Source organism: Jaculus jaculus, chromosome 22, assembly GCF_020740685.1.
Source record: "Jaculus jaculus isolate mJacJac1 chromosome 22, mJacJac1.mat.Y.cur, whole genome shotgun sequence".
Lineage (NCBI taxonomy): Eukaryota > Metazoa > Chordata > Mammalia > Rodentia > Dipodidae > Jaculus > Jaculus jaculus.
Window position 1 is genome coordinate 12,321,364 of NC_059123.1, and position 144,179 is coordinate 12,465,542.

A 144,179-nucleotide genomic window follows, 5' to 3' on the forward strand; every position below is an offset into this window, starting at 1 on the left:
TCTTTCCGTCCTGTGAACAGACTCAATCCAAATGCAGATACACCACAGCGGAGTGATGTGACTACACTCTGTATTTTCTCTGCCTTACCTCTCCTTAGATATTATCCTGAAAAAACAAACAAACAAACAAAAAACATAAAGGGGAAGGAGAAAGGAAAAGTCGGGACTGTCACATGTGCTTTGCACGTCTGAAAGTCTCTGGAAGCGCACCGACTGCAGTGACCCTAGTCCAGACACTGGGTGCACTCAGTCTGCGGAACTGCTCACCGTGTCTCGGATGGCAATGGGCCCCACACGGGAGGCTGCTTCCCAACCCCTATCACCATGATGTGGTAGCAATTTTAACTTGATGACATAAACAACATGACCCAGTAACACTTTTTTGGAGTATATTCCTCCATTAAGGGACATATGTACATGTAACCATATGTGCAAATGAAGACATGGGGCCCAGAGGTTACACGGCCTCTTTTCAAACTCTGAGCTGGCTGGTCCAACGTCCGTGCTCATGCCACAGGGTCGTATGCAGTCCCTTCACCCACGGGGTTCTTGTTCTCAATTTTTTCAAACTGTTTTTTTCAAAATATTTTTTATTTTGATTTGGCTGCACAGCCAAAGGACCCAGGTTCAATTCCCCAAGACTGACATAAGCCAGACGCACAAGGTGGCATGTGTGTCTAGAGTTTGTTTGCAGTGGCTGGAGGCCCTGGCACACACATTTTCTTTCCCTCTATCTGTCTCTTCCTCTTTCTCTCTCTCTCAAATAAAGTAAAAAATATATATATTATAAATATTTTTTAATTTATTTGCAAGGAAAGAGAGAGAGAGGGAAATTATGGGCACACTAGGGCCTCACAACACTGCCTATAAACTCCAGATGCAAGTACCACTTTGTGTATCTGGCTTTACGTGGACAGTGGAGAATCAAACCAGGTCATTAGGCTTTGCAAGCAAGCACCTTTAACTGCTGAGTCATCTCTCCAGCCCAGTGACATCAAATGCTCTCTGTCATCATCCTGCCTCCTCATCGTCACTCAAGCCGGCATTCGACACACAGGTGTCCACTATGACCATGACAATGTGCTTTAGCATGGACCCCTAGATACTTGTGTCCAGTGACGTTCAGAGCATGCTTTGGAATTATTTAATAGGTACTCATTAGATTAAACACTTTCTACTTAATGTAATAATTCCAAACCCACAAATTCAGAATTTGTCAGGGGTACCAAATTCTTGCCTCATGTTGATGGATAAAATTAAACTTAATTTTAGGATTAATTAAATGAGTTTTGTCTTTTATTCTGTTTATATGAAGGCAGAATACATAGTAAGGCATTTGGAGATAAAAATATTCAACTATTGTGAAGGTTTAAATCAGATCTTTCCCATAACCTCATGTGTTTTGAATGCCTGGTCCTCAGCTGTGGCAATCTGGGAGGCGAAGCCTTGCTGGAGGAGGTGTGTTGTTGGGGGGCTCAGGGTTGTTATTTCAGTGCCTTGTTGGAGGAGGTGTGTTTCTGGGGGGCTCAGGGTTGTTATTTCAGCACTTTGCTGGAGGAGGTGTGTTTCTGGGGGTCTCAGGGTTGGTATTTCAGCGCCTTGCTGGAGGAGGTGAGTTTTGGGGGGGTGCTCAGGTTTGTTATTTCAGCGCCTTGCTGGAGGAGGTGTGTTGTTGGGGAGGCTCAGGGTTGTTATTTCAGCGCCTTGCTGGAGGAGGTGTGTTGTTGGGGGGGCTCAGGGTTGTTATTTCAGGGCCTTGTTGGAGGCGGTGTGTTGTTGGGGGCGCTCAGGGTTGTTATTTCAGCGCCTTGCTGGAGGAGGTGTGTTGTTGGGGGTGTGCTCAGGGTTGTTATTTCAGCGCCTTGCTGGAGGAGGTGTGTTGTTGGGGGGGCTCAGGGTTGTTATTTCAGCACCTTGCTGGAGGAGGTGTGTTGTTGGGGGGGGCTCAGGGTTGTTATTTCAGCGCCTTGCTGGAGGAGGTGTGTTGTTGGGTGTGCTCAGGGTTGTTATTTCAGCGCCTTGCTGGAAGAGGTGTGTTGTTGGGGGGGCTCAGGGTTGTTATTTCAGCACCTTGCTGGAGGAGGTGTGTTTCTGGGGGTCTCAGGGTTGTTATTTCAGCGCCTTGCTGGAGGAGGTGTGTTGTTGGGGGTCTCAGGGTTGTTATTTCAGCACCTTGCTGGAAGAGGTGTGTTGTTGGGGGGGGCTCAGGGTTGTTATTTCAGCGCCTTGCTGGAGGAGGTGTGTTGTTGGGGGGCTCAGGGTTGTTATTTCAGCACCTTGCTGGAGGAGGTGTGTTGTTGGGGGGCTCAGGGTTGTTATTTCAGCACCTTGCTGGAGGAGGTGTGTTGTTGGGGGTGTGCTCAGGGTTGTTATTTCAGCGCCTTCCTGGAGGAGGTGTGTTGGTGGGGGGGCTCAGGGTTGTTATTTCAGCGCCTTGCTGGAGGAGGTGTGTTTCTGGGGGTCTCAGGGTTGGTATTTCAGTGCCTTGCTGGAGAAGGTGTGTTGTTGGGGGTCTCAGGGTTGTTGTTTCAGCACCTTGCTGGAAGAGGTGTGTTGTTGCGGAGGCTCAGGGTTGTTATTTCAGCGCCTTCCTGGAGGAGGTGTGTTGGTGGGGGGGCTCAGGGTTGTTATTTCAGCACCTTGCTGGAGGAGGTGTGTTTCTGGGGGTCTCAGGGTTGGTATTTCAGCGCCTTGCTGGAGGAGGTGTGTTGTTGGGGGTCTCAGGGTTGTTATTTCAGCGCCTTGCTGGAGGAGGTGTGTTGTTGGGGGTCTCAGGGTTGTTATTTCAGCGCCTTGCTGGAAGAGGTGTGTTGTTGCGGAGGCTCAGGGTTGTTATTTCAGCGCCTTCCTGGAGGAGGTGTGTTTTGGGTGTCTCAGGGTTGTTATTTCAGCGCCTTGCTGGAGGAGATGTGTTGTTGGGGAGGCTCAGGGTTGTTATTTCAGTGCCTTCCTGGAGGAGGTGTGTTTTTGGGGGGGCTCAGGGTTGTTATTTCAGCGCCTTGCTGGAGGAGGTGTGTTGTTGGGGGTGTGCTCAGGGTTGTTATTTCAGCGTCTTGCTGGAGGAGGTGTGTTGTTGGGGGTCTCAGGGTTGTTATTTCAGCACCTTGCTGGAGGAGGTGTGTTGTTGGGGAGGCTCAGGGTTGTTATTTCAGCGCCTTGCTGGAGGAGGTGTGTTGTTGGTGGGCTCAGGGTTGTTATTTCAGCGCCTTGCTGGAGGAGGTGTGTTGTTGGGGGGGCTCAGGGTTGTTATTTCAGCGCCTTGCTGGAGGAGGTGAGTTTTGGGGGGGTGCTCAGGTTTGTTATTTCAGCGCCTTGCTGGAGGAGGTGTGTTGTTGGGGAGGCTCAGGGTTGTTATTTCAGCGCCTTGCTGGAGGAGGTGTGTTGTTGGGGGGGCTCAGGGTTGTTATTTCAGGGCCTTGTTGGAGGCGGTGTGTTGTTGGGGGCGCTCAGGGTTGTTATTTCAGCGCCTTGCTGGAGGAGGTGTGTTGTTGGTCGGTGCTCGGGGTTGTTATTTCAGTGCATTGGTGGAGGAGGTGTGTTTTTGGGGTGGCTCAGGGTTGTTAGTTCAGTGCCTTTCTGCAGGAGGTGTGTTGTGTGTGGGGGGGTCAGCATTGTTAGTTCAGCGCCTTCCTGGAGGAGTTGTGTTGTTGGGGGGGCTCAGGGTTGTTATTTCAGCGCCTTGCTGGAGGAGGTGTGTTGTTGGGATGGGCTCAGGGTTGTTATTTCAGTGCCTTGCTGGAGGAGGTGTGCTGTTGGGGGGGGGTCTCAGGGTTGTTATTTCAGCGCCCCTTGCCAGAGCTCAGCTCACTCTACTGCTGCTGTTTGCTACCTGCTGTGGCACAGGCTCTGTCCAGCTTCTGCTCATGCCATGTGTTCCCCTTGCATCGCGAAGCTACCCCTCGAGACTTTGAACCCAAACAGAGAATTCTCCTCCCTGTACATGATTTCCCTCACCTGCTTTCTCCAGCAATGAGAAGTTAACTATAACAGAAAATGCCCACTTGTATCTTTCTCTGACAAATTATTCATTGCACCACAAAACACATTTTAATATTTTTATTTTATTTATTTATTTATTACAGAGAAAGGAAGAGAGATAGAGAGATAGATAGAGAGAATGAGCACACCAGCTCCTCCAGTCACTGCAAATAAACTCCAGATGCATGCGCCACCTTGTGCATCTGGCTGATGTGGGTCCTGGGGAACCGAACTGAGGTCCTTTGGTTTTGCAGGCAAATGCCTTAACCACTAAGCCATCTCTCCAGCCCCCCAAAATGGTTTTAACCAACACTGTAGTTGCACCTAAAGCACCTCTGAGTGTGTAAAGTTTAAAAACATCAGCCACATTTAAGAAAATCGTTTTTGCATTAAAGAAGATCAGATTTTAAAATGTCCATTAAGGGGCTGGGGCTCAGTCACTAACGCCCTTTGTCATTCATATGTGAGGACTGGAGTTGGGGTGTGAGCCCCCACATAAACTCTCAGTGGGTGTGGCGGCCACCTGTGATGCCAGCACTTGGGAGGCAGAGGCCAGAGACTGGATATCTTAAGTTACATAAGCTTTGCAAATTCAACATGTTTGTATTTAACCAAGAAGACAATGAATTCTTAAAACCATTTCATGAGTGTTATCAGCTTACTAGATATATATGAAAATCTACTTTGTCCGGAAGGGTGTGATGCAAGATGCCAAAAAGTACTTCCACTTACCAGTGCATTTAATAAGCATTTTTATGATGTCTGTATGTCTGTACACGTGTGAGTATGCATGTGGAGTCATGAGGTGGCCACGGCATTCTTATAATTCTAAGGGATCTCTAAGGCTGGAATGGGATGATTTGAATGAGCTATACTTGAAAACTCCAGGGTTGTTTCTCCTGTCTCTGGTGAAGGAGGAAGTTGGAGCAGAGTGGGCTGGATTACGGTAATGCAGTTCACGACCCTTGATTAACTTCTTAGCTGAAAAGTGAGTCATACTTTAGGGAAGTCAATGAGTTGAGCCTGAGCTGAACTTCACTGAGAACTTTGTGTGAGCATTGTGTGCGTGTGTGTGCACTCACACACGAACACACACAGGCACACATGAGGAGATCTGAGGACAACAACCATGGGGTATTTGTCCCCTTCCTTTGGTCTTGCTTCAGACAGGAATGCCAATTTGTCTTTTTCTCCACTGTGTGTGGGGCAACCTCGCTGGGCTTCTGCAGGCTCTGCTTTGCATATATCCAGCTTTGAGATGGTGATGAAGACACAAACTTGGACCACAGACTTTCAAGTGAACACCATGCATCATTTAGCCATCTCCCCAGCCCAAAGAACTTTTGTTTTCTTCAGTTTTGGGGACAGAACCCAGGATCATGTACATTCCAGGCAACTGCACTACCCAGGAACCACATCCCCAGCATTCAAGGTGACCTTCATGAAGTCATGTAATTGGTAACCTCACTGTGTGACTCTTCAGAAACTGCACCCAATATACTACCCATCAAATGCCCTGTAAACTTTTAGGTTTATGTCCGTAGGGTGGAGCTGTTCTCACCTTCAATAGGAGATGCTCCTTTTATTATTTTTATTTACTTATTTACTTGACAGAGAAAGAGAGAGAGGGAGAATGGGCACACCAGGGACTCTAGCCTCTGCAAACGAACTCCAGATGCATGCACTCCCTTGTGCAGCTGGCTAATGTGGGTCCTGGGGAAATCGAACCTGGGTCATTTGGCTTCACAGGCAAATACCTTAACCGCTAAGCCATCTCTTCAGCTTCTTTTTGTAGATAGCAGGGACCACTGGGGAGATTCAAAAGTCATCAAGCACTGAGAAGCTGTGACAGCTTAGTACCCAGCACTAAGTAAGACAACCCAATCAGCCCTCCAAGGCTCATGCAACGTGTGGAAGAGGAGGCAGAAAGAATGTAAGATTTGGGATGCTGTCTTCTGGACATGAAGCGGCGGTTGCATTCATGGCCTCACAGTAGCTGCTGCTCCCTGTGCAAGGTTTGCACAGAGCTGGGCCATCCACATGTCACCTGCTAAAACTCACTGTGGAGCCCTGGTTGTCCGAGGGCTTCCCTCTCAAGTCTCCTCAGCTTCTATTCTGCATATAGAGAATATTTCTGTCTTGTAATGTGCCCGGAAATAGCAAATTTGTAGCACTGTATGAAACCCTTTTGCTCAATGTGTTCCATCACGTTTCCCTGGCAACCATATGAAATTTCCACTCCAGCCTCCTTTCCTGCATGGTAGGTAACCAATATCATCATAGTACCACATGGTCAATGTCTCTTTACCTCAGCATGTCCCTCATTATAATCACTGTAACTTATTTTTCCAATATTATAAAGCACAACTGAACCTAAACCATTGTAAAAGAAATTGTCACATGAAAAAGAACAAAATTGCGTATAGCATAATTACAGGTCAGATTCTTAAAAGGTAATTATATATAGAAGACAAAAAGAATACCAAAATATTAACTATAATTATCTCCCAATTGTAGATATGATTTTTCTGCCCATTTTGTTCTTGTTTTGTACATATTGTGTTGAGTAAATGTGAATTTTAATAATTAAAAATTATTCAAACTTTAAGTAAAAAGTAATTACATAATGTTTTGTAAATATATGTTTTTTAATTTATTTATTTGAAGAGAGAGAGGCAGATAATGTGAGAAAGAGAATGGGCATGTCAGGACCTCCAACCACTGCAAATGAATTCCAGACACATGCACCACCTTGTGCATCTGGTTTACGTGGGTACTGGACAATTTAACCTGGGTCCTTAGGCTTTGCAGGCAAGCACTTTGGCAACTAAGCATGTCTCAGCCTGTTTTTTTGATTTGATATACAAGAAAATTCCATTTAATGTATTTCATTTAAACAATGAAAGGAACTCATATAACTTGATCTGTCTTTCCTCATGGACTTCCAACATTAAAAAAAAAAATGCATTCAAGTTCCTATGTTATTTGATAATTTGAAGGACATTACCAAATTTGATAATTTGATAAAATTTCAGGGCCAGAAAAGATAAAGGCTATTTAATTATTCTAGAGATGAAATTGCAGACTCCTCAAATGTAGAATGGGAAAATTTTACTGGAATCAGTAAATTCTAAGATTCTTAGAGATATAGTTATTAAGCTCCATTAATATTAGCAGAATAGGGCTAAAGAGATTGTGGTTAAGGCGCATGCATCTGGAGTTTATTTTCAGTGGCTGGAGACTGTGGCCTACCCATCCTTTCTCTCTCTTTCTCCCTCTTTCTATGTCTCTCTCAAATAGATAAATAAAATAAAATATTTTAAAAGAATATTAGCAGAATATTAGCTCCTTCCTTTTTTTTTTTTTTTTTCAGAATTGGCATTAGAAATGAAAGCCTTTAACACTCCCCAGCCCCATCTGGGTAAAAGATGTTATCAGTAAATTCCTTTCATTAACAGCACTATTCAAAAGAGAGCTGCTCTCAGACATACCTGATTTGTACTTTCATTTTTCTTTCCTTTCAGGTGGTATATGATGAAGTCACAGAGCTCCAAGGACATGTCCTAATGCTTATTGTAAAAAGCAAAACTGTGTTTGTGGGAGCAATTAACATCCAGCTCTGTAGTGTTGCACTCAATGAAGAAAAATGGTATCCGCTAGGAAACAGCATCATTTGACCACTGTTATGAGCATTTAATATGAAGTGCTTGCATTTTTTTTCACATCCAGATCTCATTATCACATAAGGAAGTCATCTTTGTTGTTAAGGATAGCTTAGAGTACTACAGACCTAAAAAGAACTTGGAATCAATCTTTCATACTCATTGACTCTCTGTGCTTCTATTTTCTTGGAATCCTTTCACCTTAAGCGGAGTCCTCACTGTGTAAAATCCAATATGCAAAATAATAAAAGGCCAATTAATTTCAATATACCTTTTAAATGAAATATAAGTTTGCATCACATCTTAATTGCTCATACTTAAGAGCAAAAACTTCAATGTATTTTCTAAAGAATAAGTAAATGAATAAAGCTCAGTGGTTAATTCAAAAGCTAATATACCTGTAACTGATTGTTAAATATTAATTTAAATGTATTTGAAGCCAGGGAGATGGCTCAAAGGTTAAAGGCCTGATAGCCTGGAGTTCATTTCCAAAGCCATCCATTATGTGAGATGCAAAAAGTGATTTCCACTGGCCAAGACAACCTGGCACACATGCACACACACACACACACACACGTGTGTGTATGTGCAAATAACTACATACATAAAATTATTTAAAATGCAATTTTTCTAAAATAAATAAATATCAGCTAGAGTGATGGCTTAGCAGTTATAGCACTTGCCTGTGAAGTCTAAAGACCCAGGTTCAATTCTCCACATCCCATGTAAGTCAGATGCACAAGGTGGCACATGTGCCTGGAGTTCATTTGCAGTGGCTTAAAGGCCCATTTTCTCCCTCTCTGTCTCTAATAAATAAATAAAAATAAAATATTTTAAAACTCTTGTTCTTGCATATTACTTACTGTTTCTCTAAACTCATCTTCATATTCACCATGACCTGAGTAGACAGTGCTACAGAACTCTCTGTGCCTGGTTGGTTCACCCAAGGCAGTGTACTGCATCCTGTCAGAGAGTCAGCCCAGAGATGGTAAGGAAAAAAGTGTCATTCAGACTCTATGTGCCTAGTTGGTTCACCCAAGGCAGTGTACTGCATCCTTTCAGAGAGTCGACCCAGAGATGGTAAGGAAAAATAACTGCCATTCAAATTATTGAAGTGCTTTTTTAATTCTACTCATTCAATATTTCACTGGGCAAGAATTAAAAAAGGAATTTAAGCTACTTTGTTTAAGTGTTGATAAGCATACAAACACAGAAACATCTGCACATTCTCTCTCTGAAACTATCTCAGGGCCAGAAATGAGCCCGTATGACTGTATCTGACACACAGAACGATGCAAACCCAGAAGCCGGGAGCGCTGGGGGCAATTCTCTGTGCTCTGCCACTGTGGCACCATCGCCCTGATGTGCTCGACGATGTGGTGGATCCTCCCCTCTGCTGAAACCTCACCACTTCCTGCCACGTCCTCATTTCTCAACTGATGGCTTTGGTTCCTAATCACTGAGAGGAAGTAGGGGCAGCCGAGGCCTGGAGAGATGGTTCAGTGTGTAATGTTCTTGTCTCACAAACACGAGGTCCTGACTTCAGGTCCCCAGCACCCACATATAACTCCAGGCATGGTGGGGAGCACCTATAGTCTCAGCACTGGGAAGGCAGGAACAGGTGAATCCCTGGAGCTTGCTGACCACATAGCACCCTGTTTCAAAAAATAAAGTGGAGGCCTCAGGAGATGGACTAGTGGTTAAGGTGCTTGCCTGCAAAGCCGAAAGACCCATGTAAGCCAGTTGCACAAGGGGACACATGTGTATGGAGTTCATTTGCAGTAACTAGAGGCTCTGGCATGCCCATTCTCTCTCTCCTTTCTCTCTCTCTCTCTCTCTCTCTCTCTCTCAAATAAATCATAAAATATTAAAAATAAAAATAAAGTAAATAGCCAGGTGTGGTGGTGCACACCTTTAATCCCAGTGCTGGGGAGGCAGAGGTAGGAGTATCTTCTTGAGTTCAAGGCCACCTTGAGACAGCATAGTGAATTCTAGTTCAGCCTGGGCTAAAATGAGACCCTTCCTTAAAATAAAATAAAATAAAGTGAAGATGACAACCAAAGATAGTGTCACTTCTGGACCCCACACCAATGTGCACAGCCATGCACACACACTCACACATCATGCATTGGCACACACATGGACATGTACATACACAGATGGATGTATGTGCACACATGTACACACACATACACCTGCAAAAAAGTGAAAGGTAGTGGAGGCAGTCAATGGAAATGTCCGCCGTGCACTGTGCCACACCTACAGCGTGAGCTGCTTCCGTTCCACATCCTACGGGGACAGACGCTCCTCCCCAGCCAGCCACCAGCTGTGCAGGCCAGCTCATGCCTCTGACAGGTTGTTCTCCTCAGTGGAATTTTTCCTCGTTACCCCACACACCGATCCATTGCTGCAGAGTACCTCACACCCTTGTCTCTGCTCTCGCTACTTTCTGTCCTCCAGTCCACCTCCACCCATCCATCACACGGTGACCCCATGATCTAAGGGGCTTCTGCCCAGTCCCCGAAGAATTCCATGTGGCGAACCCATAGCTCTAGTCAGATCTCACTGTGTGTCAGCAGTGGTGATCTGCTGGGATCCTTTTCCTTCCTCGTGCCATTTTCCTACCCAACGTCCAGCATGGCACACCATCTGTGCAAAAGTTGCACCCTCGTCCTTCTCCCATGAGAGTACACCCTCTCCCCTCCAAGGTTTGTGCTGCAAGGGTCCAGGGGTCACTGCTAAATTTCACCCTGTTAATCCTTTCACCCTTATCAAGGCTTTAAATATCACTGCATCCCAATGAATAGCAGCATTAGCCCTATTTATAATTCCAACCCAGGACCTCTCATGAGTCCCAGCAGCGAAGACCAAATTGTCTGCTCAATATCCTCCTTGGGTACCTAGTAAATACCTCAAATTAGGTATCTCCAAAGCTACACTCCTGATCTTTCCCCTAAACTTCTTTTTCTTAATTTATTTTTATTGACGAGAGAGGGAGACAACAGAGAGTGAGAGCACGTGAGAGAATTGGGGCCCCAGGGCCTGTGTGCGCCTTGTGTGCACCTACTGCCCGTGCACGTCTCACGTTGTGCATCTGCTTATGTGGGCTCCTAGGGAGTCGAACCTGGGTCCTTAGGCTTCACAGGCAAAAGTCCCTTAATTGCTGAAGCCATCTCCCTATTTCAACAATGTTTGAAGATTACAATGTCTCTCTTTAAATAACAAATAGAGGGCTGAAGAGATAATTTAGTGAGTAAGGCACTTGCCTAACAAGCAAGGTTCAACTCCCCAGTAACCACATAAGCCAGATGCACATGGTGGTACATGCATCTGGAGTTTGTTTGCAGTCGTTAGAGGGCCTGGAGCACCCATTTTCTCTCTCTCTCTCTCTCTCTCTCTCGCTCTCGCTCTCGCTCTTGCTCTCTCCCCTCTATCTGCCTCTTTCACTCTAATAAAAATAAATAAATAATAAAAAACCCAAATCAACAGCAATTTGGACCAGATAATTATAAAAAAGAGTTCTACTTATAATATCTTGCCAAATAGTTAAGAATGTCCAAATTTGTACACAAGGCTATTTTAGAATATATCTACCCGACACAAGAGAAAGAAATCATGAAGGGCATGTGAGAAACAGAAAAGATACCATGGTAGAAAACAGGAAGGAAATGCTAGGTTAAGGTTCCAGATCTGTAACCACATTACCTATAAGGGGATTAAGCCCTCCAATAAAAGCCAGAGTTGAAATAATGCATTTAGAAGGCCATGATCCAATTATGAGCTCTCTGCAAAAGACTCCAGAGCCAATGACATTAATGGGTTTAAAGTGAAAGATGGAAACATAAATTATAGAAACAGTAACTGAAATAACTGGAATGGCTGTGTCCATATTTGCAATAATACTTCAGAAAATTGTTATAGGAGACAGAGAAGGAAATATGTAGTACATGTCAAAGGATAAACACATCAAGATATTATAACAATTATAAATATGCATGTGGATTCCTAAAATATACCAAGCAAAAATTGCAGAGTTGAAGGGAGAAGCAACCTTTGAAGATTTCAATTTAAATAACAGAGGGCTGGAGAGAGTTTAGTGGGTAAGGAGCTTTCCTAAGGACCCAGATTTGATCCCCAGTACCCATGTTAGCCAGATTCATAAGGTGGTATATGCATCTAGAGTTTGTTTGCAGTGGTTAGAGGCCCTGGTGCTCTTATTCTCTCCCCTTCTCTCTTTCTGTCTCTCTCCCTCTCAAATAAATAAAATAGCAAATAACAAATAGAATTCAACAATAGACAAATGACAAAATATAACATGTGAGTAGCACCAGAACCATACAGACCCACAAATATATAGAATACATCACCAGTAATAAATTGTAGAGAATAAATTCTTCTCAACTACACACGAACCACTCACCAGGCTAGATGACCCATTAGGTCACAAGAAATAGTGTAATTGGGTTTGTAGTATGTTAAAAGTTTGTATAATTATTTTTCTTCTTTTCTATAAATCTAAAACTAATATAAAAGTACACATTTATTTTACAAAACCCTCTCTAGGAGGCGGTTGTCCTCATCTTGGGCACAGTTTCTAAACAAGAAGCAAACGTCCTGTTTACGGCTCAGGACTAGAGTGCTTCCTGTTTGTGTCAGTGTATGTGGTCTGTGCTGACACACTCAGGCCACCATCGGGGCGGAGAGGGTAGCTTCCAGGGACACTGGACTCAAGTTAAGAATGGGAGACATTTTAACATATTAGGAAGCCAAATAAGGACTTGTGACAAGAGCTGCCACCATGACAGATGTCCAAACATTAAAAGAAGGCAGGACTAGGTCTAATATGCAAGAGGCTTTACCTACATGGACTATATGCAAAATGACGATCACTTAGACATATGACTGTGTAAAGCAGTAGCGAAGTTCTTGTTGAAGAAAGCTCCCTCCCAGGAGCAGTGGGCGTGACTCTCCAGCCCTGGTACAGTGACGGCTCTTTGGTAGAGCTGAAATCCACATGAATGCATTTATCTACTCTCACTCCTAAATCCTGAATCACTGTGTAGCAGTCATTTGCTAGTGGCTTGGGCAAAATACCTGATTTTTTTTTAAATCAGTTTAAGGGAAAAAGGATTTAGTTCAGCTTACATTTCAGGTTCCAGTCCATCGTGGTGGGACAGACCCAGCAGTAGGCACTTAAGACACTTGGTCACATTTAGCGCCCAGTGAGGCAGCAGAGAGGGCTAATGCTGCTATTCAGCTAGCCTCCCTTTCTACATAGCCCAGGACCCCACCCCATGAAATGGTAATTAAGATGGGTCTTCACACCTTAATCAATCGCTCGCAGACCTGTGCAGAGGCTAACCTAATCTACGTAATCTGTTACAGATGATTCTACACTGTCAGGTTGACCGTGAATATAAACCGTCACACCATATTAAGCACTTGGGCAATTCAGGAAGAGAATCTTAGTCAGCAAGCTGCAGGCTACAGTGTGGCTGTGTTTTGACATTTTTCTTTAGCTTCTTATTGGAGGTTTCTTTCTCAGTGAGTGTCCACATTTACTAATTTGTATAAAGCAAATATAATATATCTAAGCATTGGGCTTTATTCATGGTGTGATTATAAACCTCACAACCTGTTGCAAAAGAAACAAAGGTGACTCTACTTTAAAAGAGAAATTTGAAATCTCAAAAAGTTAGGAAATGTTCTTGCACCCAACAGTCAAACCTACTTCTGGCTTGACTTCAATATCTACATAGTTTGCTCCACACCAATCTGCCATCGTAAGGGGGAGGATTCTAACCACAGCAGTGGATCAATGGCATAACGAGCAAGGGAAAACTTTGCATTCTTTGTGTAAGAACGTATGTTTCCCCAGCATCTACCTTTGGGAGAGAATACCCTGTAGATAATCATATTTCTGACATAGACAATGTTAACCTCAGTGAGCATAGCCCTTATGATAGTTATGCTACAGTCTCTCTCTTTTTCAGCCTCAACTTGTATTGTCTTTGTGTGCCTGAGACACCATCAGATAGTGGAATTGAAAATAAATAGAGCCCACCCACACTTTCAATAACATCCCCTACAGGATATTGCATTAAGAACATTATTTCCCAAGAAGTTACACATCAAATTTTCACGAAATAGTTGTGTTCACCCCAAGGTCAAAAATTCCTTGGAATGTTAGAAACTCAGAAGCTATAGCTTTACCACTATTTTCTGTTTGTGAAAGACTTAATGAGGTGATTCAAAGACAGAACATTCACTCATCTATTGGAAACCAGAGGGAAACTACACACATTTAGCATTTTGACGGTTAATTTCAAGCGTCAATGGGATTGTATTAAGTAACATGTACAGCATTAGTGAGGCTGACCTTTTGGCGTGTAAGTGAGGGTCGTTCCAGAGAGGTTTAACTGAAGATGTAAGATGGTGCTGAGTGTGTGAATAAAGGGGGCCAGCCTGCTGTGCATCAGTATTCATCTTCCTCGGCTTCCAGTTGGGTGCCACAGAACAATCTCTTCCCAGCGCCATGCCTCCAGAAAGCTAAATTATATGCTCCGAACTGTGAGCCAAAATAGAGCCTTCCTCCCTTTGGGGGTTTTTATTCAGGTGTCCCCATAAGCTCAGGTGTTCCAAATGCTAGGTCCCCCGCTGGTGGTGATTTGGGAATTGGAGCCTCCTGTAGTTGATGGTTTGGTGGGGGCAGGTTTATCAGTGTTACGACAGCGTCCCCTTGCCAGTGTTTGGCATGCAATTGGCTGTTGTTGTCCACCTGGTGTTGGCCAGGAGCTGATGTCCCCCCTCTGCTCATGCCATCATTTTCCCTGCCATCACAGAGCCTCCCTGAGAGCCTGTGAGCCGAAGTGAATGCCTTCCTCCCACAAACTGCTTTTGGCAGGTTCTTCATGCAGCAGCTCAAAACTCACCCAACACTCCCTGAGATGGTTTTTGTCAGGTATGTGATTGCCGCAAAGAGGAAAGGCATAATACACTCATCAAAAGGACTTTTGCAAGAGGACTGAGAACGTCACTAATCCACCTGCCATTTATGAGGACTCAGGGCTAAAACATGAGAGGCATTTGCCTCCTCCGAGGAGAGCAAGCCAGCCTGACATACATCTTCTGCACACTGAAGAGAGAACCTGGTCCGGGAGAGGCCCATCTCCCTACGATGAAGCACTGCCCGTCTCAGACATATACTTCCAGCCCTTTAAGGAGGCCACTTATTCTCAACACAGTATTTGTAATTCAGAAATGCTGCCTGCTGATATTTCAAGCCTGCAAGTGCACAGGGAGCTCACAGCAGCTGAAAATCCTGACTGATGGTTTCAGACTTTCAATTATAAATGTGAGCAGGGGTAAAAATCACTTATTTATATATGAGAAAAAATAAATCAGGTGAGTGATCAGAGTAAGCTCTTTCATTGGGTAAAATAGAGTGCAAGGAATAAAATAATAATGATGGAAGCTAATATTCATATTGCATTCAGGACTTAAGTAGTGTTCCAAATTTCTTTTATGCAATAGTTAACTAAATCCTGGTAACAATGATTTTTTTATCCTTCTGATAGGAACCCTGAATTTCAAATATGAATAATTTCCCTAAACTCCCAGAGCTAATTATTAACAAAGATATGAAGCCAAACAGTCAATACTTAGATCTATATTTATAACCACTGAGCTCTATTTTCTATTGACATACATTATGACCTCTTTGCATCCTAAGTGCAACATTATTTTATAAATCTGTGTGCTAGGTATAATTATCTTTATGTTTACAGAAAATACAAAGATGTCTCAGTGGTTGAGGTACTTTCCGACAAAGACTTGGGTTTGATTACCCAGGACCCACATAAAGCCAGATGCACAAAGTGGCACACGCGTCTGGAGTCTGTTTGCAGTACCTAGAGGCCCTGGTGTGCCCACCCTTTCTCTCTCTCTCCCTCTCTTCTTCCCTCTTTTCTCTGTCTCTCTCTGATTGCAAATAAAATAAGTAAAAATAATTCAGCCAAAAAAAATCCAAAATATTCTCAGTGAAATTCTAGAACATTTTTGTCAGCTCAGACTCCAAATTTAGACTAAGGTACGTAACAAAAAGAGTTCATTTGTCACGCTTATGTAGTCTGTGAAGCTCAACATCAAAGTGCTCACAGATTCCATGGCTGGAGAGAGCTGGCATCCCTGCGCATACACAGCTGCCTTGCTAGTGGGTCCTCTGTGGCCTGCTGAGGGAAGATGCACTGGCTCGCTTCCCATGGTGTAATGAATCCTGTAATGTTGGCTCCATCATTATGACTTTTTCTATACCTGCTTCTCAAAGGCCTCACTTCCTAGTGGCATCCCATTGACAGTTAGGGCTTAAAGTAAGAAAGTAGAGGGCTTTGCACTTGCCTGCAAAGCCTAACAACCCTGATTCAATCCCTAGTACCTACATAAAGCAGATGCTTAGCATGGCACAGACATCTGGAGTTCATTTGTAGTAGCTGGAGGCACCACTATGCCCATTCTTTCTCTCTCTCTCTCTCTCTCTCTCTCTCTCTCTGTTTGCAAATAAATACAAATATTTTTTAAAAATAAGAATTTGGGGATGATTGAAAAGACATAGACATTCTGTCCATAAAAGATATCAAATTACTAGAAAGCTATGTACTGCTTTGAGACATAAGCAATATAAAAGTGGAATGATTTAAGAAACAATTTCTTTTACAACATATTCTATTCTGATTGCTGACTTTGATTGCCAAGTTGTTCTTAACTGTAGAAATTGCCTTTACATGTATATACACATTATCATCCAAATGAACAGTGCCCAAGTCAAATTCCTAACTTAGTTGTCATTGTCACTGACAGCTAGAAGTGATTCTGGATATTATCTAATTTTCAGCAAACTCATTTTTAAAGGTAATTAAATGAGCTATGAGAAGGGAAAGACCTAGCAAAGACGACTTTGCTATGTGACCTTGAATCCTTGTTTCAACTTTTTTTTCAATCTTTATGGTTTCCATCTGCAAAAGGGTCATCAATTTTATCAAGGTTCAATTAGCGCATAGAAAGCACTTACCGCAACACTGAGAGCAGAGTAAGAGCAAGGACTGGGCCAAGACCCGAAGTTGTCCTCTGGCCTCCACACCAGCACACACACATTATACACACACAATGATTTATCTTTTCTTCAAAATGTAAGTACTGTCTTAAACCATGCAGGCTGCTATAATGACAATGCCATAAGCAAGATGGCTTCTATGCTGCACATGTTTCTCGTTCACACCTCTGGAAGCTGAGCAGAGCAGGCCAGGCTGAAGGCACAGGCAGCCCAGGGGTCTAGTGCAGGATGTTTCCTCATAGACAATGCTCTCTGGTTGATTCCTGGCATGGTGGCCAGCAAGCTCTCTCAGGCTCTCTACTGCAAGCTACACCCCTGTAACCTTGTCAATTCCAAATACCCAACTCCTGGATATCATCTCAGGGGTGAATGGATCATATCAAAGACCAACTTGAACTGAAGGTCATAATTTTATGGTGGATCAGAACTGTTTTGGGCTTTATGGTTTTTTTGAGTTTTTAATTTTTTTTTAATTTTTGTACTCAGTGAATAGAATCCAGTTGGTACCATTGTTAGCCTTCTCCCTGTCCCACCCCCTCTACAGAGACCCTCCTCACTGGGGAATATGAGTCATGCATTGTGGAGTTAGCCATCGGTTATGGGTAGGAGGCAATATCTCCATGTATCATGACCCAATGTGTGGCTCTGACTTTCTTTCCACCCCTCTTCCTCTAATTTCCCTGAGGCATGTTGGGTTCATTTTAGATCTGCTTCAGTAATGAGATCTTTGGAGCCTCTGTGCCATTGGATATCTGGTTTTGTAGGAGTTGATTGTTCTCTGTGTCTATCTCCTTAACCCTTGTTCTGGTTTCAGGTTCACCAAGAAAACAGTACTCTTGCTTATTTCCCCAGTTATTCTTATTTCAGATGGGGCCCTTTTAAGGTGTGATGAGGTGGTTCTCTCCTTAGAATCTGTGTCTGTCTGAAAAAGAGAAGCAAATCCTCCAATGGAGAGTAAAGTTAGCAACAGATAAATGGGATAACCATTTTTTAAGAGAGAGTTTAATGGATATAGGCTCTCCTGTAGCCCATGATTGGTGGGAGCTTAATAATGGAGAAGGAGCTCAGTTTTGGATATGATTCTGACTTGTTTCCCAGTTCCAGCTATGGGTTCTGTTCCACTGAGCAGATCAGTTAGCCAAATGAAAAGCAGTTGGCTTCCCGCCATGGCTGTGTGCCACTATTGCACTTGTATGAGCATCATGTCAAGTTGTTTGCTGGTGAGTAGCTTAGACCATTAGTTACTTGGACAGATATTGCTTATTTTCCCCTAGTCACTCATGTAGCACCTTCTGGCACTAGACAAGCTAACAGTCCGGGGACTGACTCTCTTCCAGCTTCCAGCCATGTCACTCCATGTTACATACCAACAGCATATGGTATCTTCAGCAGTAGGGTCTTACCACTAACCTTTGGTGGGTCATCGAGTACTCTGGCATAAATCTACTGTCTTTTGGGAAACTTTGTAGGTCTATCTGATCAAGAGCTCATTGTAGATGATAGCCACATGGTGGTACTTGGGTCAGTACCCAAGGAGAGAAGGAATAAAAAGATAACTAATATGAAAGAGATAGAGAGAAGAGGGAGAAAGAGAGAAACATAAACATAAGAAGATGAAGGTCATTCTTCATTGTATCCTCTCCAGGGCCTTGTGATTCAGGTGTTCCCTCTAAGGGCCTGGTGAAGGTTCAACCACTGGGTCTGTCTTTTAGGATGTAGACTTTTATGGTACCATTGCTGTTTGGGTCCAATATTGTGTCCCCCATCCCCGCCTGTACCCTCCACACCCACCCTATTTTCTGGTTATTGAGATGTTTGCTAGTTATGTCGGCAACTTGGGTAGATTCAGGTTAGGAGCTATAGATGAGTGAGACTATGCAGCGATTATCTTTCTGTTGTTGGGTGAGTTCACTGAGAATGATCTGTTCCAGGTTTGACCATTTTTCTTCAAATTTTATTGTGTTGTTTTTCCTTATTGCTGTGTATAATTCTATCATGTAGATACACCACATCTTAGTGATCCATTCGTCCAACGGTGGACATCCGGGTTGCTTCAGCTCTTAGCTATTACGAATTGAGCAGCTATAAACATGGTTGAGCAAATCTCTCTAAATTGAGGCATGGCGCTTTTAGGGGATGTGCCCAATAAGGGTCTGTTGGTAACTCTATAGTCACTTGTTTTAGGAGTCTCCATATTGCTTTCCAAAGTGGGTGTACAATCTTACATTCCCACCAACAGCGGATAAGGGTTCCTATTTCTCCACATCTTCACCAGCATTTATTTTCATTTGATTTTTTGATGTTTTCTATCCTTTCTGGAGTAAGGTGGAATCTCATAGTTGTTTTAATTTGCATTTCCCTGATGATTAGGGATGATGAACATTTTCTTAAGTGTGTGTTTGTCATTTGTATTTCTTTCTCTGTGAACTGCCTGTCCAGCTCTTTGACCCATTTTGTGAGTGGATTGCTAGACTTTTTATTGTTTAGGTTTTTGAGTTCTTTGTAGATTCTAGAGATTAGGCCTCTGTCAGTTGGATATTCAGCAAATATTTTCTCCCATTCTGTGGGTAATCTATTGGATCAGCTTACTGAATGTTTGTCTGTGAAGAAACTTTACAGTGTCATAAGATCCCAATGGTTGAGTGATGGTTTAAGATTCTGTGCTACTGGGGTTTGGTTCAGGAAGTCTTTCCCCATTCCTATATCATGGAATGTTCCTCCTAAACTTTCTTCTAGTAGTAGCCGAGTTTATGGTGTTACATTGAGGTCATTGATCCACTTGGACTTGATTGATATGCATGGCAAAATGTGTGGATCAAGTTTCAATTTCCTGCATATGGTTAACCAGTTTGTCCACCACCATTTGTTGAAGATGCTGTCTTTTTTCTAGCCTATATTGTTAAGGCTCTTGTCAGATATCAAGTAGCTGTCATTACTTGCCCCAAAGTCCTAGTCCTCAATTCTGTTCCATTGGTCTATATTCCTATTTTTATGCCAGTATCATGCTGGTTTTTATTACTGTGGCTTTGTAACATAGCTTTAGATCAGGTATGGTGATGCCTCCAGAAGTGTTTCTTTTGCTGAGAATATGCTTGGATATCCAAGGCCTTCTGCTTTTCCATATGAATTTTGAGATCATTTTTTCTATATCTGTGAAGAAAAGTATTGAAATTTTGATTGGAATTACATTAAATCTGTATATTGCCTTTGGTAGGATTGCCATCTTCACAATGTTAATTCTACCTATCCAGGAGCATAGGAGGTCTTTCCATTTTCTCAAGTCCTCCTCAATTTCTGTTTTGAATGCTTTTATGGTTTCATTGTATAGATCTTTTACTTCCTTGGTTAATGTTATTCCAAGGTATTTTGTTGTTGCTATTGAAAATGGGACAATGTCATTTATTTCTTTCTCTGTATCTTTGTCATTTACATACAGAAAGGCTACTGATTTTTTGTGCATTGAGTTTATTATCCTGCTACTTTGCAAAAGGAGTCTATCACCTTTAAGAGTTTTGGGATGGAGACCCTCTGGCTTCTTACATAGAGAATCATGTCATCTGAGAGTAGCACTAACTTAACTTCTTCCTTTCCAAATTGTATCCCTTTTATGTCTTTCTCCTGTCTTATTTCTTGAGCTAGGACTTCCAGTACTATATTGAAGAGCAAAGGTGAGAGTGGACACCCCTGTCTTGTTCCTGATCTCAATGGGAATTCCTCCAGTCTCTTCCATTAAGTTTTATTTGGGCTTTAGGAGCTTTGTATATAGCCTTTATTGTGTAAAGATATGAACCAATCATGCCAATTCTCTCCAAAGTTTTGATCATGAAGTGATATTGTATTTTGTCAAAGGCCTTTTCTGTGTCTATCGAAATGTCATGTGGTTTTTATGTTTAACTTTGTTTATGTGGTGTATTACATTGACAAATTTCCATAGTTGAACCACCCCTACAGTCCTGGAATGAAGCCCACTTGATCAAGGTGGATAATGGATTTGATGTGTTGTTGAATTCAGTTTGTGAGGACTTTGTTCAGGATCTTTGCATCTAAGTTCATCAGGGAAATAGGTCTAGAGTTTTCTTTCCTTGTGGCATCTCTGCCTGGTTTTGGAATTAGGGTGATATTAGCTTCATAGAAGGAGTTGGGTAGTTTTCCCTGTTCTCCAATTGTGTGGAACAGTTTGAAAAAGATTGGTTTCAATTCTTCCATGAAGGTTTGATAGAATTCAGCTGAGAAGCTATCTACTCCTGGACTCTTCTTTTGGGGGAGGTTTTTGATTACCTTTTCAATCTCTGTGGGCATGATAGGTTTGTTTAGGAGATTTATCTGCTCTGAGTTAGCTTTGGTACATGATATGGGTCTAGGAATTTATCTATTTCCTCCATATTTTCCAGTTTTGTGGAGTAGAGGTTTTTGAAGTAAGACCTGATGATTCTCCCAATTTCATTATGTCTGCTGTAATCTCTCCTTTCTCATTTCTAATTTTGTTAATTTGAAGAATCCTTTTTTTTTTTTCTTGGTCAAATTAGCCAGGAGTTTGTCAATCTTGTTTACTTTTTCAAAGTATCAACTCTTTGTTTCATCAATTTTCTTAACTGTTTTCTTATTTTCCAATTCATTAACTTCTGGTCTGATCTTGATTATTTCTTTCCATCTGGAGTTTTTTTGATTGGATTCTTCTTGCTTTTCCAGTGCCTTTAGGTGGATGGTTAGGTTATTGATTTGGGATCTCTCTGTCTTTGTTATAAAGGCATTGAGTGCTATGAATTTTCCTTTGAGGACCACCTTCAGCATGTCCTGTAAGTTTTGGTACAATGTGTTCTCGTCATTCATTTCTAGAAATTTTGCAATTTCATTTTTTATTTCATCCACTATCCATTTATTGTCTGAAAGTATGCTGTTGTTTTCAGGAGTCAGTGGGATTCTTGGTGGGTCTTTTGTTGTTAATTTCTAGCAATATAGCATTGTGATCTGGTATCATGCAGGGGATTATGTCAAGGCTTTGTTACCCAGTATATGATCTATTTTACAGAACGGACCATGGGCTGCTGAGAAGAATATATAGTCTGTGGATTTGGGATGGAGTGTTATATAGATGTCCTTTAGGTCTAAATGTTCTATGGTTTTATTGAGCTCTCTCACTTTCCTGTTGAGTTTCTGTTTGGATGATCTATCTATTGCTGATAATGTTATATTGAGGTTCCCAACTATGATGGTGTTGGTGGTTTTTCTGTTTAATGTTGAGTATATTTTGTTTTATGAATTGTGGTGCACCTGTGCATAAAGATTGATGATTGTAATATCCTCTTTGCTGGATTGTTCCCTTGATCAGTAGGATGTGGCCTTCTTTATATTTCTTTATTATTTTTGGTTTGAAGTCTATTTGATCTGATATTAGTATGGCTATACCTCATTGTTTCTTATTCCCATTTGCTTGGATTATAATTTTCCTCCCTTTCAGCCTGAAGAGGTATCTGTCTTTAGTGGTGAGGTGGGTTTCTTGAAGACAACAGATTGAGGGGTTGAATTTTCTGATCCACCTGTTAGTTTATATCTCTTGATGGCTGAATTAAGGCAATTGATATTTAGGGTAATGACTGTGAATTTTGATTTGACCCCTGCAATATTATGTTGGTTTATGTGGTTTGTTGTTTTCATGGACTTTAAAGATTTTTGTGCCTTCTCTGAGTTTTGTTATTGTGATTTGCTTCTTGTAGGCACTTTAGGATGATTATTTGATTCCACTGTGTGGAGAATTTCCTGAAATATTCTCGGTAGTTTTGGTTTTGTGTTCATATAGTTGTAAAGCTGAGTTTTGTCAAGGAAAGTTTTTCTTTCACCATCTATTATGAGGGATACTTTTGCTGGGTAAAGTAGTTTGGGTTGAAAGCCGTAGGTTCTTAGAGTTTACAGTGCTCCATTCCAGGCCCTTCTGGCTTCCAGGGTTTCCATTGAGAAGTCTGAAGTAATTCTGATGTGGTTACCTTTAAATGTGATGTGTTGTTTTTCCCTATCTGCTTTTAGGACTTTCTTTGATGTCAATGTTTAGAGTCTTAATGACAATATGTCTTGGAGAGTTTCTCTTGTGGTCTAATTTGTTTGGAGTTCTGTTAGCTGTTAGCTTCTTGTATCTTGATCAGCCTTTCTTTTGAGAGACTGGGAATATTTTCTTCAATCATTTTGTTAAATAAGTTGTCCATGCCTTTGGTCTGAATTTCTTCCCCTTCTGGTGTTCCTATGATTCGAATGTTGGGACACTTAAGGGTATCCCACATTTCCCTCATGTTCTGTTCACAGAAAAATTTGAATTTATTTAAACTTTTTCACTCTCAAACTGTTTCCTCTGGGTCATCTTCCAGATCTGAGTTTCTATCCTCCACATGGCTGACTCTATTCTTGAAATCTTCTAAAGAGTTTTGGGCTTGTTCAATTAAGTTTGCATTTTCTAATACTTTTCTATGTATGGTTTTCATTCCTCTATCAAGTTCCCTTTTCATATCATTTTCTGATTTTCTTGATGCTTCTTGGAATTCATCCTTGCATTTCTTTATGTCTTCATTTAGCATAGCCAGCTTGTTTTTTACATCCTCTTTTATTTTCTACTCTCCTTCATATCCCTTAACTGTCTTTGGACCCTTTCCATTTACTTATCTATTAAGTCTTGTCTCATGATGGCAGAATCCACATGATTATGACTCCTTTGTTGCTTTTCTGCAAGTTCTACCAGTAGCTTGGTCAGGGTTGCATTGCTCATAATTTCATTTTGGGGTTCTGATCCTAGTGTCTCTTCTGTGCTTTGATTAGAGATAACCAATTTAGGACTAGAAGATCTTATTGGTCAGAGGTGGACTTGAGCAGGTCCAAAGTCATGTGTGGACATGGGTGGAGTGGAGAGGGTCCAAATTCGGGGGCAGGGGGAGGAGTGTAGAGCAGAGCAGATCCAAAGTCAGGTGGAGCGGGATAGGACAGAGTGGAGAGGGTCCAAAGTCACATGGGGGCAGGGGTGGAGCGGAGAGGGTCCAAATTCAGGGGGGACTGTGTGGAGTGGAGTGAGTCCAAATTCACTGGGGGTGGAGGCAGGTCCAAATGGAATGGGTCCAAAGTTGTGGGTGGGTGGGCACAGCACAGAGGGTCTGAAGCCCCATGGGTGGGGACAGAGCAGAGAGGGTCCAGAGTCACACGGGGGCAGGCTGAAGTGGATCTGAATTCCCGTGGGGGTGCAGCACAGTGGAGATGGTTTGAGGATGGGTGGGCAGACAGGGGACCCAGAGGATCACAGGGGGAACTACTGGCCTGGGTCCCTTGCCTGCAGTTAGTGCAGGAGTACCCTGAGGCTGGGACTCTGGCTAGGGCAGCTGTTTGGGGGGATTGGAGGAGAGCATGGGAATCAGACAATTCCAGTTTTTGCCTCTCTTTCCCTGGGAGTTTTGGTATGGTTAGGTGGATGCCATCTTGATTGGAAGTCCTGGTTTTATAGTTTTTTTATATTTCTCAGTTTTGCAGAATTAACATGTATTGGTTAAGAAAACTATTATGGGGCCGGGTGTGGTGGCACACGCCTTTAATCCCAGCACTTGGGAGGCAGAGGTAGGAGGATCACTGTGAGTTCAAGGCCACCCTGAGACTACATAGTGAATTCCAGGTCAGCCTGGGCTACAGTGAGACCCTACCTCAAAAAAAAAAAAAAAAAAGAAAGAAAGAAAGAAAGAAAGAAAACTATTATGGTGTTATGGTTTCATGAGAAAATACAGGTGTCTCCTTAATTCTAATTCAATTCTCAGTACCTTCTCTGCTCATCTAGCCAAAAGCTCTTCTGAATAAAGATGATGGTTGGGTTTTTAATGATTGATTGCTTTTTTAGTCATTATGTCATATGCTAAGTATGAGATCATTTGACATGCTACCTCTGATTATGTCAGTTATAATATTGTCTGGATTTAAAGTGAAATACCTCATAAAAGAAAAAAAACTAGTATCAACTGGCTATATACCTCTATTAATATATCTTTAATTATTCACTATATGTTTCCAGCATTCCATGTGTTGGACGTTGAGGCATAGTCCCACTGTAAATCACTCTCGAGAGAACAGAAAGGAGCAGCAGAGCACCTAGTCTCATTCAGTCACATCCTCTCTGCTGACACGGAATTTATTTTCTAAAACCCAGAGAAATCACAATTATATCAAGGAACTCAAACACCACAGGTGACTGTGCCAGGAGGAAGCCAAGGAATGGGGCGTCGATGCTTCTTGCAGTCTCCTAGTGGGCTTAATCCCCACAGCCTGTGGAGTAGAAGCTGAGAGTTGAAGAACACTGAAATCGGATCCATCCAGACAGAATGCTCAGGCACAGAGCAAAGCAGGGCTTGATGGGATTAGGCCTGGAGAAACCAACAAAAGCAATCCTCTTCTAGTGAGACTGACTCAGGGTGGTCTTCAGAAAAAGCCCTGTACAAAGGCTAAGCTGCACACAGACTGGTACCCAACAGAAGGATTTTATGGGGTTGGAGAGATAGCTTAGCAGTTAAGGTGCTTGCCTGTGAAGCATAAGGACCCATGTTCAACTCTCCAGATCCCAAGTTAGCCAGACACACAAAGGTGAGGCAAGTGCAAGGTCGCACATGCCCCCTAGGTCGCACATCTGGACCTCAATTACAGGGGCTGAGGCCCTGGCACGCCAATTCTCCCTCCCTCCTCTTTCTCTTTCTCTCTCTGACTCTCTCTAAAAAATAAATTTTTTTTTTAAAGTTTGCATGAATTAAATTACAAAAATATTTGTTGATTGGATACATATAAGAGAAATGTAACAATTTGGAGGAAGTACGAAGGTTCTAGAATGGAAATTAGTTTAGCCACTATAGAAATGAGTATGTAAGTTCCTCAAAAATATAGATTCCATGTGATCTAGTCACACTTCTTAGTATACAGCCAATAGAGCCAAACTCAGTTTACCATAGGGACACTTCAGTTTACCATAGGGACACCTCAGTTTACCACAGGGACACTTCAGTTTACCATAGGAACACTTCAGTTTACCATAGGGACACTTCAGTTTACCATAGGGACACTTCAGTTTACCACAGGGACACCTCAGTTTACCACAGGGACACCTCAGTTTACCACAGGGAAACTTCAGTTTACCACAGGGACACCTCAGTTTACCACAGGGACACCTCAGTTTACCACAGGGACACCTCAGTTTACCACAGGGACACTTCAGTTTACCACAGGGACACCTCAGTTTACCACAGGGACACTTCAGTTTACCATAGGGACACCTCAGTTTACCACAGGGACACCTCAGTTTACCACAGGGACACCTCAGTTTACCACAGGGACACTTCAGTTTACCACAGGGACTCCTCAGTTTACTATAGCTACATCTCAGTTCACGATGCAGACACCTTAGTTTACCATAGAGAAACTCAGTTTACCACAGCAATAGCTCGGGTTATCTTAGAGGTACCTTAGTTTACCATAGAGAAACTCAGTTTACCACAGCGATAACTCGGGTTATCTTAGAGGTGCCTCAGTTTACCACAGCGATAACTCGGGTTATCTTAGAGGTGCCTCAGTTTACCACAGCGATAGCTCGGGTTATCTTAGAGGTGCCTCAGTTTACCACAGAGACACTTGCAGAGCCATTTCATTGTGTCACTGTTCACAGCAGTCAAAGTTCCCAGCAGTAGACAAAATATACACATGGCGGAGTTTTACTTAATCATAAAGAAGGAAGGAATTATGTTGTTTGTAGGAAATGGATATTATTGGAGATTGTCATGTTAAATAAAATAAGCCCATCTCACTTTTTCCCATGTGTGGACTCTAATGGGAAGAAGGGAAGGAAGTGAGAGTGAATGGGGATCAGTACAGATGAGGAAGTGGAAGGGGAAAAGAAGAGAGGGAGGGAAATAAGAAAGAGTAACTGATGGAGCCAATACAGTGAAAGTACACTATGTGCATGTGTGAAATGTCACAATGAAACACATTATTTTGCAGGATTAATGAATGCTAATGAAAAAGTAAAACTTGTGGAAATCACTTTGGAAATGAATGAAGACAAGCATGAGGGGAATTAAAAATCGATCTGACCCTTTTCTCTGTGCATGAATGTGTCTATGTATGTGTGTTCACATGTGTGAGTACAGGTACACACGTGCCACGGTGCTTGTGTGGGAGTCAGAGGACAACGTTCGGGGTCTGCCCTTACCTCCCGCCTCTACAACAAGATACCGCGTTCCTTGCTTGTTCCATTCACCAGTGTGGCTGGTCCACCAGCCTCCAGTTCCATGAGACAAGGATTCTTGCTCCTTGGTGCCGTCCCACCACCATGACTAAGTGGCCTCATTCTGGGGGTGGGTGGTGAGCTGTCTGGCAAAGCTCACTATTGCTTGGAGATAATTTTGTCCCCTGTCATAAATATGCTTATTGATCAATCAGTCCTGAAATTCATCAAACCAGCATAACTGAAGACACTGATGCAGAATGGAAAATGCTTAAAGGCAACAATAGCGCCAGAGAGACAAAGTAGATCAGCAGCCAGTGTTTCTTCAGAATGGCCAGAGTAGCAAGACTGAACTAGAAAGCCAGACTACACTGCAGCGTACCAGGGGAAGGGTTCTTACTATGCCACCTTCGTGCTAACTGTTCCTAGTATCTCCCCTTTCTTCCCTCAGCACAGTCCTAAAGTATCAATTGCTCTTAGAGAAACTAGATTAATGGATTTTTCTCAGAAGATTGTTTTTTAGGGAATATGTAAAGAACTCTTGCTTTTGAAACCTGTGGAAATCTGAAGTCTTATACAAATGATGAATGCTCCAATCATCCTGCTACTAATTCCCACCGTTATTTGAGCCTAAGTCTGCATTTACGTTATGTTGTTTGATCTTAATGATGGTCAGGATTCATGGCAGGGAACCCTGGTAACACTGGATCCAGAGAAAGTAGCTTCTAAATCTGGGCCAAGAAGGGAAGACCGGTCATGAAGACCTGGTTTCCAGAGAGCTGAAGTTGACACGCAGGCACGGTGACTCCACAGTGGGATCAAGCTGGCTGTGTAGAAGGCCAGCCCCACCAGTCTCCATTAGAGCGGTGGTCCTCAAGCTGTAGAACAGTATGCATCCCCTGGGGGGGAGGTTAGGACACGGGCTGGTTGGCCACGGCTTTAAGGCCAGAGTGGGCTGCATGAGAGCCTGTCTCAGAAAGCAAGAGCTATCCTAGGCAGTGCTCTCAATTTGTGTTGCTAAAAATGTCCCCAGGTGATGCAGCTTTCCCTGGCCCAAGAGCTGTGCTTTGTACTGTGTGGGAATTACTGAAGAGCTCTCCAAAATCATGTGCCCAGATAGCGCACCAGGTCTATTCCATCAAAACCTCTAAAACTGGAATGACAGCAGCTAGATTTTTTTTTAATTGTTTTTATTTATTTGACACAGAAAGAAAGAGAAAGAGAATGGATGCAACAGGGCCTCCAGCTACTGCCAATGAACTCCAGACACATGTGCCACCTTGTGCATCTGGCTAACATGGGTCCTGGGGAATTGAATCTGGATCCTTTGGCTTTGTAGGCAAATGCCTTAACCAATAAGCCATCCTTCCAACCCTGGATGTTTCTAAAACTTGACTCCCATCTGCAGATTAGGTTAAAAACTAATAGTTTAGACTAAGAGCAAAAATGATTATTTGGATTTTCTTACTAGGTAAATTCCAAAAGTCGATAAGCAAATATCCCCTTTGTTTTGCCTTAAATATCTACAAGTTATTGACATCCATGTAAGTGTTCATTAGCATGTATAATCATGCATGCACATGTGTTTGTGTATGTGCACATTGGCATATGTAAAATGTTCGTTCTGATCAAATGCTAAAAATGAAGTCAGTTAGAAAATTTTAAAGCACTGGGGCTAGGGAGATGCCTCAGTGGATAAAGCACTGGCCAGGTAAGCATGAGGTCTGGAGTTTCAGGGTCCCAGAACCCACGGAAATGCTGCAGGGTGTGTCAGCCTTTTATGTCAGCCGTGCCCTGGAGGTGGAGTCATGGGATTCCCTGGGGAAACAGGCTAGCTAGAGCAGCCGTATTGGTGAGCTGTGGGTACGGTGAAAGACCCTGCCTGAGAGACTAGAGCACAGGCGAAGAAGATACCCAACATCAACCTCTGCCCCCCACACGCATGCACACACGCGTGTACATGCACCCCTACTCATAAACACATACACATCCTCACCACACATGCACGTGCATGCACACACGTATACACACACACACAAAGAAATTCTAAAACTTGAGACTGTAAGCCAAAGTAAACTCTTTGCTTCATCAGCTGCTTTTGGTCAGGCACTTTTGTCCCAGCAAGGTAACTGCAATACACAGTAACACTTACAGCTGGGCCGAACAGTAGAAGATTATAGAGAGCTAACCCAAACGGTGTGCCTGGGGCTTCTGGGGGAAGCAGAAGAACCAGCAGGCTGTGGAAAGGTGAGAGGAGAGGTGTTCAATGAGCAGGATTATCTCTTCACAAAGATGAAAATGTCTCCCAGGTCACAGCCACGTGTGGTTATCTCTGTGGGAGACAGTAGTGCACTCCCAATCTCTCCTTCCTATGACGAGACCTTCTTAGGCAGAGAGGAGTGTGGATAGAAAAGCCTGTTAGTGGCCGTTGTTTGGCTAGCTTGCCATCTGTACTTTACAGTTAAAGCGCTTTCATTACAAAATCAACTTTTAGAGACATTTCCTGTGACTGCAAGGGTCTACTGTAGACTCTGAGCAACCAAGTGGAAAGACACCAAGGAACTATATTTGGGGTCAGATTTAGCTTTTGTATTTGTTTATGACAGAGAGAATGAGAGAGACAGAGGAGAGAATTGGCATGCCAGGGCCTCCAGCCACCACAATTGAACTCCACACACATGCACCGCCTTGTGTGCATGTTACAGCCTTGCGTCACCTTGTGCAGCTGGCTTATGTGAGATCTGAAGAGTTAAACCTGAGTCCTTAGGCTCCACAGGCAAGTGCCTTAACTGCTGAGCCGTCTCTTCAGCCCTAGGGTCAGAAATTTCACTCTCCACTCTGTATGGATGCATTTAGCTTCACAAGATATCCAAAGCAGGTTGTGAGAATACTGCTTTTCCATGGCCCCTCCACATGTGGCATGGCAGTATTAACTGTATTTTAATGAGTCCAACGAGAACTTATTGGCGGTGTAGTTTACACTCCCTGATGATGAAGAATGTTCATATCCTTATTGGTATCACATACTCTCTATGGAAGTGCCTATTCAGACATTTGCACCCTTTTACTTGCCAGATTGTCTTATGATTACTCAGTCATATATATTCTTTATGTAGTCTGGATCTAAGTCATTTGAGATCTGTTGATATGCATGACCCATAACATACGCATATCACATAGGTAATGTTATATGTTAATGTTTTATGTATGTGTGTGTGTGTGTGTGTGTGTGTGTGTGTGTTTGTGCATTGTTATACATGTTGATACTGCATAGATTCACATTTTCCCATTGTGTAACTCACCTTTCTTTAATTATGGTATATTTCAAAGAGCAAAATATAACTAAAAAATTCTTTACCGAGGGCTGGAGGGATGGCTTAGCAGTTAAAATGCTTGCTTGCAAAACCTAAGGACCCAGGTTTGATTCCCCAGTACTCATGTAAGGCAGATGCACAAGGTTGCGCATACACCTGAAGTTCCTCTCTCTCTCTCTCTCTCCCTCTCCCACTCTCTCTCACTCATAAATAAAAATAAAATATTTAACTTAAAAAAATTTAATTTACTTACAGAGAGAGAGAGAGAGGTAGAGAGAGAGAGGATGGGAATGCTGGAGCTCTAGCTACTGCAAATGAACTCCAGACTCTTGCACCACCTTGTGCATCTGGCTTATGTGGGTACGGGGTAATCAAACCTGAGTTGTTAGGCATCACAGGCAAGCACCTTAACTGCTAAGCCATCTCTCAGGCACTTGCCTGTGAAACCTAAGGATCCAGGTTCAATTCCCCAGAACCACCTAAGCCAGATGCACATGGTGGCACATGCACCTGAAGTTCATTTGCAGTGGCTACAGGCTCTGGTGCACCCATTCTCCCCCCCCCCCCACACACACACTCTCTCTCTCTCCCTCATAAATAACGAAAAATAAAAACTAAATAAAAGTTTTTAGTAAATTTCAAGTTAGCATTTCTTTTATATCTTGCTCATTTAATGTCCAAGAAACATTTGTCTCTGGGTTACATAACTATTCTGTCCACTTTTCCAGAAGTTTTTTAGTGTAGGATTCCTTATAGAAGTTCTGTGGTGTTGGGTTCGTAATCCATTTTGAGTTATTGATTATGCATTATGTGAAGAAAGAAGCAATGTCGTTTTTTTCAGACTGGACAAGATTAATAGCCCGATTCTGTCATATAGCATACACACCTCTGTATTTCTGAACTGGTTTCATTAACAATAGCCCACAATCAAAGTTACTAGGAGAATGATATTTAACTTATGGTCATTAGTAGACACATATTAGGTTCTGGTTAACATTGCAGGTATTGTGATTAGTCCATTGGAAAACTGACTGCCTTGCAGGGGTGGGCAATGGGAAAATGACTAAAACTGTGTGAGTTAAACTGCATATGCACGGTATGTATAAGAGCCACAGCTCTTTGAAATGTCAGACTCTGGGGCTCTTTCCACCAGCTCTCCCATGTGCTGGCTGGTGGTTTTGGAAGAAGACACAGAGGACTAATCTCACTGGCAAGGGGAAACTGGCTATAATACCCATAAGCCCTCCCTCAATAATAGACTGCCTCTAGGAAGCAGTAATTCCCAAACCCCCATCAGCTGGGTACCTAGCATTCAGAGCACCTAAGTTGATGGAGAACACCTGAATCAAACCACCACAGCCTCTCTCCATCACAGGGAACTTTCCTTCACTTTTACTTTCACTGACCCCTTGCTAACTAAAGCCCTTGTTCTACATTTTTAAAATATATGTGGGCTGGAGAGATGGCTTAGCGGTTAAGTGCTTGCCTGTGAAGCCTAAGGACCCCGGTTCGAGGCTCGCTTCCCCAGGTCCCACGTTAGCCAGATGCACAAGGGGGCGCACGCGTCTGGAGTTCGTTTGCAGAGGCTGGAAGCCCTGGCGCGCCCATTCTCTCTCTCTCCCTCTATCTGTCTTTCTCTCTGTGTCTGTTGCTCTCAAATAAATAAATAAATAAATAAATAAAATAAAATGTTAGGATGGACAGATGGCTTAGTGGTTAAGCGCTCACCTGTAAAGCCTAAGGATCCCAGTCTGAGGCTCAATTCTCCAGGACTCATGTTAGCCAGATGCACATGGGGGCACACACGTCTGGAGTTCATTTGCAGTAGCTAGAGGCCCTGGTGCGCCCATTCTCTCTTTTTCTATCTGCCTCTTTCTCTCTTCCTCTTTCTCTCTTCCCATCACTTTCAAATAAATAAATAAAAATTAAAAATTAAAAAAATATTTTGTTTTTGTTTATTTATTTGAGAACTATAGGCAGACACAGGGAGAAAGAAGCAGAGATAGAGAGAGAGAGAAGATGGGTGCATCAGGGTCTCTAGCCACTGCAAATGAACTCCAGAGGCATGTGCCACCTGGTGCACCTGGAATAAGTGGGTCCTGGGGAATCAAGCCTCGAACTGGGGTCCTTAGGCTTCACAGGCAAGTGTTTAACCACAAAGCCATCTCTCCAGCCTTGTTCAACTTTCTTTGTGAGTCTTTCTTTGTGATCATAACTTGCTAGAAAATCAGCAATAATGCCAATAAAGATTGCAGTCAAAAGTAAGCATTTCTTTGAACTGTGTTGTTATTTTTTTTTCTTAGACATGGTTTCCCTATTAGCCCAAGATGGCATCAAACTCACAATCCTACTTCTTTCTCTCAAGTGCTAGAATCGCAGGTATGAATGCCACACACAGCCACAAAAAGCGATTTTACTCTTTCTGGTTGACTTCCTGCATTAGCTTCTTCTGAGTGTCTCCCCTAAGACAGACACAAAAGTTTTGATGGAGGCTCAAGTGTGGGACACATGTTCTACATCCTTGTGGGCTACACTTATTAAATTCTCTATAAACAATAAGGGTTATCCCATTTGTCTTGTGCTAACTTTACTCTCCGTTGGAGAATCTGCTTCTCTTTTTCAGATAGACACAGACCCTAAAGAGAGAACCACCCCATAATACCTCAAAAGGGCCCCAGGTGAAACTAAGAATAATTGGCGAAACAAGCAAGGGTGCTGTTTTCTTGGTGAACCAGGCACCAGCACAAGGGTGAAAGGAGATCAATACAGAAAACAATCAACTCCTACCAAATCAGATATCCAGAGACACAGAGGCTCCCAACACTTCATCACTGAAGCAGACCCAAAATGAACCCAACATGGCTCAGGGAAATTTTGTGGAAAAAAGGATGGAAAGAATGTCAGAGCCACTCGTTGGGTCATGATATGCAGAAACATTTCCTACTACCTATAACTGTGGGCTAACTCCACAATGCATGACCCATATTCCTCAACAAGGAGGGTTCGGGGAAGGGGGTAGAACATGGAGGAAGCTAACAATGGTACCAACTTGACAGTATTCACTGTGTGCAAAACTAATTATTAAAATAAAAATTTTAAAAATACAGGCTGGAGAGATGGCTTAGTGGTTACGGTGCTTGCCTGAAAAGCCAAAAGATCCCGGTTCAATTCTCCAGGACCCACGTAAACCAGATGCACAAGGAGGAGCATGCATCTGGAGTCCATTTGCACACCTATTTTTTTCTCTCTCTCCCTCTTTCTCTCAAATAAATAAAATATATTAAAAATAATAAAAAATAAAAATTTAAAAAACGTGCTCTTCCGGTTCCAAAATTTTAAACAGAGAACCTCCTTTGATGTCTTTTAACCTGCTCAGCAGCAACCATTTCCCAGACAAAGTGAGGTTCATCCATCTCAGAGAGGAGACTGCCCTGCCTGTTTCCTGACCAAGGCCCTAAACCACCACAAACAGAAAGCAAAGCTCACCATGTGCACCATTACGCTTTCCTGTCAACTTACCAATGCAAGATGGCAAAGGACAAGTTTAAGATTGTCCCCAGCCCCAGCCACAGACAACACAGTCATCAGCTCCATTACCCATTGCAACAAGGGAGCGGTGTGTGGGTGTTAGAAAAGGGCTGCTGTTGGATCTGCCCTTGTGTTGGATCAGGAGGGTCAAGGGGTGCAGCTCCCCTTGCATCAGATGCTGTGGAAGCGATGCCATGACTCAGCGCATCACGAGGAACCAGTGCAGGACGAAGCTCTCATTCGTGGAGAAGCAACGGCCGTTCTTGTCAGCCAGACAAGGGCGTCTTTGGCAATTTTATGTTTTGACAAGACTCACGTTTTTGGCGCTTGCCATTGTGATTAGAATAATTGTGTTTTGGTCTGGTTCCAAAGCACGGCAGAATGGCCACTCTGGGGCTGATTTATTTTACGTCCAGCAAGCCTTAATGGTGATTCCCCATCAGCTCCCAGGAACCCTGAGGTCCAGCTACAAAGTCAGTATCTAGCTGTCATTTTTACTGGTTGTAAGGAAATGTAAACCAGGAACTATAACCTAGTCATGGAGACCATGGGGAACAAACATTTTAACTAAGAGTTTGAAATTTCAAAGGCCTTCTGTTGCCACAGTCCCCAGAGTTCATTTAGCCTTTTCTTCTGTTTTCTTCTATTCGCAACACTATTACTTCTGGCACATGAATTATGCTTAGAAAGCAAGAGTCCAACCTGGCATCTTGCACCATCCCAACTTCCTCTAAATGTGAGAACATTCCTTGGCTGTGGAGAGACTATGAGTATTACTGCTCAAAATAACCTTGTGAGGGCTGGAAGGATGGCTTAGCAGTTGAGGTGTTGTTTGCCTGCAAAGCCAAAGAACCCAGGCTCAATTCCCCAGGACCCATGTTAACCAGATGCGTAAGGGGGTACATGCATCTAGAGATTGTTTGCAGTGGCTGGAGGCCCTGGCATGTCCATTTTCTCTCTCTCTCTCTTTCTCTCTCTCCCTCTTTCTCTGTCAAATAAATAAATAAATAAAAATAAAATATTAAAAAAGCTTGTGAGATGTCTGGGGAGATGGCTCAGTGCGTAAAGTTCTGGCATGAGCATGAGTAAATGAGTTCAGTTCCCAGTATCCCTATAAACATGTCAGGTGTCGAGACCTGTGCCTGAAATTCCAGCACTGGGAAAGCCAAGACAAGAGGATTCCTGGAGCTTGCTGGCTAGTCCATCTAACCTAATTGATGAACTCCAGCCACATGAGATACTCTGTCTCAAAAAGAGGTGGAGGGCTAGAAAGATGGCTTAGTGGTTAAAGTGCTTGCTTGTGAAGTCAGACGACCCATGTTCAACTCTCCAGATCCTACATAAGCCAGACACACAAAGGTGAGGCAAGCGCAAGGCCGGACAAGACTACTAGGTGGTGTGAGTATCTGGAGTTAGCTTGCAGTGGCTGAAGCCCTGGCATGCCAATTTTCCCTCTCTTTCTCTTGCTTGCTTGCTCACTTGCTCTTGCTCTCTTTAAAATTAAAAAAATAAAAAATGAAATCAAGAGTTGGACAGTACTCTGTCCTCCATACACATGCACACATATATGTGGACACTTCATACACACATGTGCCTATATCCACATAGCAACACGTACCACATAGCACAAAAAAAAAATCCTATGAAAAATTATAGTAAAAATACCAGTTCAGTTAAACATGTGAAGTAAGGCTGAGAGATGGCCATCTGAGCAGTTAAAGGCATTTGCTTGCAAAGCTTGATGGCCCTGGTCTGACTCCCCACTTTCCATGAAAAATCAGATGTACAAGGGGGCACATACATCTGGAGTTCGTTTGCAGTGGCTAGAGGCCCTAGTTTACCCAATATCTGTCCTCTCTCTCTCTCTCTCTCTCTCTCTCTCTCACACACACACACACACACACACTTAAGTAAATAAAAATCTTTAAAAAATAAAATGTGAAGTAAGTGATAATTTATGCCTATTTAAAACATGGAACTAAACATTTTTAAAGATATTACTACATTGCTGGGCAGAAAATAAATATTTCTCTCAAAATGATATGGGGAGAGGAATATTCAAAAAATGAAATCATTTTTTTTTTTTTTTTTTTTTTTTTGGTTTTTCGAGGTAGGGTCTCACTCTGGTCCAGGCTGACCTGGAATTAACTCTGTAGTCTCAGGGTGGCCTTGAACTCACGGCGATCCTCCTACCTCTGCCTCCTGAGTGCTGGGATTAAAGGCATGCGCCACCACGCCTGGCTGAAATCATTCTTAATGTTAATGAGTTTAATTGGTACCTAAAAAAAAATGGTGAGAAAAGAAAACACATCCTTTTTCTTCTCTCAAAGCTCAATGGTATTAATAAAAAAGAGATGTTTATCCCTCTGCAAAATTAATAAATTATGGCACCAAGTTTACTAGAAGAAAGTTTTTTAAAGATTTATTTATTTTTCTTTATGTATTACAGACAGAGGTTGGGAGAGAGAGACTGAGAATGGGCACTCCAGGGCCTCTAACCTCTGTAAACAACCTCCAGATGCATGCACTACCATGTGCATCTGGATTATGTGGGACCTGGAGGATCAAACCTGGGTCCTTAGGCTTCACAGGCAAGCACCTTAACTGCTAAGCCATCTCTCCAGCTCTAGAAGAGAGTTTTAAAAGGTCAGGGAATTAGATATTTTCCAAAGGGCCTCAAAATAGAGAAGGTTAAAGCTATGCGTCAGTGGCTGAAACACTTCCCTGCAATAGGGCTGGACAGTCGGATGACTCTAGCAAGATCTACCACTTCTACAAAATGGATACATTTCTCCAAGAACTGGCTGTGGATTTCTACTAAAATTGCATCCTGTGGCATATTGATTTTTCTCCCAAAATTAAATCCAGACATCCCGGTAAACAGTCGATAAGACTAGACCGTGCGCAGAGTAACCAGCACACTTCTCGCTACTTACAGCTTTGGGAATTTGAATCCTTAGGAGTGTTCATATTTTTAGTATTTGGTACTGAGGGTAATCTATGATGTAATACAGCATTTTAGATGGATTACTTTGTGTTTCTGGTTCTTAAGTTGCAACATATTAGCATATATCTCAAGTAATATTTCTATGTTTCTATGTTTTTAGTATAGATATGGATTTAGCCACAATAAGTTCCTATTTGGGAGATATGCTATCTTGTCACACATTGTCCTGGGCACTGTCACCATCGCCAGCAGTAGTAGTGGGATAGAGAAATAAGCATTAGTACCCCTGTTTTTGAAGACTAGTTAGTAAGAGTCTATATTCTACATAAGTTTACCTAATCAGTCTTGTACATGGTCATGTCCAGCATGGGAAAGACCACAGGACTCTCATCTCTGCCCAAGAGATGGTCTTTTAGGTCCATTTAGGACAAATTCAGAAATATTTCAAATTAATTCAAGATCCAAGTATGTAAGTCTACATAATAGATTGCTTTGCTAGATATGGAATCTGCATACAGTGTGTATGCAAATCAATTTCATATGCACTTATGAAAATGTCTCTATAATTATAGGGTTCCAAATCTAGCACATGTCATCTAAGAGCCACCCTGAGAATTCAGGAGCTCATTACTCTCTAGGATAGAAAAGGGCACAAAGATCCTAACAATCTCATTGCTTCCCCCCCCAAAAAAATATGTAGCAGTGGGTATTGAGAAGTTAAAACACTCTGAGGTTGCACATCTTTTATGCTGCTAAATATTTGCCAACGTGTCTTATACAACCAGACATATTTTTAAAAGCTTATAAATCCTGCTCATTAAAAATGATATGCAGCAAGTTCCAAAAGCAACCTTGATGGCTAAAGCGCAGGAGCAGCCGAGCTAGAAGATGCCAGTCAGGGCCACGTAGCGTCTCTTCTTTTCCAAGGTTGTTCTTCATGAAGGTGAATGCGCTGCATTTTGCCATTTTATTAAGTAGTTATTTGGCTTTACAGTTGCAATAAAAGAATAGGTATGGATATTCATTTCGATTGCTTTATTGTGATGTGCAGTTAATGATGTGTCTGGTCCGTTTAGTCATTCTCTGATGTACCAAACATAAATAAACAGAGAAGAGGGTTCGAGGCTCTCACCTGTTTTGGAAAGTAGAGGAACACGGCGGTAACCTGTAAAAATGAAGAATGTCTAATTACAAATAAGAATAAACTCATCAGTGGTGGCCTCAACAGTGCTCCTGAGAAAGAAGACAATTCCACTATGTGTTTAAAAAAAATTAAAAAACCGGCCAGGCATTGTGGCACATGCCTTTAACCCCAGCAGCCAGGAGGCAGAGGTAGGAGGATCGCCATGCTATGAGTTCGAGGCCACCCTGAGACTACATTGTAAATGCCAGGTCAGCCTGAGCTAGACTGAGACCCTACCTCGAAAAAAAAAAAAAAAAAGGCTACAACTACAACTGTAGAATTGCAATCCAACCTTGTATGTGAATTTTCCATGCAAATTAAATAGTTACAGTTTCTGCTCTGGCTTCCAGGATGCTGTGTGGCCAATGATAAGCATACAGCTCTGGCTTCTCCTCCCCAGGACAGTGGCACCCAAGATTAGCCACCATCCTTTTGCACCAGACAGGGCCTGTTCTCCAGGCACACACCTCAATTGGCAATAGGAAAGCAAGCATGTTCAGACAGGCCATTGGTAGCCAAGAGTAAACCACCTGGGTAAGTGACCATGCACCTTGTTTGCAGCTCAAGAAGGCCTCGAGAAAGGGTATAGCTCCTGGGGCCTTGTGCTCAGGCAGGAAGAATGAGTCCCTGTTCTTTTTCATCCATGCCCTTCATTTGTGGTTCATGAGGACCCTCCACTGAAACAGACCCAGGAGCCATGTGAAGAATGGCACATACTGTTTGCCTAGCGCTCCCAGCAAGCCCACATCCCCAAGACCCCTTCCACTCTTCCACATCAGAGCAACATGTCTTCCATCCCACAGAAGAAAACACGTGTGACTACGTAATTTTTCAGACATCTGACTCTTGTGGGTGGAGGTATTTCCACATTTGGTATAACCGAAGTGTGCCTTTGATAAAGACAATATATAGATAAATGTTAATACAATTACCTTACTTTTAAAAGAATTACCTTTGTTCATGCAGAGAACTGGTAAAGTGTATTGCCCAAGAAATTCATTTCCTGCTATTAAACCTTGATTTTCAACAACAAAACGGATCAATGCCAGTTCTGGCACTTGAATAATGAATGTGAATGTTTCATTCCATTTGGGACTAAAAGCTGTAATAGAAAGGAATGGACACAGAAACATTATAGCTACTTTCTCTAGGGAAAAAACAAATAAAAATGGCTCTCCAACTTTCTTTTAAGGCTTTAGTAACAACAAATAGCCCAAATCTTACAAGACTCACACATTTACTGCACACAATGGGATGAATAAGTTATCATAACAATAACAGCATTGGGTGTTTACTACTGCTAGGCCAAGGTTCTAAAAGCTTTCCCTAAATCTTCTCTGGTTCTCACAGCCCCCTCAGGATTAGTACTGTCTCCATTTACAGGTGAGAAAACCCACTAACATACTTAGCAGGGTTTCACAGGAGGGCCACAAAATGCTCAGGCAGAGATTTAGGCAGGGCCACCCCAAGTCAAAGTAGAAACTCTGAATCATTCTGAAATATGACTGAAGTTTCCTTCGCAAAGAAAGGGAGACATGAGGAAGAGGAAGTAGCTTTAGTTTTCTATTCCAGATCATATTACGGGAAGCTTTCCATGCTTATGGGACTGAAAAGTAGATGAGTGCTCCAAGGTTATTTTATTTACATTATTTATGCAACATTTTCTCCAGCCCTATCAGTGAGCTCTTCATCTTTCTTTTTACGAGTGATTATTCCAAAGCCCAAGGCTGATGAATAATTTAGTGTTCTAGTAAAATAAATCTTTCCAAGCAACCAACATCACCCCAGCAAGAAATCTAGATTGTTTCAACATATGACCCAAGTCATCCAAAACCTAGATCATAATTTAATGAGATCAAGATGCTCACATCCAGATCAAAGACATGTTTTTCTTAGACTCAGCGACAAGTAGCATACATCCAGGCACAAAGGCAAAACTGCCCGTGTTATGTCAACAGTTTTGTTCTTTTAGGAGTGTTTAAGGAGATGTGACTAATTGTACTAACATCTCTGGTTTGCACAGTGCCCCTTGCCCTTACAAGGGTACCTTCATCACGAAAGCCCAAGGGGTGGTTTACACCCATGCAAACAGTGAATTGATTGACTCATGCTGAATTAATGGCTTTGGCCTCAGAAGAGATTAATATGCAGACATTAGTAACAGACTCTGAGACAAGGTTGTACGGACACTGCAGAACACCTGTGGACAATTCTCGTACTGATTTAACTGACCTCCTCTAACATTACGTCGTCATACACATCCTTTGTATCCCATTCCTTCCTCCGGATCTCCAGATCTCTACATATTTCTCTGTGTCTATCCATCTCTCTCATTCACATTTAATTTTGCACAGTTGTGTACCATAGGTGAGAATCTTAACTTAGTTTTTGAAGTTAAAAAAAGTGATCCAGGATATGAAATTTGATCATGATTGATGTAGTTTTCAAGACACAATCAGAACTGAAGAATTAACTACGCTTCATCTGAATATGACCCTTTCTGTCTCAGACACTTCTATCTCTGATGTCACTATCATTACCCTGCAAGGGTCACACCCCTCGCGCCTACCTCCGTTGATGTTTACTCCTGTCCAGTGTCTCTCATTCTTTTCTGGATGGCACTGTCTTCTGTACAACTGGACTCCTACATCACATGACCATTGAAATCATGCCCTGACCGCTCTGTATTTCTTATAGCTCTCTCATACCTTCCTGTCTTATCTGAAAAAAACAATCTTTCAAAGGTTCTGCACTATATTCCTCTTAAGAAGTCTTAACTGTATCCATTTTCTGCAGAGAGATCCCTGAGAGCTCAACATGACATAGTTTTCCTTGACGACCTCCAAGATAGCATTACCACTTGATCTTTTACTAATCTTTCTTAAACACCATATATTCCACTCACCTTGAGCTCTTTGGCTTTTCCCTAGTACCTTTTACCTGTGCCTTCATGTTTAGATTTATATTGTCCTTTTTCCCCTTAATGTTCTTGTCCCCAATCTGTGGCACAAAAAAAAAAAAAGTCTACACATTCCCCAAGAGCCCCTTCCACACAAGTGTTTATATTCTCCTGAAGCACTGCTACTTCTCCATCATAATCATTCACCTTGCCCATCACTTTGCATACTAAACCACAAATTATCTATAATAGAGTTAACTAGAACATCTATAACAGTACATTTAATAAACAGATTTTAAGTCTTCTGATGTTTATAAGAGCATCCAGCTTCTAGCAAAGCAGGAGCCCAAATTTTACCAACTAAATTGAATTTCCTCAGAGGTCCTCCCATTAAACTCAGACACATCACTAAGACCCTAGAACAGGCCATTGTAAGGGCCACTTTGAAAATATTAAAGTTCAATATACTTTGTCATGATGACTTGGGTTGGAAGGAGACAAATTCAGGTACTCTAACTGGCATTTTAATGTGACTTCACCTTTAAAGCATGCCAAATGAGCCGGCAAATTAGCACCAATATCCTGGATCCCATGTATGGAAAGCTGTAGCGCCAGTGTTCTGAATCTGTTTTTATTCCATCCTTTTTGCACTAGAGACCATGCTGGGGAAGTGTTTGGAGACGTAAAAGAAACAGACTGTGGACAGAGTTAGAAATTATCATGCAAAATATGAATGGCTGGTCTGCCAGCGCAATTTAGTCTGAAGCATATTTCAAGACTCTGAAATGAATCCACTGTGGGAATATCCATCCAAGAAGGATTTCACACTCGAGGCTCCGGTCCAAAGTCTCCTCCAAGGTGATCCTGACTGGGAGTTGACTCCAGGAGCTTAATCCTCTTCTATACTGCCTTAGTGGTTTCACTCTTGCAGAAGAAATGAGAATGCAGTACATCAAATGTCTCCAGATGCTGGGATGCTAAAAATCTTACTAAAATCACTTCTTGCAATCCAGTACCTCCCACATAGCAAAAATGACTGAATAATGTATCTAAATATTGTTTTTCAATTATTTTTATTATTTTCTTTTGTTTTTGTTTTTCAAAGCAGGGTCTTGCTCTAGGCCAGGCTGCCTGGAGTTCACTGTGTAGTCTCAGGGTGGCCGTGAACTAACAGTGATCCTCCTACCTCTGCCTTCCAAGTGCTGGGATTAAAAGTGTGCGCCACCATACCCAGATTAGATGTATCTAAATATTGTAACATCCCATTTCTATTTTCCCTAAATTGGAGAGAGAAGCCACAGAGTTTCCATCTAAACAACTCAAACACTAAGGTCAAAATGCTGAACAATCAAGAGATTTTCCTCCAACACAGAAGCTAAAGAGAACTGCAGCTGTCAAAACTGCAAAGGAAGTTAAAAAGAAAACTAATAATTTTGTAGGTCAGGTAAATGTTTGCATCTGTCATTTGAAAATACATCTACATCTGTCATTATCATCTTTACCAAATTGTGTTTGCTGCAGACATTTGAAAAATCTTGAACACCATGCAAAACTTTTGCTTTCTGAATAATTAATACACATAAAAACTATTTAATGTGAGAAGAATCCAGGAAGAAGTTCACTAAGCTATGTGAGGAGCTCACCGTTTCTTTTGATGACACGAGTCTGCTGTTTTGTGTGATCGTTTGGGACGCCATAAACTTCGATGATCACCAGTGTGTCTGCTCTACTGGGCGATGTGTTAACAGGCAACTGGATTCCACTGATGAGCTGCGCAAACACAGAGCAAGAGTACTTAGTCGGACGCTAAGCTGTACCTACCCATGACTTCAAAATCAAAAGACATATTCCGGAAACTTGATGGGCTTTAAGTCAGTTCCTACAAAAAAAAACTGACAAATCATACAATTTTTAAAATTAAAACCTTTTTTTTCACCTTCAAGGAGACAAACACCAAGAATATGACTTAAATGTTCGGTCTCTAAATGTGTTTCAAGCCTACAATGTCCATAAGCTTATGACTTCTTAGCCTTTACTTCTAATTTAAAAAGTATTTGTTATGATGACCTTTTTTTAACTATAATGTAGGCTGGATTTACTCTAACACCACTGTCCTTATATTCTTATTTCATATACCAAAAAATTCAGAGAAATATGAGTATTCTCAAAAATTTTAAAAAATTACATCATATAGTTTTTATCATAGTATCTCTGAAAGAATTTAGGTTTTGCTAATTTATGAAATTTGGCATTTTTTCATCTTTGTCAATACTATCGTGATAAGTGACCTGAGTGTGATAAAAATCAATTATATATATGTAAAGGACTGAGCATTAAAAACATGCTTAACAAGCCAGGCATGGTGGCACATACCTTTAATCCCAGCACTTCAGAGGCACAGATAGGAGGGTCAAGAGTTCAAGGCCACCCTGAAACTACATAGTGAATTCCAAGAGAGCCTGGGCTAGAATGACACCCTACTTCAAGAAGCCAAAAACGAAAAAAAAAGCTTAACAAAGTCACTAATTATATTTTTATTTAGGCTATTTATGGAAGCAAAAAATGTTTAAATTTTAGGACAAAATTAACACAAAATATTTGAGGTATCTCTAACGTAAGAAGTCATTGTTATGTGATAAAATTACAGTTATAAAAATTGGAGTATTATAATCTCTGAAGATGATTATACTTCTATGTAAGTAATTACGTTTAAGGGAAAGACAAAAGAAGAAAGTGGGATTAAAAATTGAAGAATAAAGAAAAGAAAATCTACTAATTTTTCCTCTCATTTTTCCTCTTATAACCCTATACATTATGGGAATCCATATCCAATGGGCATCAGGCAATGAGCAGTCTTAGACATTGGCATATTTAGGAAGGATATTAGTTATTGATATATACTACACTGTTGCCAAACATTGGTAAACACAAGATAACTATCAACTCTGCTAACTATAGAGCTTTACCAAAACATAAATAGCTCAGCTTTGGTGTATCATATACCAAAATTTAAAAAATACAAACTAGGGCTGGAGAGATGGCTTAGTGGTTAAGCACTTGCCTGTGAAGCTTAAGGACCCCAGTCTGAGGCTCGATTCCCCAGGGCCCATGTTAGCCAGATGGGGGCACACGCACCTGGAGTTCATTTGCAATGGCTGGAGGACTTGGCGCGCCCATTTTCTCTCTCTCTATCTCTCTCTCTCATTCTCTCTCTCCTCCTCTTTGTCTGTCACTCTCAAATAAATAAAAATAAACAAAAAATTTAAAAATATATATATAACTACAAAATTTTATATATATATTATATATACATATAACTATATATATATTTTTTTAAAGAAAAAAGAGAAGGGGGAATAAATGAGCAAATTAGGCTCTCCAGCCACTATAAACAAACTACAGATGCATGTGCCAGTTTGTGCATATGGCTTTAAGTGGGTACTGGGGAATTGAGCCCAGGTCATTAGGCTTTATAGTCAAGTACCCTAACTACTAGGCCACCTTTCCAGTCCCCAAAGCCGAATTTATATAAGACATAATTCACTGTGAAATTGAAAGATAATTTGGGGAGTCACAGTCAAATAATTTATCAACTCTAATTTACAAAGCTGCCATAGGCCTGTGTGGCAGGAAAGGACGTGGTACCACGCAGTTACACTTCCATCCACTGGCCTAAGCCTGATGTCTTTAACGTCGACAATGATCCCATGGTTTCTGTAGGCCTGAAAGTAACAGAACTAGAGTAATGCTCTTAGTTTGCAGGTAACAGGAAAAACTGGAGGTTGATAGCTTTCATGGGGGACATGAAAAAAGCTTACACTAAAACACAGTCCTCTGATTCCCAAGTCACACTCTCCATGATCTAAGTCCTAAAATAAACATAAGTTTCCTTAGAATAATCAATCATGTGGCCATGGTAGTAGCTGTCTAGAAAATTCATTAATCCTGCAATTGAAATCTTAGCCAGTTAACACCTCTCCACAAGACTCCTCAGAAACAAACACGGGCATTGGCAAGCGCTGTGCTCAGGAGCCGCCTCAGCCTTCCTTTCCAACAAGAGAGCACACATGCCCCCGTTCTATTCTCAGCACGAAACAGACACCCATCACTCACTTAACTTCCATGTGCTTGAGCTTATAGTGTATGTCAGACTCTGTAAATAGGCTCAAACAAACATTTTTTTTTTGTCCTTAAAGAATCCTCAGATCGCTGGGCGTGGTGGTGCACGCCTTTAATCCCAGCACTCAGGAGGCAGAGGTAGGAGGATCGCCATGAGTTCAAGGCCACCCTGAGACTCCATAGTGAATTCCAGGTCAGCCTGGGCTAGAGTGAGACCTTACCTCGAAAAAACAAAAAAAAAAAAAACAAAAAAAAAATTCCTCAGATGACTGGGATGTAAGAATAAGTAATAGGTAAATAAATGATCATAACAGAGTGTGAGAAATGCCATAACATGAATGGACATAGGATGTAATGCAAAGACAGGACAACTCTAAGACCCAAAAGAAGAGCAGTGTAAAGAAAGCTTCCAGGGCTGGAGAGATGGCTTAGCAGTTGTGGTGCTTGCCTGCAAAGTCAAGGGGCCCAGGTTCAATTCCCCAGGAACCCACATAAGCCAGATGCACAAGGTGGCGCACACGTCTGGGGTTTATTTGCAGTAGTTGGATGCCCTGGCATGCCCATTTCTCTCTCTCTATCTCATAAATAAAGAAAAATTTTAAAAAATAAAAATTAAAAAAGAAAGCTTCTAGAAAGAAGTGATTTTTTTTTAAGTCTTAAAAAAATGAGTCATGATTCAACAAGCAAATGAGTGGATGAAGAAAAAGACAGTGAAAAGGGAGGTTATACAAGGCATGGAGCGTATCATGATCAGAGAAGGACTGTAATTCTGTATGGCTATAGAAAAAGGTTCTGGCTAAAAGCAGTGAGGCGTGATGGATAGAGACATAAGCCAATGTCTTACTGGGGATGTAACCAGTAGAGAGAAATCAGTACTCATAAAATTAGCATTGTAACAAGTTGTCTCTGGGCAAGTTGAGAAAGAATAGTTAGACCTGACATCCCTTAGCAAGCCCAACGAGACCTGGTGATGGGTTGTTAATTCCTGAGCTAGAACAGTGGCCGAGTTCAAATGAGAGAATGGACAAGGAAGGCATGGAGGACTGGAATCAGCAGAATTTCAAAACGAATGGCACGGGGAGCGAGGGAGCTGCGTAAACACCAGGATGGCTCCGGGCTCCCAGACTGAGCTGAGGAGAGTGGCACCCTTCGTTAACGTAGCAACGTCATATGTAAAAGGTAGGCTGACTAGGAAGGGACGTCCAGGTTTTAACTGCATAAGCTTGACGGAATGCTCATTTAAAGAGTCATGGATATGGAGTCAATTATTTAAAACAAGCCTCGGTGTCAAAAGCTGAGGTCAGACTCAAGATTTGAGCATTGTCGGTGGTTAACCCAGGCATGTGCCATAGGAGAACCCCAAGGGCATGTCTAGTTCAGAATAAGGGTGAGGTGAACGCTTTAGGTGCTGTGAATATTTGAGGAAGAAGTGGGGAAAGAGGAGCGCATCACTGAGGGTAAGGCGGAGTCCCCTGATAGATGGGAGTAGGAAAGAGCGGGTACAGCCTCAGGAGCACAGAGGGAGGTGAGTGTGTCTGGAAGGAATCTTACTGACGCTACTTCACCTCTTATCTCTAAATCGACTATTTTTAAAGTGCTGGGGGCTGGAGAGATGACTTAGCGGTTAAGCGCTTGCCTGTGAAGCCTAAGGACCCCGGTTCGAGGCTTGATTCCCCAGGACCCACATTAGCCAGATGCACAAAGGGGCGCACGCGTCTGGAGTTCGTTTTCAGTGGCTGGAGGCTCTGGCGCGCCCATTCATTGTCTCTCTATCTGACTCTTTCTGTCGCTCTCAAATAAAGAAATAAAAATAAACAAAAAAATAAAAGAGCTAGGGAGATGGCTTGGTGGTGAAAAGTACTGGTGCACAAGCACGCGGGTCTGGGTACACCCAGATTCCATCCCCCAAATGCCCACATAAATAGCTGGGCATGGTCACGCACCCGTTTTGCAGGAGATGGAGACTAGAGAATCTCTAGAGCTGGCTGACTCCAAAGAACATGGTGAGAATGGCGGCTCTAGGGCTGGAGAGATGGCTTAGCAGTGAAGACACTGGTCTGCAAAACCAAAGGACCCCAGATCGATTCCTCAAGAATCACAAAAGCCAGAGGCACAAGGTGGTGCATGTGTCTGGAGCTCGTCTGCAGTGGCTGGAGACCCTGGCACACACAACTATTCTCTCTCTCTCTCTCTCCCCCCTCTTTCTCTCTCAAATAAATACATAAAAGTAAAATTATTTTAAAATAAATAAATATAAAATGACAGCTCTGGGTTGAGTGAAAGATAAGCCAATTAACGAAAAGAGGAAGACAACTGGTATTTTGCATGTTTGTGCACAGAGCTGTCACATGTGCAAACATACATGCATAGCACAGAGCATGCACACACACACACACACACACACACACACGTCACGTCATACATACTCTACACACACAAATACAAGCAGTGCGTGCACACAGGCAAGCACACTTGCCAAAAACTACAGATAGGATGCCAAAACTATAATTACCTTATGAAAGAAGCTCAGTGGTCAATAAACTTCACCAAATCCCAGAATGTGCCAACTAGCAAAATACATTTTAATGGGTGTAACGTCACTGGATCCTTGGCAACCTGGAGCAAAGACAGCCCTGGCCTTGGCTGCACGTTTTCCTGCCGCAGCCTGGACCCTTTCCACCTGCGCATCTTTCCTGCTCTCTGTTTTCCATGTTCATGTCTGGAAGGCTGCTCAGAAAACCTCCTATTCCTACCGGGGACTAAGTGGTGAGGGCCTGAAGAAGGTGAAGGTAGGCTTCCCAATCTTAGGGAATGCTGACTTGCCACCAGGAGACACATGCTCTGTGGATTCCGGAGTTCCACGCGCTGCAGCCAGGTAGCAAGGATCAGGTAAAGAGCAGCAGAGCCCCAGAGACCGTCTCTCTAACGTCCTAAGCAGATATACTGTGGCACGAAGTGGCGCTAAGAGCCCTGGTCCAAATTCCAGAAGAGCATCTGAGGTGGTTTGTGTGGTTGTAGGAACAAGTGGTTAGATAGAGTCACCAAGGAGACTATATCTACCCAATCTGATGGCAAACAAATCCTACAATTACAGTCTAGAGGGAAAAAAATCAACTAGAGTGTTTCAAAAGATATGGTGACATTTTAAAAAGTAAATAATGGCTGGCGAGATGGCTCAACAATTGAAAGCGCTTCCTTACAAAACCTGCTAGCCCCAGTTCAACTCCCCAGTATCCACAAAAAGCCAAGAAGCCGTAGTGTGTGTCCTCTCTCTCTCTCTCTCTCTCTCTCTCTCTCTCTCTCTCTCTCTCTTTCTCTCTCTCTCTCTCTCTCCACTCTCCCACCCTCTTTCTCATTCACTCAAATAAATAATAAAACTACTTTAACTGAATAAGAAGTAAAGAAATCCTGAAGTTCTAGAGAAAGAATGAGGTCTTGAACGGTCACAGCTGCTTTGGCTCTCACTGAGATGATGCAATGAAGTAGAAACTGAAAGATGAACTCACAAGGCAGGAGTGAGGTGAAAAGGCACTGCTGGGAACACAGACAGAAATGCAAAAGAAGCACGAGGTAACTAGCAATTGGAGGGACCGAAAATGGCAGAGAAAAGCTTCACAACTCCATTAAAGTAATGAAGAATAAGATCAAATACAGATTTTGGAACCATCAATGTAAAGAACAAATGTTAAGAGCTATACCAAAAAATGGCAGAAAAGGGAAAATTCTAAACTCAAATTGACATGGACGGCATATATGGAAGAAAAGTGAATGCACATCTTTTCTTTATATGCAATCAAAGTTCAGAGACATAAGGGGGAATCTTAAACTACAAAAGCATAAGAGATTAATGAAGGGAAAATAGATCCTAGAATTTCCTTGTAAAATTCTTTAAAGTTAAAGAACAAAAAACAGCTTGCCCACAAGGTCATCAGTGGGCTGAACTCAGACCTCCCTACACCCACATTAAATGGTGAGACTCAGAGAAAAATATGAATAGATCTTACAGAGAAAAAGGTTTTAGCCTCAATATTTGTACTCACAGGCAGGAAATCATTCATGTGAAAATGCAATAGAAAGGCATTTTACAGATGCAAAAAGATGCTAAGATACCACTCACTTATCAAACCTGGAAAGATTAATAGAAATTTAAAAGGTATTAAAGAAACCCAATGGAATTCAAAATATTAACATACACTGTCTAGTTGATAATAACCAGAAAAATGAAAGAACACATCATTAATCTTACCCTTATTGAAAGTGTGACAGGAAGGCTGTCTGCTGATGTTTCACTTGGGTTATAGTTTGATGCCATGTCTCTTAGGAAGTATGGCTTCAAAATATATCCAGCACCACCATTATCCAAAAATTTGCCATTTTGCAAGTCCATGGGCAGTCCAGGGGTCTGGAAATTTAAGGCCACTGTGAGAAAGGAATATTTTGAGATTGTCAGAAAATAAAGAGGATACTTTTTAAAAGTCAGTTCAATGACTAGCTGAAACCTAATCACTGAGAACCTATCTCTACATGATCAATGAATATTTTAGCCTTTGAATTCATGGCTTTTAACCATGTCTTCCTTCCATGTCTACATTTACATGGATTTGTGAGTTGTAGCATTGAATTAATAAATTAAGTTTCTATGTATGTTTGGTTATTGCTGTTATTTTTGTTTGTATTTTTAAGATAGTCTCATGTAGCCCAGGGTAACTTCAAACTCACTATGTAACTCCACCTCTTGAGGGCCGGGATGATAGGCTTGCACTAACACACCAGGTTACTTCACAGTGTTGGAAAAGGAAATCCAAAATGGCACGCAGTATAGGTTACAGCAAAGCAATGTATGCACCAGGTACCAGTCAATGAATTTCAAAGGCAAGAAAATATTTAAATACAGGCCAAGAAGACCTCAACTATATGACAAATGTCCAGGTCCAAGAGATAAATTTGTCACTTAAAGAAAAAGGCAGAAACAAGCAGAGCTCTCATCATTGAAATATGGAAGCTCCTCAATAAAGAGTGGTAAATAGCCCCTATGTACCTAGCTGTCTTCCCCAGGCCCCCACTTCCCTCACAGCCCTCTGCCCCTCTTCTCAGGCCTGGAATCTTGTAATAGCCATGAGATGACTGAATTTAGCCTCCTGGTCCCTATCTCCACACCTCTACTGACCTTCTCCAATATGTGCAGGAAAAACTTCAATTTTTGAGACCAGTGATTTACCATTAATATCTGGCCTTCCATCCTCAGTGCCAAAAGCTCTTTATAGGAAGACAATGCGTTTTCCATTAATTCATACAGTTAACTCATTTCAACTTACTTTTGCGAATAATGCATGATCCCATATAACATACCCATTTGACAGCCTAGATTCCAAAATTCTTGAGGATTAAAATTGGAAGAGTCTGCTCTTGTCATTTTGGGATATACTCTGGTAATGAACTTCTTGGTGTGAAAGAGAAACTCATGAACTAAAAAATATAAAATAGAACACTGTGAAAGATTTGTAATGAATGATAAGCAACAACTTCTCTATATTCCTTATGCATTGGATAATTCTACAGTTGTATCAATAACACTGATCTATATCACCTTGGAAATAAATTTGTAATGCATAAAAGAATGAATTTTATAAACGTATGTTCATAGTATATGTCACCTTCATTTTTGCACATCAAAGTTACTTCCACTTTAATATGAGAATATATAAAATTTCAAAATAACTTATGTTCATTTTTTAAAAACAAGAGTAGTATTTTTACTGATTTTTTAACTTTGTTTTCTGCATAAAGATGGATTCACATGTAAATCACATGAAACTACAGAATTCTAGTTAAATTAATTGACTGAAAATGCTACAGGTTTGTAGGATCAAAGGGCTCCTCAAGTTGTCTTCTTCAGTTCCCAGTTCCATACCCCAGTACCTTCCTTCCAAATTCATCCAACCTTTGTTATAATCCTCCTCTGAAAGTCTCACTGCCTCCCGCTGCTTTTATCTCTGCTTTCTCCTGACTGAGACACCTACATACTTGTACTATATCTATGTGTATATGTATATACGCATATATATACATATATGTGCACACAAACATACACGTGTATGCTCTATATGTGTTCTGTATGTTTCTGCATGCTTCTCTTAGATTTTTAAACACAGATCTTATGTTTCTTCTTTCACTAGGCATAACCTGTTCCCACAACCACTGCTGATAATACTGTGTCCCATCATGGGAAAAATGTGTGTGTGTGTGTGTGTGTGCGCGCGCGTGTGCACGTATGTGTTTCTTGGATTGGTAGGTTTGAGAAACAAGTTCACTTTAATTGCTGAGCCATCTCCCCACAGCTTCCTAAATAATATCCTTTAAGAAGCATTGTCGATTTAAAAATTACTGCTAAGTACATCAACTTTTTAAAGAGTGCATGCTCCTTGAGAGAATTATTTTGAAATCACTCATGTATAAATAGGCACAGGTGATCATGTTCTCTCCTCCAGTCCTAAAACAAAGTTGGTCCTTGGGCACAAAGCATATGCTCTGGGCTCCAGTGCTTCCTGTCAATGAAGTAATATCCTCCTGGACAGTGCCAATAGTCCCTGTGATGAGTCATTTTGGTTGTCAACTTAATTATATTAAGAGACTGCAGCGCGTTGCTGGAGAACACTGTTGGGTGTGTCTGAGGCTATGTTTCCAGAGACAGTTGACTGAAGACAGACACCCCGGACGTGGATAGCACTGCCCCTGGAGCTGGGGTGTTAGACTCAATAAAAAAGGAAGAAAGAGAAACCCAGCTAGACTCCAGCATCCATCGTTCCTGCTTCCTGATCCAGAAATGTCAGCAAGTCACTTCCACATGCTCTGGCCACAATGAAGTCATATGCCACCAGGCCTTCCTGGCCGTGAACTTTGTCTTCTGAAACTACAAGCCTGAATAAATCCTTCCTCTCTTAACTTGCTTCTTGTAAAACATGTGTTCACAGCAATGAGAAAAGTAGCTAGCATAGTTCTGTAACAAAATGTGATTTTTGTGATTTATAGAGTTACCTTGAACACTTAAATATGATTTGCTATTACAAATGTACTTCATGTTCAGTTTAGAAATATGAGGATGTCAGACTTGAGGGATGGCTTAGCTTTGGGCTAGAGGGATGTCTTAGTGGTTAAGGTGCTTGCCTGTAAAGCCAAAGGACCCAGGTTCAATTCCCCAGGAACCATGTTAGCCAGATACACACAAGGGGACACACGAGTCTGGAGTTCGTTTTCAGTGGCTGGAAGCCCTGGCATGCCCATTCTCTCTCTCTCTTTCCCTCTCTCTCTGACTCTAATAAAAAATAAATAAATAAATAAATAAAAATATGAGGAAATGAAAAATAAAATTGCATTTAATCTAATCAATTAAGAGTCACTGATGAATATGTGTGTGTATATACATATATATATATTCCTTCCATTCTTTTCTATCTATATGCTAATTTTCAAATCATGTTGTTTATTCTCTTAGAAACTGTAATTCTCTGTAAATTAGGATGGGAGGATCATTACCTCTCCATCAGCCACATTACTTTATTGGTGTATATTGTGTGGTCGTAAGCCTGCTAGGTGTCTTTGCAGTTAAACGTTTGCCAGTGTAGCCATTTAGTATTCTCAACTTTCAGCACGAGGCGAATGCTCTCTCCAAAGCTGGTGGTGTTCGTTTTTTATGTCTCCTTATCTCTACCTATGTTTGCATGTCTTTCATATCCTGAAGTTGAGAGACCCGTAACTACTCTTGCTATGCCGGAAGTCTTGTTCTCATAGAGCCACAAAAGTTACCCAGTATTTTGGGGAATAGAGACAAGTTAGTCAAGCAGATTTACCTTACAGTAAGAAACACAACAAACGCACAAGCACACGCTCATGCGAGCATCTCGCCGTTTCACGCCTCTGTTCTACCCCATGCCATTTCATTCCTCTTGACACAACTAACTCTGCCTTATTCTATTATCTTACCTGTCATCTAGACCTACTGAACTGATTTATTTTGGTTTTTGTTCTTTTTAAAGGTCATAGAAATGCCCACGGTCTTTCCTAATAAGCAGTTTAAGAGTGTGGGCTACAGGATTGTGGAAAACCATTGGGGTGTCAGTGGTTTCCGCAGCGAGGTTAACCAACAAGGCTGTCTGCCCTTCCCAACAGCATCCTCGCTCAGTTCTGGTACTGGTTTTCCTGTAGTATTGTTTCTGTACATGATGGTAGACTGTTGGCATTTTATAAAAGCATTTTGAGAATGACCTGTTACTGATACATTCTTTTCAGTCTGGGATATTCCCTACTCTATGAAAAGCAGATGGAAGGGTCTACTTCCCATTCTCTTTCCTCGGTCTCATTTCATCTCAGAGGCATTACCAAGCAGAAGAGACCCATTGGATTCAGCGTCAGAGGGCAGCTAGATGTTGCAGGGGCAAGTGTTGGCTCTGAAGGGGTGTGTTGGCCACGCACTCTGCCAAGCCAGCAGGCAGCCCAGTGGGGTGCCAATCCTGCCCTCTGTATCCCACCTACTTCTTACATATAGAGCCTCCAAGTCTACTTAACTCTACCTCTTCAATGCCTGTTGGATCCAAAAGTCAGCCCTGTCTCCATCCTCACTGACCTTCAGCTTCCCACTCACTCCTTCCTGCCTCAGCCCTGCCCTTTGTCTTGCTGTCAGCTGCAGCCCTTGGGAACATGCATGCCCCCAGGCAGCAGTCTCCTCATAATTACATCTGACCCTGGGAGGCTGCCATGTTCAGCCTGCCTATGCACCCGGTCACTCACTGCTCTTCAGTAGAAACTGCCCATCACCGCCCACCCAAAGGAGCGTAGACACTGGACATTCTCAGTCGACTTGCTGTGACTGCAGAGAAGGCAAGTAACACGAAAGTTCCACGAAGTAAGACCATGTTCCTTGCAACCCACAACCCCTTGCTAAATTGTGTTAAAGACATTGAAATGTTATGAGAACAATACATTTCACAAATATCAGTGACCCAGGTCAACACCTTAGCAGGGAACTGAGCTGACTTCAACACTTGGTCAGTTTGAATCATAAGAATTTACCTCTCATTTTGGAAAGTTTTCGGGCTTGTGACTCCCCGATAGAGTTATTCTCATTAAATTGCTGATACAGTCTTGAGTGCTGAAAATTTCTGAATTTTTCAGCCTTCGTGTAAATGACAAGGTCAGATAGAGCCATAGCTATTTTTAACTTCCTGGTCTAAAAATAAAATGCAATAATTTCACATTTTTACACTAATCACTGGAAAATTTCTTTTTCTACTAAAGAAAATATGCTTTTAAATGTTCATTTAAATTCTTTTCATAAGCTTATCAAAATAAGATTAAGTCAATGTAACCATCTTTGATGACTATACTTAATGACAATATGAGCTACCTTATATAAGTTTAAAATCCCTATTAATATAAATATTGAGAACAATTGCTATTTATTTTTGCAAAAGATGTTAGCTTATGTTAACAAATCTTGCAAGTTTATGAATTTTAGCCATATTTCCAGCTTGATCCAACACTGCAGAATAACTTCTCTGATGTAAGCTTTCGGTCTTCCGCATCGCCACATCTCCTGCTCCGCACTTCACTAAGCTCCGGCCTTGAGGAGGACCAGGAAAGCAACCTTGGCTAATGTATGTCCCATGGATTTCTTTTAGTTAATAATAAATAAGTTAAGTGATTGCCCAAAGCAATAGGTTTCCTTACAGCATACATACACATCACTGCCCTTTCTTTTTTTTTTAAATATTTTTTTTGTTCATTTTTTATTTATTTATTTGAGAGCGACAGACACAGAGAGAAAGACAGATAGAGGGACAGAGAGAGGATGGGCGCGCCAGGGCTTCCAGCCTCTGCAAACGAACTCCAGACGCGTGCGCCCCCTTGTGCATCTGGCTAACGTGGGACCTGGGGAACCGAGCCTCGAACCGGGGTCCTTAGGCTTCACAGGCAAGCGCTGAACCGCTAAGCCATCTCTCCAGCCCTGCCCTTTCTCCTTGAACTGCTCCCTCTTCCCCGCCCTTCCCTGTCCCTCCCCAACGTTTGCTGGACCGCTCCCTCCAGCCAGCTCGTCTCTCCTCTCTTCAGCTTTCATGCCGTGCAGTCCATTACCGTGGATGATGCCCTCCCCACTCAGGCCTCTTCCAACTTACATTCTCTACAGAGATACACAGGTACGGAAATGTACTTAACTCTCGATTCCCATATGAAAAAGAAAATGCAAGGTGTGTATCTCCCGGTGTGCTTACTTCATGTAATGTAATGATCTCTGGCTCAAAGGAAGTAGATGGCAGGAAGTAATAAAGACAAGAGCAGAAGTTAATGAAATACAGAATTATACACAAAATGAACCAAAGGGAAAGCTAATTCTTTGGAAAAAAAAAGAAAAACTAAACAAGATTGGCAAACCCCTAACCAAAAGAACCAAAGAAAGAAAGAAAGAGAGAGAGAAGACCCAAATGAATAAAATTATGGATGAAAACAGGGACATTACAACAGATTCCAATGACATCCAAAGGATTATTAGGGAATATTGTGAAGACTTATACTCCAAATAAGTGCAAAATCTAGACAAAATGGATACATTCCTAGACAAATACCACACCAATGTGTTCAAATTAGAATCACTAGTGAGGCAGGGTGGGTATGGTGGTCGGGCCTTTAATCCCAGCACTCAAGCTGTTGAAGCAAAAGGATTGTGGGAGTTGAAGTCCAGTCTAGGATAAAGTGAGTTTCAGGTCAGCCTACTCAAGAGTGAGAACCTGCCTCAAAGCAACAATAATTTTTAAAACTAATAAAATAAAAAGAATCAAACTGGTTCATCAGAGCTGATCATAATCTCTGCATCAGTAATGGATCCAGAGCTGCACACCTAACCAGATACTAGGTATATAAAACATCCCTGTGCTTTCTTAAGAGACAGATAAGGATGTCATACTGAGAGGGCATAAAGCTAAATTTTTGCACCAGCTTTGCCCCACATGAAGAAAGTGGGGGCAAAGACTGGAGAAAGTCCCTGTGTACCGTTCTTGAGACACAACATGAACTAGAATTCCTTTCCCTGAACCTTTCACCCATAGACCAGTTAATTTCCAACTATTTAAACCAGCTGCATTGTCACATTCACGTTAACGTGTCTCCTTTTAACACACCAATGCACAGATACATACCATGTGTATATATGGAAAGTCATTGTTTCTGTCTCCACTAAAGCAAGAAGTGATGTGATCTCCGTTTCTTTCGAACTCTGCACAGAGCACGTGAGAGCATGTAATATTGTCAACTAGGAGTGAAACTATCTGAGTGAATCCTGACAGGAAGAGAGATAGCTTTTCTTACTCACTGCCAACTTTTTTCAAAGTAAAATTTAATTATGAGACTTGTTGCAAAAGGAGGAAAAACACTTCTCCTCTTAGGAAGGTTTTCAACTCTCTGCCACAAAGAAATCAGAAAAATAATTGGACCACTTGTAAGATTTCTACCAAAGATGACCTCACCTTTTTCCTGAAAAGCACTATTCCCAGTGACTTTTGGGTCTCTGTATCCTTTTCCTGCTTGATTTTCAACAGAAAGCTGTCACGCGATTCTGGTTCTTTCCATTCCTCTTCCTCCTCTTCTGCTTCCAGTACCTCTTCCTCCCACTCACCCACAAGGCCGTGCTTATCAGAACCTTTCCTTGCACGCGTTTCCATGAGGGTCCCTATTTTCTTATTTTTGACTAATATTTTGAATTTTAGTGCCTGTAGAGACAATTGGAAACAGAGATATAGTGCCATATTTGCAGGTAAGTTTGCACTGCCAGCTTGAAAACCACCCCATCATATGCTCAAGTGCCCTGCAACCATCAGGTATGTGAGGACCCATCTTTCCCCAAAACCCTATTCATGCTCATTAGAACCAGTAATATTCTAATATTGATCATAATTAACCCCAAATAAGCCTGGTATTGGAACTTAGTGTAGAACACAAACTGGTACTACTTCATAAATTTGAAATATATGCCATATATATATGGCATATATATATATATATAAATATATATATATATATAATATATATTAATATATATAAATATATAGTGTATATATATATTCTACACATACACATGTATGCTGAAATACTTACCAAGAAGTTAGAATGTAACAACTTCTGGTACTACATACTTCAGGCAAATGTTTACTTTTCCTTTCTTTTCTTGTCTTTTTTTTTTTTTTTTGTTTTGTTTTTTGAAGTTGGGTGACACTCTAGTTCAGACTGACCTGTAACTCACTATATATTCTGAGGGTGGCCTCGAACTCATGGTGATCCTCTTACCTCCTGCGTCCTGGGATTAAAGGCATGGTGGTGCAAATATTCTCTTTTCCCATAATAAAATACATTAGATGAGATCAGGCATGTCAAAATGCCCATCGGAGTGCCTGGCACCTAGTATAGACCCCTGTGATGGTTTGCACTAGGTGTCCCCCACAAACTCGGTGTTATGAATGCTAGGTACCCTGCTGGCAGCAGTTTTGGAGCCCGAGCTTTGCGGAAAGAGGTGTGTCACTGGAGGAGGACCTTGAAGTCTATCAACTCTCAGTTTGCCAGTGTCAGTTGGCAAAGTGTCTTGGAGCTGTTGTCCACCTGACGTTGTCCAGCAGATGATGCCCAGCCTCTTTGCTCCTGCCACCGTGGACCTTCCACTACGTCTGTTAGCCAGAATGACCCCTGCCTCCCATCAGTGGCTTGGGGTCAGCGATGAGAAGGGAACTGCACTATCCGCATTAAAGATGCAGGAAGCCTCCGTAACTCTTCTCAGCAAGTGTTCCCCTAGTATTTCTTGTCCATGCAAATCCGAGGCAGGACAAGTTTGCTGCTGTCACTGGGGAGGATCACTCACCCTAAAGCCACAGCCTTTTTTGTGCTGGTCGTTTTTTCATTAGTTTACCTGCACCCTTCTCGAACTTCCTGTCTGACAGACACAGGGCTTCCTATGTTAAAGACGATGCTGAAAGCCAGGGTCTGAAATAAAGTTTTTTCCCTCAAGCAGTTTTGCCACTTCCTTCCCTTCACTCATTTCGGATCTTGGGCCTTCCTGTCTTGGGTGAGGAACCTTTCTATTTCTCTCTAATACAGAGTGGACAAAAAGGGGCTCTGTCACCACAGGCCAAAGCGATCCTCAGGGGTACTTGTTAAAGAGACAAAGTCCTGGGATGCACTTTATAGTGAAGGAGTGGGAATCTTAGCTGTGAGGCTGGAACGTGTCCTCTCTATCAAGTCTCACACTGGAGACTGAATGCCGAGTGAGAAACCGACTGCATCTCCAACTCCTCATTCACTCTCCAGAAACCATCTGCTTGCTTCAGTGTGAAAGCCAAAACTTCAATGAAAACATCACATCCAACACTGCCGTGCTGAGAAATGGGAAGTATTATGTGTGAAGGAAATCAGTATATTCAGAAGTATTAAATTTTCCAGAATTAGACCATGTCTCTGATATTTAATCTTTGGTCCAGCATTTAATCTATGTGCCCAGCATTCTGCACAAGGCTTGGAATATTTTTGTCACAGTTGAACATATTTAGTCTTTTTAACATGTGTGTGGAGTGTATGCTTGTAGGCTACATGTATGTGCAAGTTCATGTGTGTGTGGATGCCAGGGATCAACATCAGGTGTCTTCCTCAGTCATTCTCCACGTTACTTTTTGATACAAGGTCTTCCACTAAACTTAAGAGCTCATCGATTGGGCTACATAAGTTAGCTAGAAAGCCCAGGAGACCCTCCTATCTCTGTCTCCCCAGCTGGGAATAACAGAAACATGGTGTTCAGGATCCAAACTCAAGTCCTCACACTTTCCCAGCAAGCACTTTATCCATTGAGCCATTTTCCCAGTACCAATGAACATTCTTGAGAGATAAGAGAGCCATGATTTTTTTCACTTATGAAATAATTTGTTTTGCCTGTCTCCAGTCTATCATTGAGCCCCCTACTTCTTATTCCCAATGTTAAGTGACTTCCATTTGAATCCTCACTCATTAAAAAAATAAATAAATAAAGACAAAACTGGGCATGGTGGTGCATGCCTTTAATCCCAGCACTCAGGAGAGAGAGGTAGGAGGATCGTTGTGAGTTCAAGATCACCCTGAGACACATAGTGAATTCCAGGTCAGCCTGGACTAGAGTGAGACTCTACCTCAAAAAACCACAAATAAATAAATAAATAAAGACAAATATAGAAATATTCAAATATTATTTAAAAATACTACTATTTTGCCAAAACCGAAGCTATACCAAGATTAAAAGTGTTGATTGCTCAACAATAGCATTGAAAGATAAAATTGTTCACTTATCATCAGATGGCATTTGGGGTAATGGGCCAGCCAAGGAAACCAAGAAGTGGTCAGAGAGGAATGCAGAAAGCCTGAAGAATTTGCTGGAACAGAAGAAAGTTTCCAGCAGAGAACGGAAGAATCCTGTACACTGCAGGTCAGAGAAAGAGGAAAGCCCAACCTACTTGGCTGCGTCATAGGAAGACCTGTGATGATCCGAGTAAGTGGTCACTGCGGAGCAAATGGAAGAAGTCAGACTGTGGGTCTTAAGAAGAGGGGAAGGTGGAAATCTGGAGTGTGAGAGAGAGAATGACCAGAAAAGTAGCTGGAGAGGCAGTGACATTCTGATGGCAGAGGTAGAAAGGTAGAAGGCTTCTTCAAACCAGATCCTTGAGATATTTCAACTAAGATGAAAAGGGTCCTGGGGATGTGGCAGGAACAGACTTTCGAAGGACGAAGGTGGGGCTGCGGACTGGGATCAGTGACCACAACTGCTCGCTCTGTAAGCCGGCCAGTGAAAGTTGGGATCCCTGGCACTGACCGTGGATCCGTAGAACCTACATGCAGTTGGATAGGAAGGCACAAAGGTGGCACAAACTTCCGTCATCCTCATGTGCCAACAGAAATGGATGGCAGAGCCAGCATTGTCCCAAAGCTTGCAGAGCCAGCTGGACTGGCCTTCTCAGAGGCAAAAACAACAAGACGCTGTCTCAAAACAAGGTGGAAGGAAGACTCAGCACCACAAGATTTTCCACTGATCCTCACATGCACTCACACCCACACACACTGATATACACCATCCCACAGCCCCCACACAGTCACACACACACACAGACCTACGCACACATTTTGTAAAGGAGATATTGTAGTCAGTTTACAAGTAGCTGGGATGAACCCCCTAATCAGACACAGTTTAGAAGAAGAGATCTATTTCAAGCTGACAGATCCAAGAGGAAGTTGCAGCAATAACAGAAAAAACTGCTTCCATATAGCCAAGCAAAGAAAATCTGCAACAAGTAAAAACATCATCACTAGCACGCATCCAAAAGCAGCAAACACAAGGGCTGGAGAGATGGCTTAGTGATTAAGGCACTTGCCTATGAAGCCTAAGGACCCAGGTTCAATTCCCCAAGACTCACGTAAACCAGATTGCACAAGTGGTGCATGTCTCGAATTTATTTGCAACAGCTGGAGGCCCTGGCTCACTCTCTTTCTTTCTCTCTCCCTCTCTCCCTCCTTGCCTATTTCTCTCTCTCCCAAATAAACAAATAAAAATAATTTTTGAAACAGCAGCAAGCACAAAATGGCAGCAAGCAGAAGCATCTCTGACAGAGCTCAGACGGCTCTGCAAGCCTGTGGGCTGGAAATCAAGCCTGCCCCTCAGCCCTCACCCCTTGACACTGGACCCCACAATCTCCCCCCAGTGACACCTCCTCCAGCCAGGTGACTGGAGATCCATGTTACAAGTTTCATTAAATCCCCTGAGTCTATGGGAGGGGACAAACATTCAGACTACCACAGAGGAGAAGTTGTTCCCCCCCCCCAATTTTTTTCTCCAACTTTTGCCTCTACAACATACGAAATCCCTGGGGGCTCACTGACTGCCTTGAAGGCACGGCACCGTGAAGTAGGGCACACGATCAAATATGGGCTTTCCATCGATTGCTCTGCACTTTTTTTTTTTTTTTTTTTTTTTTTTACATATTCTCTTTATCCGCTGACTTCCTGGTGAGAACATTACTTAGGCAACTTGTGACAAAGATGCTTTTCTGTGAGTAATCAAGTGTTCGCCTTGGGTGAAAAGGACAGCGACATGTTTGGGATTTTTCCCCCCCTTCACCTGAGCTTCTCAGACAACATGCTATACCTCTGGGGAAGGCAGTCTATCCTGAAAATCATCAAGCACATCCGAAAGCAAGGATTCTCCAAAGGTGGTGTGCAGGATGTCTGCCATTACTTCCTGCTGGGACGGGGAGCAGTGGTTCTCTAAGGATAATACCACGGGGTACTCGGATGTCTAAAAAAAAGAAAAGAAAAAGAAAGTGAGCCGTTACTATGGTTACTCATCAGAACTCAAGTATTTTTAATGCAAACCATCTAAGCATTTTATTTTTAAACCCACTTCTGATGCTTAATACCTTTGCAAAGTAATTCAATGTTCTTTATGGTACTTTTGCTTTTTAAAGTATTTTTGCTTTTTAAAATATTTTATTTTTATTTATTTGAGAGCGATAGAAAGAGGGAGAGAGAGAAAAAAATGGGCATGCCAGGGCTTCCAGCTGCTGCAAACAGACTCCAGATGCATGTGCCTCCTTATGCATCTGTCCTGGGGAATTGAACCTGGGTCCTTTGGCTTTCCAGGAAAGCACCTTAACCTCTAAGCCATCTCTCCAGCCCCCAAGACCAGGGCTTTTTAAATGTGTATGAAGGATTGGAGAGATGGCTTAGCAGTTAAGCTCTTGTATGTGAAACCTATGGGCCCTGGCTCGAGGCTTGATTCCCCAGGACCCATGTAAGCCAGATGCTCAAGGTGGCCAAACCCACAAGGTGATAAAAACCCACAAGGTCACTCATGTGCACAAGGTCATACAAAAGTAGGTGCACAAGGTGGAGCACATGTCTGGAGTTCGAGTGCAGTGGCTGGAGGCCCTAGAATGCCAGCTCTCTCTCTCTCTCTCCCTTTCTCTCTCTCATAGAAAAAAAAAATAAAAAATAAAAGGCCTGATAGGGATGGGGCTGACTGGTAGAGGAATTACCTAACATCCTTAGGTTTAATCCCCACTAATCTCCTTCCAAAATATGTTTGTCATGATAGAAATTATCTGCTAATAGTCTTCTGCAATAAAATAACTTGCCTAGGATAGAATGGGTGCTGAGAGACCCTAAAAGATGCATGAGTTCCCAGGCTGGCAACGACTGGGAATTAGTGAAAACTTTAAGAGGGGGACCTAGCTGACACGTTCCAGTCCTTGGGGCACATGCAGAAGTAACATAATGGAGCTCCTGTTTCTGCCCTTCAGCTTCCCTCTACTGCCCGCGCCGGCCATGGCGCCGCTGCCACGCCCCACTCCCAGTGGACCTGGATTGAGCTGCTCAAATCATGAGACAAAGTAAACCTTTTCTCTTTTGAAGTTGATCACCTCGGATGTTTGTCACAGTAATGGGAAGCTGACCAACATCGTGCCAAAGAAGACTTCCATGCTTTATTGTTGACGTATGTGTGAGAGAGAGCGTGTGCGTGTGTGTGTGTGTGTGTGTGTGTGTTCAAACATGAAGGAAAACCCTGAGCACAAAGTCAAGAGAAATATTAATTCTCTACTTTTCCAGTTGTAAGTCCTATAAGTGAAAACACATTGTGAAATCAGAGTAGAGGTAAACTCATTTCCAGCTTTTCATTAAAAAGATATTTACATTGACCTAATTGAACTAAGATATTTCTCTGCTCTTTGCCTCCACTATAGGCTTTCCACAAGCACAAAGCTAAACTCATTTAGTGGCAGATAGAGAGAAAATGGGCACCTCAGGGCTTCCAGGCACTGCAAATGAACTCCAGATACATGTGTCACCTTGTGCATCTGGCTTATGTGGGAACTGGATCCTTAGGCTTCCAGGCAAGAACTTTAACCACTAATCCATGTCTCCAGCCCATTAACCATTGCTGTTGTTTGTTTGCTTGCTTGTTTGTTTGTTTTATAACATTAGAATCTTATTCTAGTCCAGGCTGACCTGGAATTCACTATGTAGTCTCAGGGTGGCCTCAAACTCACAGTGATCCTCCTACCTTTGCCTTCTGGGTACTGGAATTAAAGATGTGCGCCACCATGCCCAGCTTTTTTTAAACATTTTTTTAAATTTTTTTTTTATTTATTTGAGAGCGACAGACACAGAGAGAAAGACAGATAGAGGGAGAGAGAGAGAATGGGCGCGCCAGGGCTTCCAGCCTCTGCAAACGAACTCCAGATGCGTGCGCCCCCTTGTGCATCTGGCTAACGTGGGACCTGGGGAACCGAGCCTCGAACCAGGGTCCTTAGGCTTCACAGGCAAGCGCTTAACTGCTAAGCCATCTCTCCAGCCCCTTTTTAAACATTTTTGTTGACAATTTTCATACATGAAAATGTAATTTGATCATAACCCTCTCCCATGACTTCTTTTATTCTCCATCTCTATCCCCTTCCACTGAATTCTTCTTTCCAACTCATCCCTCTTCTATTTTGATGACTTTGGGTATAAGGGAGGCTCCTCTGTCATCCATGTCAAAATGATGATGAGCTCAATATTATGCAGGTCTTATGGTTGTAAAGGCAGTCACTGTGAGGTTATGAAGAAACTGTCATGTGCCAGGCATGGTGGCACACACCTTTAATCCCAGTACTCAGGAGGCAGAGGTAGGAGGCTTGCCATGAGTTTGAGACCACCCTGAGACTACACAGTGAATTCCAGGACAGCCCAAGCTAGAATGAGACCCTACCTTGAAAAAAAAAAAAATTAAAACTGCATGTCCAAAACGTAGTGCACCCAAAGTGCGCCACCATATTCTCTGGCTCTTACATTCTTTGTGTTACCTTTTTCATGGCTAGGAATGTATAGGCCCTAGGAGGGAAGCCACTACTTTTGTTGGACTAAATGTTATTGTGTCCACCAAATTTCCCTCTAAATATTTGTATTATGTTTATGCCCCAAGATTCAAGCTTCTGACACCTTTGGTCACAGAAGCCTCTTTGAAGATGGCAGTGACTGCTGGGGAGACTCAAAATAGAGGATTTTACTTTGCAGTTTTCAATTTGGATACCTTGAATTTTTTTTTTTTTCTTGTGTAACTGTTCATCTGATGTTCTTGGACTGTTAGAAGCTGTAGCTTTTTATATCCTTGCAAAGGACTCTGAATTTTAAGATTGTCTCTATTTCCATGTATTTTTCCAGTTACCCTAAATTAAGTGAGGGATGTAGCCATGCAACATGTGGGGAAGAGCACTCCATACATTGGAATAGCGAGTGCAAATGCTTTGAGATGTGTCAAAAAAAAAAAAAAAGACTGAGGGTACAAGAGACAAAGTGGAACGAGAGAGAGAGAAAGAAGGAGACAGAGTTGTTGTAGACTCCTTTGTGAGTCATGGATGAGTCCTTAGCTTTTATTTTGAAGCCTATTAAGGCTTTTAAGGATATAACTTGACTTGCCACCAACTCACTCCACTGTGTGTTCATTGAGACTAAAGGAGAGTTAGAAGAAACACCAGAGGGAGCAGGCCATGTGAGAGGTGAGAGGTGATGGTGGTTGACTGGGAAAAGGAAGGAGTCAAGTTCAGAGAATATTTTGAAAGTAGAATAAAGATGGTCTGCTGAAGAAATGACTTAGAGGAGAAGAGTGAAGGTGGACAGCAATGGCTTCAGCGTATGAAAGTCGCCATCGGCTGAGAGGGGAGGTCATACAAAGGAGGACTGAGGAAAAGAAGACGCTCGAGCTCAGTCCTAATGTGTTCCAAAGATATTTAACATTTGACATCCAAGAGGAAATGTCAGTGAGCTGATTATACACACTGGTGTTGCATTCTTGGGACAGTCTGAGGAGCTACAAACTTGGAAATCATCAGAAATTAGAGAGTTGAAGACAATCAGTGCTATACTATCAATGTTTTTCATTAAAGTGGAAATTTTTCATGCTTAACACATTTGAGAGAGAGAAAGAGGAAGAGAGAGAGAATTGGTGAAAGCAGGGCCCTCAGTCACTGCAATTGAACTCCAGACGCTTCCACCACCTAGTGGGCATGTGCAAACTTGCACTTGCCTCACCTTTGTATGTCTGGCTAACATGGGATCTGGAAAGTCGAACATAGGTCCTTAGGCTTCACAGACAATCACCTTAATCTCTAAGCCATCTTCCAGCCCTGAGAATATTTACTATATACTTTGCTTTTGGCAGATAGTGGATAAATTGATATACATTTATGATTTTAAGTTTACATATTATGTAATGTTTTGATATAGTTATGGAAACAGAACATCATAAATTTGTGGTTTTTTAGTATATGGCTACAAGTTATGTAACGATGTACTGATTTGGAACTGAATCTTTAGGGACATAATGTTTAAGTATAGAAGAGTGTTTTGTTAGGTCTCTCCAACTGCACTGTTGAAGTGTTTGTTTTTGCATTCATGTATGTGTGTCATGTGCATGTATATGGTTATGCATGTTTGTATGTGTGTAAGTACAAATATATGTGGATGCATGTGCACATTATGCATGTGCAGATAGATGCCAGAGGTCAAAGTGGGTGTTTTTCTCAATTTCTCTCCACCATTTAAAAAAAATATTTTATTTATTTGCAAGGCGAGAGAGAGAGAGTTCAGATGTGCCAAGGTCTCTACCCACTGCAAACAAACTCCAGTTGCATGCACCACTTTGTGCATCTGACCCTATGTGGGCACTTAGGAATTGAACCCAGTTTGTTATTTTTTGCAGCAAACATCTTAACCACTGAGCAATCTCTCCAGCCCTCCATGAACACTTTTCAGATAGGGGTTTCTGGCCGAATCTGGAGCTCACCAATTTGGCCAGACTAGCTAGCTAGAAAGTCCCAGAGGTTCTCCCGTCTCTACCTCCCTACATCTTGGATTGCAGGCACTCACTGCTATTCCTGGCTTGTACATGGGTTTGGGGATTTGAACTCAGACCTTCCCACTTGCACAGCAAGCACTTTATCAATGAGCCATCTCTCCAGCCCCAGTGATTGAAGTTCTTAAACATATGCCAACTATACCAAATTTGCAAAACCAATCACGCATGAAGGTGCATGGTAGACAACTTTGTAAACAGAACGGATATGATTTAAAACTCCCTTAACCTGAAAGATCAGTAACATCTGCCCAACCCAGGTCAGGGTTGGGAAGATGAACTTGGTTGAACTAAGGACTAGGTCTTTGAATCTATAGCTAATAAAGTAAATAGGAAGTTTAAAATCCAAAGTAGAGGTTGAGGACACAGCTTGGTCATTAAAAGTGCTTACTGTACAAGCCTGTTGAGCAGAGCTCAGGTCCCCCGAAACCATGCAAAGCCAGGTGCAAGCAATGCACACAGCTGTAATCCAACACACCTATGCCAGGGCACGTCAGAGTCAGGAGAATCCCAACGCTCACAGCCAGCCAGCCTGGCCTTTCCAATAGCAAATAACAAGATGGAAGTGAAAATACAAGAAGACCAACACCCCAAGGTTGTCTTCTGACCTCCACATGTGCCCCATGCCGCACATGCCCCCATATGTAGGCACACAGCACACGTGTACACACAAAACATGCGTACACACAAAACCTTGAAATGAAGCTTCTCAGCATTCTTGGTCACTGCCACCTGAGCTGTAAAGCATCTCAGTCATTGGGATGACATATCATGGACATATTTCATTTTTGTCTTAAAGGTAAAGTAGTAAAATACTAGTCAAACATGACCTAGATCAGTATTTCATGAACATTTGTCCATAATGTATTTGAAAAATTAAAATTTTACATCCTAACACAATACACATAGACACATAGGCTTGAACAAGAAGTTCAGCAAAAGAATATCCACTTCACACTTCATTTTAGCTTTGATAAATCTACCTTTCACTATACACTTCATGGATTTTGCTACCTACTAATATATCATAGCCCACAATTTAAAACATCACTGAGCTAGAATTCAGGAAGTACAGGGTTTTGAAACATTAACTTATGGAGATTTAATTTAAATAATTGAAATGTACCAAAGATATGCACATACCATGAATGCATATTTGTGTATTGCTTGGATGACAGTTTTGAAGAGAAGCTTGCTGGTGAGTGTATAGCCATGGTATACAATCGGTTCATTTTGTGATCCATCCCAGCAGTCAATTTCCAGACAACGGCATCCTTTCACAAGGGCACTCGCAAAATTTAAGTAGAACAGTGTCATTTTCAGAGTATGCACAACATGTACCATAAGGTAAAAATATTCACAAGACTATTTGTGGTCATTTCAGTAAATGCGTAAATAAATCTATAATAATGACAAGTTTTGGATTTCTAGAAATTTACAACCTTATAAAGGAAAGACATAGTCCTTGTATAGTACAACATGCTCTCTGTTCCTTTTGGGTCAAATTTGTGACTTTTACTGCTGTCCTTTCAAAATTTTGTTTGCATAGACAAAAAAGAAAAATATGGCTACTTTCATGGTTTTAGACAGGAAGCCTCACCAGCTCCAGGCCCTAGCTAGACTGCTTATGGTGAAATCTACTATTTTTAGTAGTTTTATTTATTTATTTAGAAGAGAAAGAGAGGGAGGAAGAGAATGGGTGCACCAGGGCAGGCCTCTAGTAACTGCAAACGAGCTCCAGATGCATGGGCCACCTTGTGCATCTGGCTTACATGGGTCCTAGGGAATTGATCCTATGTCCTTTGTCTTTGTAGACAAGTGCCTTAGCCACCAAAATACCCGTCCAGCCTGGTGATGTCTACTATTAACTGCAATACCATCTAAGTAGAGTTCAATGCCAGTGCAATACTAGTAAAGATAATGTTCAAGGCCATCTAAGAACACTAAAGTATCTTAGTAAAATGTTATCTAGTCTGTTACTTACAACAAATTTGGGGGAATTACATAGGACAGGGAAGATGAAAGAAAAAATCACAATATTTGCTCCAAGGAGAAAAAGATAGAGGGAATGAAAGGTCATGGGATTGACAGCTTCATAAACAACCTTATCTTCTTAACCATTTCATACAAGGCTGGCTCTCACCCTAATCCTTGTAAGCACTCAAGAAAATGAAAGTCTACGCAAAGGAAGCCTGAATGTCTGCTAACCTATATTGCTTGAACTCATAATTTCACTCGAGAAAAATGTGAGCTGACTGCCACAGCTTACACCAAACTCACATGTTTAGCCAAACTGAGGAAAAATACATTTTCATTTCTGCTTATGTCTAAAATTGAATTTGATTTCCCCACCTACCAAATAATCCATTTCCCAACCTGAACATAAATTTTATCTTGGGTTTATAAGCTGAAAGTACACATTAATTTAAATGGATTCTTAGGATGCTTACTCTAAGGAGTGACAGATGTTTTATTTATTTTCTTATTTTATTTGCATGTGTATGTGGAGTCTAGAAGCCTGCCGGAATCATTCTCTACCTTGTTTGGAGACAGAGCATCTCACTAAAATCTGGTGCTAACCAATCCAGCCATACTAGCTAGCCAGTAAATCTTGGGAATCTTCCTGTCATTGTTTTTCCAGCACTGGGATTCTGGGTGTGCACACACACTGTGGCTGCTTTTACCCATGAATGAGGGAGACAAGCGCATGTCCCCTTGATTGTGTAGCAAACACTTTATACACTAAGTCATCTCATTAGCCAGATGTATTATTAAAACATACACTTCTATTCTGTGTCGATTAAAGCCAGTTACAATCAAACTTTGCTACTGATTAATAATAGTGAAAAGAGAAGATATGTCTCAAAAACCTTCCTGATCAACCTAAAGCATGTCACTTTATGTCAGCATGATATAGACTATCTCTTGCCAGAGTTCACTACAATTTATTGATTAATTTATAAAAACGATCTTCTACTGCTGGGGATATTGTTCAGTGGTCAGCTGCTTCCCCAGGATGTGCAAGACCCTAGGTTCAATCTACCAAAATATCTCTCTCTCTCTCTCTCCCTCTCCCTCTCTCTCTCTCTCTCTCTTACACACACACACACACACACACTCACACACACACACAGAGTTATCTTACTGATTCATTCAAAAGTATGTGACAACAGTAAGATGAATGCTTTTTCTGACAGCACAGTCTTGCTGAGCTGAATACACCATTGTTCTTGCTTTCTGTGCATTGACCTGACTTGGGGCTAATTGTATGTGAGCCCCAATGCCAGTACTACCCACACAGTGCAACAGTTATTGTTGTGGTTGAGCACCCCACAATTTCTGATCTTCCTTGTGCTCTAAGTCTCCCAAGAGCAAGCCATTCCAGTTTTCTTGAAGACAGTTTGACATAGTCTTGGCTATGTGTTTGAATTAGAAAGGGGAAGTGGGACTATGGTGAAACCAAGGCAAGAGGGAAGATGACAAAGGCTGTTTTCTAAAACACAGCCTTGGACGAGATGGAAGTGAGCTAAGTGAGGGAGGGTGACTTGAAACATCAGGACATAGGACTGATTTTCTTCTGTTAAGGAACTAGCTAAAACAGCTCCATTGTCACACAGAGAACCACTTTCCCCAAAAAGAAGCATTTTAAGGCTACTGCTGTGTTCAGGCCATGCATTCTCCTGGGAAATGTCTGGCAATATCTACATTTATTTTTGTTGTTGTTGTTGTTGTGAGTGGACACAGGAGGAATAATTGGTAAAGATGTAAGCTTCTCTACTAGTTATTTTTCTTGTTGCTGTGACCAAAACATGACAAGAAACAATTGAAGGGGCAAAGGCTTATCTTGGCTTACAGTGTAAAGCACCACAGTCCACCATGGCCCGAGATACCCAATGGCAGCAGGAATGTCAGATGGCTGATCACATTTCATCCACAGTCAGGAAACAGGAGGTAGGGTCTGGCTATCAAACCTCAGGGCTTTCCCCAAGTAACTTATTTCATCCAGCAAGGCTCTACCTCCAGATGGTTTCCACAACCTTCTCGAACAGCACCAGCAGCTGGGGACCAAGTGTTTGAACACATGAGTCTACAGGGGACATTTCACAGTCAAGCCACGACAGCTAGTACCCACCAGGAACAGTCAAGAATGTTGCTGAATATTCTACCCTGTGCAAGACAGACCCTCCCAAGAGCCATGTGACTCACAAGGTGAAGAGTGTGAGAAAGCCCACCCTAAACCATGACCAGGAGGGGAAGGTCATGTGGTCCCAGCAGCACAAGTCTACACAAATCAGTAGTCCCCCCCCCTCAAAAACGTACAGAGTCCATATGAGAAAAGGGACCTTTTAGAAATAGTGCATCTTTGAGTAACGGTATTTTAGTTCCTCCTCTCTAAGGAGATGAGCTGTGCAGTGCTGTGGAGTGTGGTGCTTAATGATGACACAATTATGACACCCAGTCGGTCTGCTGAAGTCAGAAGAGCAAAGAAACCATAGGTTCCTTGGGGAATGATACAGATAAGATATGGGAGGAACTTGAGGGGGCAGGGCAACCAAGAAACAGAGAACTGATGCATTGTATCTGTCTTAGATGCATCACCTAGGCAAGCCATACAGTCAAATGCTGAATAAGTTTCTTTTCTGAGATTCTGAGGGTTCTGTTTTCACAATGTCTTACAGTGCACACTGCTAAATTCAGGGGTGTGTTGGTGCACCTTAATGGCATGCTGGCCTGGCTCAAAGGAATGGATCTAGAACACTTGTCTAGGGAGTCATCTAACCCATTAATCTTCCCTGGGTCAAACAAGGTGGAAGTCTAATTTTAGGCTTGAGTCATAAATCAGGCTAGACTTGTAGAATTCTAAATGGGCATTTTTCTTGGCTTGTGGGGTGTGGGGATTTGTGTGAGTGTATACACGTGGTTACATTTCCATGAAAACACGCTTGCTTTATCTTCCTCTTAGTTGACTGTGGAAGCAGATTGTCTGGTGCTCTCCATCCAAGCAGAGTACCAGTCCTCTGAGTTTCTGCTAGGAGAAGACCTGGAATTCTCTGACAGCTGGGCAAGTTGCTGGGGAGTCGGGGGGGGTGGGGTTTCCAAAACTTACTTGTGAAAGAAAACTTGTCATGGAGACTCGTTATATATGGTACTGATTCTTCCTTCTTATCTTCTAAGATTGCTTCAATTTTACCCACCAGTCAAGGCAAGCTTTACAAAATTGCACAAAATTCAGATTACCTAGTTTGGTCCCCAGCGAAATCGTTTTAAGTAGACTGTGTTGCATCGTGCCAACCACTTACATCCGCAGCACTTTCTTCTTCTCCAGAGGTGTTCTTGAGTCTGCTCACCTCTATTTGATTCAGTTCCTCTTTTTAGGGAATGAATAGGAGTAATTTCTCATCCACAAGGAAACGTTCTACCTCTAAGCAGGCATGCTATTTTTTTTATGATTGTTGTAAATCTTATTTTTTAAAAAAATATCCTATTTTTTTCTTGGCTTTGGCTGCTAGAAAGATTTTCAGGTGAATTTGTACCTGGGTTCTAGAATTTGTCTAAGACTTTGTGGTATGAAATCTTACTTTTAACATTATTTCACACATTTATCATTAACATCTCCTTCAGATAGTTTCTATCAGCTATAATGGTATAAAATCCTATGACTTGTATTCATGGCAAGTCATTTTGTACTGTGTGAATGACATTTTTTATTATAGTTGAATTTTAACTGGAAGTAAGAAGTTTGGGGGAGCTTTGGGTGGATGAAACATTTATTAGGAAATTCCAAGTGCTACTAGCTTTCCTTTCTAAAGATGAAGTAAAGACAAGAAGGGGTACTATGTCTCATGTAATTAGCACATAGGGGAAGAGGAAGGTGCCAGACATGTAAGCCTTTATGCCTTGGTGTCATTTGCTATGAACAATGACATCTTGAATGACTTTCTAAGGCTATTTACCAAAGGTAGTTCAAGAAACAGGACAGGGCTGGAGAGATGGCTTAGCGGGTAAGCGCTTGCCTGTGAAGCCTAAGGACCCCGGTTCGAGGCTCGATTCCCCAGGTCCCACGTTAGCCAGATGCACAAGGGGGCACACGCGTCTGGAGTTCGTTTGCAGAGGCTGGAAGCCCTGGCGCGCCCATTCTCTCTCTCTCCCTCTACCTGTCTTTCTCTCTGTGTCTGTTGCTCTCAAATAAATAAATAAATTAATTAATTAATTTAAAAAAAAAAAGAAACAGGACAAAGAAGTACGACTAACTGTAATTTTGGATTTACAGTTAAGTAGAACGTTTTTCAGGATTCAGAAGTAATTTTCCTGTATGCCCAAATAGACCTAAACTTCTATTTTCTTTTTTAAAGAAAACGCAATAATATAATAGAGATTTCTATAACATGATGATAACTATGAATTGAGCAATCTATTGAATTCTGAAAATATATATTTTTGAATTTGTAGATTTTTGTACTTAGAATATAATTTGAAGAAGCAACAATGCTTATTTGTCAATTTTAAATTATTGTGAAATTATAACATTCTTGCCAATGGTGTTTTCCTTAAGCAATGTATTCCATTCTCATGGCTTTGAATATTGCTTATGTACCGATGGTTTCAATTATATTATCCCAGACTGAATATTTCTTCCAAATGTCGAACTCACATACCCAACTAACTCCATGAAAAACCTGATATCTTTGGATAATAGACAGGTATCTCAGACTTAGCATGTGAGCCACGGAACACTACTTGACTTCAAACCTTGCAATGAGCTGCTTGTGCAAGCTTTACCATTTTCAGTCCACTGCATCCCTGAACACTTGGTAGCCACACACATCAATTCCTCTCCTTCTCTCTTACTGTCTCACTGCTTTTCAAACTGTACACTCCTTTTTCCACTCTACCTCCTGGACCATGTCAGAATCAACCAGGTATCGTCACCTGCTGCTGCCAAGGTAGTTCACCCGCTACGCAGCCAACACCATTGTATGTGGCAGGATCTCTGAAACACCATCTAAATGTGGCCCTTTTCCAAATGGCACTCCTTCAAGTGGCTTCACCAGACCCCTTTCCATGATCAATAAAACACACATACACTGACTGTCTTCTACCTCAAACTCAGCTGCTTCACTCACCAGCACATGCTTCCGGCCAAGCTTTCTTTCAAGATGTGAACAAGCCAAGTGCACCTCATCTTTCCCATTAGCATATCTTCCTCCAAGGATCATTCCAGATTCCTCCTTTATCATCAACTCAAGTTAGTTAGGAAGTATTTCTTTTATCTTTTTCTGAATAAACATCCTTCTCCCCACATCACTTTCTGCCACCTTGGTTTATCTTCTTCATAAGACTCATTAAACCTTGATAATATATTCATTTATCTGTTTTTTTTAAATATTCATGTGTCTGCAAAAATTTGTAGATGGGTAAGTGAGGCCTCTTTTAAACTCTTGCTTCTCACAGTATCTCTACTAACTGAGTAAACTGAAACCTGGTATCACTAGTGTAGATTATAAGATACAAATACAGAGTTGAAACAGGCACTACAAGTCTATGTAAATTATTTGACATATAAACCTACAATACCAAACTACATAATCTGAAGTACTTAGATTCTGGCTTTTCTCTGAAAATGTGTCCAGATGTCTGGGGCTTGATACCAGTCATATGTGTTAAAAATCTAGTATGTTCTGGTGAAGCAGTAAAAGAGTTGAGGAACCTTCAAAGAAGCCACAACCATGGGGAAGAGGCCAGACAATATGGTCAGAAGAAAGACATATGATAGTAATGCCATAAAAAATATTACATTCCCATTTCACCCAGAGGTTGTATTATCAATATAGGAGAAATGCAATATTCCTGCTCCTTGTGAATTTTCTTTCCATTTCATAGTATAATACTCTTAAATCTTGCTTACTATGGTAGATGACACCAGAAAGTTTTTAGATATTTTAAATGTAACAGACTTAAAACCAAAAATAAATACCTTACATATCCCCACAGGTCACTTGGTCCCACTAATTGATCAGATATCAAATATGTGTTATGTGAAGATGAAATAAAATAATCACTCAATGGTTGAGTCATATCTTGATAAACTTCTTTACACTCTTGTTTAAATACTAGACATTCAGGTGAACACATGTATCTTGTAAAACCTTCTAATGACATCTGGTGTTCATTTTTGACTAAAAAAAAATAAGTAAATAAGTAAAATGGAAGTAGAAATACCGTTAGTCAAGTAAAAAATTAACATGTCATTTGTACAATTCTGATAGAATATCTTTCTAAAAATAGTCATTCAGAATTAATATTAATCTATTTTTCAATTTTTATTAGAATCAAAATTTTTCTGGTGAAGAACTTTATCACTTTTATATCAACATTCAAGCATACATTATAACATTACATCTGCTTCTTATGTCTTATAAAAATAATACAAATGCATTGATAATAGATCAATAAACTTCCACGTATGGTTCCAGACAAAGAAGAAAATATCTGGGGCCTTACCAATCCCCCCTCATGCTTTCTGATCTGCCCCTATGCACATAGACAGGCTGATCTGGTTCGAAAAGCATATATTAAATTTTCTGTGGTTTTGGCACTTTCTATGAATGGATTCATTCAGTGTATGCTTTTTCTATTTTTATTTTTATTTATTTATTTATTTATTTATTTATTTATTTATTTATTTATTTATTTGACAGAGAGAGAGAATGGGCACTCCAGGCCCTCCAGCCATTGCAAACGAACCCCTTATGCATCTGGCTAACGTGGGTTCTGGGGAATCAAACCTGGGTCCTTTGGCTTTGCAGGCAAAAGCCTTAACCACTAAGCCATCCTTCCAGCCACATATGCTTTCTAAGGCTCAATTTCCTTTGCCCTGTTTCTCGGTTTTATACCTGTAATGGCATCACATTATACATGGTCCATTTCCATTGCTTTGCATAGAATTCCTTTGTTCACATATGCTATACTTGTACCATACGTTCCTTGATGCGCATTTAGTTTCCTGTGTGAAGTTATCCTACGGCATGCTGCCATAAACAACCAGGACTTGTGTTTTGGTACAGATCTGCATGCTTTTTTTTCTTGCATGAAAACCTAGCTTTGGAACTTTGGGGTCATGTACACCTTTAATAAATCATCTATGAACTTCCTTTACTCCATATAGTATGCCCCAGAGTTAGTTATTAACATCAGCAGATCATGGGTTCTAATCCACATACGCTGGTTTCCAATGTGTTTACATTGGACTAGAGTATGGACCTCGGCCCCAGCTCATTTCTAGGAATCAATCCTATAGACACAGGGACGTAGACCACGGTTAATGTGCACCAGCGTTCACACTAGTACTGCTTTCAAAGCAAAACAAATAACAGGGAGGGATGAAACTTCAAACTACGCAATGGTACTCAGCAACCATTCACAATAATCTACCATAAAAACATACAGGGACATAAGTCAATGTTTATTTCATAAAAGTAGTGAAAACAGTGTTAATGAAAGAAAACACTTATTATTTTGGTTAGAAAAATAAAAAATGGGCTGGAGAGATGGCTTAATGGTTAAGATGTTTGTCTCCAAAGCCAAAGGACCCAAATTTGATTCCCCAGGATCCACATAAGCCAGATGCACAAGGTGGCGCATGAATCTGGAATTCATTTGCAGTGGCCTGAAGTTCCCATTTGCTCTTTCTCTCTCTCCCTTTCTCTTTCTCTCTTTCTATCTCTCTCTGTGTCTCCCATCTCTCTGTCTCTATCTATCTCTCTGTCTCTCTCAAATAAATAAAAATAAAATACAAAAAGGTAAAAACTAATGGCTCAGTTGTTAAGGCATTTGCTTGCAAAGCCTAATGATGCAGTTAAATTCCCCAGCATCCACAGAAAGCCAGAATCATTGTAGCACATGAATCTAGAGTTCATTTGCAGCAACTGGAGGCTCTGGTGTGCCTGTTTTCTCTGTCTATCACTCTTTTCTCTATCTATCGCTGATTGTAAATAACTAAAAAATTTAAATAAATAAATAAAAGCTAGAAGAAAATGCACTAAATTTTGCATTTGTGCATGTGTAACAGTATACATGAGTTTGGGGTTTGTCCTTTCCTTCCACCTTCTTTTTGACAGTCTTTCTTCTTTTATCCACTGTATGCCAATCTCTTTAGCTCAGAAGCTTTCAGATTCTCCTGGCTCTGTCTTCCTTTGCCATAGGTATGTTAGTATTACAGACGTGTGTACCATGTTACAACTGGCTTCACGTGGGTGCTGGGGAGGATCGAACTCAGGCTCGCTTACAAGCAAATGTCTTTAACCACTGAGCATTCTCTTCAGCTCCAAAAATGCATAGAGGTTTCATACACACCCAAAGCCTCTATTTCAAAGCCATATAAATTTATGAGTACAGAAACTTACAGAGTACATGCACCATGCATTGAAACAGTGTCGAGTTGTAGCCTTTTTTAAATACTGAATAAATAAATATCTTTAATAATACAAAATAAAGTCATTTTGTGCCTTTTAAAGCCGCACACTGGGGCTGGAAAGTTAAGGCACTTGTCTACAAACCCTAAAGACTAGAGTTTGATTCACCAGTGCCCACATAATGACAGATGCACTAAGTGGCACATGCATCTGGCATTTGTTTGCAGCAGCAGGAAGCCCTGGTGTGCCCGTACTCTCCCTCTCGCTCTCTCTCATGCCATTCTTTGGCTGCTCCTCGAGTTGGCTAACTCAGGGCTGACTGATCTCTAACTTCTCCTATTTGGTTGTATAATGCATTCTTTCATGTGGTTAGAGTCTCAATTTCCATGTCACACCTTCACTTAGGACTCTCATCCACATTCAAGCTAAAATAGATCATCTGGGTCTTTGATCTTCATCACCTTGTGTGTCTTATCTCCTTAACAGCACTTAGCTCTCTCTCACTCGCTCGCTCTGAAATCAACCTTGTATAATACTAAATTCTTGTCATTCTCCCTCAATCTGCATTAGTAATCAAGACCCATTTGCCTTGTTCTCAACTAGAACCTTGTTCTCTAGAATCAAACTAGGTTGCCACAAATTGAGTGAATCGTAAACTTGTGACTCAACAACAACAAAAACGTTGGCTGTGAGAACCCATCTTGTTGGATGCTACGCACTGGTGGTAGCTTAGAGCTGGCTGACGCAGCACACACCAGCAGTACCAGAACTTGGGGGGGGGGTCAAGGCGGGAAGATCAGGAGTTCAAGGTCATCCTTAGCCACCCAGCAAGTGTTACCCCTGCCACTCCCTCCCCACTACATGAGAACCTATCTCAAAGCCATACAAAGAAAACACGTTGGTAGCATAAACCAACCTTCAAAAGTAGAGCTTCAGAGCTCAGACTATGATTCTTCCCTTGTTCAGTTGATAGCCTGAGCTGATCTGTTAGTTAATTTCTGTGATACGGATCACTGTGCATAAAAAATATTTTTGTGGGAAATTGGAAAGATGGCTTAATGGTTAAGGTGTTTGCCTACAAAGCCAAAGGACCCAGGTTCGATGCCCCAGGACCCATGTAAGCCAGATGCACGCATCTGGAGTTCATTTGCAGTGACCAGAAGCCCTAGCACACCCATTCTTTCCCTCTCTCCTTATCTCTCTCTCTCATAAATAAATAATAAATAAATAAATATATATATCTTTTAAAATATACTTTTGGGGGCTGGGGAGGTGATTTCTTGAAAGTCTAATGGCCTGGGTTCAACTCTCCAGTACCCATGTAAGGCCAGATGCACAACCTGGTGGATACATCCATCTGGAGTTCATTTGCACTGGCAAAAGGGCCTGGCTTGCCCATTCATATTCTGTATCTCTCTCTCTCTCCCTCTCTTTCTCCTTGCAAATTAATAAATAAAATATTTTTAATTAACTATGTAAATATTTTTGCATGCCTTCAGTATGAGCATAAAGGAGGGACTTCTGGGTAAGATGGCAACATAGTAACCACACCAAAGCAGCATAGGGAGAGAAATAAGCAGGAAAACAGCAAAATACACCCTTCAACTGAAAAGTGAAGATGTATAATGGTTCTTCAACTGCAACAGAAAAGAAGGACACACCCAGATCAGTGCAGGAACCAGGCCAGGATCCCACTGAGGTGCTGGCGGCTCCAATCTGTGTGCCCACCTGGTCCAACTTAGAGCCGAGGAGCAGAAACCAGGTGGATGGGCTTTCCCCTCACAGCAGCCTCTTCACAAGGACAAGTACCAGAAGGAGAAGACAGCAGGAGCAGCCGAGCAGCTTCTGGAGGAGATTACAGCGGATCACACAGGACCAGCCAAGCAGACCCAGGGCATCTGCCTCATCCTGCACAGCCTCCCCTCCCCTAATCACCAGTGCCACAGACCACCAGAGAACTCTTCTACGCATGAGTTGCTCAGCATCCAGCACAGCCAATCAGAACACCAGATCCAGTGACCCAAGCAGCCTAACCAAGTCCACAGCACAACAGGGAGGGACCGAGGTGGGCACTCAGCATTGGTGAGGTTGGAAGCCACCCCAAAAGGTAGCAGGGCCTGCTTACACATTGAATGCTATATTACTCCCTTGAACTTTAGAATTTGCTGGTGATTTGCTACACCAAGCCTGCTAGCGTACTTGAAGAGCAGGCAGACGCAACACCTAGCGTCACTTCTGTGATGTTACTCTGGGAACAGAAGAGCTACACCTGGCACCCTGAGCTCCTATCCTGAAGACGTAATACTGGACTTACACAGCTAAGAACGCTGCAGATAATTAAAAAAAAAAAAAAAAAAAAAAAAACAAGCATCAAATTAACTCAAAATGCAAAAGTCTCTACATTATAATACAAGAAACATTAAAAAAAATCAAGACAGTAAAATTCCACCAAAAAATTATAAATTCATCAGAAATGACCTCCAGTGAGGCTGTTTTAGATGTAATGTCTGACAAATATTTCAAAAAAAAAATGATTATATCTAGACTCAAAGAAATCAAAGAAGAAAACAAACTCCTGAAGGAATCCCAAGAGAACATAGGAAACCAAATTAATAAAATAAGGAGGTCAATATAAAACATGAGTAAAGAAATAATGAAAAAAGTATCAATCAGAGAGACTAAAAATGAAAAACAGAGTAAGTCAAATAGAAAAGTCTATATAAAGTCTCACCAGTAGAATGGATCAAAGAGAGGACAGAATATCTAAACTGTTAGAAGACCAGATATGCTACAGATCTAAGACAGTCCAACACAGAGAAAGACAAACTAATAAGAAGGAAGAAATAGGAATTTCAAGACATTCAGCACACTATGAAGAGATCAAACATAAGAATTCCGGGCATAGTAGGAGAAGAATTTCACTCCAAAGGCATAGTAGGTATTTTCAACAAAATCACAGAAGAAAATTGCCCCCAAATAGGGAAAGTGATGTCAATACAGATACAGGAAGCCTTTAGAACTCCATACAGACAAAATACAATGCGTTTGTATGCCAACATGCCCAACTTCTATGTTTTAGGTATCAATTAAAACTAAGTAAAATGTTTTAAAGCAAATTTAACAAGTGCTTTGAAGTAAAAGCTAAGCATTGAATACTTGTGAAAGGTTTCTACTGTGATCTGGATCACAACTGCTCCCCAGTCTCATGTGTCTTATAAACACTTTGCCCCCTGCCTGGCCCTACCTTAGAGTTGGTAGGTGGGGCCTCCAAGACATGGATCCAGCCAAGTGAGAGAGGTCTCGGGCCATGGAAAGCATACCCTTGAGGAGGGAATAGCATCCCACCACACTCTGCTCTCTCTTTCTCTCTCTGCTTCCCAGCTGCCAGGAGGTAGCAGTTTCCTCCATCACACACTCCAACCACGACATACTGCCTGGCCCCAGGTCCAAAGCAAGGGGCCCAAATAATCATGGGCTAAAGCCTCCAAAACTATGAGCCAGATCAACCTCTTTTTGTTATAAGCTGATTGTCTCAGATATTTCTTATACTAATGGAAAGAAAACTGGCATAGTTGTACATAGTTCTGTTGATGAAAAAGAAAGTAATTTGGTAATGTTTTTCCTTCCTATGTTTGTTTTCATTTAATTTGCTTTTTAGGTTTTTGTTTTGTTTTGTTTTGTTTTGGGGGTGTTTTCTGTGTTTTGTTTTGTTTTGTTTTTCAAGATAGGTTTTCATTCCAGCTGACCTGGAACTCACTCTGTAGTCCCAGGCTGGCCTTGAACTCACAATGATCCTCCTACCGCTGCCTCCTGAGAACTGAGATTATTGGTGTATGTCATCATACCCGGCTGCTTTTTAGTCTTAATTCATAAAATCAAAACACCCAAAGGGCCCCATCTTCCTTCACACCAAAGTATCTGCTAATAGCAGTTCCCATCAAAAGAGAGAAGCCCTGAAGAAAAGTAGGAAAGAGTGGCACCGTTGTACACTACGGCTTTGGAAAAGCGACACGTGCACTGTGTAAAATACAAAACAACAGGGCTGGAGGGATGGCACTTGCCCGTGGAGCCTGGGGACCCAGGCTTTATTCCACAGGACCCACATAAGCCAGAGGCACATGGTGGTACATGCATCTGCAGTTTGCAGTGGATGAAGGCCCTGGCACACCCATTTTCCCTGGCTCCCTCTTCCCCCACCTTTGTCTCTCTCTCTCTCTTTCTCTCTCTCTAATAAATAAAATATTTAAAATACAAAAATATAACTTATATTTACTAGTTCACCTACCCCAAAATTTGAGTTTGATAAAGATAATTCACAATAACACTTTACACATGAATATTCTGATAAAATTCTGAATGACAAACTTACTTTCATCAATGGGTTCATACTTTTCAATTATCTCAGAAGTGTTAGATAAATTTATCTCTACAGCAAACTGTTCTTGGGTTAGAAATTTAACCAGATTGTTTTCAGAAAGAAATTTCCGGTTTTCAGAATATGTGTTGAAAATCTCGACGATTTCTTCTCTGTGTGCTATCACCCGGTAAACTGATCTAAACTCCTCTATGGTGATTCTTCCTGTTCTCTGTCTGTCGGTATCCTACTAAAAAAAAAAAAAATGACTCATCAGCTCATAGTGTGAGAATCAAAACATGCATAATGCCCATGAGTGTATTCATACAATGTGCATAGCAATTTTGTTTTACAGAAGTCAAAACTTACATTGTTATTGAAGATAAAATACATCCGAGTGATGAAGGTATGCCCAACAGTAGGTCATCACTTCTCAAAACTCAGAAGGGGTCTGCAGAGACGACTTGGTGGTTAAGACACTTGTCTGTGAAACCTAAAGACCCATGTTTGACTCCCCAGATCCCACGTAACTTAGATGTAAGGTGATGCATACATAAGGTTACACACACCCACAAGGTGGCCATGCATCTAGAGTTTGATTGCAGTGGCTGGCAGCATGCCAATTCTCTCCCTCTCTCTTTCTTTATCTCTCTCTTTCTCTCTCTCTAGCTCTTTCTCTCCTTCATAAAAAGGCCAGTGTGTTGGCCTTGCCTCAAAAACAAAAAATGAAAAAACCTCAGAAGTTAGAGAAAAAGAAGACTCCAAGATTCTCTTGTAGTTTATGTTTTATTCTTGCATTTCATTCCACCATTAAAAAAAATCTTTCTTATTGCCAACTTCCATAAGTATAGACAATACACAATGATCATAATTCCCTCATACCACCCTCCCTTTTGCAGCACCCAAATTCCCCTACATACAATCTCTTTGTCTTTCCAAGTAGTCTCTCTTCCATTTTGATGTCATCATTTTTTTCCTATTATTATGCAGGTCTTGTGTAGGTAGAATCAGGCACTGTGAGGTCATGAATATCAAGACCACTTTGTGTCTGGAAGATAGTACTGTAAACACTCCTCCCCTACAATATTTTCTTAAAACCATTCTAAAAACAAAACAAAAAAGAAACCCATTCCAAGCAGTGTGTAATTCTATGCCACCAACATATAGCCTGAGCCATAAATGTCACAGGCATTTAAGGTCAATGTAAACTCTAGAAGTGATAGTACTTACATCATATCACAAAGATGTGAAGTTGCAGCAATCATTTCAGATTTGATGCAAAAAAAAATCCAGATGGATTCTACTAAGAAAGCTTGGATTAACCTAGCTATTAAGGGAAATGCATATTTAAGCTCTATGAGGTAAAAGACAAGAACATAGGTTGGGTTTAGCTATTAAAAGTAATAAAACTGGCCAGGCATGGTGGTGCATGCCTTTAATTCCAGAACTCAGGAGGCAGAGGTAGAAGGATCACTGTGAGTTTGAGGCTACCCTACAGACTGAATTCCAGGTTCCCTGGGCTAGCGTGAGACCCTACCTCAAAAAACAAACATAACCAAACTGGGCTGGAGAGATTGCTCAGTGTTGAAAGACATTTGCTTCCAAGGTCTAGCAGCCCTAGCTCAGTATGCCAGTAGCCATGTGTGGTGAGCTGCACAAAGCGGCAAATGTGTCTGAAGTCCGCAGTGGAACAAGAGGCGTGTCCATTCTCTCCTTCTCCCTCTCTTGCTCATAAATAAATGTTTGTAATGAGTAACAAAGTCACAATGAGGTTCTGAGTTAGAAAATGACTAGCAAAGGTAGGAGCTTAGTAGGATCAAAAATGCGCATTAACAATTGAAAGGCATGGAGAACTGTAGGTAAGGTATCAGACAAGAAGCAAGTCCAATGGAATGTGGTGAATCCACACTAAATAGATGTCAGAGGGGCTGGAGAGACGGCTTAGCGGTTAAGGCACTTGCCTGTGAAGCTGAAGGACCCATGCTCAATTCTCCAGATCCCATGTTAGCCAGACACACAAAAGTGAGGCAAATGCAAGGCCACACATGCCCACTAGGTGGCACAAGCATCTGGAGTTTGAATGCAGTGGCTGAGGCCCTGGGGCACCAATCTCTCTTCCTCTCTCTCTCCCTCCCTCTCTCTAAAATAAAAAAATGAAATAAAATAAAAATAAATAGATGCCAGAGGGTTTGAGGAGAATGGCTCAGTGGGTAAGACACTTGCTATGCAAGCATGAAGACCTGAGCTTAATTCCCAGCACACATGTTAAAAGTCAGGCTGGCCATGCATGCCTGTAACCTCGGCACTGAGAGCGGTGGAGACAGGAGGCTCACTGGGACCCCCTGGTGAGCCAGCCTACTTAGAAAGACATTCGTATTTAGAACCACAATTTTTTGAATATTTCCATGTCACCAATATACAGAAAAATAGGACAGGACTGCAATAGTGAGGACCCCAACATCGTCTCCTGGCCTTCACACATGTGCTCATGAGACATGTGCGTCTGTACACACACACACACACACACACACACACACACACACACATCATGCAGACCAAAGGAAATGCCAGTGAAGTATGACGGGAAAAGCTAAAAGAACTTACAGAGGGAGACACTAAAACTATGGTGGTAGAATTATCTAACATGTTGTCAACAATTTAAAAATTAGGGAATAGAAGAGGGATGGAGAGATGGCTTAGCGGTTAAGCACTTGCCTGTGGAGACTAAGGACCCCAGTTCGAGGCTCGATTCCCCAGGACCCACGTAAGCCAGATGCACAAGGAGGCACATGCATCTGGAGTTCGTTTGCAGTGGCTGGAGGCCCTGGTGTGCCCATTCTCTCCCTCCCTCTCTCTCTTCCTCTTTCTCTTCCTCTCTCTCTCCCTGCCTCCCTTCCTTTCTCTCTCTTTTCTCTCTCCCTCTTTCTCTCTGACACTCTCAAATAAAAATAAATAAATAAATTAGGGAATAGAAAGCTCAACTGAGGTTGTTTAATTTTTAAAGCAGGCTTTTTAAAAAAACATTTCTACTCTCTCATTACATTTTAAAGAACCTGAATACACATAACATAGGTTGGAGAGCTGTCATAGTGTGGGAAAGTGCTGGCAGGTTTTGGAGACAGAGATGGCGCACTGCATTTCCAACCCCAAAGTGGCTGCAACTTTGGACATACACATCAGCCTTTCTGAGTGTCACGGATGGCACCACCTCTGGTACCAGGCTGCTGGACAAATTGGAAATGCACAGCAGACGGTGGTTCTAAACTGTGTTACCTCACGTCCATCTCCCTCCCACACTCCAGCCCAAGCCTGCATCCTCCTCTGAAGTGTTTCCAGTAAAGTAAACAACAGTGCAGAACCCTAAGGTGCAGCTGGAGACAAACTCCCCGGAAATGGCCTTTCCTTCGGGTAGAGTTCCGGGCGGCTGTCAAGGAGAGCAGGAAGCAGAAGAGCTGGGCACACAGCCGCGCCGCCACACCCGGGCAGCACTGCTGGCTCCAAGCTGCAAGCCGGCCATGAGTGAGGAGCAACCCGGCAGGGCCGAGGACAAAGTGTCGGCACGATGCGGTGAAGGTCGCCCCTGCGGGGGAGCGCTGCAGCATGTGGCCCTCGGGAGCTCTTTAGTAATGGCACCTTGGGTTTACAGAGATGGCTTAGTGGTTAAGTCACTTGCCTGCAAAGCCAAAGGACCTTAGTTCGATTCCCCAGGACCCACGTAAGCCAGATGCACAAGGTGGCGCATGCATCTGGAGTGCATTTAGAGTGGCTGGAGGCCCTGGTGCACCCATCCTGTCTTGATCTCTCTCTCGTGTGTGTGTATGTGTGTGTGTGTGTGTGTGTGTGTGTGTGTGCATGCCTCTTTCCCTCTCTCACTCTCTCAAATAATTAAATAAATAAATTTTTTTTAAAAAGCACCTTAACATAAATAATCTTCAAGTAATGTGTTTTGTCAGCTAGTAAACATATTCTTATTGTCATAAATTCTGGAATATGAGGTCTTAAAGTGAATGCTATACAATTGAATAATTCTATTTAACCCAATCTGCTTATGTTTCATCAAATTTTAGTGAGTAAAAGCTGAAAAAAATAGAGGCTGGAGAGATGGCTTAGCAGTTACAGTACTGCCTGTAAAGCCTAATACCCCAGGTTTAATTCCTCAAGACCCAAGTAAGCCAGATGCACAAGATGTCTCATGCATCTGGAGTTTGCTTGCAGTGGCTAGAGGCCCTGCCATGTCCATTCTCTTTCTCTCTCTCTCTCCCTCTCTCATGTACTAGAGAAATAAAAATAAAAAAATTAAAGTTTAAAAAACAGATGAAAATGAGCCTATAATTTCAGAAAGTTTTCATTACATTTAACTCAATAGACCAAAGTTATAGACTTCCTAAGTAGCTTATAAAATAAAATATGTGGTGTTCACTGAGTAACAGGAGTTTTGTTACATTCAAGCAGGACATAAACTTGGTCATCTGAAATACTCTCCTCTAATTTTTCTTGTGTTTTCCTAAGAGAGGGAAGTTATGATGCAGTGCTATAAAAAGTTGGGGCTACAAAGGCCAAACTAAATTTGACATTATCTTTCAACTGATGAATACCAAATAATCCTTGAGGGTCACCGATGAATCAGATTAGCAAAAATAAAATGTCACAAGACACTGAGGCACAAGGTTCTGTCACTGACGAGGACAGAAGATGGGAAGATCTAAGCAAGAAGAGAAGAGGAAAGGAGAAACAATGGAGAAGAAGCAATGTGGCTGATCTAGGCAGGATTTCGTGAACACAAAGTCATGATCAGTGGAAAAATAAAGGAACCAAAGGCTGGAGGGATGGCTTAGTGGTTAAGGCACTTTCCTGCAAAGCCAAAGGACCCAGGTTTCATTCCCCAGGGCCCATGTTAACCAGATGCACAAAGGGGGCACTTGCGTCTGGAGTTTGTTTGCAGTAGCTAGAGACCCTGGTGTGTCCATTCATATTCTCTCTCTGTCTCTGCCTCTCTGCCTCTCTCTCTCTCTCTCTCTCTCTCTCTCCCTTCGTCCCTCCCTGTTTCTCTGTCAAATAAATAAAAATATTTTTTTAAAAAAAGGAAGAAAGAAGACTCACGTCCGTATACTAAGACATGTAACAGCTAACGTGTCTTGTACTGATGTATTTGTATGCCCCTGTATGTAAATTGTTCCCAGTCCCACAAGAATTGGTCAGAATTTGAACTCCAAAACCACAGAGAAGAAAACCCATGTGCCATTGCACAGACTAAAAACAGATGTGCACAAATAAATTCTACACAGTGCAGTGCAAATCGGATTATTTCACTCCCCACTGAACCTCTCATGTAGTCTTTGTCTCCAGAAGGAAACCCCACCTCTATGGTGTGGCACCAATGGCCATTAGGATGTCGGCGGAGGGCTCGCTCTCTCCTCTTTGACGCTCCCACAGAAGGGCTCCCAATAGTTACACTGTGTGCACTGAAGATGCAGTGCCAGGTCTTACTAGGGTTCAGGCTGCCCTTTCTGTCTGCACTCCTCGTCCTTCTCTTCTTAACTGTCTTTTTCTTTTCTTTTATTTATTTATTTATGAATCTGAGAGAGAGAGGGAGGGAGGGAGTAAAACACCAGGGCCTCTAGCCACTGCAAACAAACTCCAGACACATGTGCCACTTTGTGCATCTGGCTGTACATGGATACTGGGGAATCAAACCTGGGTCCTTAGGCTTCATAGGTAAGTGCTTTAACCACCAAGCCCTCTCTCCAGCCCTCAACTTTCTAAACTCGACTGATTTGGTGTCACCAACCTCCTGTAGAATTCTTCCCCACATTGTGTCTTTTCCCTAAGGAGCACTCAATACTCATCCTTTGGGTACATAGAAGATTCTAGACCTTCTTCTCTTGTTGAGTTTATTACACTGATATCAAAGCATTGGGGGTGGAGATATAGCTTAGTGGTTAAGGAGCTTGCCTACAAAGCCAAAGGACCCAGGTTCAATTCCCCAGGATCTGCATAAGCCAGATGCACAAACTGGGCCATGTGTCTGGAGGCTCTGGTGTGCTCATTCTCTATCTGCCTTTCTCTCTCTCTCTTTCTCAAAGAAATAAATAAAAATTAAAGCATTTTTTCTACATGCTTTCAGAATTGTCTAACCAGGCAACATTTTATTGTTTACTGTATTTTTAGTATTTAAGAGTACACTGCTAAAGGTCTTCAGAAGGCTGTCTACTTACCAGTTAGCCAGTGTTAGATCTGCAAATAAGGAAGGAAGGAAGGAAGGAAGGAAGGAAGGAAGGAAGGAAGGAAGGAAGGAAGGAAGGAAGGAAGGAAGGAAGAAAGGAAAGCAGGCAGTGAGTATGAACACACCAGGACCTCCTGCCACTATAAGTGAACACCAGATGCCTGTGCCACTTAGTGCATCAGACTTTATGTGGGTACCAGGAATCAAACCCAGGCCATAAGACTTTGCAAGCTAAGTGCCTTTAACCTCTGATCTATCTCTCCAGCCCTGTTTTTCATTCTTTTTAAATTTCTATTCTCCTATTTTATTTATTTACTTGAGAGAAAGAGAAAGAGAGAGGAAAAGGAAGATAGAAAGAAGGGGCATGCCAGGGCTTCCAACCTGTAGATGAACTCCAGATGCATGTAGAACCTTGTACATCTGGCTTACATGGGTACTGGGAACTCTAACCTGGGTCCTTAAGCTTTGCAGGCAGTTACCTTAAGTGCTAAGCCATCGCCCTAACCCCTGTTTTCCATTCTTTAAGGTCTATCAAGATGTCATCTCTCCTGTAGCATCTTCTACATTCTCTTTTGGCTCATATACCCTGTGGTTGTTTGATTCAGGAGTCCCCCATAAACTTAGGTGTTCTGAATGCTGTGTTCCCAGCTGATGGAGATTTGGGAATTAATGCCTCCTAGAGGCAATGTATTGTTGGGTGTGGGCTTACGGGTGTTATGGCCAGTTTCCCCTTGCCAGTGTTTGGCACTCTCTCCTGTTGTGGTTGTCCATCTGATGTTGGCAGGAGGTGATGTCCACCCTCTGCTCATGCCATAATCTTCCCTGCCATCATGGAGCTTTCCCTGGAGTCTGTAAGCCAAAATAAACCCTATATTCCCAAAAGCTGCTCTTGGTTGGGTGATTTCTGCCAGCAATGCAAACCTGACTGCAACATTCCCTACTCAAATTTTTCACAAGATTATGACCTACTTAGAGTAAATTCTCCATTCCTTTCTCTCCTAAGAAATAACACTCTACTCATTCTTGTAATGCACTCTTTCTAACCAAGCACCATGTATGACCTGTATATTTAATAATACTTAATTGTCAAGAACACATGAAGCTGTAGGTACTATGGTAACAAATTCCTGGTGTTAAAACAAACTATTTCATAACCCACAATCAAAGGCATAATTGGAAACTATTTCTATGTTTTGAGATGAAATGCAATAGTACCTATAAAATATTTCAAATGCTACAAACTAAAGACTATCATAAGATAAAGCAATAAGGATTTTTAGCAGAAGGGTAATTTTCAAAATCTTAAGACTGAATTTCTGCTGCTCAAGCCATGATGACTCAATAATTAATCCTGGAGAAAGAGCTTCATAATAGATCGGCAAAATCATAAACTTATAAGATGTTCTTTACCCCAATTTATGGCAAAAAGTGACTTTGTAAGAATATAAATTCATGTCAAAAGATACGTCAGCTCCTTGGAACAATCAATAAATGCAATGCAACTTTCTCTACATTTTGAATAATCACGATCGATGTAACTTCCACTTGTGCTTATTGAGTATTTAATTCTGAATGCACTGGATGTACTTATAACTCCTATCTTATTTCTGATTTGGGTCAATCCTATGAAATAACACTATTAGCACCCCCACTCCACAGATTAAGAAATTTGCTCATAGAGATATTTGACTTGCCAACTGCTATGCAGGAAGGATGCACTAGAGCCTCAAACCTCCACACTTAAAACATCACGTGTGCATAATGCTTCATTATATCCAAAACATTCCAAACAATTGTGTCATTTGAGTGTTTATTTCCATGTAACAATATCCATTTTGGGGTTTCTGAACCCCTCACTACTTAGATGAGCCAATCTATCATGTGTACCTAATTCTCTAAGAAACACAGCATCTTCCTAGGACAAATTGCAACTGAAACCCTTGTATTATTCACTCACAATATTGTCTCGGATTGATGAGGACAGAATAAAGCCAGATACCCTCCTCCTGGTTGTTCCTTGAACAAAGAGAGATTTGAAAGGGCTTTCTCCATTGGGGAAAGTGAAATAAAAATGCTTCTCTAGGTCGCTCACTTCTTGATCTTTTTCAAAAATGACTTTATTAGGGAATAATTTACATAAAAAGTTAATTTAATGAATACAGTGTAATGAATTTGGAGTGAAGTACAGAACCATGAACCCACACCATAAGCATCTTTTTCCTTTTCAGAAGTACCCTTCTGGGCTGGAGAGATAGGTTAGTGGTTAAGGCGCATGCCTGCGAAGCCTGAGGACCCAGATTCCATTCTCCAGGTCCCACTAAGTCAGTGCACATGGTGGCGCATGCATTTGGAGTGCCCATTCTCCCTCTCTCTCTCTCTCTCTCTCTCTCTCTCATAAGTAAACAGATCTTTAAATTTAAAAAGTCTCCTTCTGCTGTGTGTGTGTGTGTGTGTGTGTGTGTGTGTGTGTGTGTGTAAAAACACTCAATATACCATCTACCTACTTACCAAACTTTATGGATGTAATGCATTTTCATTTACCCCATTGGCTGTCCCATGCGTATATCTCTAGGCTTTGACTGTGTGCATAACTCCAACAGCATCCTTTCACTGATATGATTCTCTTCCTCCGCCTGTGCCTGCTCACTGGGAACCCCCCACTCTACTCCAATTGTAGGAATCTGACCATCCCAGATTCTTCCTCCTTCTATCTGCCTTATTTCACTCAGTTCCTCTAGGAATATCCATAGGATCATAAATAGCAGGATGGATAATACAGGATTTATGTTGGCGCCACATTTTCCTTCTCCATTCTTCGTTGATGGGCCGCACTGAGTGATGCTGGAGGATGATGAGTGTGCGTCCATTGGCTGTCTTACATTCCCCGAGGTAAGCACTCAAATGGAATAACTGTATCAGATCGTAGTTCTATTTTCAGGTTCTTGAGAAATCTCCATACTATTTTCCACAGTGGCTGTACCAATTTACATTCCTATCAACAGGGTGTTAGGCTGCCCTTTGCTGTGCATACGTGCAGATGCTTGCTACAGTGCATGCATGTATATAAGCCTCCTCACAAGTCGGAGTTGATATCCCATGTGGCTTGATTTGTAGTTTTTCTGGAGAGTGAAGTTGAACACCTTTGCACATGCCTGTTGGCTGTTAGCATGCCTTCCTTTGAATAATACATGTAAACTTCCCTTGCACATCTTCAAACAGATTCTTTGCTTTCTTTTTCTATTGCAGATTCTCTGTGTGTTTTAGATATTTGCCCCTTATCAGACACATAGTTTGCAATTACTTTTTCCCTTGTTCCATAGGTTGCTTTCCCACCTTTTTTTCCCATTTCCTTTGACATGCAGAAGCCACCACCTAAATGGAATCCCCGTCAAATCCAAGAAACCATCTCCAAGATGGGTGTCAGGAAGCATCTCCCTTGTGTTGTCTTTAAAGATTTTCTTTTTACAGCCTCAGGTCTTTAAGTCTTTAATGCATGTTGAATTCACTTTTCTAAAAGTGTAGCATAAGGGTCTCATCTTACGTCTTATGCCTCTGGGTTTGGAGATTGAGTTTTCTCAGTACCATCTACTGAGGAGACCACCCTTCCCTCACTGTGGGTTCTGAGCCCCTCTGTTGAAGATCAACATATGTGGTTTATTCCTGAGATCTTTAGTGTTTCATTGGTTTACAAATCTGCATTTATGTCCATATTATATTGTTTTGATTACTGCAGTTTTAATATATATATATAATTTTTTGTAAAAAAGGAGGAAGGGAGGGAGGGAGAGAGAAAGAAAAATTGGCACACCAGGGCCTCCTGCCACTGAAAGTGAGATGCATGTGCCACTTTGTGCCCCTGGCTTTATGTGGGTACTGGGGAACAAAATCCAGGGCACCAGGCTTTGCAACAAGCACCTTTAACCACTGAGCCATCTCCCTGGCCCAGTTTTTAAATTATATTTTGAAATCAGGAATCATAATACCTCTACATTTGTACTTTTTAAAGATTAGTTTGCCTACCCAGGATTCTTTTTGATCCAATGTGAATTTTATGAATTTTATGTATTTCTGTAAACAGTTTTTATCACATTCAGCCTTTAATAGAGATTTCATCAAATCTGTAAGTTGCCTTGGGAAATATAGGTATTTTCAGATCGGACGTCTTTCCTGTTATTTCTCCCTGTTTGCATTTCTTCTGTTGATGCTCATAGTCTTAGACAAGTGTTTCCCTTCCTCAGGTCACGTTAGTCCTGCTTTACTTCTGTGGCTGCCAGTGCACATGGCCGGGCTTCTTGGCTACTGTTCTGATAGCTCATTGTTACTGTGTAGAAATGCAACCGATGTTTGTACATAATTTTGTATCCTGCCATCTTATTGAATTTATTAGTTTTCATAGTTTTGGCAGATTCTTTCGTTGTTTGTTCTTTCCTGCTATAAAAATCATTTGCAGGGACTAAAACGATGGCTCACAGTCAAAGACACTTGTTTGAGAAGCCTAATGACCCAGTTCAATTCCACAGCACCCATGTAAACACAGGTAAACACAGTGGCACTTGCATCTGGAGTTCATTTGCTATGGCAGGAGACCCTGGCATGCCTATAGTCTCTGCCTGTCTCTCTCTCTATCTCTGTCTCTCTTTTAAATAAGTAAGTAAATATTGTGTAAAGATCATCTGTATACGAAGATAATTTCACTTCAGCAATAACAACTTCAATAGGTTTTATTTAGTTTTTTTTAATTAATTAATTTATTTATTTACTTGAGAGTGACAGAGAGAGAAAGAGGCAGATAGAGAGAGGGAGAATGGGCATGCCACCCACTGAAAAAGAACTCCAGATGCATGCGCCCCCTTGTGCATCTGGCTAACGTGGGTCCTGGGGAATTAAGCCTCGAACCGGGGTCCTTAGGCTTCACAGGAAAGCTCTTAACCACTAAGCCATCTCTCCAGCCTACTTAGTTTTTTTAAATTAATTTCTCTGAGTGGGGCTCCTATTACTATGTCAAATAGAATATTGGGAAGTGAATATTTTTCTTTTGCTCCAGATATTGGAGGAAAATCTTTCAGGTCTTCAACACTGGATATGTTAGCTCTTGACTGTTCCTATATGGCTTTATTGTCTTGAGATAATACACTTATAATAATATATGGAACTTCTTTATTTTTTATTTTTATTTATTTATTTACTTGAGAGAGAGAATGGGCCTCTAGTTGCTGCAAACAAACTCAGAGGCATGCCCCACCATGTGCATCTGGCTTATATGGGTCCTGGAGAATCAAACCTAGGACCTTTGGCTTTTCAAGAAAGTGCCTTAACCACTACGCCATCTCTGCAGCCCATAGAGGTTTTTTGTTTTTTTTTTTTAATCAAAAACATTGTTGGCAACTCATGGTCTAACCTACTTAGCAGCAAATAGCCTGTTGTGATGCCCACACAAGTGCAATAGTGGCTCACAGCCAAGGTGGAGAACCAACTGCTCTTGATTTGGCTAACTGATCCCCTCAGTGGTATGGGACCCATAGCTGGAGCTGGGAAACAAGTCAAAACCATATCCAAACATAAGCCCACTCTCCAATATCAAGCTACCATCAATCATGGGCTACAAGAGGGCCTACACCTATTAAATTCTCTATTACAAAAAGCAAGGGTTATCTCATTTGTCCTGGTGCTAACTTACTCTCCGTTGGAGAATCTGCTTCTCTTTTTCAGATAGATGTAGATCCTAAGGAGAGAGCCACCCCATCATACCTCAAAAGGGCCCTGGCTGAAACTAAGAAAAATTGGCGAAACAAGCAAGGGTGCTGTTTTCCTGATGAACCGGATACCAGCACAAGGGGGAAGGAGACCAACACAGAGAAAAATCAACTCCTACCAAATCAGAGCCAGAGCCTCAGAGGCCCCCAACACCTCATCACTGAAGCAGACCAAAAATGAACCCAACATGGCTCAGGGAAATTTTGTGGAAGAGGGGTCGGAAAGAATGTCAGAGCCACATGTTGGGTCATGATATGCACAGACAGTTATCGTACCAATAACTGTGGGCTAACTACACAATGCACGACCCATATACCTCAACAAGGAGGGGCCAATGGGGAGGGGGTAGGTCACGGATGAGCCTAATAATAGTACCAAACTGACTGTATTTGCTGAATACACAAACAATTAATAAAAAAAATGTATATATTAAAAAAACATTGTTGGGTTTTGTCAAATGTTTCTTCTGACTTTTAAAGATGATCATGTGATTTTTATTTTATGTATTTACTTACAAGAAGAGAGAGGAGAATCAGACAGAGAGAATGGACATACCAGGGCCTCCAGAGACTGCAAAGAAACTCCAGGCACATGCATCTGGCTTCCGTGGGTACTGGGGAATCGAACCTGGGTTCTCAGGCTTTTCAAGCAAGCACCTTAACTCTTCAGCCCCTAGTCATGTAATATATGTTTATTTATTTATAGCAGAGAGATACAGAGAAAGGGAGCCATAAAGAGAGGGCGAAAGAGAGAATGGGCACCCCAGGGCTTCTAGCCACTGCAAACAAACTCAAGATACTTGGGGATTTGGAGTTGGGGTCTTGAGACAAGGTCTCATGTATCTCAATGTGAGCTCAAAATTGCTATGTATCTCAGGCTAACCTTGAACTCCTGACCCTCTTGCCTAAGCCTTCCCAACCCACCTCCTCTACAGATCTTTGTTCTCTGGTCCTTGTTTAAATTTGGTCTTCACTTCTCTCAAACCATCTAAAACCACGCACATTCATTTTATTTTACATTTAGTTATTTGTATGATTTTGACATTTGTTCAACCAATCCCAATTTTGTATACAACCCTAGATTTGATGCATGAATGTCTACATACTCAAGAAATTGTTCTAAACCAGGAGCCCAGTATTATTTCAAACATTATTCACAACCAATTTTGTATCCTTACCTAAGTCATCTCCTACTGGATGATGGATATTTTAGATTAATGAATTAATTAATTAATTATAGGAGAATAATTTCCCATATTTGTATTCTATAGAAAACATTCAACTATTCGTTAATGTTGACTTACATTGGTGCCAAGTCCTTCCTAATGTGGCATAGGCAGGGAATGGATATCATCTCACCTTAAAGACGTGTTTCACGTGAGCATAATGACAGCGAATATTTAGTTTCTCAAGTAATCTTTGAGTTTGTTGGATGTTGATCTTTCCACCTCTAAATTCCTCATGAATGGTAGACAAAAACCATGTACGAAGCACAGAAAGTTAAGGAAATTTGCAAGGCGTATTTGAAATTTAAAATTCTAAAAGCAATGTCTCATCTTTTCTTTGGTTTATTTATTTTTAACTTGAATCTCTTTTGTTCTGAGTCATACTACGGCCCACTTGCACTGCCCTGAGTAGGGACATCCATTATAATCATGTTCCCCAACTCAGACCCATGTGGAAACTGCCAAGGCACCAAGTTAGCTACCCAGGGCCCAGGTGAGCACACCCTCCCACAGCCACCCATCCAGTCACATAACCACCCACCCTTGCACACAGGATTGGGGACCCGGCCCATTTGTCATTGACCTCATTCCCTGGTCTGCCTGTCTGAGCCACCCTTAGCAGGGACACCAAGGTGATCATACTCCCCATCTCTGACTACTGCAGAGACTGACAGGGCATTGAACAGGCTGCCCCTAGGGTCCAGCTGAGTGCTGCCCTCCCCCCCCCCAACCAGCATTCAGTCATGTGGGTGCAACCTCCATGGTCAGGCCCATGTGGTGCTGACCTCACTCCCTGGACCACCCACATGCACCATCCTGTATAGGAATGACTAGACAAGGCTCTTCCCACGCAGGATTTACTGGTCACACTCCCCAATGTGCCCATCCCAGACCCCGGTGGAGACTGCCACCTACAAGCTTGGAGGCTCAGATTCCAGTATGCCCAGGTCAGACCCTCAGATAGACTTCCAGTCCAGGTCCAATGAGATCAAGGCTGACCAGACCACTCCACACAGGCCCCAGTGTGAGTGCATTCTCAGCAAGACAAAGGGATTGTCTCTAGATGGACAAAGCAAGTGAGACAAGAAACCAAGGCAAGATATCACCATGAAGAAAACCAAGTCCCAGAGTTGAGGCCTGAAGCCTCCAGTGGAAACTGCTTAGAGGAAACTGCAGACAAAATATTCCAAAATGTAATAGTCAACAAATGTAGTGAGGCCATGAATGAAATGGAAGAGAATCAAAAGCAGAGGGCTGTACATAGGTGGCTCAGCTGTTAAAAGCCCTTGCTTGCAAAGCCTGATGGCTTGACCTCAATTCCCCAGCATCCTTGTTAAACCAGATGCACAGAGTGGCACAAACATCTGGAGTTTGTTTGCAGTGACAAGAAACGCTAGTGCACCCATTCACTCTAATTCTCCATCCCTTTCTCTCCCTCCCTCTCTGTCTCTCTCTCTCTCTCATTCTCTTTCTTCTCCTCTTTCTCCCTTCCTTCTCTACTTGCAAATAAATAATAATTTGTTTAAAGAGAGAGAGAGAACTGGCATGCCAGGGCCTCAGCCACTGCAATCGAACTTCAGCTGCTTGTGCATATAGTGCACCAGTGCAATTTCATACTTGTATCACCTTTGTGCATCTGGAATACATGGGATCTGGAGAGGGATAAAACATGGGTCCTTGAGCTTCACAGGCAAGCACCTTAACCACTAAGTCATTTCTCCAGCCCTAAATAGTAATTTAAAAAAATAAATAAAAAGAACTCAATAGGTAGCAGAATTAACTTAAAGAGGACATGATCAAAAGCATAAATGAATTCCTAGAGAGCACAGGCTATCAACTATACAATAAGAAATGCAAATGGAATTCAGTAAAAGGTGGAGACACTGAAGAAAAACCTAATGGAAATCAAAGGGAAACAACTCAATGAAAAGGCTCCCACAACAGTCTCAGCAACGAGCAGATCATGTGGAGGTCAGACAATCAGAGCTCCAGGACAAGACAGAGCAAATAGGTCAGGGGACAAAGTCAGTGAAAAGCCCCAAAACAGTGAATAGCAGGAATAACAGAACATGAGGGAAGTGTAGGACACCTTCAAAAGACCAAACATTCAGATCATGAGCAGAAAAAAAATCAAATCACAACAAATGCTAACAAGGGTGTGAGGAAAGAGAAATCCTCATTCGATGTTAGTAGGAATATAAACTTGTATACTCACTGTGGACATCAGAATGTAGCTTGTTCAAAATTCTAAAAATAGATTCACTATTTTACCATTATTCCACTCCTGGCCAAAGCTCTTGGTTACCCACCAGAACTAAATGGTAAGATCTTATTGCTGAAGGCATCACAAGATGAAGTTACAGGACATTAAAAGATCAGGCTGAAACTGAGACAGAAGGAAGCTTCCCTGCTGGCTAGAACTCAAAGCGCTGGAGAGCTGGTGAGGGAGAGTAGTCACCCATGATGGTCACAGCAAGCAGTGGATCCTGCAAGGTGCAGAATAAACCAACCAGGCAAGATGGACACACTGGTGCAATAGTGGCACACAGGCTAAGGAAGTGACCACGTGCTCTATGCTTGGATATGAGGTCTGATCAGGGGAAGGAATTCATGCCTGATACCGAGAACCAAGCCTATCATTTTGAAGGACATAGAGCTAGAGGGAAGCTTCCACTGTTCTTTGGCTACAAGGAAAGGTTATGCCCATCAAAATAAATCTTTTAAATGTCTATGTTTTGCCCTTTTATCAATTCTGCTCTCTCTTTCTCTTTGCTAGAAATTCTGCTTTTTACAGATATCAGTGAATACCAGGGAGACCCAAGACCAATCAGAATAACAAGAAAAGAAAGCTGACTGCCGATGATAAGATGAGTCATTTCTGTCACACTGCCCAGGGCCCAGGACACATTACAGAGGAAGTGGAAGATTGAATGTGAGTGCGGCTCACACGGAAAGCCTCACAGCCTCCTCCAGGGACAAGGCAGTAGACACCAAGGAGACTCAAAACTCATCAGCGCAGAAAATCAGGCGCTGTCAAGAGCTTCCCACCAAAGAAGACTTACAGTAAGCCCTCCAAAGCTCAGATGAGGGAGCAGAAAGAATTTAAGAGCCACAGGATGTGCAAGTGGCCTCTGAGGCATTGTCGCTCCACACAGAGACTGACTGGTGTATTCATAACCCCACAGTGATTACCGATAACCCCACTGAGGAGGGCCCTCAATGGAATAGGGTTGGGGAGAGGAAACATAAGAGCATTATTTTGGTGGGAAGATGACCAATATTTCACATATTAAAATTATCAATTAAACATTTCATATATATATGAAGTACATATATATACCACTTACAACAAAATGAGATCTTTGCCATATGGTCATTAAGGAATAGACGGGATAACACAATTAAACTGCAGCAAAATAATAAAAATTGCAGTTTGAAAATTAAAATTATTATTTAGAAAGTGCATTATGCCATTACTACAGTGTATTACCTGAAGGCCTGAACTTGAGAGCCACATGACTCCAAGGTCCCCACCTGCCAGACCTCCCTTGCTGAGAGTAGCAAGCAAGTCAATACCTAATCATAGAGGAGGGGAAGCAGCACATGAGTCCTTAAGACATTATTGAACACAGTTTCTGTTGCTCTTAGTAACTAGTGAACATGATTGATGTTATTATTACATGAGTCAAATGTCCTGCTGCATGCCTTCCCCTAAAACCATTTCAAATACCATCAAAAAAGGGTTAGAAATACCACACTTGGGGCCTGGGCATATAGCTCAGTTCAGAGAGTGCTCACATACTATGCATGAGGCCCTGAGTGTGATCCCAGCACCATAAAAGCAGGTGTGAAGGTATATGCCTCTAATCTCTGTCCTTAGGAGGTAGAGGAAAAAGAGCCAGGGCTGGAGGGACAGCTTAGCAGTTAAGGCACTGGTCTGAAAAGCCAAAGGACCTAGGTTTGATTCCTCATACTCACATAAAGTCAGATGCACAAGGTGGCACATGCCTCTCGAGTTTGTTTGCAGTGACTAGAGGCCCTAGTGCCCCCATTCTCCCTCTCCTTCCCCCCCCATCTCTCTCTCTTTCTCCAATAAATATTCAAAATTTTTTAAAGAATCAGAAGTTCAAAGCCACCCACAGCTCCATGATGAGTGTGACCCTAGTCTAGAACATATGAGACTATGCCACTCACAAAACAAGTGGTAAAAACCCCACAGTAGCCATATATTGAATATGTAAAGTACAGTAATAATAATCAAGTTTACTTATTACACACAGAGAAACTACAAAACTTGGGAGATCTCCAACTTCAAAAGCCAAACACTGTGACTGGAATAAGATGTCCATCTATTCAGTCATGAAAGAAAGCTGTAAGTAAAAATAGCTTCAAATTCCACTCCGCTTCAAATTGTGAAAGCTAATGAGCAGTGTGCTTAAATTTAGTAGCTATGAAAAGGGTGGAATACCCTTTTTCTTGTAATAAAAATTTACAAGAGTCTAGGGAAACCCAGAGATGCTCAGAACACACATGGAAGAAAGCAGAAAGCTTACTCAGAAACGTCAGATGCTAAAATTCAGAACTCTTCAGAGAGTGGGTGCTAAATAAAGATAAATCGAGGGGGGGGGGTGTGGAGGAAGCTTGGGAATGGATATCTTGCTTCCCAGTAATCCTGGATGTCTCGTGTCCTTGTTTTCATGACCTGAGCTGGTTCTCCTCCTGGGTGGGGGGAGGCCTGTCCCCTCTTAGGTGATGTCCTGCTGCCTCTCTGTGCGAAATGAATTCCTTGATACTTATCAGCTGTTGTGAGGGTATCTGACTTTCTAGGGAGAAAGCAAAGAAGATGGCATTTGTTGCTTTTGCTCTTTGAAACAACCTCACCAAAAAAAATCTTATGAAAACCTCATCTAAGATGTGTTCCTACTCCCGGCTTCTTGTCTGACCATCTCCAAACACAGTGTTTCTACATGCAGCAGCCCCCCCCCCCATACTCTCACCCATGAATTGCCAGGGTGCCTTCTTCCTCCTGGTTGGCTTTCCAAGCCCTCAAACCTTTCCTCACAACGGGCACCCGGTGGGGTAGGGCAGGTGATCTGAGGGCCTGCGTGGATAGCGATGCCATTGGTGTCCCTGTGAAACGCTCTAGAAACGCCAGGCTTGGCAATACAGCAAAGACCTACCACTTGTGAAGGAGGTGTTGGCGAAGCGATGTTCTTAAAATCTTCAAAATTAGGATAGTTAGTTGGCTGGGCACCACACCGCAGATGACTCATTTTTTTTTCCTGCAGTGGGCTGAGCACCCATTGTGGTCTCACCCAGGGTTCCATATTCTGCAAGAGGAGCTCTTTTGTGACCTCACGGGGCCAGCCCGAGCTCCCCAGGCCGCCCTGGCCAGATCGATGCTGAGCGCGCAGATAACACCTTGCCTGGGGAGAGGTGTGCCACGGGATGCTCTGTCACCCTCTGAACGCTCTTCGTGTCGGAAGCTTGGCTCCTGCGGCAACCAAACATGTCACTTAGTGTTCTGAGCAGGAAGGAGAAGGAGAGGGTGATTCAGCGGCTCTTGATGCAGGCTCCTCCGGGGGAGTTCGTCAACATGTTCGACAACCTGTGTCTGCTGATCCGCGACGAGAAGCTCATGCACCAGCAGGGCGAGTGCGCGGGCCACCGGCACTGCCAGAAGTACTGCGTGCCGCTGTGCCTGGACGGGAACCCGGTCCTGCTCACGCACCACAACGTGCTGGGCGACAGCTGGTACTTCGACTGCCAGAGCAAGCTTTCCTTCAAGTTCGACCTGCTTCAGAACCAGCTGCGGGACATCCGGAGCCACGGCATCATCCGGAACGAGACGGAGTACCTGCGGACGGTGGTGCTGTGCGCCCTGAGGCTGTACACCAGCGACCACTACCCGGCCGGCCACTGCAACGTGCTGCGGAAGACGCTGCGCGGCCGCGAGTTCCTGCTGGCCTGCATCGAAGACCACAGCTACGGCGCCGGCCAGTGCTGGAACGGCGTGTGGGTCTCCAAGTGGCTCTTCCAGGTGAACCCCTTCCTGACGCAGGTCTCCGGCAGGATCTTCGTGCAAGCGCACTTCTTCCGGTGCGTCAACCTGCACCTCGAAATCTCCAAGGACCTGAAGGAGAGCCTGGAGGTCGTTAACCAAGCGCAGCTGGCGCTCAGTTTTGCAAGGCTGGTGGAGGAGCAGGAGAACCTCTTTCAAACGGCCGTCCTGGACGAGCTGCAGGAGCTGTCCCAGGAGACCCTGAAAAGGGTCCTCAGGAGGGACCTGCCCGTGACCCGCACGCTCATCGACTGGCAGAGAATAATCTCGGACTTGAAGCTGGTGATGTACCCCAAGCTAGGATACGTCATTTACTCCAGGAGCATGCTGTGCAACTGGATAATATAAAGGGGGCTCCCGGCCGTCACCACCCGCCGCTGAGTGGCTCTTGTTTGTGGGGAGCGACTGAGGCTCTAAAGCGGAGCAGCCCCTAGACACGGCTCCTGTTAGTCCTAGCAAGTGGAAGTGGGGTGAAAGAGTGAGGGGCAATTTTATCCAGGCAGTATTTACCAGTAAGACCAAAACTGGGGGCAGAAAACGGGGGGGGAGTGATGGCGCATGCCTTTAATCCCAGCACTCGGGAGGCAGAGGTAGGAGGATCGCGGTGACTTCGAGGCCACTCTGAGACTCCATAGGGAATTCCAGGTCAGTCTGGGCTAGAGTGAGACCTTACCTCAAAAGAGGGGAGGGTGCAAAGTAAGCATCCTTCATGGGGTTTGTGATCATAAATTAGAGGCATTGATTATGTAACCTTTCAGAAATATTATGGCTGTGGTCAATATTAAAGGCTGCATGTTTCTGCATGTGTGTGCAGATTCGTGCATGCACGCGTACATGTGTGCATATGACTTTCTTTGAAACCGAGAAGTTGTGCCTATGAGCATGTCTCTGGAAATATTTCTCATTACAAGGTTGAGTCTTGGACTAACGGTGACTGAAGGAGACTTTAATAAACGACAGTGGTTTTGGATTTTCCATCAAACCCAATGATGCCAAACTGTAGCTCAGTTAGACTGCCTGTGAGCTCAGTTTCGCTGCTATCCTTTTTCGCCACTTCTTAACAGAAAATATGGAATAATTCCAAATCTCTGGGCTTCTCTCTTACAAGACCTTCCGACTAGGAAACTCGGCCCTCCCAACCTTGAAGCGTTGAGCTCCTGTAAAGTCACTGCTTTAGACACTTATTCCAATGCTTCACAGCACATCTTGTGCCAAATATTTTACAAATAATTTTTCCTCATTAGTCTGGATCTAGGATCATCCCCACTTTATACTGAAAGCACCTAAGATTTCAACTTCATCAAATTCCCTGGCTCCATGACAGAGTACCACAAAGTGGGGTGCTGATAATGGACAGGAGGTTCGCGCTCACAGCTCTCAGACTGGAAACCCAAGCTCAGGCCTGCTTGTCTGTAGACAGACGGCGATTCTTAGCGTGCCCTCGCGTGGTGGATGGGGCACGGCAATACTTCAGGGTCTCTTTTCTCAGGACACTAACCCTGTTCATGTAGGCTGCAACCTCGTGACCCCTAAGCTCCACATTCCCTCACCCTCCCAGGTTGGGTGTTACATTTCACCATCCAAACCAGAGCATGCAGGGGCACTTACAAGTGACAAGTTCCCGTACCCTGATTTCACAGCTAAACAGAAGGCCTGTGCGTGTGAAATGAGCAATCATAAGCAATGCCGCCGCTGGTTGGTTACCTTCTAATTCCTTGGACAGAATCCTTGACAAAAGTCAACGTAGGGGAGGAAGGATTGGCTTAGCTTACAGTTAGAGTCCATCGGGGCAGGAAAGGTCACAGTCCAAGCGAGGAAGCCAACCAGAGCCATGAACGCTGGTGCTCAGCCAGCTCTCTCCTTCAATACTGTCCAGGAGCCCAGCCCATGTGAAGCTTCTTTACCCCATTTCTAGGCAGTTGATTCCACTCTAGAACTCCCAGCAGCCTCCTCTTGCTTTGGTTAAAAAAAAAAAAATGTATAGCTGGGCATGGTGGCGCATGCATTGAGTCCTAGCACTTGGGAGGAGGCAGAGGTAGGAGGATTGCCATGAGTTCAAGGCCACCCTGAGACTACATAGTGAGTTCCAGGACAGCCTGGGCTAGAGCAAGACCCTACCTCAAGAAAAAAGAGAGAGAGAGAGAGAAAGAAAAAACTGTAACAGGACTGGAGAGATAGTTAAGGTACTTGCCTGCAAACCCAAAGGACCCAGTTTTAATTCCCCAGGACCCACATAAACCAGATGCACAAGATGGTGCATGCATCTGGAGTTCATTTGCAGTGGCTGGTTGCCTTGGGGTGCCCATTCTGTCTCTCTCTCATAAATATAAATATATATATATACATATGTACATATGTATATATCAATGTAAGAGTTTGTTCTTTTCTCCAAAAGGAGAGCTCTCCTCTAATAAGTTCAAGAAAACCAGGGGTCATTTTATTTGGTTCTTTTTTTAAATTTATTAATTTTTTTTTACTAATTAGTTTTGTACTCAATGAATACTGTCAAGTTGGTACCATTGTTAGGCTCCTCTATGACCTACCCCTTACCCCTGACCCCTCCTTGTTGAGGTATATGGGTCATGCATTGTGGAGTTAGCCCACAGTTACAGGTATGAGAAATGTCTGTGCATATCAAGACCCAACATGTGGCTCTGACATTCTTTCTGCCCCCTCTTCTGCAAAATTCCCCTGAGCCATGTTGGGTTCATTTTGGGTCTGCTTCCGTGATGAGGTGTTGGGGGCCTCTGAGGCTCTGGCTCTCTGATTTGGTAGGAGTTGATTTTTCTCTGCGTTGATCTCCTTCCCCCTTGTGCTGGTTTCTTCTCCCCAGCAGCCAATACAGACCGTATCGTGTTCCACTCCACCAGAGGTCCACTGATGGGAAGGTTATGTCTTTCAACTCTCCCCAGTTGCAGAGTGGCCCAATACTGTCCTGGAACATTCCTGGCCTTATGTTGCCTTGAGGTTGCAACGAGCTTCATCTTTTCTTCCTTGAAATCTTACCATAATGTGTGAGACCCAACCACTACCGCATATGCAGGTCTGGGAACAAGCAAGCAATTAGAATTGCCATTCAATGTTTTGGGTGTTGCAACATGAATAAAGACCATATCCATGTGAAATTAGGTCTGGATGAGTGCATAGTGAATAGGAAAAGGTGTTTCCAGTTCACGGGCATACAGCCAAATTCTTGCTTTACCTTATGTTTTCCTCAATCCTCTCACGATAGCACACTTCATGTTGCTGCCCTTTTACTTGAAGGTTTCGGCAATCTCTGGCCTTGCCACCCTGAACGCTCACTCTGAAAAGTTTCAATAGTTTCTTATGGTTTACCGTTGACCAATTTATTTGTTTTTCAGGGTTTTTGTTCTGGTTTGTTTTTAAGACTCAAACTCACAATTCTCCTGGCTCAACCTTCAAAGTGCCAGGGATATAGATGTATACCAATTCAACCAGCTGATTCACTACTAATACATATACATATATATATATATAATATATATACACATATATATATATATGTATGTGTGTGGGGTATATATTATTTTCAAGCACAGGGAGAGAAAGAAAGTGAGTGAGAGAGAGGCAGTGGGCGTGCCAGGGCCTCCAGCCACTGCAAATTCCATATGCATGTATCACTTTGTGCATCTCTCTTTATGTGAGTACTGGCGACTTGAGCCTGGGCTGTTAGGCTTTGCAGACAAGCACCTTAACTGCTGAGTCACCTCTCCAGCCCCATCATCACCATTCTTATAACATCACCTCTTCATCTATCTATTCCTAAATTCTTATGAACTCTAATTTCACCTCTACTTCATTCACTAGTCCTCTCTCTCCCTCTCCCTCTCCCTCTCCCTCTCCCTCTCCCTCTCCCTCTCCCTCTCCCTCTCCCTCTCTCTCTCTCTCTCTCTCTCTCTCTCTCTCTCTCTCTCTCTCTCTGTCTCTCTCTCTCTCTGTGTATATAATCATTTCATTGTCTGTTAATTCCTATAAGCTTTTGGTGGTGTGCTTTAATTTTTCACTATATTTAAGCTCCATTTCTTCATCATTGCTTCAGATAGCAAATGACTTCATTCCTTCACTAAGTAAAATATCCTTTCAAAGTTTTAAAAGTTTCTTTGCTCTTCAATTAAAAATACATATTTAGGGCTGGAGAGATGGCTTAATGGTTAAGCTCTTCCTGTGAAGCCTAAGGACCCTGGTTTGAGGTTTGATTCCCCAGGACCCACATTAGCCAGATGCACAAGGGGGCCCATGCGTCTGGAGCTCCTCCTTTGCAGTGGCTAAGTCCCTGATGTGCCCATGTAACCTATGATGGGGGAGGTCATGAGCTCTAGGGTTATAAAGCCTACTGGTGTCTGGCTAAATGTAGATACTGTGCTCACCAAAGTGCCTGGTAAGCACTTCTCTTAATGTTCATACCCACATATTAATGCTACTCTCACTTTTGGTTAGAGAAGCTTCTCTTTTCAGAGGGCAGTGACCTCTGATATGACTCAAAAGGCACCATAGTGCTGAGAAGAAGTGACAGAGGAGTGCTCAGCACTGAGACATCTCTATCACACCTTCCAAGGCTCAGGGCCCAGTGCAGAAGAGGTGACAAAAAGAATGTAAGAGCCAAAGGAAGGGTAGGACTGCTTACAATGCAATCTTCCATACACAAAAGGATCTGGATATCTGTGACCTCATGATGCCTGGTACTACCTACATAAGACGTTCATAATAGGAGGAAAAGATGATGACATCAAAATAAAAAAGAGACTGATTGAGAGGGAAGGGGATATGATGGAGAGTGGTGTTGCAAAAGGGAAAGTGGGAAGGGGAGAGAGATTTATCACAGTTTATTGTCTATAATTATGGAAGTTGTCATTAAAATGTGTCCTGATAAATAAAGACAGAAACTTAAATAAAGAATTTTTTAAAACACACACTATTAACCGTCAGGAAACACAGGTCAAGACTGCAGTAAGGTATCACTGTACGCTTGTTGGGCTGGCTACTGTGTGTCAGCGAAGAGGGAGGATGTGGATGTGCAGAAGTTAGAGAGCTTGAACGGTGCCAGCAGGAACACCGAGCTCTGCAGCCACTGTGGGAGACAGCACGGAGGGCCGTGGAAACACAGAACCACCATGTTCGCTTTAAATATTTTATTTTACATATGTATTTGAGATAAAAAGAGAGAGGAATGAAGAGAGAGAGAGATGCACAGAGAGGGAATGGGCACACAGGGCTTCCAGCCACTGCAAATGAAATCCAAAACACAGATAAGAAATGACAGTCTTAGAAGAATTTTGGTGTGAAAGTACCTCAGAAACGTATTCTTTTTTGTTTTGTTTTTGTTTTTGAATGGTGAGAGCTGGATGTTTACTGACAGAGAGGAGACAAGACAAGGTGAAAGTGAAGAATGCAGAGGGGCTGAGGAGGTGGATCAGTGGCAAAAGTGCTTGTAGGGCCAGCCTGGGGGTTTGAGTTCAGATTCTGAGCACTGATGTAAGAGCCGGGCATGGCGGGGCACCCCTGTAATGCCAGTGCTGAGGAGGAAGAGACAGGAGGACCTCAAGGTCATGGTGGCTGGCTAGTTCAGCTGAGTTCATAAGCTCAGTGTTCCATGAGAGACACGGCAGAAAGCAATGAAGAAGACACCTGACATTGACCTCTGGTACATACATGTGCATCTACTCACACACAAGCACACACACACACACACACACACACAAACACTCATACAACAAAAGAATAAAAGTCCTCATTCATCATGAGAAATCAGCACTCCTCTAATCCCAGTACTCGGGAGGCAGAGGTAGGAGGATCACCATGAGTTTGAGGTCAACCTGAGAGTACATAGTGAATTCCAAGTCAGCCTAGGCTACAGGGAGACCCTATGTTGAGAAGTTAAAAGGAAAACACACTTATTTGGAGACTATGAGGAAGGATAACAAAGTAAATATGTATTTTCTTAATCTTTAAATTTTTAGTATTTTTATTTATTTATTTGAGTGCAACAGACAAATAGAGAAAGAGGCAGAGAGAGAGACAGAATGGGCGTGTCAGGGCTTCCAGCCACTGCAAAAGAACTCCAGACGCATGCATCCCCTTGTGCATCTGGCTAACATGGGTCCTGGGGAATAAAGCCTCGAACTGGGATCCCTCCCATGTACTGGGTCTCCAGTCCAATTAGCAGTTGTTTCCCCCATAACAGACATGCCACTATTTCAACCACTGGCTCGTTTGACCCTGCTGGCCAAAATTAAGGCTTGCAGTTTCAACCATTGCTTATCTCCACCAGTGACTTCTCTTTCTCTCATAGAGCTGCATGCACTATAGCTTTTTCTAGCTTTCTGTCAGTTGATCTATGGGGAGGAGGTTTTCAGCTCAGTTCCATCAAGATTTCTCATTAACTTTGTAGCCCAAGTATGTGGAGTCTTCAGCAATAGGCTCTTGCCATCTATTCCTGGTGAGAAACCAAGAGCCTTTGCAATGACCTGTAATGTTTTGGGACATCAGGGACCTCCCTGGCCAACAACTCACTGGAAGGTGTGCCATCCCTGGCACTGAAATTTTTGTAGTAACCATCTATGGCTTCTGGGTGCACCATTGTCCAAAACAAAGTTACATATGGCTTATCCATACCCTCTTAGATTGTGACTAGCCCCCCTCATCCTCCCTTTACTCAGTCTCTTTCCTTGACCTCACTGAGGCCTTTCTGCCTCCAGTAATCTGTTCATCTACTTACACATGTACAACACCATCCCCTTAAGTCCTCCCTTCTCCTCCCTCCTTTATAGCCTCTTTGTAGCTTACTGGTCTCTGCTACCAAGCTTTATCCCAACTCACATGCAAGTCCAAAAATGTGTAGCTAGGATCCACATATGAGAGAACATGCGGTGCTTGGCTTTCTGGGCCTGGGTCACCTCGCTAAAATAATCCTTTCCAGGTCCATCCATCATCTTGTAAATTTCATAATTTCACCTTTCCAAGTAAAGAACTTTTCCAGAGCCTGAAGAGACAACTCGGCAGTAAAAGTTAAGCTTGCTTGCAAAGTCTGATGACCCAGGTTCGATTCCCCAGTGCCCAAATAAAGCCATATGCACAAAGTGGCGCATGTCTGGAGTTCATTTGCAGTGGCAGAAAGGCTCTGGTCTATCTGTTCTCACTCTCTCTCTCCCTCTCTCTTTCTCTCTCTCACTCTTTCTCTCTCTGTGTGTGTGTGTCTCAAATAAACAAACAAAAGTAGTTTTGAAGGAAAGCTTTTCAGTTCATCCTGTCTCACGGAGGTTCTAAGCAAATGGGCAAATTCCCATACTTCACAGTACTCATCAGGAATAATGAGAAAGGAAATGCCAGCCACTTCTCATTCTCCATGGCCTATTGCCAAGCAGGTCTTCAAAACTTTTTCATAACACACATATCACTTTCTCTTCCCTTTTTTTTCTATTTTCTCTTCACATTTTTTAAAAAATTTTGTCAGTGAGCTTTTCAAAGCACTATATTCTCGGTTGCAACCTTGACCAGAATCTTCCAGAGAGGCTTTGCATAAATAATTTTCTGATCTACAAGTCTTAGAAGGTATGGAGAGATTTAGAGAGAGAGAAAGAGAATACACCAAGCTTGAATGACAATTAATTAAAGAACAGACACTAAAAAAACCTATGCCATTTCCATGGTGGTGTAGGAGTCTAGCAGTTTACTGTGATGGAGGTGGGATTGTGTGCTAAATTTGCTTGCTATTTACTCTTTGGTAATTAGTAGGACTTGTGTTTTAAAAGTTTTAATAGCTTTATTGATTTTCTATGGCCAAGTTGCTTACAAGTAACAGTATCAAGAAAAGAAATAATCTGTCATGTTTTAGTAAACCAAATTAACTCATAACTCTTACAGATCTTTGAAAATTACCATTATATAGTATAGAGTGGTAAGATTGAACAAGTCTTGATTAATAAGTTACAAAACAGAAGTCAATCTCTCTGTGCATGCATACATGTGTGTTCACATACGTGTGCATGTGCACATATGTGCAGGTGTGTGTGGAGGCTAGAGGACAGCCTTGGCTATATTTACTCAGGAATATCATCCACCTTTTTGGAAACAGCTCTTATGGGCCTGGAACTTGTCAAGTAGGCTAGACCAACTGGCCAGTGAGCCCTGGTCATCCACCTGCCAGTGGTTGCCTCACCCTGAGATGTCATTGTAAGCCCCAGGCCTGGCTCTTTCACATGGGTTCTGGAAACAGAGCTCAGGTCCTCTTGCTGGCAAGTCATTACTGACTGAGCCATCTCCTCAGCCCAGAAGTATTTTGGCATTTGTGTTGTATGTGGTGTTTATGGTGAGGGTGTGTCTATAGTGTATGCATGTGTGTGTGCAGATACACATATGCCGTGTACATGCACATGGAGACCAGGGAAGGATGTTGAGTGCCTTCCTCAACACTGTGAAAATGGAATGGAGTCTCTCTCTGAACCCAGGGCTGCAGTTTTCAGTTAGATAGGTTGATCGAGGACTTCCAGCGATTCTCCTGTCTCCACCTGTCTCAGAACTGACATTATAGGCGAATGTGGCCACATCCAGTTGTCCACAAGAATACTGGGAGTCGGACTCAGGCCACAAGTATTCCTGTCTGCTCCCCGTCTTCTCAGCTCCTCAGAAGTAAATTAAAACTTTTTTTTTCAAGATAGGGTTTTGCTGTAGCCTAGGCTGACCTGAAATTCACTCTGTAGTCTCAGGGTGGCCAAGAACTCACAGTGATCCTTCTACCGCTGCCTACCAAGTCCTGGGATTAAAGGGGTGGGCCACCACACCCGGAATATTTTATATATACTTATACTTCTTTACTTTGCTACACACACCCTTTGAGATAAGAGAATTGCTCAAGTCACTTCGGAAGGTAGCAATCCCAATAGAAAAATGGGTAAGGTACACAATTTACAGAAGAGAAAATCCAAAAATCCTCTGGCAAAAACAAGTTTATGAAATCACCAAAGAAATGTAAATGTGAGTAAAAACAACCAGTAGTTTTATATTATGCCTGCTTGAAAATAACAGAAAAAAAATAGAGGCTTAGCTAAGCAAAATCTTGGTGAAGGTGTGTGTGTGTGTGTGTGTGTGTGTGTGTGTACGCGCACGCGTGCATGAATGTAGAAATTCTTCCACTTTGCTGGTGGAAAGACTGGCCTAGACCTTCAAAAGCAGTCTGGCACTGCTTATTCAAATGAGACACAAGCAAACCCCCCAAGCCAGCGGCTCCACTCATGGCTTTGTTGTTACAATTGCCTGAAAGGAAGCACGCATGCTCACTCGGGAGGCAGAGGTAGGAGGATCGCCATGAGTTAGAGGCCAGCCTTAGACAGCAGAGTGAATTACTGGTCAGCCTGGGCTGGAGCGGGACCCTATCTCAAAAAAAAAAAATTAAAAGTTAAATTTAAGTTAAAAATAAAAATAAATACTTACCTGGCAGGGGAGATACCATGATCACGAAGGTGGTTTTCCCAGGGCGAGGCTTATCCATTGCACTCCGGATGTGCTGACCCCTGCGATTTCCCCAAATGCGGGAAACTCGACTGCATAATTTGTGGTAGTGGGGGACTGCGTTCGCGCTCTCCCCTGAAAAAAAAAAAAATAAAATAAAAATAAATAAAATTCCAGTCAGGGGTGGTGGTTTGCGCCTGTTTCCCAGTGCTCTGGAGGCAGAGATGGCATCTTGGTGACAAGCTTCCTCACTAGAGTAGCCTTATTAGTAAGCTCTAGGGAAATAAGATAGAAAGAAATGCAGGAAGACATCCAATATGAAACTGTGGCCCATACATATATGCATACATATACATATTTCAACCCCCACACACACATACAACCCCAACATATACAAAAACACATAGTCATATGCACACACACATACACGTGCAAAGTAACACAGCACGAACTCGAAGAGGAACTGAACTGGCCCCTGGCCCCACGCAGTTTCCCTCCCTGCCCCTCAGGCCTCATCTCCCCTCGAGCAATGAGTGCGGAAGGGGGACTATTGCTCAGGGCTTTGACAGAGCGAAGGAGCATTGCTGAGTCCAAGCCTGAAGGCCTCAAAATAAGCACAGAATGTAATGGGGTGGGGTGGGAAATCTATCTCTTGCTTTTCCAAATGAAATTTGGAAAACAAAAAAGTGAATTTGGCTTCATGTGTTAACACTGGTACCAAGGAGATAACAAAAGATGTCAGGGCTTGTGAGGGACACAGAATTCTCCCCAGCAACACTGCTAACCTCACGTACTTTCCAGCAGGCCCAGGAATTTTATAATAAATATAATATAATATAATATAATATAATATAATATAATATAATATAATATAATATAATTTTATAAAAGCCTAGTCAACATGACACAGCATTGCTCACTTTTTAAAATTTCTTTTTTACTTATTTATTTGCGAGATGGAAAGAGGCAGAAAGAGAGAGAAAGAGGAAATGGGCACACCAGGGCTTCCAGCCACTGCAAACAAACTCCAGATGCATGTGCCACCTTGTGCATCTGGCTTATGTGAATCCTGGGGAATTGAACCAAGGTGCTTTGGTTTTACGAGCAAGCACCTTAACCACTAAGCCAGCATTGTTCAGTTTAGGCACACCCAAAATAAAAATTTAAACATATATATATATATATATATATATACACACACATATAAATGTATATATAAATATATATACATATAAATACAAATAAATATTATATATATATATAATCTGTTTTACAAAACTGCTTCCCAAATGCCTAGATAAATTTCCTGCTTCTCCGAGTTCCCATACTGTAATATTCAACTTTCTTCTCTTCACATCTGTCTTGGTGTCTCACCTACCTTCAGGATAGTGAAGAAAATTAGCAGAAACAAGTTGCTGGAGTATTCCTTTTTTAAAAAAATTTTCTACTCATGATAGCACAATGATTATGTCAGAATCAGCAAAGAAACAAAGATAAATCCATTTCATTTTCAACAGAATGCCACACTAGAAGATATTTAGCTGTAAAATTATGAGTGAGATTTTTCTGGGAAATGTCAACATAACAGGAAAGGAGTTGACACTTTTCAAGTAAGTATTAGAAATGCTTTGGTGCCCTTGACAGTCATACAGATTCTCAGGACGCCATGGAGTTTCCTGCACAAAGAATATTACCAGGCATGTTAGCTCACGACTTTAATGCCAGCCTCGGGGGCAGAGGTAGGAGGATTTCTGAGAGTTCAAGGTCACCCTGAGACTACTTAGTGAATTCCAGGTCAGCCTGAGCTAGAACTAGACCCTGCCTCAAAATATTTAAAAAAAAAAAAAAAAGGCAGTAGGAGATGCAGTACTAGACAGGTAATTTACATCTAACCAAGATATGTGATTATGTGGAATATAGACCACTTCTTGCATTTATACTCTAGAAGCAGAAAATGATGTTATATGGGCACAACTACAACCAAACTCTCTCTATATATATATCACTTTAAGCATGTAGTTGACATACAGCTCTGATGCACTGAACCAACAGCATTTGGAAAAACTAAACTGAAAAATATTTTATGAAGTCAGTAGCACGCAAGAGATTCCCTCCCTTCAAAAAGACTCATTCTCCTCAGTCATAAAATTCTCAAAAGACTCCCTGCTTCATGAGCAACAAGGCCAGACATCAGCCCTAAAAATTCCTGTTTGTTATCTCGGAAACGATGAACCAAATTGTGTCTCCTGTGCCACAGAAGACCAGCGTGATGCCTGGATAAACACTTCTTGTTTGCCTGACTGCCTGGGTCTCTCTTCGATGACAAAAATCATCCTGCGTTTTAGCTTGTGTACTATTCCCCCGTAAAGTCTAAGGGGAGACCCGCCTTGCCGGAACACCCTGATCTTCAGTTCTGGACAGCTCTCCCTTTCAGCTGCTTTCCCTTAGATAGACCCACTGGAGCAGTTTCCCAGCTGTCACTCCCAACGACCCCACTCAGCTCGGAGAAGTCAGATTAGTCATCGCCCCCCAATTCCCTAATGCCAGGTAGAATCACTTCTTGGGAAGGAGGATTGAGGCCGTATAGGGTGACTGTGCCCCCTCCCCCAAAGCACAAAGCAAAGGATGTCTCCCAGCCTGCCCTGCAAGTCCTCACTTTGCTGGAGGTCCCAGAAAGATCTGGTTTATCCTTATTTCCTGCCTAAGGGAGTTCCCTAGACCTGTTTTCTGTAAACAAGCAAAGTCCCTCCTTAGAAGAGTTCCTCTCTCCTAGAATTATCCTTTTTTTTCCATAAATACCTGAGCCCCTCCCCAGGCAGAAGTTCCCATTGGCTATACTTAGGATTTCTGGAAGCAGGGCTGGAGAGATGTCTTAGCAGTTAAGGGGCTTGCCTGAAAGACAAAGGATGCAAGTACGATTCCCCAGCACCCACATAAAGCCAGATACACAGGTGGTGCATGCGTCTGCAGTTTGTTTGCAGTTGCTGGAGGCCCTGGTGTACCCATTCTCTCTCTCTCTCTCTCTCTCTCTCTCTCTCTCTCTCTCTCTCTCTCTCTCTGTGTGTGTGTGTGTGTGTCAAATTAATAAATAAAGTATGTAGTGGCTGTGTTGGCTCGTGTCTTTAATCCCAGCCCTCAGGCGCAGAAGTAGGAGACTTGCTGTGAGTTCAAGGCCACCCAGAGTACTTTGATGTCGAGGAGCTGGAGCTGCAGCAAGCTGGAAGATGAAGGCACAGCAAGATGGCGCAGACTGAGCACCGTGTGCACTGAGCCAAGGATTTGATGATGATGTTGAGGATCTTGGCACAGTCTCCTCTCATAGACAAATGAGTTGGGCCACTAGGGTGAGCAGTTCCTGCAATGAACTGGAGAGATAGTTCAGCCAGTATAGAGTGCTTGCCTCTCAACCAGAGTTCAATTCTGAGAACCCACATAAAATATGTGAAGGAGTTTGCCTATAATCCCAGCACTGGGTATGGGGAAATAGGCTGATTCCAGAGGCTCACTGGTTAATGAATCTCAGTAGTACAGGCTGTCCTTGAATGTCAAGTCCTCTATCAGCCTTTTTTTAATTTTTTATTTTAATTTTTATTTATTTATTTGAGAGCGATAGACAGAGAAAGAAAGGCAGAGAGAGAGAGAGAATGGGTGCACCAGGGCCTCCAGCCACTGCAAACAAATTCCAGATGTCAGTGTCCCCTCGTGCATCTAGCTAACGTGGGTCCTGGGGAATCGAGCCTCAAACTGGGGTCTTTAGGCTTCACAGGCAAGCACTTAACCACTAAGCCATCTCTCCAGCCCCTCTATCAGCCTTTTTGATTGCAGAGATTACAGGTGTGTGCCACTGCACTTGTCTGTAAGATTTGTCTTTAAACATTTAAGGACTTGTGTATAATTTAAAGCATATTGTAAATATTTGCATTTTGAAATAAAATTTTAAACCCAGTTTCCAAATGTACCTAATAGAATTTAAACATCCTATACTTATACATTTCAAAATGAAGAAAACACGTCTGGCTTTATGTAATTTCTTTATTTCCATGAACTTTTCCATCTCATTTCACCAGCAAATTCTATAGTCAAATAAATTAGTTTCATGCTAGGATTATCTTTCACTAGCTATTCAATCTATTATTTTTGCTACAAAGTGATGTCTATTGTTCCTGTACTCTTAAAACTCTTAAAAGTTTTTAATTTTTTTCTATAAGTAACTCTTCAAACTCAACAGATTATATATAATATATTGAAGTATGGTCAGTATCAAAGACAAAAAGTACAATTTATCAGAAATGTGTCTCAAAGTGACATGGATCAAACTAATTTGCTTGTGATGGTTTATGCATCTATGAGGGAATGTTGGTTATTGCTATAAAAGAGTTTTGGCAGAAAATCTCTATCTTCCTTTATAGATATGAACAAGGAACAACTTGATCAGATTGTAAGCAAATGACAGTAGAGCTCCATTCTTAAACCCCACTGAAACTTATACCAAAAAACCCAAAATCACACAGTAATCTAAAATCAAGTCTACTGCTATTTTAATTGGTAATGTGGAAATAGCCCTTCCCATTGGACTAAAGCCAAAAATTAGACTCCGATTCATCTATGAATGGCGCTGTTTTCCCATCTTTAGAGTCAGCAGCATCCTTATGATAACATCACTTCATTCTTTCATCCTATTGAATTTTACCTCCCCCCAAAAAAAACAATCACACGATAATCTAAAATTATGTCTAGTGCTATTTCAATTGGTAACGTGGAAGTAGCCATTGCACTAAAGCCAAGGATTAGAGTCTGATTCATCTGTGAAGGGCGCTGATTTACCACCTTTAAAGTCTCCAGCATCCTTGGTTTACAGCATAAAGAAACTGTGGTCTCACCCACCGCCCGCCTCATGCCCATGACTCTTTGCCTCTCATCTTATCTGACCTAACATCCTCAGACAGGGAGAAATAAATTGTAATATTAAATTTAATACATCTTCAAAATACATCAAAATGACTAATTCATTCAATTAGTGGGAAAAAAATTGCACCATATAACCTAATGGAGCAAAAGCAGACCTCACTGTTAAAACATTGGCCATAGCTGAAGAATAAAAAAGAAGCAAGCTTTGAGTTCTTACTTCCAGTAAGTTTTAGCCATATTTCTAGAAATATAAAAATAGCTGGGAAATAAGTTGTATCAGATCTTATAATATCAGTTACTAAAAGCCATCAAGACTAAATATTTTCAAGTCTAGTATAATGTGATTTCTTCATATTCACACAAACGGCAAACAAGACAAAAAGCCAGTTTCAAGCCTGTAATGGGAAGCTAAATTACAAGTTATTTGTAAAGTGATGAGCCTGAGAGCAATGGGGGACAATACTCCTTTGGCAATGTGTGTACGTACGTGCACTAAACTCTGGTGTTCTGTTTTGTTGTGGTCCGATAAGAATTACAAATACAATATAGTAAATAGTAAATAAGCCCATAAACAAAATTGTATATATGTTCCTTGAAAGAAATGATATGTACTGCCTAAAACTCAATCTAGCAGTTGGCTTATTATCATATTGTGGCTAGTAGAAATTATTAAATTATTTCATAGGTAATGCATCATTAACATGGATGAAAACAGTGGATATTTTATGCACCTATTCTTGGATGCTCATGGTTTTAATCCCAATACTAAGAATACTAAGAAGCAGGAGGATCACTATGAGTTCCAGGAGAGTAAATGAACAACAATAAAAGGATGAACATGCACAAATAATTTGAGAAAATGAGTTATTTGGGGGCAGAAGATGGACTCCGGTCTGAAAGACTGCAGATGAAATGTTCACTTACAGTTTGCATGAAGTACCGGACTTTTGGTTTTTTTTTTGTTTTGTTTTGTTTTTTGTTTTTTGTTTTTTTTTTTTTTGAGACAGGTTCTCTCTCTAGCCCAGGCTGACCTGGAATTCACTGGATAGTCTCAGGGTGGCCCCAGACTCACAGCGATCCCCTACCTCTGCCTCCCAAGTACTGGGATTGAAGGCGTGCGCCACCACACCCGGCTTCTTACATTTTTTAATAGTCCCAAATTTCCTGGTTCCACATAAAATAATTGCCAAGATAATGGTCTCTCCTTTGGTTCTGTTCCACAGGAAGTTCCAAGAAACGAAAGTGTAAGACTCTGGGGTGATTTTATTCCTCGCTCTCTAACTTACACGGGATTCAGTATTCTCGCCCCTTTATTTCTCTCAAGAAACAGAAGGAATGGGCCTCTTGATGCTCCTCATGCCACACTCAGAAATGGTGTAGAAGATAAGGTCACCTCCCTCCAAGTTATCAGTGCCCGCTGGTCCCAGAGCTCTGGACTCCTAAGATCGGAATGGGAGGGAATGGGCTGAAATTGGATAACCTAGGATGAGCTGCGACGGGAAGGGACAGGGTGAAATAGGACGGGCGGGGTGGGAGTGCATGAATGAAGTGGGATGGGGTGGGCTCAGTGGACGGGATGAGGTGCAAGGGGATTTGAGAGTATTACTGGAGTCAGCAGCAGTTACAGTACTGTTGAATCACCTGAAATAACCACAGGAAAGAAAACGTCCCTACTGCAGGCCGTTGCCAGACGTATGACGCCCGTCCCGTGCCCAGAAGAGCCCCTGGGGAAGCGAGTGGGCACCAGCGCGGGGCAGGCGACCCGACGAGACCCGCCACTTCGTCTGCCAACTTTAAAATTCATTTCAAACAGCATTATAAGCAAGGCTCGCCTATTTCTTAGTTTCCTGGTGAGAAATTAAAGGGGAATTTTGATGAAAAAACTCATCGGGCTGACTGTTTTTCAGAGTTCTGCTGATTTTATGAACTGACAAAGAGCTCTTTGTAAACTTTTCAGGCACATAAACAAAAAAAGAGACTCTTTTCTGACACAATTTGTCTAAATTAGGTGATATATGATTTTTGTATTTTCAGAATTATTACACACATGGCCAGTAGTGAAACTTGATAAATATGAGGCAAAGAAATTTGGTTTTTGAAACTAGAATGCCACGTGTTCTTCATGTTCATCATGATGAAATATTAAAGAGAAAAGGAAATCTTTCTACAGGAAACCTAGTGGAAAAGTTACTTGAGTGCTTCAATTTGCATTTTAAAAATTAATCTTTCAACATTTCATACAAAAGTATTATAATTTGTTCTGTAGTTGATTAAAATTTCCTTAGTGAGCAGATATGAAAAGCACAGATTATTTGAAGTATTTCTTATTCCTTCTTGGATTGCTAATAAATTAAAGCCTCAAGTGTTTATCTATAGAAGTTACCTCCCTACTCATTAATTTTCAGATACATTAAACCAAGAACACATCATATATTTGGTTCTCCTATTTTTCCTAATGAAATTGTGAATGTAAATTTATTTGGTGACACTTTCTGAAAAATTAACTACCATCTCAGCTAGCATCGTCTTTTCCAGTCCAGTCACCTTAGTAATTAAGATACTATTTGAAGTTCATTTTCACTTAAGCATCATATAACTTAAATCAACTCTTTTCTTTTCACCCAAAGGTCTTTGTAAGTCATATCCATAGCACTGAGTTTTCTGATCTCTAGATTCCCAGTGGAATAAAATGTTATTTCACTCTCTAGAATTTGGGTCATATTCCTTGTTTTACTTCAAAATAATTTTAATTTTTAAAATTTTTATTTATTTATTTGACAGAAAGAGGGAGAGAGAGAGGGAGAATGGGCACGCCAGGACTCCAGCCACTGCAGATGAACTCCAGACGCGTGTGCCCCTTTGTGCATCTGGATATCATGGGTCCTAGGGAATCAAATCTGGGTCCTTTGGCTTTGCAGACAAATGCCTTAACTGCTAAGCCATCCTTCCAGCCACTTAAAAATAATTTTACAAAGCTAAGGCATCAATAGCAGTATGAGGAAGTTTTGAAGGCACTTGGTTTTAGTGTTTGGGTCTGAAAATGTCCCCTAAAAGCTTATGTGTGGAAGGCCTGGGTGCCAATGCAGTAGTGTTCAGAAGGGAGGCCTTGGGAGGTGTTGGATCATAGTTCTCAAACTCACTGATGGCTTAATCTGTCAGTGGATTACTGGGAGGTGGTAGAAACATCAGGAGACAGTTCTAGTTGGAGTGGGTAGGTTGTTTAGCAGCATCCCTCCTTGAAGGGTACTCCCCCCCTCTCTCTGTCTCTGTCTCTGTCTCTCTCTCTCTTCCTCTCAGCAGTTTTACTCCAACACCTCAGTGTTTCACCACATTACCAGGTAACTATGGACTGAAACTGTAAGACAAAATAGATCTTTCCTCTAAGTTGATTTTTCACTGGTATTTTGCCATAGAAAGAAAATGCTAATGAAACATTTTATACATGTCTTAATTGCACATGTCCATTATAAATTAAGTCATCTACAAAAACAAAAGCATGAATACACAGAGGTACAGGCATTTTTGTCAGTAGTGAGTTTTATTAAGAACTGTTTCTGTATTCATAAAACCATGAAAAGCATTCCTTAAGGGCTTAAAATATTTCCTGTTGTGAACATTTCGCATTGCTAATTAAAAATCAATTAAAGAAAACTACTGTAATCATAAACATTAGAGCCGACTTACTAGTCTAAATATAGCAAGGTGAATTTTTCTACTTTATTGTGTCTTTCTGTTTTCCTTCTTTAAATACCTACCACATGCTGGCAAAATTGTTGCATTAGGAGATTCTAATCCTTTGTCAAAAGGTGACTATTTTTATGAGGTTATTTTCCTCTGACTAGCTTTAGAATTTTTATCAAAATTTTCAATTTCTTTGGGATGATGACAAACTTATCCCTTGAGTTTGGAGAAAATTAATAGCCATTCCAACATTTTTGACCTCGTGAGTTTTCAAGACACTGTGCTAAAAGCATTTTTAAAAATTAGTTCTGTGATTTAATTTATTCACAAGAACATTCCTAAGAAGAATTACCACCATTGCAAACCTACGGTAAAACAGGTTGCGAATTCTGTTTTTAGAGAGATAAGGAAGGTCACATGTGACCTTCTGCTCCTCCTGCCTTTACTTCTCCAACAGGGATTAGAGACACGGCTCCACAGCCAGTTTTACGTGGTGGGTCTTCAGGGCCACGCTCAAGTCCCGAGTCCTCCAGCCAAGTGCGCTGCGCTGCGGCTACTCCTGGAACACCGAAAATTAGCAGCATGCAAGGGCTCTGTGACCTTGGAGCACGTGTTTTTAGATAACTGGCATCTCTTTAGAAATTTCTTTCCTAATGATAACACTAGAAAGGTTTTCCACATTCTGCGTCAACTTTAACACATTTTGCTTCAGAAAGTTGTTCTTGTCATTGAAGCTCTGATATGCTGACACTCAGGACTTTTCTATGCTTCGATGGGTGCTGACTATTCTCTCTCATTTGAAGCAGCCTGTGTATTCTTTTGCCTTAAGATTTTTTTTAACCAGTTTGGCTTATGAGCCAGTTCTTATATGCATTTATCATGTTGATTGTGAGTCCATTTCTTAACTTTCTTATTGTTTATTTATATATGTGTAATCTGCTTCCACTTGCAAGTCTTTTTTAATATTTATTTATTCATTTGAGAAAAGGAAAGAGGCAGAGAGAGAGAGAAAGAGAGAGAATGGGTGTGCCAGAACTTCCAGCCACTGCAAATGAACTCCAGATGCACCACCTTGTTCATCTGGCTTACGTGGTTCCTGGGGAATCAAACCGAGGTCCTTTGGCTTTGCTGGCAAGTGCCTTAACTGCTAAGCCATATCTCCAGCCCTGTATTTTTTTTTCAAAAAAATATTTTTAATTTATTTGCAAGCAGAGAAACAGTGGAGAGAGACATAGAATAAATGGGTGCACCACGACCTCTTACCTCAGCAAACTGACTCTAGACACATGTACCAGTTTGCGCATCTGACTTTATGTAGGTACTGGGAAATTGAACCTGGGCCATTAGACTTTGCAAGCAAGTGCCTTTCGTTACTGAGCAATCTCTCTAGCCCCCACTTGTATTTCTTAAAGTTTCATTTCTATGTTTAATTGAATGTTAGACCCATTCTATTTCTTTTCTGATGTTTAAAATGGGAAAATGCTTGCTTGGAAAGAAGAACATCTCTAGCCAAATAATATGTGTTTTGATATGACATATGACTTTTCTTTGCCTAGCTGTTAAGCTTTTATTTGCACCTTGAACCTAGGCAGAGATGTTTTAAATATCCAAATGATTTGAAAAAATTTTACAAAAATTATATTATTGGTTGTAACTTTATCTTCAGGAACCAAATAATATAGCCCCTAACTTCTACCATCATCCTGCATTTAATATTTATCATTTTCATTTTTTAACTTTTCAAGGTTACTCTATATGCCCTATATATGCTCTATATTAACAAAATACATTGTCACATGTTTTTATAAATAATTCCACATTATTTTACTTTTCAAAGCTTGCATTTGAAGTTTGCTGAAGTTTCTACTTTTATGTATCCATGGCTGCTAATTGTCATAGGTTATTTATTGGATGTGCTTCTGAACTTTCCACTGGCATGTATAATCCACCATTGACCCAAGCAGGGCTCTGCAGATAACGTCAGGAAGGCTGGATGTGGTGCGTGGCCGGCAAGAGGGGTGACAGAGCACTCTCACTGGGGTCTCCGTGGTAAGACACTTGGGACTGTGAATACCAATGATAGGTTAAACCATCTTCAACTGAGCAAAATAGAATCAAACTGCAGTCCAAATTGACTCTAACAGTCTCTGCTTACTTCCTACTTTTGAAATATGATGTAGGTTTTCTTTTCATTTATTTTTGGTCAAGTCCAGATCTCATTCAAGCAAGTGCTGCTTGAAAAATTTTTTAAAAATTCAAAAATCTATTTATAACTTTTAAAGTCATATACCAAACTCTAAGTTCAAAATTATTATCAATCATTTTGTTCAAATATTATGCATGTTTTTTTGTCTACAAATTCTGTTATTGGCATTTGGAGAAGTGTTAAAATTTCCTACTATTGTCTTTGTGCATTCCATTTAATATTTCTAACAAATCTGGATTTATAAATCATATTTTTTTATTTTTCCAAGGATTTTTATTGAACCTGTAGGTACTTATTATCACTATGAAATAGCCATCCAACTATTGTCTGAATTGTTACCTACTATAAGTAATGTCATCCTTGCTTTGTAAATCACTTAAACATTTTTTTTTCTAATGGATGTCTTTGCCTCTGTGTAATTCCATAATGATGGGCTCTAGCGTGAAGCATGTGTCTTAGTACAAGGAAAGAATTCTATCAGAAGGAACCTTATTAATATGGACAGTTGGTCCATTTCTATTAAATATCATAATTGCTACATTTGCTTTGACTTCAGCTAAATTATTCCATGCATTCCACTCTTGATTTTTGTATTGTTCCACCATGATGCTCTGCTGAAATTATTAAGACATCAAGTTTGTTCCTAGTAATGAATCTGACACAAAAGTTTTGCAATGACCCATGTGAAATTAACTTCTACACTCGATAACAGAACAATACTATTTAGCCTTCCTTTTGCCTTTTTAATATTTATTTATTTATTTTCTACAGAGAAAGAAAGAGAAAGAGTATGGCCATGTCAGGGCCTCCTGCTGCTGTAGACCAACTCCAGATGTATGTGCCCAATTGTGTATCTGGCTCCACATGGGTACTGGGGACTCAAATCTATAAGGCTTTGTAAGCAAGCCTGTAACTGCTGAGCTATCTCTTAAGTCCTCTGCTTTCCTTTTTGAAAAGTAGGAGCTCCTATTCTGGGTCCATAGCTTTCTTTCCTTCCAAACCTTGTAAATTTTACTGTAATAACAACAACAACAATAATAGTAGCTATTGTTTATTGAGTACTTACCTTTTACCAGTCACTGTTTTAAGTACTTTACCAATCAATTAATTTCACCCACACAACAACCCTACAAAGCGCTACTCTTTTTATGCTTGTTTGTACTTGTGTGTGCATATGTGCGCACAGTTGTACATATGGGCAGAGGTGTGCATGTATGAGTGTGGAGGCCAGAGGACAATGTTGGGTGTCATCCTCAGAAATTCTTCCCACCACCTTTGAAGCGGGGTTTCTTATTGGCTTGGAACTCACCAAGTAGACTAGGCTGGATGGCCATCAAGCCGCGGGGATCTTCCTGTCTCTGCCTCCCCAGCACTGGGCTTACAGGCATGCACCACCACACATGGCATTTTGACATGGGCTCTGAAGATCAAACTTTTGATCCTTGTGCTTGTGAACAAAGCACACTGATGACAACAATATCACCAGCCTAATATACCCTCGTCCTCAAAGGCAAATGTACCAACTGGCGCAATGGTGGCACATCTGTTAGAGGTGAAATTGACTGCCCTCTGATTGCACTTGAGGCATGCTGCGCAAGAAGGAGTCCAAGTCTGGTATCGAAAGCCTGGGCCTGAGGAGCGTAAGCCCTGGCTGGTGGAAGAGACTACTGTCGTCTGGCCAAACCACCCTCTAAATCCTTATGTTGATGCCCACATATTAATTCTATTCTCATTTTGGGTTAGAGAAGCTTCTCTTTTCAGATGACAGCCTCTGGGGGTCAAGGACCACTGCAGAAGAGGAGGCAGAAAGAATGTAAGAGCTAAAGGAAGGGGAGGAATGCTCACAATGTCTTCCAGACACCAAGCGCACTTGATATGCACGGCCCCCCAGCGGCTGCCACAGCTTATACAAGATCCGCACGATAGGAGGGGAAAATGATGACATCAAAACAGAAGAATGACTACTTGAAAAGAAGGGATTTAGTAGAGAAGGGTTTGTGGGAGGAAAGAGAGGGGATTATGATCATGGTATATTACTTATTCTTATGAAAGTTGTCAATTAAAAAAGCCTTTAATCCCAGCACTTGGGAGGCAGAGGTAGGAGGATAGCTGTGAGTTCGAGGCCACCCTGAGATGACAGAGTTAATTCCAGGTCAGCCTGAGCTCCAGAGACACCTTACCTCAAAAAACAAAACAAACAAAAAAGTTAAGGGGGGTTGCAGAGATAGCTTAACAGTTAAGATGCTTGCCTGCAAAGACAAAGGACCCAGGTTCAATTTCCCAGTACCACTTAAAGCCAGATGCACAAGGTACCACATGTATCTGGAGTCTGTTTGCAGTGGCTAGAGGTGCTGGCATGTAAATTCTCTCTCTCTCTCTCTCTCTCTCTCTCTCTTTCTCTCTCTCTCTCTCAAATAAGTGAATAAAATATTTTTTAAAAAATAAAAAAGTTAAGAAAATAAATTGTTCTTAATTAAGTTTGAAAATAGGGCTGGAGAGATGGCTTAGTGGTTAAGGCACTTTGCCTGCAAAGCCTAAGAACCCAGTTCGATTCCCCAGGTTGCACGTAAGCCAGATGTACAGGGTGCCACATGAGTCTGGAGTTTGTTTTCAATGGCTGGTGGCTCTACTGTGCCCATTCTCTCATCTTTCTCTTCCTCTTTCTGTCTCTAATAAATAAATAAAAATTTAAAAAAATAGTTTTAAGAAGCTGTTGCTTATGACTGTCACAACTTGCTCTCCAAAATCACCAACACCCAGGAAACAAGGGCCTGGCTTGTCTCTGTCTCATTCCTTAGTGATCACATAGCAGAGTCCACTTTCTTTCCAAGACAAAGATTTTTATTTGAACATCAGACACACTGCAAAGAATTTATATACTTGTTTAATTCACACAATAGGCTAGAAAAATAGTGTTATTTTCCCTGTTTAAAAGATCATGGAGTCACAGAAATGTGAAGTAACTTTATATATATATATATATACACATACACATAATTTACTTGAGAGAGAAAGAAGGACAGAAAGAGATAATGGGTGGGGCAGGGCCTCCAGTCACTGAAAACTAACTCCAAACACATAAGCCACCTAATGCATCTGGCTTATGTGGATTCTGGGGAATCAAATATGGATCCTTAGGTTTTGCAGGCAAGCACCTTAACCGCTAAGTAATCTCTCCAGCCCAACAACTAGGCTTAACTAAGGTTTACAGTAAGCTTGAATTTTATAATATATCAATATGTAAACATATAATCTTAATTTTTACATAATATTATGAATGTAATGGAAACAAAGAAGTCTCTAAGTCTCTTCCATGTTCTGGTAATTTTTTTTTTTAAGCTATGGACATGCTCAGTATGTAAATAGCACATGTTGGCACCATCCTTACTCTCATCCCTGCCCTCCCCTCCAAAAAGACCCACTCACCTGGGGATGCCAGTTAGCCCTAAGGATTGTGGGTTATACATTGTGGGGTTAGCCATCAAGTTATGCAGCAGAGGCAATGTCTCTGTGCATAACGTTCCAATTTGTGGCTCTCACAATCTTTCCAGCTTCCTCTTCCATGAATTTCCCTGAGCCACGTTGGGTTTGTTTTGGGTCTTCTTGAGTGATGGGCTCTTGGGAGTCTCTGTGTCTCTGGACATCTGGTTTGGTAGGAGTTGAGTGTTCTCTGTGTCTACGTCCCTCGCCCTTGTGCTGGTACCAGGTTCACCAAGAAAGCAGCACCCTTGCTCATTTCCCCAATTCCTCTATGATGTCAGCTGGGGCCCTGGGGAGGTGCGATGGGCTGATTCTCTCCTCAAGATCTGCACCTATTTGAAAAAGAGAAGCAGATTCTCCAATAAAGAGTGAAGTCACTGGTTAAATGGGATCACCATTGTTAGCTTAGAGAGAATTTAATAGGTGTAGGCCCTCTTGTAGCCCAAGATTGGTGGGAGCTTGATATTGGAGAGCGAACTCGTTGTTTGCATATGATTCTGACTTGTTTCCCAGTTCCAGATATGGTTTCCTTTCCACTGAACAGATCTGTTAGCCAATCCAAGAGCAGTTGGTTACCCACCATGGCTGTGTGCCACTATTGCACTTGTGTGAGCGTCTTCTCAGGAGGTTTGCTGCCCAGTAGCTTAGACCTCATGTTGCTTGGACAGCTGTTGGCTATTTTCCTCCAGTAGCTCGTGTAGCACCTTCTGGCACTAAACAAGCTGTCTGGGGACTGGCGGTCTTCCAAATTCCAGTCAGGTCTCTCCATGTTCCTTACTGACATTATATGGTGTCTTTGGCAGTAGGGTCTTACCACTAACCTTTTGTGGGTAATCAAATGCTCTGACAGAAATCTGTCTTCTTTTGGGAAACTCTGTAGGTATCTCTGATCAACAGTTCATTGTGGCTGCTAGCCACATCCTGGTACTGGGAGTTACAGGCCAGCAACAAGGTAAAGGAATGAAGAAAAAGATAGATACTATAAAAGCAAAAGCAAAGAAGAGAGAGAGGGAGAGAAAGAAATAGGAGAAAATTAAGGTTAGTCTTCATCATACCCTCTCCAGGGCCCTTTGATTCAGGTGTTCCCTCTAAGGTCCTGATGAGGGTTCAACCTTTTAGTCTGTCTCCCAGGATATAGGATTTTATGGTACCAGTTCCATTTGGGTCCAGTTTTGTATCCCCCCTCTCCCACCCTGACCCTCCTCTTCAGCCCCAACCTTCCTATTGTCCAGTCATCAAGATGCAGAGTCCATTATTTTATTGGCAAGGAACATTACTTGGTAGAGACACCAGAAGGCATAGTTAACTTCATAGTAGAAGCCTACAGTCACAGCCAATTTGAACTTTGCAGAGAGAGCTAAAAGTAGAGCATGGGACAACCTTCTCTCAGCTAAGGGCACCTTCCAGAGTGTGTTGGATTCCTATTGCTGCTATTGCACAGGATCACCAAACTGAGGTTTTGAAACAACTCACATTTTTTTTTTTTTATTTAGTTCTGGAGGCCAAAAGTCTCCAATAGGTTAGCAGTTCTCTGTGTTCCTTCTAGAGACTCCTGGAAGAATCTATGACATTTCCAATCCATAGTTCCCCCTCCCTCCCTTGGCACTCCAGTGTCTGCTTCCATCATCACGTCTCCACCTTGGATTGGGATTCCCCTGCTCCCTCTATTCAGGACCCTTCTGAACACAGCAGACCCAGCAGGGTAACCTAGAATAGTCTCGCCTCAGTGTACTCAACTCTGTGATGGCCCTTGTTCCCATGCAAGCTAACCCATCTACAGGTCGGTAGAAATAGAAGCTGCGCTTGTCCCAAACTCCTGCTGTGCCTCATGATGGGGAATGCAGGAGTATATGAATAAGAAAAATTCAGTAAAGCAGAAAAAGTGATGATTAAAAAGAACTGAAAAGATACAATAGCAAATCCTTAAGAAATGAGAGGAATAAGATCCAGAGACACTTCTCCCACTCCGACAGTACCTAGCACATTTGAGGTATTGACAGGTTCTGTACAACCACTGTAAAGAGGTTTGGGAATCCAAGCACTAGCGCAGAGGATGGAAGAAGTGTAAGCTTGGTTACCACACTTGCAGCGTCCATAGCAAGATGAGACAAGAACACAGTTACATAATAATTTTTTTTATTTTAATTTCTTCAAAATGCCATTTAAGAAAGAGATAAGTGGTTCAACACCTGTAACCTCAGCCCTAGGGAGATATAGGCAAAAGAATCTGGAGTTAAAGATCACGTTGGGCTGCATAGCAGACACAGGCCAACCTAGACTACATGAGATCCTGTCTCAGAAAGAAAAAGAAGAGAGAGAGAGAGTGTGTGCATAAAGAAAACAAGGAGGAGAAGTGGGAGAGAAGATACCAAAGGAATGGAATGACAAAATGTCAAGCAAAACACATCAAAATTCAAAAAACATTGCCAAGCAGTGTGTGGTGGTTTGATTCAGTGGCTAGAGGCCCTGGTATGCCCATTCTTTCTCTCTCTCTCTCTCTCTCTCTCTCTCTCTCTCTCTCTCTCTCTCTCTCTGTCTCTCTCAATCTCTCTGTTTCACACGGGTCTAAATTCCCAGTATTGCTCCTATGTGTATTGATAGTTCATTGCCCAGAAGAAAACTTTGACATAACCAAGTACATCAAGTAAATTATGTTGTGAAAGAGCAATTAAAAGTTGAGTATGACAATCCCAGTGCTCAGGAGGCCAAGGCAGGAGGATTGTGAATTCAGGGACAGCCCGGGCTACATAATGAGTCCCTGACGCAAAATGGAACAGAAAAGATGATTATTTAAATTGTGGCAAATATTCTCAACTATGACACTGATTCAAGTTGAAGAACCAAGGAGCATTGATAAGTGTTTACAAAAATAGTCTCTTCTAACAAGTATGGTGGAAGCACTCACACAAAAAAAAGCAATGAAAGTGAAATATCAAAGGCCACCAACTGTAGTGTGTCATCACAGAACCACTGCCAAGCTCTGTTTACTAGTTCAGCATAGTTTAAAACTAAAACACAGCACGAGCTTTCATATGAAGCAAGAACTGTTTTGATGGCAAGGTCTAAAAAGGGAACAGCATAAAAGGTTTGTTAGAATGATCTCAAACAGGATATGAAAATTACCAATGATTTTCCTCTGGAAGTTCAAATTGATGGAGCACAAACAACATAATCAGCATGACTCAGCACATTCACAAGGGGCCCAAAGAAGCTGAAACCTTCTAGCTACTCAGTAAATACACAGGATGCAGTGGACAAAAAATCAATATCTGTTGTAGCATGAACCTTGAAATGAGTCACTGAGGATGTGCTCATTGATCCTCTAAAGGCATTGCTATTTCTGGTGAGGTATTGATTGCTGAACACATGCAGACCCAGGGTTCCACTCCCAGCAACATACACGTCAACAGTTCGAGTTACATCTTGGCACGCTTACTATGATTTATTTGAGTCATTCCTTTAAGAAAATAACCATGCATGGAGACCGTTTTAGCGCTTTTACTTACATATTGATAATACTGACAGATTGTGCAATAGCATTGACAACACTATTCACATAGGAAAAAATAGGGGAACACCCCCTAAGAATGACAATATTAATAAGTCAGGTCTGTAGATGGAATGATGGGTTTTTAGAAAGATAAAAGCCAAAAATAATTGTGATAAAACTATTATCAAAGACAATAATCCACCAAAGTTCCAAGCCACCAAATTTAATTACCCCCCTTTATAAATGATATCTGACTAGCATAAGCAAGAAGCCCAGTGAATGTCAGCGACAATAGAGGTCAACATATTTAAATGATGGGATATTCATTGAACTTAGGTCATTAGGATGTGGGTTCTTTTAATAACGTAAGACTTGGAAACTTGTAACTATATATTTCTTGTTGGAAATGTTAAACAGAATGTCATTACCCATGGTTGTTTTATATGAAAAATTAATGGCAAAAATAAATTGCATTTATTGCTTAGTCTGTGACATTTATTGTGGAATAGGCTTTGGCTGTTTTCTGCTTAATCATGAATCTTACAAGGTAAATTCTATTCTAATTTAGGAAGTATGCCAGGAGAGCACTCTACCAACGGAGTCACATCAGCAACGTGACTGAGGTTGATAATCCCAGCCAAGATGACAATAGTCACCTTCATTTGTTCATAAATTTCACTTACAATCAGTGAAGTTTCCTTACGTATATTTATCATTCATTAGCTTTATCAGGAACCGTGTAATCTAGAAGTCATGCTCTAAGACACATAGATTTGGAGAAAGCCTCACCACCTTTATGGCACAAGTCAGATAGGGCATCAACTCAGAGATCACAGCCTCCCAGGTGCCAGGTGCAGCCTGGCTGGGAAGGGAGACAGCTATCATTGAAGCTCCAGTCAGCATCACAGAGAAGTGTTAACACTTGTGAGCGGGAAGTCCTGTTTGTGGCACTTCCTACCTATTTCCGACCTTCATTTCCCATTGCCTTTAGGAGGATTCTGCAGAAGTGTGCGCCTGCTCCTATCCTTCTCTCAAAACAACAGAGGAGTTGATACTGGCTAGAGCTGAGATTTCCCCTAAAAGAGTTGGTGTTTTGATTGGCAAGTATTTGTACATGTTTGTGAGGGGCAATGGGATGTTTTGATTAATGTACGTGGGGAGTGGATCGGTTCAGGGTGTTATATGCACATCAGCTGGCATTTCATCATTTCTTCATGGTGAACACTCTGAAACGCCAATGTTTAAGATACCTAGTATATTATTCATCGTTCGTTACCACAGAACACCAGAAATTATTCATCCTATCAAACTATGTGATTAGGTCCAGTGGCCAGCCTCCTCCCACCTCGTTCTCTCTACTATAAACAACTGTAAGATGACTTTTTAGATTTCACTAATGAGTGAGATCACAGGATGTTTGTTTCATAATGCCTGCCTTGTTTCCCTTAACTGCACTGTCCATGTCATAAAGGACATTTATTTTTTAAAAATATTTATTTACTTATTTATTTAAGAGAAAGAAAGTTAGGGAGAGAAAGTGCTCCAGGGCCTCTAGCCACTGTAAACGAACTTCAGACACATGAACTACCTTGTGCATCTGCCTTACGCGGATGCTGGGGAATGAAACTGGGTCCTTAGGCTTCACAGGCAAGCACCTTAACCACTAAACCATTTCTCCAGCCTATGATTTCATTTTTTTTATGTGAGCATAGCATTCCATCATATATATGTGCCACATTTTATTTTCATCAGTTCATCTTCTGATGGCCATTCAAATTGGTTTTATATCCTGGCTACTGAAAATGATAGTGTAATAAGTGAATTCAGATGTCATTAAAAAAAAAAAAAAAACATAAGTCTCAGCCAGGTGTGGTGGCACACGCCTTTAATCCCAGCACTTGGGAGGCAGAGGTAGAAGGATCACAATGAGTTTGAGGCCACCCTGAGACTACACAGTGGATTCCAGTTCAACCTGAACTAGAGTGAGACCCTGCCTCTAAAAATAATAATAATGATGATGATAATAATAATAATCACAGTCTTGCTATGTTGCCCAGGCTGGCCCAAGCTCAACCTTCCTGCTTCAACCTCTGAAATGCTGAGACCATGCCCAACCTAGAACATGTCTTTTTGTCATGTTGCTTTCATTTCCTTTGGGCATTTTCAGTGTTGGAAAGATTTTCAGTATTTTCCATAACGCACTCATTTAGTTTTCCACCAACAGCAAAGAATTCCTCTCTCTCTCTCTCTCTGCATCCTCTCCAGTATTTACTGTCTTTGCTCTTATTATAACAGTTACCAGATAATTGATATTCTAACTGCAGCTCAAGGTGGTTTGATTGACATTTCTCTAGTGGTCAATGATATTAAGAACTTTATCCATGTATTAATGTATCTTGTATTGATTTGTATGTCTTCTTTTAAGAAATTTAGATTTTTAGCTCAGTTTTTAAAATATTGTATCATTTATTTATTTGACAGAGAAAGAGGGAGAGAGAGGGAGAGAATGGGTGCATCAGGGCCTCCAGCCACTGCAAATGAACTCCAGACATGTGTGCCCCCTTGTGCATCTGGCTAACATGGGTCCTGGGGAATCAAACCTAGGTCCTTTGGCTTTGCAGGCAAATGCCTTAACCATTAAGCCATCCATCAAGCCCTAGCTAGCCCAGTTTTTAACCAGGTCACTTGGTATTTAGCATCAACAGAGCTTAAACTTGGAAATAACTATTACTTCACTGGTGTCTCTTATTCTCACAAAACTCTGCCCAAAGGCCCCTCAAGGTTGCTCTCTGATATGAGTCTTCCATACAGACAATTGCCACATGATTTATCTGATTCGTCATGTTCTCAGGTTGAACAAGATGCCTTTCTGGGTTGATGAAAGTCCCAAGAGGTGAGCTACAGAGACGACTTAGTGATTGAGTCACTTGTCTTCAAAGCCAAACGACCCAGGTTCAATTCCCTATTACCCACGTGAGCTACATGCACAAGGTGACACACACGTGTCTGAAGTTCATTTGTAGTTGGCATGCCCATTCTCTCCCTCTCTACCTACCTGCTTCTCTCTCTCTCAAATAAATAACTAAATAAATATTGTTTTAATCCCAAGAGGTGGCAAGATTAATTGTCAGCAATCGTGTTTCAGGGTTGATTCTCTCAGCACCAGGCTGGTTTCAGTGCCCAGTCTTTATCTTAGGGGGAGGCAGCTCGGTGGTAGCTTTTGTTGTTGTTGTTGTTTTGTTTGTTTTTTGAGGTAGGGACTCACTCTAGCCCAGGCTGACCGGCAATCCACCATGTAGTCTCAGGGTGGCCTCCAACTCATGGCAATCCTCCTGCCTCTGCCCCCCGAGTGCTGGGATTAAAGGTGTGTGCCACCACGCACAGCAATAATGAGCATTTTATCATAGTTCAGGATTCTGTAAACCAAGGCTTCTGGCAGGTCTCCATAGGTTAATCTCTGCCCCACAGGGGTTATTTTTTATTTGCTTTTTAATTTTTTTAATCATATAACGAGTTATACTCTTTTATCCCCTCCTCCTTGCTCCCATTTCCCTGGGGACCCTTCTCAGTAGAGTTATGTTATTCATTGTGGGATCTTGAAGGCCTCAGTTACTCCCAGTGGGGTGAGGGTGCACCACGCCTTAGGGTATTCCTACCCACTCTGTTGCTTTACAATCTTTCCACTCCCTCTTCTGCAATGTTCCCTGAGCAATGGCAGGCCTGTTTCCAGCCTGAATTAGTGTTGAGTTCTTTGTAGCCTCTGGATTTCTGCTTTGATGGGCTTTGACTTATCACCCTGTCTGTCACCATCACCCTGGAGCTGGTTGTCAGGCTAGCAATAAGAGCAGTGTTCATGCCACTGCTTCCTCTGCAGTTTCTCCTGGGCCCTGGCAGATGTGGTAGAGGTGGCACGTCTCATGGTGGGCAGCCAGCTATCTTCTTTTCTTATCTATGATTCTCCATTTTCTCTGCCATCTATAAAATAAAACAGATTCCCCAACCAAGAGTGAGAACAGCTTGGGTTAAAGGGGGTATTCAAAGTTATTTGACAGACTTTTTGGTGTGCAAGCCCACTCTTCTCCGGAGAGTAGTAGGGGCTTCTTTCTGAAGTCTGAGTCTCCCAACCATGGGATTCTGACTTTGTTCCCAGTACCAGAGATGAGTTCTTTCCCACTGAGCAGACCTTATGTCCACGCAGAGAACAGCTGGCTACCCACAAAGGCTGTGTGCCAGTGTTGCATAAGTGTGTACTTTTTGTCTGGCTGGTTGAATTCGTACTCTGCAGGGTCCCCTGCTTAATCATGCTTTCAGTGACCATGTTCTCCAGTGGCTCCCATGGGGTTTCCCAGCACTACGAGGGCTAGCTAATTTCCCTTTCTCTTCCAGTAAGGTATTTCAGGGTCTTGTGACCACAACCTTCCATAAAGTTTTGACTGAGGTCACCCTTGAATAGGACAGCCAGGCTGGGGAATCCAAGACAGCATCTCTCACACATCAGGAAGTCTGACAAAGAAGACGAGAATGTCCAACTCTGTGGAGACAATCAACAGAGCACCGACATGTCGTCTCTATAGCTTGGAAGCCTTGGGGCATTACTAGGTCTGGCATAGTGGCCGAGAGATCTGCGGATGTGTTCTCAGAGAAAGGAAGTGAAGCTTCCTGGTCCTGGCCAGGACCTGCGTACCATGTCACTTCCACCACGTTCTTTTGGTCAGAGCAGCCTCACACCCCTCTCGGGTTCAAATGAAGGGGATACGCTGAAAGGTCTTGTACTGGGAATATATTCATCGATGTGGCCGGGTACTACCTTTCAAGCTCTATGTTGTCCTACCAGTGACTGCGTGTGGTGGAAGCCCATCCCCGAATAACACAGGACTGCTTCAGCCACCTTCACCCGCGGGCACCCTGGTGTGTGTGCCCAGACTTCTCAAAAGGCGCAATCTGAGGGGCATTCACCCTTCTCTCTCTCCTTTGCTCATGGTCTGTCATGCATTGCTGTCTGATGGCTTTCCCAGCTTCCCCTGGCTGCTTCTTTGTCCCCTTTCACAAGAGCATTGCCTCTAATTTAAAAAAAAAAAAAAAAAAAACACCTTGTGGGATGGAGAGATGGCTTAGCAGCTAAGGCACTTGCTTAAGAATCCTAAGGACCCAGGTTTAATTACCCAGTCAGTACCCATGTAAGCCAGAAGTACAAGGGGGCACACGTGTCTGGAGTTCGTCTGCAGTGGCTGGAGACCCTGGCGTGCCCATTCTCTCTATCTACCTCTCCTCAAATAAATAAGTTAATTGAATAAAATTTTTATAAACCTTGCATATTTGATGCTGTTTTGTCATCTGCTCCTCAAAGGACGCAGATGACTATAAAATTTCTCCTCTCAGTTCAAGGAGAGCCAAAGGGTATGTGACTATCTTTAGTCACACATTGCTACTGTACATGTCTGGCTCCTAAACTTTCTTCTTTTTTTTTTTTTTTTTTTTTTTTGAGGCAAGCCCAACAGACCTTTTGTATTATGCATGGGGGAGGGTTCGGGGGGAGAATTAGCATACCAGGGACTCCAGCCACTGTAATTGAATTATAGACGCATGTGCAACTTGCTTACTTGCATTACCTTACATATGGCTTATGTGGGACCTGGAGAGTCGAACATGGGTCCTTATGTTTCATAGACAAGTACCTTAATCACTAAGCCATCTCTCCAGACCATGGCCCCTAAAGTTTTGCAAAGCACCCAACATCCCCACAGTATCTCTAACCTGTGGTCCTGCCTTTCCCCCCAGCTATAGATGATTAAGCCCTAGATTCAGGCAGCCCACAGTGGTAAAAAAAAAAAAAAAAAAAAAAAAAAAAACAACGAAGATATCTCCTGGGATTAATTTAAAGACACAGAGACCTTACTCCATTAGCTATTGTGGAGCGATGCTGCCAGAAGTTTCCGAGAAACCAAGTTGGCACCACATCAAGCCAGTATTGTAGCAGAGCCAAAACAAATGGCCTTACAGAAGATGCTGAAAAAGAAAAAGACAGCTCTCACCTGAAAAAAGAAAAAGCCCAGGAAAAGGTACTGTGCGCCCTTGAGGCATAGTGATACATTGATTCCAGAGCCGTCTGAGATTACTGCTTCTGCCATCCATGATACGCAAGGCTGAATTATGCCCATCCCCAAACTTATACATTGAAGGGACCATATTTGGAAGTAGGGTACTTGAAGTGCCATTTTGGATTGGTTTATTCAAATAAAATAATTCCAAAGTGGATTGGAATCCTAATCTAATATTTCCAATATATGCATATGTATGTGTATGTATATATATGAATGAAAGTTTTGTATGAACATAAAATCAGAGATAATGTGCTGCTTCTACCCACCAGTGAGTGCCAGCACATCATAAATAAACCCCGGAAGCACAAGGAGAGGCATGGAGCAGCTTGTCCTTCACATGCACACTTTCGTCTTGGACGTGAAGCCACCAGAACACTAAGGAAGGTCATTTCCATTAGGTTGCTCACTCTGTGGTTCTTTGTCACAGCTGTCTTGGGAAAGTAACCTAGCTGCTGTAATCTCACTTCCCTGTGAGCTCATCTGAGCCAGTTTCTCTTCCTTGAAAAGCAATAATGACATGAGTCAGAGCACTTGACTCACCCACCTCTGCTCTGAACGGAGAGAACACTGGCAGAACCAGGATTCCTCTCATGAACTTGTTTTTAATCTCCTCCAGGACAGGGATAAATGAATGGGCAAAGTTTAAGAATTTTCTTCTAAAGAGAGATGAAGCTTTGAAAATGGCTTTACGGTTTTTCTTTTTCTAACCTGGAAAACTTTAAAGGTAGACGACACTAAAACCCTGCCTCAGCAAAGGCCACATCCGCAGGCAACTCCAGATGCTTTGCTGTGGGCGATGCTAGTTTCCAGTGCGCCTCCATGTCTATGCATGTCATTCTGTTTTTGGTAAGTTTTATTTATTTATTTATTTGGAAGATGGAAAGAGGCAGAAAGAGAGAATGGGCATGCTAGGGCTTCCAGCCACTGCAAACCAACTCCAGATGCATGTTCCCCTTGTGCATCTGGCTTACATGGGTCCTGGGGAATCAAATCGAGGTCGTTTGGCTTTGCTGGCAAGCACCTTAACCACTAAGACATCACTCCAGGACCTATCATTCTTTTTTTATAATTTATTTTTATATTAATTTATAATTTATTTATATTGCCAATTTGTGGTTAGGCTTATATTTTATTTATAATTTATTTTTATATTTATTTATTTATTTGAGAGAGAGAGAGAGTGGGGGAGAGGGGAGAGAGAATTGGTGTGCCACAGCCTCCAGTCACTGCAACAAACTCCAGACATATGTACCACCTTGTGCATCTGGCTTATGTGGGTCTTGGGAATCAAACCTGGGTCCTTTGGTTGTGCAGGCAAACACCATAACAGCTGAGCCATCTCTCCAGCCCACACTAGTCAGTCTTATATGTGGTGGCTATTCATTACCCAATAAAAATTAGGAAATAGGTACAAAAAATGTAGTTTTTGATAAGAGGAGTAGATGATCTATTTTTAAGCTATAATCAGCCAGCACTGTTATGCTGCCTGCACTTAAAAACTGCATGTTTTTTAGGCTGGAAAAGCAGCTCAGCAGTAAAGGTGCTTACCAGCAAAGCCAAAGGATTCAGGTTGGATTCGCCCATACCCATGTAAAGCCAGATGCACAAGGTGTTACATGCTTCGGGAGTGCATTTGCAGTGGCTAGAGGCCCTGGAACACCCATTCTCTCTTTCTCTCTATCTATATGTTTCCTTCTCTCTCTCTCTATCAAATAAATAAAATTTACAATGTATTGAATTTTTCTTAATTTGCTTGTTTTTGTCTTCCCTAGCAAGCGTCTGTGTACTGTGTACTGGAGGATACAAAAATACATTTAAACACTATAGACAGGCAAGGACTGAGCTACAGGCAGAGCCTAACCACAAATTGGCAATGTCTAACTCCCCTTCTCTGAGAATCCTTATCCATCATTCTAAATTCCACAGAAGGGTAGTGATTCTGAATGCGTAAGCCACAAATTATCTACTATTGTTCCTGGTGTACCATGTGTGAAGTGGCCTTATATAAAACCTGATCATTTGTCATATAAAATATTGACCCAAGTGTCCCTGACTTTCAAGCAACTAGCAGCTTTGGATGAAATAGCCCATAAATTAATAGGCTAATTTTCAGAGGCTAGTGAATTTCCTTTTCTAAGTATGAGATACTCTAAATGTTGGGTTCTGTAGAAAAGACCTTTCTTTTTCTTTTTTTTTAATATAACAGATGGTTTGCAGAATATGCCGAATATGCCTCCTGAGCACTGACCTTTGTCATGGGGCTGAATAGCGCGCATGCTTGCTAAAACCACTTTTGGAAATTCACCACTTCTTCTGAACAACTGCAGATCCTTGGATGTTCTCAAAGAGTGAAAACTTCTACTCAAAGACTAGTCATCTCCACAGACATCTGTGAACCACAGGGACATTTCTCCCAAGTGTTCAGCTTCCCAAAAAGGGATTCGTTTCTACTAGGTGAAGTCCTCCTTTGCTGAGTAATAGCATGTTACTTATTGGAAACTAGTCATATCAATAGTCTATTATACATATATAATATATTATAATACATATATAATATATTATATATGCATATAATATATATTATATTATATATATATATTATATATATTATATTATATATTATTATATATTATATATATAATATATATATATTATATTATATGTATATATAATATATATACATGTACCCTAATCTACAGATGTGATGGGTCTTTCTCATTTACTTGTCTTTAGTTTCACTCAATCGTGTTTTATAACTTCTGTGTTTAAGCTTTGCAAATCTTTTGTTGACTTTATCCCTTGGACAGTTGTGACTTTTATGTCGTTATAAGTTTAACTTGCAGTCAATTTGTTTTGCTAGTAGACAGTAACTATAGCTTCACTAAAATCACGTGGGAGTTACCTTAGTTGTTTTAGAGATGGCCTACGATGTTCTATGTAAACATGCCACATGAGAGTATGGCTTTGATTCTTTCCAACCTTGAACATTTTACTGCTTCTGGGGCCCCTCTGCCCTGGCAAGCCTTCAAGTAGAGCGTCGTTATAAATCGCGCAGACAGATATCCTTGTCTTCATCCTGATTGAGGGAGGCAGCGTCGGGCCTCTCACAAATTACAGATGATGCTTGCTTTCCATACCCAGTTGATCTTTTTGTTTTTTTCCGAAATAAAAACGGCATGGATCAGTGCTTTGACCTGAATCACTTACCTTCCTGAAGCTGCGTGGCGCGGCGGCGGGCTTCGCTGGCATCCTGCGCTCGTGCCCACCGTCAGCGGCCGCCGGCGCGCTCCCTCCGCCTTCTCCCGCCTCCGAGCTGCCCGCGGGGGCTGCAGGCCCTCAGCCTGGGGCCTTGGATCAAACTTACCACGTCCGTGACATCTTCCCCTTCCCTCACTTGAGGGCTCTTCACCAACTTTGGCATTGCTTGGCATGTTTCCATAGGCTTCATCTCCAGCTGGCGGAGTTCATATGCCTTTATGCGTTTCTAGGTCCTTTCCTGTGATTATCTGAAACCCTTAAAGGCAAGAATTTTTATCTGTGACAAAACTGTGCATGTAATTTGGGCTTTAAAATTACTTAGCATGAGCCAGGCATGGTGGTGCACGCCTTTAATCCCAGCACTCGAGAGGCAGAGGTAAGAGGATTGCCATGAGTTCAAGACCACCCTGAGACTACATAGTGAATTCCAGGTAAGTCTGGACTAGAGTGAGACCCTATCTTGAAAAAAAAAATTACTTAGCATGAACCCAGGGTCATGATGCTCAAGCTCGATTGCCTGAGTGTAAAAGGTGGGGTTTCTGCCTTGAGAGAGGGGAGGTAGAAACAGGAGGCTTGCCCAGAAACACACAGCAAGCACAGCAAAGTGGAAACAGAGAGAAACCCACCCTCAAATGCGGTGGGACGGCAAGGACTGACCCTGAAAGCTGTCCTCTGACCTCCAGACACACGCTGGGACACATAGTGTGCACACCCTCACTCACACAAACACACAAACATGCGTGTGCAAATCTGTAAAAGTTTAAGTTGTCTAGCGTGCTGGGGTGGCACACGCCCTGGAACACCAGCACCCGGGAGGCTGAGGCAGGTGGATTGCAAGCTTGAGGCCAGCCTGCGCTACACAGAGCGATCCTATCTCCAAATAAATAAGAAGGTAGTAAAAATTTAAGTTACCAGGAAAATGATATCTACTGTACGTTGGAATGCCCAGGCTCACCCCGCTAGCTTCTGCTTGATGTGACAGTGGGAAATAAAATCATCATCATAGTCAAAAGCATTCAGAAGTTTCCTAACATGCTTCATGATGTTATATGCTTGCTCTTTATTAAGATTCCAGAACAAAGATCCAGTCATGGCTATTAGAATATGAGAAAAAAAACAGATTCTGAGATATATGTATCCATGGTGTGATTTCCATAAACATACACAAAGAATTGCATTTTGAGGGCTGTATTTCCTTTTTTTTAAACGATTTTACTTTATTTTTGCTAATATTTTATTTATTTGTTTGCGATAGACACAGAGAGAGTGAGTACAGGCATGCCAGGGCCTTCTACCACTGCAAACAAACTGCACACGCATCGGCCGCTTTGTGCATCTCACCTTCATGGGTGCTGTGGAATGGAACTCTCACTGTTAGGTTTTGCAAGATTTATTTCTTAACTTAATCGTTCAAGGTATAATGTCTTAAACTTTGTCACCTCGAGATTTCTTGATAGTTATCCATTGGTCTGGAACTCACTAATTAGGCTAAATTAGGCCCTAAGGATTCTCCTGCCTCCCTTCTCCAGAGACAGGAGTGTGAGTGCATGCCACCATGCCTGGCATTTCTACACGAGTACTGGCAACTGAACTTGGCTCTCCAGGTTTACAAGGCAAGCACCTTACTGAGACTGATCTACCTCCCCAGCCTAACAATGATTGTACTTAACCACAAGTGACTTAAACTCCAACACTAAAGACTATCTCCCCACAGAGCTAGATCTGACCTCCTCTGCAAAATGGTTGACCATTTGTTTGCCTTTGTGAGTTCTAGAATACTGGTCTCATGTTGATGTATCTAGAACATAATTGTCTTTTAAAAAGTGACTGTAACTTGTTAATTAGAGATGGCTTGTAAGCTCTATGATTGATTTGCATGGAATGTGATGAGATACTGTGATTTGAATCACAAGTGCTCCTATGTTCAAGCCTTGGCCTCACCTGTTAGAACTGATGGTTCTGCTTGGAGCCCAGTGGAGGGAGTTTGGGCACCTGGTAGGTGTATTCTGAATGGACCATTGAGACTCTGGCCCTTCCTTCCACTTGCCTATTTCCTGGTTCCTGTGACAAGAGCAGCTTCCTCTCCCTACCCTGCACGTTCCACCATGATATTTCACAAGCTCAAATCAGACAAACCAAGATGCCATGGGCTGAAACCTCTGAAACTATGACCGAAAACAAACCTTTCCTGGTTTTCAATGGTTTACTTCGGTATTTCATCATACTGATAACAAGCAGACTTACACACGTGAGGGTTCCCAAAAGTCTTGGAAGAAATATAACTCCTGAAGGAATGTGTGCACCTTAAGGGGGATGCGTGAGCTGTGGACGCAGAGAAAACAGGCAGCTACAGGTTCACATTACACAAGGAAACACAGCTTGGTGACACATCTAAACGATTCCAGAATTGACATGTGATATAGACACTACAGAAATGAACAAATGAAGCATTGTTTGTTTGACATAAGTAAGTGTTGAGGGAAAGTTACTAACAATTTCAGAAAATTAGAAGACTGATGTGTGAGGAAGAATGAAAGTGGTCCTGCTCCTCTGCAAGATTTTTCTTTTTCTTGTTTTTTTTCCTGACAGGTATAAAACAAAGAATTTTACCATCAAAGCCATATAGGAGTGGATGTCTACACAAATATCACAGATATCAAATGGATATTCTGAACAGACCTTATAAGGCATAGAGCAGCTCATCCCATCACAAAATGAGTAGATTAATAGTAGGTCCTAGGGGCTCATAGAAACTTGACACAGAGCTGGACAAGGCTGATTTACACTTATAATCCCAGCACTTGGGAGGCTGAGGTAGGAGGATAAGTGTAAGTTCAAGACCAGCCTGTGATACAACGAGACCCTGCCTCAAAAAAAAAAAAAGAAAGAAAGAAAAGAACAGAAATATGCCATGTTGCAGTCCGGTTCGCATTGCTGGTAGAAATCACCCAACCAAGAGCAGCTTCTGGGAAAAAGAGTTTTATTTTGGCTTACAGGCTCGAGGGGAAGCTCCACGATGGCAGGGGAAAACGGTGGCATGAGCAGAGGGTGGACATCACCCCCTGGCCAACATAAGATGGACCACAGCAACAGGAAGGTGTGCCAAACACTGGGATGGGGAAACTGGCTATAAAGCCCATAAGCCCACCCCCAACAATACACTCCCTCCAGGAGGCATTAATTCCCAAATATCCATCAGCTGGGAGCCTAGCATTCAGAACACCTAAGTTTATGGGGGACACCTGAATCAAACCACTACATGCCATAACCCCATATGTAGTATCATTTAAATAAGTTGAATTTCTAAGTTAATTTCCCTAGAAAGTAGTTATCTACTCATGAATCCATGCTTAGAATCCTAATACAGATTATCACATGGTACAGATCTCAGGGAAAACAAGGCCTTTTATCAAGCAAGACAACCAGCAATATGCTTATTGAAGGTGTATAAAAATACTCTATACTTAACTTTTGATATAAGACAGGAATAGTGTTGCACACCTATAATTCCAGTCCTTGGGAGGCTATGGTTAGGGTGATTAAGAGTTCAAGACCAGCCTGGACTATATGCAAGGTCCTGTCTCAGACCTTTGTTTTAGACAGTGATTTGCTAATTCAACTTGATTGGCAGGCTGTTTTACCCAGTCTGGAGGGCACAGTAATCCCATCACACAGGAAGCACTGTAATTTTGTTTATTCAACTAATGACATCAATAAAATACAGTAAACCACAAGCATTCCTTTCCAAGAAAATATAATGTGTTCCCCAGAAACTATAATGCATATTACATGCTATTTATTTTGCAAATGTATTAGAAAAGATCAATTTTTAATTTACTATATGGAATTCAATTTCTGTATTAATCATGACATGTAGCCCCAAAACAGCACTGAACACATGCTACCCTCATCCCACAACAACCAAGAAAAATTTCCCATTCAGATGCATGGAAACAGCAGATACGGGTCTGCTAGCAAACCATCCCCAGGGAATAGTCCTCCACTCTCCGTCAGGAGAGAGAATCTGAGAAAACCGAACACCACCAAGCCATAAAGCACTCTTAGCTAGCTCTAGGGTCTAATTCTAATGGGAAATACGAATGCAACTCATTCACCTCATAGGTGACTGAAGATTTTTTGAGGTGAGGTCATTGTGTTTTATTATTTGTGTGTGCGTGCATGCAGGCATGTGTGTGAAGGCATGGGAAGGTCAGAGGGCAAACTTGGGGTGTTGGTCCTCGGCTTCTACCTTGCTTGAGACAGGGTTTCTTCTGTTGTTCACTGATGGGACAGATAGACTGGCCAGCCCAGAAACTCTACCTCCCATTGCCTTAAGCACATTGGAATTACAGATGCAAGCATAACCTCACATCTGGCTTTACATGGGTGATGGGGACTCGAACTCTTCTTGGCATGTTTGAGGAGCAAGCCTTTAACCACTGCACTGTCTCCCTAACCCATGACAGAAGAGTTTATAATTTTTGTGGGGGAGGGTTGGAGTTCTAAGTAGGGTCTCACTCTATCCCAAGCTAACCTGGAACTCACTCTGTAGTCCCAGGCTGGCCTCAAATTCACAGTGATCCTCTTGAGTGCTGGGATCAAAAGTGTGTACCACCACAAACAGCTTAAAATGTTATTTACTTTTTTAAAAAAGATTTTACTTATTTGAATCAGAGGAGAGAGAGAATGGGCACCCCAAAGCCGCTAGCCACTGTAAATGAACTCCAGATGCATGTGCCACCATGTGCATCTGGCTTATGTGGGTCCTGGGTCCTTAGGCCCCACAGACAAGCACCTTAACTGTTAAGCCATCTCTTCAACCCTATAATTTTATTTTAACAGAAGTAATTCTCATAACAAATAAAGACACAGCCAATATGAACTTTTCAGAAGAATTTTAAAATGAATACCTTGATATTGGAAAGAAAAATATCATTTATGTGTAAAACTCCTTTACAAACATCTATATAATCAAACTTTTCTTAGTAAGAAGAACAATACTTCAATAACTGCTAATATTTATTTCTCTAAATACAAAATAGTATTGTTTCTTCATCTTACAAATATTTAGTGGTGCTGGAGAAGTTGGCACTTGACTGCAAAGCCTTGCAGTCTAGGTTCAATTCACCTGTACCCACTTAAAGCCAGATAAAGCAGTGTCTGCATCTGGAATCATTTGCAGTGGCTAGAGGTCCTGATGCACCCATGCTCTCTTTTTCTCTCTTCCTCTGTATCTCTATGCTTGCAAATAAAATATTTTAAAATATTTATTTATTTAAGATAGAAAGAAATAGAGAGAAAGACAGAGAGTGGGTGTGCCAGGGCCTCTAGCCACTGCAAACAGACTCAAGACACATGCGCCATCATGTGCATCTGGCTTACATGGGTCCTGAGGTATCAAACCTGGGCCCTACGGCTTTGCAGGCAAGCGCCTTAACTGCTAAGCCATCTCTTCAGCCTTAAGTAAAATTATTTTTAATTATTTATCTTTTATTTTTATTCATTCATGTAATTAATTCTGCTATCACTCTACAGAGAAATAGAAGATGGAGCTGCTGAGTATAATTATAGAACATTGAGGTACTTGGGGTCTTACACTTGAGACCACTGTGCTTAGTACACAAAATAATTCTAGCAATCTTAGGCAGATCAAAGAAATTAAGTTCAAAGTCTGTCCTAAATCTTAGGGCTCAAAAATACTGCTCTTCATCTGTGGTGGTCTGAATGTAAAATGGTCCCCATATCCTCCTGTGTGTGTGGTTAAGCCTCATTTTTTTTTTTTTTTTGCCAAAGTAGGGTCTCATTCTAGCCCAGGCTGACCTGGAATTCACTCTGTAGTCTCAGGCTGGCCTTGATCTCATGGCAATCCTCCTACCTCTGCCTCCCTAGTGCTGGGATTAAAGGCATGTGCCACCACACCCAGCAAGCCTCATTCTATTTTTTTTTTCTAAATTTTTGTTTTATTTTTATTTATTTATTTGAAAGTGACAGAGAGAGAAAGAGGCAGATAGAAAGAGAGAGAATAGGCACACCAATAGGAATGTGGGAGGATTTGAAACCTTGGCTCAAGAGATGCCTTGCAGTGCTGTAAATACAGCTTGACAGACTATTCTGGTCAGTTGAAAGACCTGAAGGCAGTAAGAACTATGGACTATGAGGTTTGGCTTATGAGGGTGAGAAAGAGCTTTGGTTAGACTGGGCTAGCAGTTTGAGAAGCTTGCTGTTATGCCCGTGTCCTGACAAGTTGTGCAGGGCTGCTTTGCCTAGAAATGAACTGGCGTGAGTGGGAGTGGGGGAGTGAACTGCTGCCCATTCAAGATGACAACCTTTGAGCTTCCAGCTGACCTGCACTGGGGCAACAAGAAGAATGTCAACTCTTTTGAAGGGGCCTGAATGCTCAAGGAGTTCCCTGTTCTTCAAAGTCTGCTTTATTCCCCCCCTGGATTAACAAACTGGCACCCTACCTGGTATTGTGGAGTATAAGAAATGCAGGAAACAGAGGGTCATTGAGTTTGCAAAACAGTCTTGTGTTTTGGAAATGGCCATGGGCAGTGTGAAGCAGAGTTGCTGGTTGTCTTCATGGAAACCCCATGGGGCCATGAGGATGAACCTTGGCTTGCAGTGGAGACACAGTGGAGATGCCAGGACCACAAGATGGCTGCCCAGGAGAGCTGCTGGCCTGGATGAAGTTTTCCAGGACTGTGAGTAGCCTAGCTGGAGAGACAGAATTGGAACTCCAGAGACTTGTTGCTCCTTAGAATTCTGGAACTTGGAGACCTGTCACTGGCTAGAGTTGTTGGACTTGAAGCTACAGAGTTTGATATTTGCCCTGGTTGTTTTAAATCTTTTATTGGCTGAATATTTCTTTGCTCAGATATGTCTTCAGTGTGTTCTCCTGTGTAGGAATTCACTCTCACTTATCGCTGTACACATTGGCTGTGGTATATCCCTCATGCTTTGCTGGCGTCTAGCCATCAGCTCTTGTCTTCTAAATTAATCCATGTGAACTGGACTGCAAGGTCAAAGGAAGGCAATAGACCTCCAGGACACTGTGCCCATCGCGTCAGCCTTTCAGTCAATGCTGTACCAAAACCCCCAGGCCAATGAAACGACAAGCCACTGGTGATTTGGACACCTGAAACAGAACCCAAATCCTAATTTAACCTCATTTTTCTGTTCATACAAAGACCGAAAGAGCTAAAAATGAGTCCAAAATTTTTGTATCCATTATTCATATTTGGTTAGTGTTTCGCTATGGTACCCAGAAGAAAGTGATTAATGCGTGTGAAGTACCAAGGTCAAATTTATTTTGGGTACAACATAATGTATTTCTGTGCTCCGTGCCACCATTGTGGCATGAATTCTTAATGTCTTCGTAGCATTAGGTTGATATTCAGTCACAGTTTAGAAAGCATCAGTGCTTAAACTATGCTGATATATAGAACCAAGAGAAGCTACAACTGGTAGGAAGAAAGGCCACCAGCCAGTGACATTTGCAATGCTGTATGAGAGAAGAAATTACTTTTTTTTTTTTTTTTTACATATTTCAAGTCCCTGGTAACTGTCGCCTATCTCAGTAACCTGTCCTGTGGGGGCGGGAGGGGAGCGCACTGTCACTTCCACTTCTAATCTCTCTCTACTTTCAAATAACCTTAGCATAACACA

At 42.0% G+C, this 144,179-nt stretch overlaps 3 protein-coding genes and 1 non-coding gene across 4 annotated transcripts in view; 3 read left to right on the forward strand and 1 right to left on the reverse strand.

The window, feature by feature from the left end:
• Pik3c2g (phosphatidylinositol-4-phosphate 3-kinase catalytic subunit type 2 gamma) overlaps positions 1–7,655 on the forward strand; it is a 336,855-nt gene extending 329,200 nt beyond the window's left edge. Inside the window, exon 29 of the mRNA XM_045139435.1 lies at positions 7,503–7,655. Within this exon, the coding sequence (XP_044995370.1) occupies positions 7,503–7,655 (153 nt within the window). The remainder of the gene's footprint in view (positions 1–7,502) is intronic.
• Positions 7,656–37,836: 30,181 nt separating this feature from the next.
• Plcz1 (phospholipase C zeta 1) lies at positions 37,837–94,898 on the reverse strand. The gene is made up of 13 exons (XM_045139559.1): positions 94,883–94,898; positions 93,998–94,140; positions 80,678–80,909; positions 73,872–74,073; positions 67,040–67,184; positions 61,154–61,303; positions 56,470–56,717; positions 54,028–54,179; positions 50,311–50,427; positions 49,208–49,380; positions 42,486–42,612; positions 38,896–39,045; positions 37,837–37,925 (listed from the first exon to the last, which is right to left on the reverse strand). Exons 1-13 carry the CDS (start codon positions 94,896–94,898, stop codon positions 37,837–37,839), a joined length of 1,944 nt encoding a protein of 647 aa, XP_044995494.1.
• A 4,475-nt stretch (positions 94,899–99,373) lies between these two features.
• On the forward strand, positions 99,374–100,273 carry Capza3 (capping actin protein of muscle Z-line subunit alpha 3). The gene has a single exon (XM_004664452.2). It carries the CDS (start codon positions 99,374–99,376, stop codon positions 100,271–100,273), a length of 900 nt encoding a protein of 299 aa, XP_004664509.2.
• Positions 100,274–109,364: 9,091 nt separating this feature from the next.
• LOC123456454 lies at positions 109,365–109,528 on the forward strand. The gene has a single exon (XR_006634551.1). It is a non-coding gene; the product is annotated as a U1 spliceosomal RNA (small nuclear RNA).
• The last annotated feature ends 34,651 nt before the right edge of the window (positions 109,529–144,179 follow it).

Bases quoted from the DNA above. Each gene is read 5' to 3' on its own strand.
- Capza3 (XM_004664452.2), top strand. From the start codon at position 99,374: ATGTCACTTAGTGTTCTGAGCAGGAAGGAGAAGGAGAGGGTGATTCAG.
- Plcz1 (XM_045139559.1), bottom strand. The intron at 80,910-93,997 runs GTGAGATGATAT...TTTTTTTAGTAG, and splicing joins ACGTGAAACACGTCTTTAAG to GATACCGACAGACAGAGAAC. The intron at 54,180-56,469 runs GTCATCTTTGGT...TTTTTAGACCAG, and splicing joins CTTTTCAGGAAAAAGGTGAG to GAAGTTAAAAATAGCTATGG.